At 40.3% G+C, this 125141-nt stretch overlaps 3 protein-coding genes, 1 long non-coding RNA gene and 1 pseudogene across 4 annotated transcripts in view; all 5 read right to left on the reverse strand.

The window, feature by feature from the left end:
- The window catches only part of LOC113019306 (integrin alpha-M-like), a 32621-nt gene extending 21155 nt beyond the window's left edge, over positions 1–11466 (reverse strand). Inside the window, exons 1-11 of the mRNA XM_026162916.1 lie at positions 11362–11466; positions 8737–8839; positions 8459–8562; positions 7971–8041; positions 7567–7678; positions 7284–7411; positions 7045–7190; positions 3493–3643; positions 2833–2983; positions 2412–2485; positions 2125–2245 (exon numbers count right to left, since the gene is read on the reverse strand). Coding sequence (XP_026018701.1) covers positions 2125–2245; positions 2412–2485; positions 2833–2983; positions 3493–3643; positions 7045–7190; positions 7284–7411; positions 7567–7678; positions 7971–8041; positions 8459–8562; positions 8737–8839; positions 11362–11398 — 1198 coding nt within the window. The 5' untranslated portion in view covers positions 11399–11466. The remainder of the gene's footprint in view (positions 1–2124; positions 2246–2411; positions 2486–2832; positions 2984–3492; positions 3644–7044; positions 7191–7283; positions 7412–7566; positions 7679–7970; positions 8042–8458; positions 8563–8736; positions 8840–11361) is intronic.
- Positions 11467–25779: 14313 nt separating this feature from the next.
- On the reverse strand, positions 25780–61697 carry LOC113019305 (integrin alpha-M-like). Its single transcript, XM_026162915.1, has 30 exons — positions 61539–61697; positions 59781–59883; positions 59491–59594; positions 58954–59024; positions 53765–53879; positions 52409–52536; positions 52138–52283; positions 51738–51888; positions 50566–50716; positions 50261–50334; positions 50002–50122; positions 49724–49863; positions 49451–49597; positions 49146–49358; positions 48918–49051; positions 35825–35967; positions 35565–35716; positions 35316–35441; positions 34083–34156; positions 27911–28052; positions 27733–27831; positions 27526–27605; positions 27355–27441; positions 27199–27268; positions 27009–27104; positions 26820–26900; positions 26586–26696; positions 26324–26437; positions 26134–26244; positions 25780–25948 (listed from the first exon to the last, which is right to left on the reverse strand). Exons 1-30 carry the CDS (start codon positions 61573–61575, stop codon positions 25850–25852), a joined length of 3420 nt encoding a protein of 1139 aa, XP_026018700.1. The 5' UTR covers positions 61576–61697; the 3' UTR covers positions 25780–25849.
- Positions 44176–44674, reverse strand: LOC113019307 (uncharacterized). The gene is made up of 3 exons (XR_003272001.1): positions 44598–44674; positions 44379–44523; positions 44176–44296 (listed from the first exon to the last, which is right to left on the reverse strand). It is a non-coding gene; the product is annotated as an uncharacterized LOC113019307 (long non-coding RNA).
- Positions 61698–69257: 7560 nt separating the features above from the next.
- On the reverse strand, positions 69258–92965 carry LOC113019310 (integrin alpha-M-like; annotated as a pseudogene).
- Positions 92966–99173: 6208 nt separating this feature from the next.
- Positions 99174–120179, reverse strand: LOC113019311 (integrin alpha-X-like). Its single transcript, XM_026162919.1, has 29 exons — positions 120098–120179; positions 117785–117888; positions 117301–117371; positions 109026–109140; positions 108136–108263; positions 107877–108019; positions 107353–107503; positions 106606–106756; positions 106295–106368; positions 106008–106128; positions 105703–105842; positions 105427–105573; positions 105125–105334; positions 104886–105019; positions 103808–103950; positions 103547–103701; positions 103285–103410; positions 102891–102964; positions 101651–101792; positions 101463–101561; positions 101286–101365; positions 101117–101203; positions 100945–101014; positions 100751–100849; positions 100568–100648; positions 100337–100447; positions 100074–100187; positions 99884–99994; positions 99174–99702 (listed from the first exon to the last, which is right to left on the reverse strand). The coding sequence occupies exons 3-29, from the start codon at positions 117349–117351 to the stop codon at positions 99610–99612; spliced, it is 3150 nt and encodes a 1049-aa protein (XP_026018704.1). The 5' UTR covers positions 117352–117371; positions 117785–117888; positions 120098–120179; the 3' UTR covers positions 99174–99609.
- Between the last annotated feature and the right edge of the window lie 4962 nt (positions 120180–125141).

A 125141-nucleotide genomic window follows, 5' to 3' on the forward strand; every position in this document is an offset into this window, starting at 1 on the left:
GTCAACGCCGGTGCCACCGGAGCTGGTGCGGTGCTGTTACAAGACGACGCAGAGGGTGTGTGTCACCCAGTCTGCTACTACTCTGTAAAGTTCAAGCGCCATCAGCTACACTATTCCACCATAGAGAAAGAAGCTCTAGCGATGCTGATGGCCTTGGAGCACTTCACTGTGTATGTGGGCTCTAGCTCCTTTCCAGTAACGGTGTATACAGATCACAACCCCCTCACTTTCCTCCAGCGCATGTACAACCACAACCAGCGACTAATGCGCTGGGCATTGCTGGTGCAGGATTATGATCTGGTTATCCAGCACCAGAAAGGGACTGAAAATCTGGTGGGTGATGCACTCTCACGCAGTGCATAGTGATGGGTCTATTCTGTGTTTTGTATAGTGTGGATATAGGGTGGGGGGAATGTTACATCCTGGGAGGCTGTGGGAGTGTGTGGGCGTGGTGTTGTCTTCTCCCTCTCCTCCTCCTTCGTTCTGGCCCTTCCCTTGTCTCTCTCTGCCCCTGCCTTCTCCTTTAGGTCACACCTGCTGCTCATCTGCTCTCGTTACAACCAATTACCCTCAGGGGTGATATAAGCTGGAGAAGAGCAGTGTGGAGGAGAAGGGAGAGGTTTCTGGTGGATTTCCTCTGTGCTGGTCAGAGTGTGCTACTGGCCTAGGTGTGCAACAGCCTGCTGTGTGTGACCAGCCTTCTGGTGTGTGGCTCTTTGTGAGTAGTGCTTAACTGAGCAGTGATTGCCCAGGAGTGACGGCGGCCTTCATTAGTTTGTGTGGCCTGCCTGGATATTGTTTGCTAGCAGCGTTGCTGTCTCTTTCTGTTGAAGCCTTGTTGTTGCTTCCTTTGTTGAAGTGGTCATTACCACTTTGGGTTGACCTCCCTGATTTCTCATTAAAGCAGCGGTGCTGTCTCCTTTTGTTGTTGCCATTTATATGATTATTGAGGTGTTTGCCTACAATAAAGATCTATTTTATATTAAATACCTCTGCCTGGCGTTCTTTTCATTCCACCTGGATCTAACTTATTCTGTCCCTCCTGTTATTTCTAAGGTATGTTTTTTATAAGTTTGTTATATGGCGGGTCATAATCATTCGTTCTGTAATTAACTGTTGCAACATGTCAGAAAATATGTTTATTCCTGATCTTGTCTGGGCAAAGCCTGCCATCTAGTGGGTTGACAGGGTAGCACCATGTTAGAGCGCAAGCAGTGGTTTTCTCCCAGCGCTCGACAGGGAAGGTCCATTTGGCTGTGTCTCTGTAAATTCCTGCATCTGACGCCCTTGAAAAGGCATAATCTGTAAGTGTGGCAAAACGGTTTATTGTTCCCACTTATTAGTACCTTGTTCAGCAAAGTAATGAGCTTCTTGTGTGTTTAGCGAGTTTGTTACATTACTAGCACAAGCTAGCTGTTAGCCCTTTGTTTAGCCTGCTAACATGAAGCATACCAGCATGTGGTGTTAGCTGTATTTCTTACCATCTCTGTATCTCTTGATTGTGTAGTGACTGTTTACATAAGTCAACAATATTTAATGTAATCTTTGTGTATTTGTATGGAGAGTGAATACACTGTATTCTGTTTCTGTTATTACAGTTTTACAAAAAAGGAAAATAAGGATCAGTAAAGCTCCGAAGAATGCCACGCGGTCTCCTGAGTGTTTACTGAAGCCATTTTATGTTTAGCTCACTGCATAAGCTGGATAGAGACATTCAGCTGAGGGCAGAAGATAACTGTTACTGTCCCCCACCCTCATCGCCTAGCTTTTAAGTGGGGACGTAACATCATGCACATGTGATCATATTGGGTGGCTGTAGCTCAGGTGGTAGAGCAGGTCATCTACTGATCGGAAGGTTGGTGGTTCGATTCCCGGCTTCCCCTAGTCTGCATGCCAAATATCCTTGGGCAAGATACTAACCTGAAATTGCTCTCCGATGCATTCATCGGAGTATGAATGTGTGTGAATGTCAGTTGTGCTTGTGTGAATGGGTGAATGCACAAGTTGTGTAAAGCGCTTTGAGTGCTCAGAAGAGTGGAAAAGCGCTATATAAGAACTAGTCCATTTACCATATACATTATCACATGTGCATGAGTTAGATACTTAAAGCTGCAATATTCTTACCAAGATAACTGTCAGGCTCCAAAGACACATCCTCATATGTTTTCACCTTCTGGCCTCCTGTTGTGTATTGCACGTAGCCTCCCTTCCACTGGTTTGCACCAATAATAGACATCTGAATTCCCTACAGTGTAGACATACATTTTGTATACAATTTATTTTACATTTAAAATCTGGACTGTGTTTACCTGTCTATTTGCCCATAGAACTTAAAAACTGCCAGAGAGGCACATGTGAATCTCTCTTTCTATGACTAGACTGTCTGGTGAGTTTCTGGTAGTTTTAATTACCTCAGGCACATAAACTGCACTGAATCCCTCTTGAGACATTTCCATTTCCAGTGACTCTCCACTGCTTTGAGATCCTGTAATCAAAAATAAAAAATAAAAAAGGTGAAAGAGAGAGACAATACAACAAATTCCAATTTGCAGGTTCATTTTTTAAATGTAAAGTTACATTTAATTTTAAATGTGACTCTAATGAATAAAACAATACAGTCATTTTAGTTGCTTCATAGTGAAGCAGCTTACACAACAAATAAAAGTTCACTGCTTCAATGCCAGGACACAGATCCTCAAAATGAATGTGAAAAAGATCCTTGAGAATAAGTGAACAGCTGATAGAAGCATTCAATACAATGTAATTATTTACTTTTTTTAGAACATTTACGAGAATTTTAACTAAGTTATAACTATAAAGTTATGTTTGTACCTTCAATGGAAAAAATTTTGTCCTGCAGATTCTGTCTTATTACTTTAAGTGCATCAAAGTTCTCCACCTTAAATACATGTTTGTCTGAGGGAGATGATGCAATGGTGTCCAGTTCTTGTTTTGCTGCATCCTCACTAAATGCGTTCCCCACCTAGGATTGTTGAGAAACATGTTTGAGTCCTCATTCTATGCAAAATGATTTGCCCACTTTACTAAAATACAGTATTTAAACTTCACCCAATTTATAATAACATTTACACACAGGTATTTAACTCTAACACTCTAACACTTTCGAGCCTATCCCAGATGTCTTAACCTATCCCAATTAACCAATCCCCACTAACGACACGCCACCGTGCCACCGTTCTGCCCACTGCAACAAATCAGTTTGTAAATTATAATCACTCCTGTACATTCCATGATTGACTATAAGTGGTATTATTTCAAATTGGAAGCATTTAGAGTACAAAAATTGTTCGACAGGAGCTTCATAGCATTGGTTTCTATGGTCAAGCAGGTTCTGGAAGTGTAGTGAGTGGGTGGCTCAGGACTTTTCTCCCTATAGTGCAGCATAATGTGACTGTAGTCTGGCAACTGAATGAAACCCACTATTCTTATAAAACTCGACATTATGCAAGTTTAAGGAATGGAAGTACTTACCCCAATAGCAAATCGAACAATGTTTTTACTCTCTGCTCGCTTTGTTGCATCTCGTAGATTCTGCCGATCATTAGATTCTCCATCAGTAATTACTATCAAGACCTTCTTCACATTTGGTCTGGAACCACTTTGTTGTTTGAAAACATTGTTCCTGTCAAATTAAAAATAATAATAATAATAATGATTTGAAAATAATTATTTTGCAGTCCATCTCGTAAATTCTATTCTATTAGGTCAGGGGTGGGCAATTCCAGGCCTCGAGGGCCGGTGTCCTGCAGGTTTTAGATCTCACCCTGGGTCAACACACCTGAATCACATGATTAGTTCGTTACTAGGCCTCTGGAGAACTTCAGGACACGTTGAGGAGCTAATTTAGCCATTTAAATCAGCTGTGTTGGTTCAAGGACACATCTAAAACCTGCAGGGACACCGGCCCTCGAGGCCTGGAGTTGCCCACCCCTGTATTAGATAAATTACATGATTATTATTTCAGCATGCATCATTCTATTTTGCAGTTCTTTAAGTTTTGTACAAATCAATGTAATACAATGATAATGAAAGTTCTTGGCCACCTTTCGACATTTGTAAAATCATCTATCAGGAACATTGGGGTAACTTTTGACTTTGGACGAGATAAGAATATGAATATTTTCTTCTTTCTGCTCCTTTTCACTTATGGGTGCAGTGTTATATCAAGGGAAATCATGGTTTGTGTGTATTAAAGGATAAACTGTTGAAACTGCTGAACCAAGTGTGAAATAAAAATAAATAAATAAACAAAGGTTCATGTCAAATCTCTGGTTCGGTCATGATTTTATCACTTAAGAAACATTGCTAAATTAAGTCCTATTGTATCACGCACTGAACTGGAGATTGTTATACATACATTCATTTCATCACATTTGGATTACTGTAATTGTACTGTTTATATGTCTAAGAAAAAAACTCCTTGGAATGTCTGCAGTTTCTTTAAAATGCTGCAGCAAGGCTTTTGACGAAATCTTCTAAGTACTGACACGTGACACCGTTGCTCATACAGCTCCCCATTGAATTCAGAGTCCATTTTAAGATTCAGGTTCTTTTAGAGCTCTTTATGAACAAGAACCAGCTTACATTATTGAACTGCTACAGCTCTATGTCCCCAGCAGGTCCCTGAGGTCATGTGATCAGGGCCTACTTGTTATACAGCATACAAGGCTAAGAACTAAGTGAGACAGAGCTTTTGGCACTGTGGCCCCAAGACTGTGGAACTCTCTTCCTCCAAGCTTAAGATCTGTGGACTCAGGAGTCTCTTTTAAAAAACAACTAAAAACTCATCTTTTTGGAATTGCATTTGGTTAACTTTTTTGTCTGTTTTGTTTTAAATACCTTGGTATTTCTTTGTGAAGCACTTTGTCAAGGTCAAGGTAGGTCAAGGTAACTTTATTTATACCCAAAGGCAGGGTAAATTTGCTTTACAGAAAAATGACAGCATTTGGCATCCCTTTAAAAACACACATACCTAGTAAATATATAAAGCTCACTGTGGCACATATATAGTAATTTTAATATTTCAAATCAAAAACAATTCTTATTTAATTCAGTGACAGCAACGGGGACAAAGCTATTTTTATAACGCTTTGTCCTGCATCTCGGAAATAGAAACCTCCGTCCTGAGGGAAGAAGCTGAAATTCACCCCTTAGAGGATGGGAACCATTTTTAAGGATTGATAAAGCCATCCTCTGTACCTGCTTGGAGTACAGGGAGGCTAAACAAGACTGTGGCTCACCTATCAGATGACTGGACCATCTCACTATCTGATTTAGAGAGTTTTTCTCTGTGACAGAGGTCTGACCAAACCATGCCACCAAACAAAAGGATAAAACAGACTCAATAAAAGAACGATAAAACAAAGTTAAAATTTTTTGGTCAATGTGGAAATGAACAAGTTTCCTAAGGCAATAAAGGTGCTGGTGACCCTTTTTACAAACTGATTTGCAATTTTGATCAAAGTTCAGTTTTTCATTTATTATGGTCCCAAGATATTTATATGATTGCACTTGCTCTATTTTCTGACCTTTAATTAAAGTGACTCCATGCCCATTTTGTTGTTTCCTAAAATCAACAACCATATCTTTTGTTTTAGATATGTTCAGCTGGAGATAAGACTCCTCACACCACTGAACAAAGTCATCAATGACTGGACCGTGGTTAATTTCACCCTCTTTCAGTAAGCTGACAATAACAGAGTCATCTGCATATTTAATAATGACCCTGTTTTCATGTCTGCCCTGACACATATTTGTATAGAGAGTGAATAATAAGGGCGATAGGACGCACCCTTGAGGAGAACCTGTGGAGGAGAACACTGGGTCAGACAGAACCCCATTTATTCTCACTCTTTGTGACCTGTCAGTTAAAAAATCTAAAATCCAGCCCACCAGGTTTTTCCTGATTTCAAACTGTTCTAACAGTCTTTTACTTAAAATATGGGGCTGTATTGTATTAAAAGCCGAAGAAAAATCAATGAAAAGAAGTCTTGCAAAAGTCCCTTTACTCTCTACATGTTTAAGAATTAGATTTAGTAAAGTCAAAAGTGCGTCCTCCACTCCTCTGTTGGGCCTATATGCAAACTGCATTGGATCCAGCTGACCTTGAGTCTCTTTCATAATCACATTTCTGATGATTTTTTCAAAGACTTTCATTACAACTGAAGTGAGGGCAACAGGCCTGAAGTCGTTTAGAATTTTTGGATGGCTAGATTTAGGGACAGGAACCACGACTGCTTCTTTCCAAAGAGAGGTTGTGTTTGCAAGGATTTGTTAAAAATAACCTGAAACATAGGACTGAGTTCATCAGCACAAGATTTAATTAGGCGGCCACTAATATTATCAGGACCCTGGCTCTTGTTCACATTGACTGTATGAAAGGCCTTTTTAACATCGCTGAGTTCAATGATAAAGTGCTGAGTATCTCTCAGTTTCTGTTTCAGTTCCAAAATATCCTCGCTAAAATCAGAAGAACTAAAACAAGCATAAAACATGTTTAAAGCATTTGCAAAATCTCTGTCTGAATTAAAACCATCTAAAATGACCTGACTACTGCTCTGGGGATTTTGAAACCCTGCTATGGTTTTCATACAAGTCCAGGCAGACCCAAAATTTTTTGCAGCAAATTTGCTTTCAAGAAGGTTTTTGTAGCTCTGTTTTGCTTTCAAGATCTCGATTTTCATTTCCTTGGTGGCTGTCTGAAAATCGGTAACAGCCCCCTCTTTAAAGGCCTGTCTCTTGTGATCTTTGTCTTGAAAAGTTCTATATAAACAAAACTTTATTTACTTACTTACTTAAAAGTGTTTTGAATTTAGCCTTAGTTGGGGCCATATCAATCACTCTGTAGAAGATAATACCCTGAAGCACAAGTTTGTACAGTGTCTCTTTTTAAAAGGCTTCCTTCAGTCACACAGTTCATACAGTAATTAGTGTTATCAGATTAAAAGAAAAAAAGTCATCTGGACAGGAAGTCGAGACAATAATGTAACTGCAATGCTTCAGTTATATCATTGTATTACTTACACAACATGTGTGATGGCCTTAGCCGTGTAAGTCCATCCCCTCAGCTGTCTGATTCTATCGATGTCAGTCTCCACTGATTCAGATGAGTAAAACTTCTTAAAATTAAAGTGAACCTGCGGATCAGTAGAGAACTGGGAAACAGAAAACTGAAAAACACAGAGAAACATACTTAATAAAAGTAAAAATGAAGTTGATTTATGTCTTTGCTATGATTTTACAGAGGGACAACAGCTACTCACCTGTGTGTCACTTGATAGAAAGGATTTGATTAGATCTTTCACAAAATTCTTCATAGTTTGAAAATCAGTAGAACGTACGCTGCCTGAACCATCCAACAGAAAGGCAATGTCTGCTTGTGTTCTACACTCTGTCAGAGAAATGGATTCAAATTTAATTTAATTTTGAAGGGTTCATTTTAATATTTTTTCACACTCATATCATGCAAGCAAAAGGATTTTGCATCTTGGTGTGTGTGTGTGTGGTGGTGTTTGAAATAATGTTTCAAACACCATCTACTGTTACCTGGAATAGAAGAAGGAATGAAAGGTCCAAAATTATTACGGTCCATCTGAAAGCACACACCATTATACATGGTGATACTTTTGCAGTCCTTTGGAATGGTTGGCCCACACACCTGAGAGGAGACAAAGCCACGTTATCAAAATACAGCAGGCTGAATATTTCCATGTCACTTAAACTATGCTTAATTCAATATAAAATAAAACAATTTAGGGGGGAAAAAGAGAATTTCCTACACAACTCCTGAATCTGCTGACTTGCTGAAGTAATTAGTATATTTGTAGTCTTTTTAAAGAAGATAGACTGATAAAGGGAGATATATACATATATAGAGAGAGAGGACAGAGGATTTCGATCCCCACATATTTTAACAAAGCAATGGTAATGTCTGCAGTTCAGTAACTCACCACAGTGTTTTTTGCTCTGGAATCACTTTTCATTGTCAAACCAAGCGACATGTTGACTGCAAAATACGGTGCTGTATTGAAAACATTGCATATTTGTTAAAACAGTCATAAAATACACTTTGTGAAAAGAAAACAACATTCAAATTAAAAACTGCAACGTGCCACAATTCATGATTTGGCTAAGCCATAAGAAGCGGTATTACATCTAGACTGGAAACTGAGATAAACAATAGTTTTTGGTACATTTTCATTAGGATGGAATGCAAAACAGAATTCAATTTCACTGTTACTTCATTTAAAAATTTAAGAAATTACAAAATTTAAATCGTAATAATTTTAAAAAGTTAATTGAATGTTACATACTAAGATGTCCACTTTGGAAATCTACTGTAACTTTGATTTGATTTAAACAAATGTATGTGACAGGATCTGTGGAGAATTTCTTACTATCAGAGTTTTAGCACATTCAGAAATGAATGGTTACCTACCTTCAAATTTTATATTTTGGCAGTTTTGGGGAGATGTGGTGCACTTGTATATTTTCCCTCTTTCATTTTGTGAATACTGTTCAAGTGGAGCACTGACAAGCAAACTAAGAAAATAAATCCAGTCAATGATATAAGTCTAGAGAGCAAACTGTGGTTAGATAAACTCTTTATGTCCATATGGCATAAAACATGATAAATGAATAAAAAATAAATAGCAGTAATCGTAAACATTCAGCTGCAAATCTATGTTTAACAAAACAATCCATGTCCTGACTTACTCTGATTGTCTTTGCACCACCTGGTAGCCAAAACCAGCAGCAGAGTTACTCAGGGCCCTCCAAGCCACGGGATCAATATTGAAACAAAGTGCAGCATTTAACACTGAGAATTAAAAAAGAAAGATGAGCAACAGTAATTTTATTTCAAGCCACTGTGAAGGATGATAATGTGGTTATAGACCTCTAATTATATTCACTTTTAGGAAACTGTAAATAGTATATGAGTTGCGTTCATTTGTTTTTTTTAACCATGATTTATTTTATTACCACTAGAGAGCACCAAAGCCAGACATTTTAAAGTTCTAAACATTGTGGCTCAGAGCAAATTTTCCCTTGAAATTCAATCTTAAATTTCACTGTAGAAACTTATATATGAATTGTGATATAATCATTCTATAGTGAAAATCTACAACCATACACAACAGAGTCTTTGTTGAAAACAAAGCTACACCTAAACTGTCCTGTTGGGGTTTTTTATTACAAAAACAAAACCTTCCTTTTTTGGGCATGCTAAGAACAGGCATGTGACATCATATAGCTCTTGCCTGTTCAACAATGACAGATTCATGTCTTAGTTTCCAGAAATATAAAGTCATCTAATAATTTACCTCATCAGCATGAACTTGTTTTTCGTGGCTTTGAAAGGAATAAAGAAAAAAATTGTCATATACACTACCAGACAAAAGCTTGGACACGCCTTCTCACTCAGTGGTTTGTGTTTAATTTTAGTCCTTTCTGCACTGTGGATACATACCAAAGACATCCAATTCATGAAGATATATGGAATTATGTTGCAAATAAAAAATTGATAAATAACTCTATGTCTTTTAGATTCCTGAAAGTAGCTACACTTTGCTTTGTTGACAGCGCTGCAAAGTCTTGTTGTGTTGTGCAAAAGTTAGGTTGGTACACAGCTGGCAGCAATATTTGAAAACTGTTAGAATTCATATTATGGAAAGAACCAATCAACTAATTAAGAGAAACGACAGTCCATCATTACTTTAAGAACTGAAGGTCAGTCAGTCCGACAATTTCTACAACTTTGAACGTGTCCCCAAGTGCAGTCACAAAAACCATCTGCTGCTGCTGAGGATACATTCATCTGAGTCACCAGCCTCAGAAATTGCAAGTTAACAGCACCTAAAGCTCAGATAAATGTCACACAGTTCTAGTAATAGACACATCTCTACATCAACTGATCAGAGAAGACTGTGTGAATCAGGCCTTTATGGTCAAATAGCTGCTAAGAAACCACGACTAAGGAAAAGAAACAAGAAGAAGAGATTTGTTTGGGCCAAGAAACACAAGGAATGAACATTAGACCAGTGGAAATATGTGCTTTGGTCTGATGAGTCCAAATTTGAGATCTTTGGTTCCACCTTCCCTATCTTTGGTGAGTGCGAACGGATTGTCTCTAAATAGATGACTTCCACCATGAAGCATGGAGGAAGAGGTGTGATAGTGTGGAGGTGCTTTACTGGTGACACTGCTGGGGATTTATTTAAAATTGAAGGCACACTGAAACAGCATCCTGTAGCGACATCCCATTCCAGGTTTGTGTTTAGTTGGGCCATCATTTATTTTTCAACAGAACAATGACTTCAAACATAGTCCCCTGACCTAAACCCAATGGAGATAGTTTGGAATGAGATGGACTGCAGAATGAAGTGAAGGGTCAACAAGTGCTCAGCATCTCTTGGAACTCTTTCAAGACTGGTGTAAAACCATTTCAGGTGACGACCTCATGAAGCTTATCAAGAGAATGCCAAGAGTGTGCAAAGCAGTAATCAAAGAAAAGGGTGGTTGTTTTGAACAATCTAAACTATAAAACATGTTTTGAGTTATTTCAGACTTTTTTGTTGACCAAATAATTCCTTATGTGTTCATTCATAGTTTTGATTCCTTCATTGAGAATCTACAATGTAAACAGTCATGAATATAAAGAAAAACTATTAAATGAGAAGGTGTGTATTTCCCTCAGCCTTTGTTCTTTTTCATTTTTAATTAACATTTCTTCTTAGTTTTTACACAGGCATGAATTTATATTCTGTCATAAAAAAGAGCAATAGCCAAACGTAACAAAGTTGGATGCAGTGACAAAATAACATAAATCAAAGTATGATGTGACATTCATGTGAAAAGCTTCCAATTCTGAGTAGCACTGAACAAAACAATCAGATATGTCAAATGAACACATGAAATCATGTCCTGTTCTACTGTTTGTTTTTGATAAATAATGAAGAAGTTACTTTCCTCAGTATGACTATTTAAGAAATACTTTTTTCACTCAGTAAACTTCGACAACAGAAAAACAAAACATTTTAGTATTGAAGGTATTTTTATAGTCAAACTGAGCTGATTGTAGAGTTCAGCAGGTAGTTTGGTTCAGAGATAATGAAATGTAAGTAAGGACATGACCATTGCCAATGTAATTCTAAATGATATCTTTTCCCTTGTAATATGTCGTACCTGCTTTTTAATACCACAAGAACTATATATAGTTTTTTACTGAAAAATGTCACTGTGCTTTATTAAGTAGAAACACTAAAGTCATATTTTCACTTTTTGCATAAACTTATAATTAGAGAACAAAAGACAAATTCAGAATGCACAAAGTTGTCTTACCTGACAAGAATAGTGTAGCACTAATTACCCAGTTCATTGTGTTACTCCCATGAAAAACACAAATGACACATGAGTTCAGTATTACTTCTGCTGATAGTGTCAGAGAAGGAGATGAAACCAACATGCAGAAATCATGAGACAGTTGTTCCAATGTAAGAGGTTCATTTAGAGGAACTCTTAAGTAGGAGGAGCAACACTGACTGTCTGTTTGATGCTACACCACACCGTGGTGGTATGGTTTAATGTGAATTAACCTCTTAATTTCAAATAAACAATAATAAAACTCACAGTAAACAGACTAGAAAGTTTATTAGTTTCAGGGTAACAAGATCAAATTAGTGTAATTTTGAATATTATTTAAAATAAGAAATAGCAAAATAAAAACTCTCTCATATCTGTTCCTCTTTGCTGATGTGAAACTAAAAGTGTTGGTTAAAATTTTTTTTATTGAGATTACAGTGTCAACTTCTTTTCATAGTACTGTGGTGAAAATGTAAAAAAACATTTAAATTGAAGTGTCTGTCCAACTCACCAAAGCATGGTTTAGAAAACCTTCTTCTTGAAAAAAAAGAATCTAAAAATAAAAAGTCCATTTCTCCTTTTCATCTGACTTCCTCTGAACTGTTTCATACTATCTGTGAGAAAATTTGCTAATGTGCCACTTTTGCAAGAAGCATGAGCTGGTCTCCAGGCCTGGATTAAATATGTACTCTGGCAGTTGGCAGTTTGCCTTGTAGTTCGAAGGTTGCCGGTTTGAGTCCCGGCTCCGACAGTCTCGGTCGTTGTGTCCTTGGGCAAGACACTTCACTCGTTGCCTACTGGTGGTGGTCAGAGGGCCAGAGTCCGGCAGCCTTGCCTCTGTCAGTGCGCCCCAGGGCAGCTGTGGCTACAATGTAGCTGCCATCACCAGTGTGTGAATGACTGAATGTAGTGTAAAGCACTTTGGGGTCCTTAGGGACTAAGTAAAGTGCTATACAAATACAGGCCATTTACCATTTACCCCCATCTCACTGATGTGCACACATAACCAAAAGTGAAGCAATTTTAAATTACAATTTTATGTTCAGCACCAGTGTCAGGTAAGTTACTTTAAAAAAGTATTTAATTACTAATTACTAATTACTTAATCAATATTGTATTTAAAATACTTATCTAATTACTGTGTCTGAAAAGTAACTTAATTACTCAATAAGTAATTTAACTAAATACTTCTTAAAATCCCTATAAACCTTGAGTGGACAAACAATAGAAATTAAACTCTTTAAATAATAAATACATTTTTTTACAGACGGAGACTCTACAGCAGCGGTCCCCAACCTTTTTTGCGCCACGGACCGGTTTGTGTCCGACAATATTTTCACGGACCGGCCTTTAAGGTGTCGCGGATAAATACAACAAAATAAAACTAGTACCGGTACCGAAAAAAAGAAGATTTATTCATAACACACGTGAAAAGACCCAGGAAAACCGAGTTAACGAAAAAAAACTGATAACAATATAACGCTAAAAACCGATAAAAACCCTGAAAACCATACATTTCACACCCGAGTCTCACTCTCGCGGCCTGGTTCCAAATGGCCCGGGGGTTGGAGACCGCTGCTCTACAGTACGCAGCGGTAGCATCTCTTCCACAATGTAGCCTGCAATCATTTTTTTAAGCTCACCTTCAGATGCTTTCTGTGCTGCTGAAGTAAAATCACGTTTTGCCTGCTTAGCAGGAGTTGCCGCGGTGTTATCCATGGATGATGAACAAGGATCACTCAGAAGTCATCGTCTATGCTCTCATGTCAGGTGCTTCAGTAAATTACTCGTGCTATTAACAGCGGCCGATAGTTTTTACATATTACTGTAATATTCTTGTCTGCTTGTTTCAGAAACGTGAAGAGACGGGAATATGTCCATTTCATAAAGCAGCCACATGCTTCAGCCGAGTCCGATATCTTCCACTTTAGAATACGACTATGCAGCAAACTGGCGCGAAATGACGTGCAGCTGCACCACAGCGATGTTAAAGCGGCAGAGTTTACTTCTACGTTTAGAAGACAAATTATTAAAATTAAATAATGATATTCAGCGAGTTTAATTATTTTACAGTGTAACCCAAGTACATTGTAAGTAACTGTAATTAAAATACCTAAAAATGAACAGTAATCAGTTACTCTACTTTTTCAGTGGAATAGTAATTTAATTACAGTAACGCGTTACTTAGTAACGCATTACACCCAACACTGTTCAGCACTACTTTGAGTATCTAAAAATAATGAATTTCTAAAACCTCACCTAAATGGTAGAGGAATAACCAGCTGTCTCTGGTTGTATGCTGAGGTGATCAGACTACAATCTACATGAAGTCATCCTCATTTGCGCCAACTTCCCACCAGTGTTAACATATCCAAGGTGGAACATTTCACATCTTTTCAAATGTTTGTTTTCTTTCATAAGCTATTTGAATGAGAGAAACTGAAACGAACGCCGTGTGCACTAAAGCCCGACTCTGTGAATGTGCAACCTTTGCTAAGACCCCTTATTAGTTTCAAAGAGAGATGAGGGGTACAGTACTTCTCAAAGTCGGCAAAATCTTCTCTGTGATATGTTTACTTACCTTTTTCATTACCAAAATGACTAAGTTCATGTAACCTACACTTCTATAGAATTCAGGCTGTTAAAGAGCAGCTGAGGTGAAGAAGGTCAGTGTAACAAGTAACAGACACACATTTAAATTTAGCTGATGATTCACTCACTTCCACCTTCATGCAAGCTTTATACCGTGTAGGAGTTGAAATATAACATCTGCTTTTATCTTTTTGAATTCATTTGGCTAAATCTACAAAGAGCAGCAGCACAATCAGCTAATCATAGCCTGTAAATACAAGCAAAGAAAATTAATAAACAGAGTAATAAATAAATAAATCTACTGGAGTTCACAAGAGAAAGTATCTTGACTTGTTTCTAAGACTATTCTTTTCCCCACACTGCACCACAACGACCAGTCTTAGTGTTCACACCCCTGCTGACCTCAACTCATTTTTCTGTGTTGGTGTGCAGACTACTACTGCAGTGGATAACGAACCACCAAACAGTTCACAGGAGGGAAGTGAAGTCATTTAAAACTTGTTTTGGTAAAAAAAACTGTGATTCTCCAATACTTTGAACACGTTGTCATCTAGATTTTCAAAACTGCGAAAGATGAGTAAACAACTGAATGATAAAAACACAATTCATCCACAAAGTGACCTCTGGTAACAAAAACTACAAAAAAAAAATGTTTGGCTTTCTACTCGCTCTAATTCCATGCATTTCTGACCCTGGTTCACAAGTGACACTGCTGCATGCACCTTTTTCACAGCTTACCAGATGACACACATCAAATTTAGCTCCAACAGTAACCCATCTGTAATGTAGCCAACAGCAAATAGATTTATTTTTAAATTATTGTTATTTTTCTCTGCTTGTGTACACTTATTAGAATTTATCATGAAGAAGAGTCTGTAATTTTATTATTGTAATAAGAGATTCCATTAGAATTGCACAAAATTGCACACACAAAAAGTGTACATGGGATTCTGCCAGGTGCTACTGGATTTGCAGCCTCAGGGTCACCTCTCTGCTTTTTATGGACGATGTGATTCATCAGGTTTCTTCAGGCAGAGCCCTCCTGGATAGCTTTCAGCTCAATGTGAAGCAGGGTGAGTTTTAGCACCTCCAAAGTGCGAGGCTGTAGTTCTCAGTCAGAAACAAGTGGAGTGCCCACTCCAAGTCAGGAAGGAATTGCTGCACCTGACGCTGTTCTATAAGAATCTTGTCATCTTTGCTAGAAACTGACAGACTGGTTGGTACAACATTTGCAATAATGCGGATGCTGTACCAGTTTGTTAGATGAAGAGAGAGCTGACCACAAAAGCATCTGCATTTTTGATATCAACTATGGCCACAAGCAGTGGGTAGTGACTGAAAGTTTGAGATCCCTGATACATACAGAGAAAAAGAGCTTCCTCTACAGGGTGTCTAGACTCTCCCTTAGAGATATGGTCTCCATATTGAAAGGAGGCCTGAGAATGAGGTTGCATTCTGAATGCCTCCTTGGCAATGTGTTCTGGGCATCTCCTATCAGGAGGATGCCTCAGGATCATGTCCTGTGTCTGATTTCAGTCGTTTAACTACAGTGAACTCGTTTTCATGTTCCAGGAGTAATTTAAAAATTTTATGGACTTGGTGATATGGTGCGTCATCCTGCTGGAAGCAGCCATCAGAAGACAGGTACATTGTCATCATAAACAAATGGACTCAGGTAGATTACAGCATCAATCAATCAAAGTAACAAAGTGCGAATCCTTCATTACTGTACTCAAGCAGAATTTTCAGGTATCTGTAGTTCCGGTTACTTTTACTCCCTATATTTTAACACAAATGTAGTTTCTACTTCTTACTTTTTCAAGCTTGTTGCTTTTGGTTTACCACTCTTTATGGCAGATATTGTTGCTCAAAACTGATTTGAAAATCATTTCAGTTTCAAAAATCAAACTTATTTTTAGGAATGAAGCACTGATGATGGATACACTAATGATGTATTCATCATTAATTATTATTATAGAGAAAAAAGAAGCCAAAAACATTTACGCATTATTTACAACATTGGTTATTAACACAGCTCTACAGGGTAAAAGCGTCAGGAAGTTGTGGTTGTGGTGCTTTTATATCTAGCTGGCATATCTAGGGCTTAGCTTTTGTTTAAGTGGCAGATGTAACTTTGAAAACAGCCCAATAAACATCAGTAATCACACAAACTTTCTGTGCGGTTTCCTGAACAGTGACACTGCTCAGCTGGCTAAAGCTACAGCTGCTGCATTTAACGGGAAGAGAAAAACATGTGAGATAACTTCAGTCAGAGATGGAGAAAGATGTTAGAAAGGAGAGAAATAAGAGGTGTCAGCAGCAGACTATATGATTTGGGCGGGCAACCAACTTTGACGATTAAATTCTGTTCTGTTCAATTCTTTCCATTAAATTTTTTTTAATTGCTTGTATTGCTGTGCTTCTGCTCAGTGTGTTAGTGCACACGTTCATACATGCTATACATAATTACAAATATAGTATCTTGGTTCTGGGTCGGTCACCCAGTGTTGCCTTTATTATTATTTAGAATTTCTAGTCTCTTGGTTTCTGTGCTCTTCCGGTGATCCATGTTCCCTCTTTCTCCCCTGTCAGCCATGTCTCCTTGTTTCAGTGTGAAGTCTATGTCTCTGTGCCTGTCTTACGTTTCCTGTTTTACTTTGATAGCCCCCTGTTCTTTGTTAATGTTTTCAGTTTTGCTTCCCCTTGGTCTTGTCATGTTTGATGTCTCCCAACCCTGCTTTCCTCCTATGTCTTATTCCCATGTTATCCCTCTGTTTAATATTTAAGTTCTGTCTTCCTCTGTGTGTTCGTCTGCGTTTCATCTATGTCATTTCTCCATGTTCCTTGTCTCAGGCTTTTCTGTCCCCTGGTCAACACTCCACTGAGGTTTTTGGTTCCTTTGTATTAGTTTCTGTAATTGCCTCCCAGTTTAGGTCTTTGTTTAGTTTAGTTTTGCCATATTCTGCTTCTCTTTGTATCTCACCCACTGTAAATAAAGCTCACTCGCAGTAAAGTCAGTGCCTGCACTTGGGTCCATCTCTCACCACCCCACACGTTCTTCACCACAGCCGTGACACATACACACATAGTAGACTCTCAGATAAATGTAGCCACATTTATAAATATACAAAAATATAATATCTGTATTAAACTGCAGAAACAAAGCATGAAATGTATAGGAGAGATATTTTCTGTAGCCGGAGATGTCGATCGGTGAACTCACCACACGCGAAGACCTCAACATATTTCTATTTGTTTTACAATGTTCGAGAAGGGTCATGCTTTAAAATAAACTGTGCAAACTGATGAATGAACCCTTATTAGTTTCAAAGAGAGATGAGGGGTACAGTACTTCTCAAAGTCGGCAAAATCTTCTCTGTGATATGTTTACTTACCTTTTTCATTACCAAAATGACTAAGTTCATGTAACCTACACTTCTATAGAATTCAGGCTGTTAAAGAGCAGCTGAGGTGAAGAAGGTCAGTGTAACAAGTAACAGACACACATTTAAATTTAGCTGATGATTCACTCACTTCCACCTTCATGCAAGCTTTATACCGTGTAGGAGTTGAAATATAACATCTGCTTTTATCTTTTTGAATTCATTTGGCTAAATCTACAAAGAGCAGCAGCACAATCAGCTAATCATAGCCTGTAAATACAAGCAAAGAAAATTAATAAACAGAGTAATAAATAAATAAATCTACTGGAGTTCACAAGAGAAAGTATCTTGACTTGTTTCTAAGACTATTCTTTTCCCCACACTGCACCACAACGACCAGTCTTAGTGTTCACACCCCTGCTGACCTCAACTCATTTTTCTGTGTTGGTGTGCAGACTACTACTGCAGTGGATAACGAACCACCAAACAGTTCACAGGAGGGAAGTGAAGTCATTTAAAACTTGTTTTGGTAAAAAAAACTGTGATTCTCCAATACTTTGAACACGTTGTCATCTAGATTTTCAAAACTGCGAAAGATGAGTAAACAACTGAATGATAAAAACACAATTCATCCACAAAGTGACCTCTGGTAACAAAAACTACAAAAAAAAAAATGTTTGGCTTTCTACTCGCTCTAATTCCATGCATTTCTGACCCTGGTTCACAAGTGACACTGCTGCATGCACCTTTTTCACACCTTACCAGATGACACACATCAAATTTAGCTCCAACAGTAACCCATCTGTAATGTAGCCAACAGCAAATAGATTTATTTTTAAATTATTGTTATTTTTCTCTGCTTGTGTACACTTATTAGAATTTATCATGAAGAAGAGTCTGTAATTTTATTATTGTAATAAGAGATTCCATTAGAATTGCACAAAAATTGCAAAATGTCCAAGCAATATCCATAGAGTTACTTTATAATTTGTGCTTTGAGTACATTTCATAGTTACTTGCTTGTTTTACTTTTGATTGAATAAAAAAACTTTTACGAGAGTTTTTAAACACAAGTATCAGTGTGCATATCAATACTCAGCAACACCAAGGAGCTTGAAAGACCACATAGTACAACAATTTGTTGTACATGTACAGTGACAATAAAGGGTTATTCTATTTTATTCTATACTCTATATAGGTGACTGCAAATTTGTTCCTTTATTAACCCTTACGAGACCCTCGTGAAAAAAGGGACCCAAACGGGTCTCGTAAGGGTTAAGAAAAACGTCTTCAGCAGGATGGGTTCAATATAACAGGCCTTATATGGCTTCTTCATGTCTGTGGTTTAAAAAGAGAACTCAAAGTAGATGTTCTGTTGTGGTACATAATGTGCAAACGCAGCCAAAAGGAAAATCATGTACTTTACAAATGTTGCCATAGCTCACTCAATGTATTATCCAGTTTAGGATTACAAAACAAGTTATTCAGTAATTCTTTGTGCACCTTAAAATAATTTCTGAACCCTGCCTGGCTGCCACATGACTAACCAGCTAACTCTAGTTTATTTGAAGCTTCATCACATCTTTGCAAACTACAACTGGTTTTCAGGAAGTCACTCCTTTTGCAAGTGTCCACCACTGATAAAAATGTAGCACTTTTGTCAACCCACATCCGAGGTGAAGGTTTCATGTCAGTTTTTTTTTAAGTATTCCTCTTTCACTCTGTGTGTGTGTGTGTGTGTGTGTGTGTGTGTGTGTGTTTGTGTTCTTAATGTGATATCTAAGAGATAGAAATGTAATAAAATGCTACGCTCTGTGGTTGATCGAGTTTTAACAATGCAAAGACTCATCATTTTTAAAAAAAGTAAAACAAGGCATAATATAAATTACCCTGAACATTTTAAGCCTGAAGTACGAGGATGATGACTAAAACCTAACATTACAGACAATGCCCGGATTTGAAAGTTTGAAAAAAGATTTGAAAAAAGAAATCATCTGAATGAAAATTCGATTTTTGGCCTTAATCATCTTCCGTAGATACAGACACATGTAGACATAGTGATTTTCCCCTAACTACCCTGACAGTCTCATAGTGAAGGATGGTAGACCTGACTGTTTCCAGTCAGTCAGCTGCAGGGGCTTCTCTGCTTAGTTTGTGCTGAGGATGTTAAGTGAAAAGTGACTGAAGAGAATTCATGTGTTTAAACATATTTGTAAGTTTCTATCATGATATTCAGGAAAAGAGGAGACAAAAAAGTGGGTCTTTATTATGGCAGGTAAAAAGATCTTGAATGCAAATAAATGAAATAGAAAAGGCACTGGAGGAAAAGCAAGCTAGGAGGAATGCAGGAATACAGTATGACCCAATAAAAAAACACACGCAAACTGAGGCTTTGAGTACACACAAGAGGTGAGGAGGAACAGTGGAAACAAGACAAGAACTGGGAGGAAGTAAAACTCTACTAAGTATAACAAAACTTCCTGTTTTATTTTGTGAGACAGGGTACTCAGAAAATAAAACAGGAAGTAACAACAGGAAAACACTGAACACGGAGACAAGGACTGAATAAATAAACTATTATTCAAGAAACACTTAAGAGCTAAACTCAAATAGCAACCTACAAAAAGCCTGACAGGAACTTACATACTGAAGTAAACAATCGGTCTAAAGATCATCAAAACAGAAAAAGAAACTGACCACATTTAGAAGTTATACACCTCTACAACAAACCCCACAAAACTCAACAAGCCACCAGAGCTTCAGTGTGTGTGGTATGCCAAAAGTAGACAGTAAACATGTCCCTGGAATTATAACCACTTTGTGATTCACAAAACACCATAATTTTATTTAAGTTCCTTTATGTTATAACAGCTAAAAGGGTTCCCTTGCTGTCGTGGTGCCATGGGTCATACCCACCACAACTCGGGACATTGCTTAGATATTCGCAAGCAGTAGCCAACCTTCTCCAATCTTAACCCAGACTGAAAAACTTAAATCAAATCTCACCTTACCACTACAATGCTTTGGAGGTGACAGTTACTCCTTATTCACATTTACTCATATGTAACAAATTTGCTGTGCGTCTTCTGTTTTACAGACATTCATCAACTCCATTCATCATTTATGGATAATTTATTTTTCTGCTATTTACAACTCAGTCCCTAACTTGTATCGGATGCATAGCCACCTTTAAGTTATCTTCTCTTACACATTAACTTTAATTAGATCACAAAGTGAAGAACCGGGCTGCGAGAGTTGAGTCTCGAGTGTGAAATTTATGGGGGTTTTTTAGGGTTTTTGATCTGCTTTTGTCATCTTTTAAAATCTTTTTTATTGTTAACTTGGTTTCCCTGGGTCTTTTCCCGTGTGTTATTAATAAATTGGTACTGGTTTTATTTTGTTGTATTTATTCGCGACACTTTAAAGGCCGGTCCATGAAAATATTGTCAGAAATAAACCGGTCCATGGTGCAAAAAAGGTTGGGGACCGCTGCTCTACAATATTTTAAGAGTTTATGCTTAATTAATGCTTTATTTCAACATCGTTTCAATACTGCGCTGAATTCCTTACACACATGCATGTGTACGTGTGTGTATGCATGCATGTGTGTGTTTAAACATGTGTGCTATTATTGTAGATAACACATACTTATCTACCTCCACAAACTATTTTTATTTCATAATTCTTGCTCACATCATGCTCTTCTTAGTCAGTAATTGTTATTGTGGGCATTTGATGTAATTCATCATTGCACTGAAATGTGAAAGTGACTGAGATATTAACACTCTTAATAAGCCTCCACATTGATGTATTAACAGAGCTGTTTATAATCCGTTAAAACTGAAGAAACTATATTAGCAATTTCGAAGCACTTTACATTTATAATAATAAAGCTGCATTATTTTTCCTATATATAATATATATAATCCTTATTCTAAAAAGCTAATTATACAAGAATGTGTATGTTCAATACATTATACTGCTGTCATCTTATCATTGTGTTTTTATTCTTTTTAAAAGTGAAATAATATCATATGCAAAAAAATGGCATATAATTCTGCTCACATACAGTACGGCAAATAATAAACACTGAAGAAAAAAGAAATCTTCTTTTGTTACAAATTCACAACAGAAAGCTGAAAAATTGCACATCTTTTCACCAGTCTGTCATGTGAAGGTGTGTGGCAGGCAGAGAGAGGCTCCAAAATGCAGACACAGACTAACTGAACTCAAACAACTTCACTGCTGAAGCTAGAGAACAAACTCAAAACAACAAGAAAAGCTAACACAACCAAGACAAGAGATTATCACGATAAAACAGGAAACAGACAGAGAGCGAGGGACAGAGAGGGCGAGAGAAACCTGACAGACACACAGAGATATGACTGAGGAAACGGACAGCTAAACATAGAGACAAGACAGGCACAAATAACTAACACAGGAGATGCTGGGGAGGACACACAGTGACAGACACAAAAAGGGAACAGACTAAATAAACAAGTAACTAAGAACTAGAAATTCACAAACTAGAAAGCACAAGGAAACTAAATAATATGAAATAAAGACTAAGAAAAATAAATCACCACAATAAAAAGCAAGGTCCAAGAGTCAAAAAACACAAAGACAATGGGCAAACAACCCAGGTAGCATGACCTAAAGCAGCATGAATGAATCAAGTCACCTTCTTCAGTTTAACAAAAATAGCTTTTTTTTTTAGTACTTTTCAGCATATATGTTGATTTTCATACATTTTGCAGTAGTCTACATGATGGCATGGAAGGTTTTTTATTAACTTTACAATATAGAGCACCCTGATCTAAATCGACTGTTGTTGTGACTTGGTGCTACATAAATAAAATTGAATTGAATGGAACCATTAAATACAGTTTACATGATTAACATATAGTGTTTGCATACATTCAAACATGGAAACTTTCACTGAGCCGTAAGATTCTTCAAAAAACATAGGGTCACTTGGAAAAGACACTTCCTACCATAATGCATGGCAGGACTTTGCCAAAAATTCACTCCATCTGCTCAGGTAGGTCACTACATTTAATTATTGTCCATTTTATTTGAGTATCCAAACTTTTTGTCTGCTCAGATGGTTTAATTTCAACAATTATTCAGTCTTGAAGAAGTTATAGGTTATAGGGAATGAGTGATCTTTTGTTTGCTTAAAGCACAGGTGTTGAACTCCAGGCCTTAGGGGCCGGTGTCCTGCATGTTTTTGATGTGTCCTTGGTCCAACACAGCTGATTTAAATGGCTAAATTACCTCTTCAACATGTCTTAAAGTTCTCCACAACCCTGGTAATGAACTAATCATTTGATTCAGGTGTGTTGAAACAGGGTGATATCTAAAACCTGCAGGACACCGGCCCTCGAGGCCTGGAGTTCGACACCCCTGGCTTAAAGAATCAAATGTGGTAGCATGGACACTGCTGCACACCATATTCATTCCTTAAAATATCAGGCAGGTCTTTCATATATACTTAATACAAAAAAGTATGGAAATTTGTGTTTTATCCTCCTAAGACCCAAACTCTTCCACAGCATGCATTTTTAATTTCTCTTTGATATTTGGGCTGATTGGGACCTGATGAAAGTAAAAACAAAGAATTGACAGATTTTTTTTTTTACCTAATCTTTGTTTCTAAGAAAAATGAGAGCCATATATGAGGATATTCATATAAAATTTCGATAGAACAGTAGCAGTATAATGTCCTCGTAAGTGCATATCAGTGTTAGGATGCCTGGGTCGTTGACCCAGGGTTTTGAGTTTACTATATTATTTATCATTTCTAGTCTTTGGTTTCTTTGTTAGAGTTCTTTTTTATGGTTTATGTCTCTGTGTAATCCTTAGCTGCTGTCTCCCCTGTCTGCTATATCCCCGTGTCCAGTCAGTGTCTGTGTCTGCCCTGGTCCCATGTCTCTGTTCCCTCTGTTGTAGTGCCTGCCTGTGAGTCTGCGTCTGTAAGTTCAGTCTGTGTTATGTTTCCTGTTTTATTTTGAAGGTCCATGTCTTATGTTAATGTATCTGGTTTTGCTTCCCCTGTTTCGTTAGGCCTGATTTGCCCCAGCTGTGTTTCCCTCCTGTTACTCCTATTCCCTGTACACTGAACAAAAATATAAACGCAACACTTTTGTTTTTGCTCCCATTCCCCATGGGATGGACGTAGAGACCTAAAATTCATTCCAGATACACAATATAACCATCCCTCCCAAACAGTGGTCACAAATCAGTCCAAATGTGTGGTAGTGGGCACATCTGCTATATTGAGATAATCCATCCCACCTCACAGGTGTGCCACATCAGGATGCTGATCTGACATCATGAGTAGTGCACAGGTGTACCTCAGACTGCCCACAACAAAAGGCCACCCTGGAATGTGCAGTTTTGTCTCACAGCAAAATGCCACAGATGCCACAAGCAATGAGGGAGCGTGCAATTGGCATGCTGACAGCAGGAATGTCAACCAGATCTGTCGCCCGTGCATTGAATGTTCATTTCTCAACCATAAGCCGTCTCCACAGGCGTTTCAGAGAATATGGCAGCACATCCAACCGGCCTCACAACCGCAGACCTCGTGTAACCACACCAGCCCAGGACCTCCACATCCAGCAGGTTCACCTCCAAGATCGTCTGAGACCAGCCACCCAGACAGCTGCTGGAACAATTGGTTTGCACAACCAAACAATTTCTGCACAAACTGTCAGAAACCGTCTCAGGGACGCTCAACTGCATGCCCGTCGTCCTCATCGGGGTCTTGACCTGACTCCAGCTCGTCGCCGTAACAGACTTGTGTGGGCAAATGCTCACATTCGATGGCGTCTGGCACGTTGGAGAGGTGTGCACTTCACGGATGAATCATGGTTCACATTGTTCAGGGCAGATGGCAGCTGAGAATGTCCCAGTTCTTGCATGGCCAGCATACTCACCGGACATGTCACCCATTGAGCATGTTCGGGATGTGCTTGACCGGCGTATACGACAGCGTGTACCAGTTCCCACGAATATCCAACAACCTCGCACAGCCATTGAAGTGGAGTGGACCAACATTCCACAGGCCACAATTGACAATCTGATAGACTCCATGCGACGATGTGTTGCACTGCATGAGGCAAATGGTGGTCACACCAGATACTGACCGGTTCTGGGTCCCCAGACCCCCAATAGCGCAAAAAACTGCACATTCCAGGGTGGCCTTTTGTTGTGGGCAGTCTGAGGTACACCTGTGCACTACTCATGATGTCAGATCAGCATCCTGATGTGGCACACCTGTGAGGTGGGATGGATTATCTCAATATAGCAGATGTGCCCACTACCACACATTTGGACTGATTTGTGACCACTGTTTGGGAGGGATGGTTATATTGTGTATCTGGAATGAATTTTAGGTCTCTATGTCCATCCCATGGGGAATGGGAGCAGTAACAAAGGTGTTGCGTTTATATTTTTGTTGAGTGTATTTAAGCCCTGTGTTTCAGTTTGTCGGTGTTGTGATCTACCCTTATTTTGCTGTGTGTTCTGTCTGTGTAAAGTTTACCTTGGAGTCTCAAGGTAGGCTACTACATCCTTTCCGCTCCCAAATGTTGAAAGTACCCACTCTGTAGAGGCGAGGATTGTCTTCTTGAGGCTAGAGTTTGATCCAGTCTTTGGAGATATGGGACTGCCACTGGTTGCAGAATCTCATCTTGATATTTCTCTGCACTGAAATGGCTTCCAGTGATGACAAGCACTGCTTTTTCCAGTGAGGGAGATGCTTCACCACGCTATCACACTGCCTCCACCAGCAATCAGCACAGAGTTCTCATAGCGTTGTCAAAATCTTTTCCATACTTTGATCCTAAGATCCAACTGGTGTAGGCAGAATTTGGACTCATTGCTGAAAACTACGTCCCTCCACGTTTTGATTCTAGTGCATGTTGCAGATACCAGTGCAAACAGGGCTGATAGTTAAGTGCAGGCATGGTAGGCTTCCTGGTAGCCCCATGAGACTAGCTGTGTGCAATCCCTTCCAGATTGTCTGTGTCGGGAGCCATTGACCATGCTGTCCTGCAAACCTTGAGTGCAGAGGTGTAGATGACTGTCTACAGTTCCTAAGTGCTGGCAAGGCGAGAAAACTGTCTTCTTGTGATGTTTTCTTCTTTGCAGCCAGTCTCTGACATCCCCCACTATACGGAACTTGGCCTTAGAATTGGAGATGGTACTGGGGCTCACTCAAAATATTGATGTAGCTTAGTTATGCGGAAAACTAGTTTGAGGTTGCCCTAAAGCACTAAAGCTCTATCCAGATCAGTCAAATGTGGCCTGCTTGGAGCAGACACCAGCAGACCGTTCCAGCTATAAAAATGCTTTCCCACACTATAAGATTTTTTTTAACAAGAACTGTTACAACAAAGGGATAATCAACCAAACACAAATTTCCTTACTTGTTTAATGTTTGTTTTAACTTTACAGTAAATCTACAACAACAAATATGAGCTTTGTTATTCTGTTTGGGATTCATTTCCATCAGTTCCCGGTTCCAGATCGGTCTCTGCATTTTCATTCATCATCTGTGAATATTTACTCTTGAAAAAACCAGCCTAGGAGTGCAAGGGGAAAAAATGAAAGTGCAGAGATTATTCATTAGACTTACATTCAAAATTAAAGCAAATAACTACATGAGTAAATATAAACTCTTGAACTTTGTTAAAAAAATTAGACATACTCTCTAAAAACCTTTCACAGCTGTGTGATGAGTTGAAAAAGTGTAAGAAGAGTCTTTCACCTTATACAGGCCAGCAGTGAGTAAAGCCAGAAAAGCCAACCCTCCCAGGGATCCTCCTATAATCTCTTTGGTGAAATTTGTCTGAGGATACACTTCTACCTCGACTATAATCTGAGAGATAAGGTAACAGAATGTGGATGATATTCAAGCTCTTGTGTAACTCAAACAAGAGAAAGTAATGCTAAATCACCTTGCGAACAGGAGGATTGTTGTTAGACACTGTTGAAAAGTAGATGTACTGGCTTTGGTCATAATCCACAGTGGCTGTACTGGTCAAGAGGAATTTGGCAGATTGAAGTCCAATCTTAGAAAAAATGAAATGAGTTAAGCCTAAATTAGGTATTATTTGATTTAACTGTAAAATGGTTATATCTGAAGATTTAACCAAAGTACTCATACATACTCAGGAAAAGTATTAATGAAACAATTTTAAAAAACTATTCTTTAATTACCTGCTCTATCCATCCTGAACTGAGATTGGCAGAGATTTCGTATGTCCTACTCTGCAGTCTTCCCATGAAGGTGTTGCACTTGAACACTCTGCACATGGCTACAGAGCAGTCCTGTGGGTGATTTAAAGAAGACTGAATGAAACAAATCTTGTATTCAGTACAATGTTGTGTTTTGAATCAGTACCATGGTTCAGTTTTAACAGGTAGGTAGCAAAAGTACAGACGGATACTTACCACCACTTTATCCTTTTGTATCTGTGGAACAAAATCTTTGACACTTGGTTCTTCATCATTTTCTGTCTGACAGTCTACAATCTGAAATACATTTAAAATAATGTCAGGGTGATTGGTCCTATTTTACCTCATTCACCCATCACACAGCTAAATCTGACCCATTTTTAGATCTTCTCACACATATATTACCTGTAGGCTGCTCAATACCCAAATCTCTTTTTCACCAAGCTTCACTGGAACCTTGATCACCACAGTGAAATTAAACGCTCTGATATCATTTGTTACCTAAAACATGGGGAGTAAAGAAAAAGCAGTCAAACACTATTATGGTTAAGTCTAATTCACACAGTCATATTTATTATATTTTATTACATTTTACCTTGATTAATTGTTGGACTGGTATCTGCAAATTATTCATCCCAAAAGTGAAATTGCTGTAACTGAAGGAGCTAAACAGATATATTTTAAACATTAAATACATACTGTGTAAAACAAAATGTGTAATTCATCTTATAACGAACAGAACAACACATACTTTTCAAATGTCATGAAAATGCTGTATTTCACATCAATCCATTTATTTTTGTAGATTTCACTGGTTGTAGCGTTCTCCTGATTTCCACTGAAAGAAAGAAGTGAAATGATTTGTACTGTGTCTGTGGGGTTATTGCTTAAATGAGAAGGACCTCTACTAAATGAACAGTACCTGGTGGCATTAGCAGTGATAAAGATCTTCCTCTCTAGTTGAGCGTTTGTTTCGATACCATATGAGACAATGAAGAAAGCCTTGATTGAATTGAAGAAGAGAGAGTGATTGCTCATTTTGTTAAACTGTGTAGAAGGTTAACTTCTACACAGTTTAACAAAATGAGCAACATGTCTGTTAAAGACAAATCATACCACAATAACAAACCTTAGTTCTGCTCTTGAAAATTGGCTTGTCAATAGTACAGTCTGTCCTTCCACGGGATAAACCATCTTCACTGTCCAAGGAATTGCACTCAATTCTTCCCTTTATTAGAAAATAAAATGACTGCTGGATGCACTGGGAGAGCAGCAAATCAATGATGAACTTGATCCTGACACATTACCTGCTGAATGGTGAACTTCCTGTAAGAGAGTCCAGCTGGATACGTGAGAATAACACGGCTGTTGTAGGAGTTTTCCCCTCTGTTCTCCACTGAGACTGTGACATTCAAAAGCTCATCAATGCCCACTTTAACCTCTAAGGATCTGACAGAGGACAAGAATAAAGGAAGAATAAAGCAAGACTGCACTGTGATGCTGAAGTTGTAGGAGGCTAAATATAGTATAGCTTTGTGTTGAATACTAACATATTAATATTCAAATCCAAATCCAATTTATTTATATAGCACATTTAAAAACGAAAGGTTTGCCCAAAGTGCTGTACAAAAACACAGTGTAAAACACAAGATAAACCACTGACACTTACATAAAACATAATAAAACACAAACTATCAATGTCAACACAACGCATACAAATATCAACTCACGCCAGTCTGAACGCTATCGAAAAAAGGTGTGTTTTCAAAAGCGCTTTAAAAACAGGAAACAAAAATGCCTGTCTAATATTTAAAGGCAGCGTATTCCAAAGTTTTGGGGCCATAATTGAAAAGGCTCGCTTTCCTCTGCATTTGAGCCTTGATTTTGGGACAACCAACAGCAGCTGGTCAGCTGATCTGAGGGTCCGTGAAAGAATATACGGCTGAAGTAACTCTGAAAGGTATGGGGGAGCAAGACCATTAAGGCATTTATAAACCAGTGTTAGGACTTTGAAATTAATTCTGTGATGAACAGGAAGCCAGTGAAGAGAAGACAGGATAGGTGTTACATGATCATGCCTGTGGGTACCAGTTAAGAGGTGGGCAGCAGCATTTTGAACGAGCTGAAGACGAGCAAGAGACCCTTGGCTGACTCCAACATAAAGTGCATTGCAATAGTCAAGCTGTGTTGAAATAAAGGCATGTATTACCTTCTCCGTGTCACGTCTTGACAAAACTGGCTTCAGCTTTGCTATTTGCCTCAGCTGGAAAAAGCTTTTTTGCAACACTGAATTAATATGTTTGTTCAATTTAAAATCTGAGTCCATAATGACTCCCAAGTTTGTCACATGCTGCTTGATATAAGACCCTAGCCAACCATAATTTACAAGCGGGTTGCATGAAATATTATTAGGTCTAAATACAATCACCTCCGTTTTACTCTCATTGAAACTCAAAAAGTTCAGAGCCATCCAAGCTTTGACATCTTCAAGGCAGTTTAAAAGGATTTGGATGGAGCCTGGGCGATTTGGTGCTAAAGGCAAATAAATTTGGCAGTCGTCTGCGTAACAGTGAAAGGATATTTCATGTTTTCTATAAATAGACCCCAAAGGGAGCAGGTATGATGAAAAAAGAAGAGGGCCAAGGATTGAGCCCTGGGGCACCCCACAAGAAAGGGGGGCTGAGGTGGACTCAAAATTTTCAACTTTAACACTTTTCAACTTTTAGTGGGGCCATAATGTTTAGGGTTTCAGTACAGGTTTCTTGGAACTGCAATAGCAGCTCATCCAGACTAAGTCCTAAACTAATTTCAGGGTCAATAAAAGCATTTTTTTCTATAAAAGTTGAGGAGAAGAGCGCAGCAGTGGAAGAATTAAAGATTCGGCAGCGCCTGGGTGGAGCGCGAGCTTTAAACTCATGCACAAGAGAAATGTCAAATAAAACAGGTTTGTGATCAGAAAACACAGAATCCCCAATTTCCAAATTAAAAACAGATAAACCACACGATAACACCAGGTCAAGAGTGTGCCCCTGCTGGTGTGTAGGGCCTTGTACGGACTGTACAAAGTTAAAAGACTGAATAGGATTTAAAAACTCCTGAGCAAGCAGACCATCAGAGCAACAGACATGAATATTAAAATCACCAACTATTAAAATCCGATCATATTTAGGCACAATGTCAGCCAAGAAACATGAAAAGTCATTTAAAAAGTCTTTGTTAAACTTCGGTGGTCGGTAGATTACCACACACACAACCGGTTGAAGACGTCCCAGTTCAAACATCAACAGTTCAAAACTGGAGGGGGGAACCGGTACATGGAGTTGCTTGCAATTAAAGTTATTTTTAAAAACTGTCAATATTCCTCCTCCTCTGCCCGATATCCTTGGAGCATTTAAAAATGAGCAGTCGGAGGGCAATAGTTCAGAAATGAAGCTAGACTCACCAATTTTCATCCCTGTCTCAGTCACAAAAAGGAGATTCAAATCATTTGAAGAAAAGAAATCGTTTATGACAAACGTTTTACTTGCTATGGACCGGGCATTTATTAAAGCCATCCTCGTTGGAACTGGAGTCTGGGAAGAAGTTGTCTGTGAAGCCCAAGTTAATGACCGCAAATTCACAAAGTTTATTCCACGACGCCCAAGACGTATAAAACATTGGCGAGCAGGCTCACGTGCACCCAAGCTTACGACAGGAACCAGACAAGGGGCAACATGCTCCAGGAGACGCCTTGAGATGTGATGGAACAGACTATAATCCACTGGAGCAGCCGCTAAAGAAAAAGCAAGGCAGGCTTTAAGCTTCACTAGCCGACCGGCACATTTACGATGCGTCGGAGCAGGAGGAAGTGCTCCACGTAGCAGGTAAGCAGGAACATCAGCCAGGGATGGTGGATACCCTGTTGTTTGTCCTTGCTGATTAGTCAGAAAACATTGAAGATCAAAAAGGTTTTGGCGTTCATATACCAGTTGCGAGTTGATTTGGGTGGCACAAATTGTACAAAACAAAATTGACAGAGACAGACGGCAAGCCACACACACCGGCGCCATCATGCATCAATATTGGCAGTCAGGAAGCTCCCTATATTATTTTAATTTGCTGTCATTTGCTGGTGATCATAAAACACAAAAAATAACTGATGATGCATTATGAAAAAAGGTATTACCGTTAGGGCTGGGTATCGTCACTGATTACTATAATCGATTCGATTCCGATTCACAAGGTCCCGAATCGATTTGATCCATGATTCGATTCAATTAAATTTGAATATGGGAAATTTTGCCTCAGACAGTCAGAAATATTATAATTCAGATCAGAACATTTACATATTTTTGTATCTATAATAAGAAAGCTGACACTCGCAAGACTTTATCAAAGGTGTGAGCATCACAGCAGATGCCTTTGTGTCAAAGTAGCTGAAGATAAAACACAGAAAAACATGAAGGTGATTTTCCTGGCCTGGGATTTTATACAAATATTCTGCAGTACATCAAAAACGAAAGAAAACCATGAATCAACATATGAACATTACCTCTGAAGTTACAGCGGTTTTATTAGAGACACTGCTGAGCGTTTTCCATTTTGCATAATTGTAAAAGTTTAAATTTGTTCAGTAGCCTGTTGAACGGCAGAAATTAGGTTTTCTTTTCGGAAGTAACTAAAAGGAACAAAAACAGTGGCCGACAGCGCTGTAAACAACGGTAGACTTGTGCGTAACAAGCAAGCGAATAATGCAGAAAACAGAGATTTAGATGGGAAACTGTTTTTGGAGTACAGAGAGGGGGGGGGGGGGGGGGAGGGAGAGCTGTGCATGAAGTGTGATTTTATCGTGGTGGAAGCAAAACAGCAAAAGTAAGAGTGAATTCATGACGATGTTTATGTGAAGTGTAGTTTGGATCTTCTTTCTCTGCTGGTTCAGTCAATATTGTTTGGTGAGTGATTAAACCTGCAGCTTCAGAATCAGCGCAAAAAGGGCGTAAACAAAAAAGCGCGGACCTGCCGACGGATCAGAATTGGTGAGCTGTCGGCTTTCAGCCCCGACCCTGCCCATGCCGTTGGGTGAGAAAAGCGACATCTCGCTGCTTTTGATCTGTCGGCGGGTCCGCGCTTTGTGTTTACGTCTTTGTGCAGAATCCATGTACCTGCTCTCATTTACTGTTTAGCTGTTTGGTGGTTGTCGAAATTTTGTGAGGTTTAACCTGAGATTCTGGCGTTTTGGGCAAAATAAATTTATATTAAAAAATCGATTCAGGATTTTAATGAATCGATATCACATTATCAAAGCCAGAATCGATTTTAAATCGATAAATCGATTATCAAAACCCCTAATTACCATCCATTGATTTTCGGACTCTTATCCAGGTGTGGATCATGGAGGCCTCTGTCTAGGCAGAAATGCCCTGAGTTCTTTCTCGCAGCCAGCTCCTTCAGCTCATCCAGTCATCAAAGCATTCCCAGGTCAAATAAGCGCTCTCTAGTAATCTCTAGTAATCAGAATGGATGTCTCTAGGTGTCTTAGTCAGATGCTGACCCACCTCAACTGGTTCATTTCAGTAGAGAGGAGTAGCAGCTCTACTCTGATATCCTCTCAAATGACTCTGCAGAAGTCATTCTCTTTTGGAGAAAGCTCATTTCTGCCGTATTCTTTTGGGCAATTCCCAGACCTCACAGCCATAGGTGATGGGTGGGAAATAGATTTTTTTTGCTACAACAGACCAGTACAGCATCCACATCACTGCAGTTGCCATGTCAATCCGCCTGTCAATATCCCTCTCCACTCTCCTATTACTTGCCCCTAACACAAAGTGAGCACACCCCCACTGTTTCAGCTGAGGCCTATGGTCTCAGACTTCTGATGTTGATTCTCATTTCATCTACTTCACACTCAACTGCAAACCACCATAGTGTACACTGGAGGTCATCACCTGATGAGGTCATAAAAGTTGTGAACAGAATTGGTAGCAAAGGACAGTCCTAGAAGAGCTCAATGCTCACCAGGAAACGGTCTGGCATACTACTCTTATGGTTGTGCAGGGACTGAATGGCCCGTAACAGTAGCAGCCAAACCAAACCCCCATAAGATTCCCCAAGGGATACGCATCAATGCCTTCTCCAATAGTTCTCCAAAGCATATGTAGACAGGTTGGACCCATTGGTCCCATTACACTTTCACACAACCTCACTTGGGTCAAGAGCTGGTCCGGTGTTCCATGATTATGAGAACAACTGCATTTTTTTTCCTGGATCCACAGTTCAACTAATAGATGAGCTCTACTTTCCACCTTCGTGGAGGAGGGATGAAGAGTGTGGTCCCTTGGAGCATACCCTTCAGCATTAGTTGGTTAGTCCCCAGGAGAGGCATCTTGAACCACCCCATACAGGGACTTCAAGAAAGCTGGGTACACTGACAGTCAGATGTGTTTTCAAACCCAATGGCGTAGGAAAGCAACCCTCTAATCTAGCTGGGAAAACCAAACCACGGTCATACAAGTATACCCAGCCTTGCTCGTTGCCTTTCACTGATTTCTTGTTTCTTTAATAACTGTCAATAAACCAACATCTCAATGATTTGAGCTATGTTTCTGTCTGTCATGGTTTGTGGGAGCATTGTGCTGGATGTTTCTGGATGGCTCTTCGGTTACACCCTTGGGCGGGGCCACCAGCATCGCACTTGAATTCCATCCACAGGCAATCACAGGAGGACTACATCAACCAGTACGGCCTGCTGCTCCGTTCAGCCACTCTCAGTGGTCCTACCTGCCTGCCCTGCACACTGGATAACAGTCTCTGTAACTTCATCCCTCTAGATTCTCTCACAAACGTTTTCCCCCTTCGAGCTCCGCGGTCTGGCTCTGACAGTAAGCACGCAGCATCATTATCCTGCTTTGCTGTCTCTCCTCTGCTTCCCTGCAGCTAAGTAATTGTTTCCTCTTCTGTTTCAGGTTTCCCACGGTCCCAATCACAGCTTCTCTCCCCACTCACCTCCATATTTGCTCCTGTTTCCTCAGGCCTGAGTTTAACTTTCACTTTCAGAGTTTGCTATTGTTTTCTCACAAAAGAAATAAAATGTATATAGTTCGCTGCTAAATTTGTGTTGAGTCTGCTTCTGGGTCCAGTATTCATGACAGTGTCTAAGGTTTAGTGAACCTCAATGCCTTCTTGGGGATTGGTATAATTTTGAAATAAATATTCCCTGCCATTGTTGGGTTTGTTTCTTTAATCTTAATATGTCGTGGTAATCTCTCAATCACATACTACCACCATTGTGTGTGTGTGTGTTATCATTGTTGTCTCTTTTATTAGGATAAAATGATGGAGACTAAATACCAAACTGTCCCAAAATATCTATGTGCTTCAAAATTGAAGTTTTAAGTGTCTTTCGAGTGTACAACTTATGAAATACATGTTACATGTTATGAAACCTAGCAAGTGACTAAAAACACAAGCAAAGCTAAACAAAGTTTTGTAATTCTGCCTCACCTGGTGAAGTTGAAATCCACTTTCAGGTTATCAACACATTTGTTGTCAGTTCCACAGTTGATCTCAAACCCTAACTGTGGAAGAGAGTGTGATGTCAAAAACATTTATATTACACATTATTCACAGAATAAATGTAAACGTTTTACAGATGAATCCAACAAACAATTTGTGTGTTCTACCCAATGCCGGGTGTAAGATAAAGTAAAAAGTAGCCTTATATTTTTCAGTAATGCAGTAATGTAATGTGTTACGGTACTGAATTCAGTAATTAAACTTCAATTACAATTATATTGTTACTAGTGTTGCAAAGTTTTCTTTAGTTATCTGCTGGTTGGTTGGACAGAAAATATCAAAGAAAATTGGTTTTCTTCCTGTGCACTTGTGCTAAAATTAGCTCATTTCACTTTGTGTGCGGGAGGAGCGAAATAGTTGAGTGATCTACAGTAGAAAGAGAGGAGAGGAGAGAAAACTGCAATGGTAAAATGCAAACTGCATCCAGGACAGAAACAGCAGCTGTTTGCACAGCTAACACTAATTGGATTATTGGAAGCATCTTCGCAGACAGCATGCTAGCAAAAAAAACTAGCCAACAGAGGAACGTTAAAGCTGAGCATAGCCCAGTCAGGTAAGAAAGGAAGTGATTAGCAGTCGAGCTTGAAGCCTCCATTTCTATCCATTAATGTTTATAAAGGAGAATCAATGTTGCAACCATTTCAAAATCTCTTGTGTTTATATGTAAACACTAAAGGAAAGATCATATGTGTTTTCTCATTGGGATAGGGATTGCATTGGCGTGTCAGACTGTAGCCTAAGATTTATATTATTTACTTATAATTATGAGACAATGCATTTTGGGTCATTTCATGGAGTAACAAGAAAATAATGTAATGATCAGTGTAATAAACTACTTTAGTAATTTTGTAGCATTTTGGATTACTAACGATTAATTTCTAATATGCAACTTTTTTTGAGTAATGACCCCAAATATGTAGCTGTGCCTGCTGTTGGTACTGGGAATAAAGTTCCTAATAATATTCTGGAAAGCAGCTTGCATTTATTGCAGTGGGATTCCACTGCAGGGATGTTGATGCATGTACTTCCAGTACTTCAATTGAATCTCTCCAGAAGGTATTCTTCAAGTGTATGCCAATAAAAAACACAATTGAGGAAAATAATTTTATAAAGACTGCCCTCAGATATCTGGTTAATAAAGTACCTATAAAGATTACTTACAGGATGAATGGTTGCTGTTTGAGCCTGCTGGGCAAGGCTTGGTCTGAGATTTGTGTTTGAGGGCAAACCATCAAACTTGAATTTGAGCTCATTGGAAAGTGAATTGAGAGCATCTTCTGGACAAGCCTGCAAGAAGAGATGAGTGCTGAGTTTAGATTCAGTGTTGGATGACTCTTAAAAACAAAATGGAAATCAAAATATATTGTTACACCAAGGTGAACTTTCTCTGATGTTGTTATTTGGTTTTACCTCAACAAGGAACTTCACAGTTGAGCATTTTTTTCTTATTAAGTCCACAGTAAGTGATCCTGACTGCTCTCGTTTCCCACCAACATATGCCCGGTTGCTTGGAGGTTTGCGAGTGGCATCCAGTGTTAAAGTGTAATTAATCCTTGCTTGAGCTGGAATAAATCAGTGTTTGATTTCAATGCTGCAATTTACATACATTTAGAAAACATTAAATTGCTGGGCAGTGGCTTTGTAGTTCAGAAAAACCAAGAATGATGAACCTGTGTTGACTGTAGACACTCTGCTCATGGTAAAGCAAATTTCAGCTGTGTTCTGCAGTGGTTTTGAGCAGTCTACATTCTGAGTAGGGATTTGGATTGGGCTGAATGACACCTCAGCTTCAACCATTACTATGGGTCTTGATCTAGAAAGTAGGAAAACACATGTGAACAAGATTTGACTTTTTGTTCTGACCTGAATTAGTAACAAGACTTCAATCTAATCTTTCCTTTGCCCTAATATTTCATTTGAACAACTACAGCTCAAACATTTTGAGACATTTAACACCTAATAGTCCTGAAATCTTTTAAATGATAGATGATAATAATGAATTGGATTTATATAGCGCTTTTCAAGGCACCCAAAGCGCTTTACAATGCCACTATTCATTCACACACTGGTGGAGGCAAGCTACAGTTGTAGCCACAGCTGCCCTGGGGCAGACGGACAGAAGCGAGGCTGCCATATCGCGCCATCGGCCCCTCTGGCCAACACCAGTAGGTGGTACGGTAAAGTGTCTTGCCCAAGGACACAACGGCCAGGACAGAGATCCCAGGGATCGAACTGGCGACCTTCCGGTTACAGATACGCTTCCCAACCCCCTGAGCCACAGTCATTCCATAAATGATGATTTATGGAATAATGAATTATAAATCAGGAATGCTTTTTAATGGAATATCTATGTAGATGTACATCAACATAGACCTATTTCCCATCACCATCACTCTTGTGTGCCAGTGGTGTAACTTCACAGTATTAATGGGTGGAGTAAATGATACCTATTTGATAATGTCAGCAGTGCTGAAACACATGGTATTGTATGAAAATATTTTTGTTATTGCATGCATTTCCATTTCTGTATGAACAAAGTTACAGTTTCACACATTTACTGCTTCTTTTTTTTTAAATCAGCAGAGCATTTTTCATCATGTGGTAAAATAATTTGAAAAAAATGTCTAATCCTTTTGACTCCATAAACTTTTTGCCATGATCCTGTGTTTATGTATTTGGACATTTTGATTCTATCTTATTTGGATATATCTGAATAGTTCTGTTGTTCGTTCTACTGTGTTGTAGTAGTAATAAGGAAGTGTGTTTAGGTGCTTTTACTTTGAAAGGGAGCGGGCGGAAGGAGAGACGAGAGAGCGGAGGCAGCCACGAGAAAAGAGAGGAGAGAGAAAAGCGTGCGCGAGATGCTGCTAGCGTCTACAGAGACTTTTTTCCAATGGACAGTGAGGATAAATCATCCCACGCCCACGGCTGAGTAACAGAGCGTGACTGTGAGGTGGTGCAGCCCGGACTGGTTTGCACTGTTGCCTCGAAATATCCCTAGTAAGCGGCGTGCTAACTTGGCTAATCGTAGTTAGCCATAAAGGCGGACTTCGCTGGACGTCACCTGACCTGCATGGAGTGGGAGACTACTGACTGCCAAGGCGGGCCGGTCAGGTTTGCTGCTTAAAAGGAGTAAGCGTGCAGCTCGGCGACCTAAGGGACGGACCTCTCGGCGTGCCGTGAGTGTATTGTGGACAAAAGACTAAGGTTTCCAGGTAGGAGCACCATTTTGTTTTCTTTTAGGACCGTTGGTTCCTACGCACCCTAGCATCGATCCAGGCCTGCACCGAGGGGACTTGGGAAATTGGGTGGTGTGAGAGTGTGTGGGGCCCATTACAGTAAAGAACTGTGTAACTGTTATTATTGTTATATTTTGTCATTGCAAGAGACTTCTTACTTTATTGATTTATTGGGTGTTTACCAAGTCATTCAGTAAACCTGCTTGGTTTAAACATAAGATTTTGTGTCTAGTACTGTTTCTTATCTATAGTTCAAAGTAAGGTAAAAGTGTATCTGTGTGTTATACGTGTGTAAATCAGGGGAACTTTCACTGAGGGCAACTAAGTAAGTTTAAGATAACTAGAACTCAGGGCGTACCCGGCTATAGTGGAGTACACAGTCAGGGGCGCTACATAAAATGGAGGCACCGCTGGGATATTTTGTTGTTTAAGTCTGAAGTTCCCAAACACGTGTATTTTGAGATAAAAGCAGTAACTTTGATATTGTTTGGTCATGGATGTTCAAGCTATGCACTCTGAGTTGTTCGAGGAGCTTCAGGAATGGAGTCGTGGAGAGACCTTAGATGAGGCTCACACACTGATGGTGCTTACTCCCAAAGGAGTGGAGCTAGACCAAATAGAGCACACTCTGGAGAGTGTTAAAGCTTTGGGTCGAGTGTGGGTCAGAGGCCGGAGATACAACAAAGCGCTTGATAGGCTAACTGTCCTGTGTGAAACCAAAGAGAAAGTAGATGCCACAAGAATCCCACCTGAAGTGTACCCTACGGGGGCTGGTGAGCCGTGGTCCATCATAGTGACAGCTGAAGCTTCGCCTCGTGAGGATTTTTCCCAGAGTAAATCGAAACGCGGGGCAGAGGCACAGGAGAATGGTAATGGTAACAGAGTCGATAATCCGTGCTGTGGGCGATTTGTTGGCAAAGATGGAGAGACCCTCCAGTGAAGGCAATAGTTATTGTAACACCCCTTTCAACACTTGGGATACAGATTTAAATGGTTACCTGTGTGTTGGGCCAATAGCTGAGGTTCGACTACTGGAGCAGAGTGGATGACTAATGAAACGCTCTGAGAACTTGGTTTGATCAATTTGTATTGACAATTAAAGAATCTTACATACATACAATGAAAACAATAACAGTGCATGAAAGGAAAAATTGGGCCCAAGTCATGGAAAATAATAAACAAAACACACACAACCCCGGGGGATTTGACTCAGTCTCTCTCTCGTGTCAGCCGACACCCTTAAGTGTGAGTCCAGCAATGAGGATTCTCTTTGCAGGATGTGCAAAGGAGGAATGACGTGCAAATCTGTCCTACCACTTTAGTAGAGTTTGTACAGTTCACAGTTCGTCCAAAGAATTTAGTTCTCTTCTTAAAGCAATCATCTCAAGGATCCTGGAGGGGTGGCTCGCCATCTTTGGACTGGATCATCACTGAACTGTACTCCCAAGTAAAAAAAACCTGACGCAGAAGAATCCGAGCAGTAACAAACTCTTTTCTGGTTAACAACAATTTCTAGATAGCTTATTTCCACCGTACAGTCCGACTGGATAAAAACAACCACGCTTTCCACTTGGAAAAAATGGACTTTTCTTCCTCTCCCTCTCTCCTGATATCCATAGCTGCTATGCAGTGAACGGCAGGAGGCGGTACTTCCCCCTGTATACTTCAAGGACCATCAGGACATTATAGACATCTTCTATTTTATTAATTCTCAACAAAATAATTTAACTTAATAAAACTTAACAGTGAACTCAAAATACTAACATCACTCATAACACACTAAAACCCTTAGTAACACTCCAGGGTTACATTATCGTAGACTCAGAATGTTCTCGGGCACAATACCAACACCAGTTGGAGAAGAGACATTCGAACAGTGGGTTGAACAAGCACACCTAATGGTGGAGGAGAGTGACAGTTCTGCTAAAGAAAAGAGGCGCAGAATCATTGAGTCTTAAAGGTCCAGCACTAGCGGTGGTGAAAGCTGTAAGGACAGCTGATCCTGATATTAGCCCAGAACAATTTCTAGAAGCTGTTACAAAAGCTTTTGGCAGTGCTGAGACGGGTGAGGATTTGTACTTTGCTTCTCGGTTACTACAACAGCAACTGCAGGAAAAACTATCCGACTTTCTGAGGCGATTAGAGCAGTCGCTGAGCAGGGTAGTGAGTTGTGGTGGAATTGAAGCCCACCGTGTTGATAGGACAGGAGTAGAACAGCTCCTTAGGGGTGCCGTGTACTCCGACATGATGTTAGTGCAACTCAAGCTGAGAGACAGGAAAGAAACCCCACCCAGTTTTGTAGAGCTCTTAAGTGAGATCAGAAGTGAGGAGGAGTATGAAGCCTCCCGGGCTAAATTGCATCTGGTAGCACACAAAGTCCAAACACAATCAGAACAGGACAACAGACAGATTGAAATTCAGAATCTGAAAACTGAGATTCGAGAACTGAAGTCTATGGTCTCATCCGTGGTAAACCAGTCATGCCCCGCACCAAGAGAAGTTGCAGAGCCTGTTCCAACAAGCAAGACTGACGGTGTAGAGAGTTCAGCAGATGGCAAAGTGGTTGCGCTGAGAAAACTGGTTAAAAGGTTGCAGCAGAAGCTGGACGCCAGAGAGCAAAGGTCTGTTGTGTCCTCTCCAGTTTTGAGAGTGGAGCCGTACAGGTCTGGTCTGAACTCTAGACGGACAGGTAGCACCAGTGATAAAGAAAGCAACTTTTGTTACCGCTGCGGAAAAAATGGGCATTTTGCTAGTAAGTGTGGAAATGCCGCAAACCAGGCCAAGGTTATCCAGAGGTTCATTCAGTCACGGAAAAAGCCCAAACGACGGGAATCATATCCCAAACCCCCTGATGCAGGTGATACCGTGTGTTCAGTTAAGAGGAGTGAAGTAGTCATGCTAGAGGACAGAGGGATCCCTAAAGGTTTGATAGGTCCATCTAATGTAAAGCAAGTCAGAGTGAATGGTGAACCGTGCAATGCTTTGTTAGACAGTGGGTCAAGAGTAACCATTATTTTTGAGAACTGGTATAAGGAGCACTTGTCAGGTGTCCCAGTTTACCCAGTTTCAGGTCTGGCCATCTGGGGTTTGAGTGATTCTAGTTACCCTTATCTCGGCTATGTCGTTGTGGATGTGGAATTTCCCGAGCAAGTCAAAGGAGGTCACGAGACCATTTCGGTCTTAGCTTTGATCTGTCCCAACTCCAGAGGTCCGGACCTCTGGAGTTGGGACCCCATGATCATAGGCACCAATGTCTCCCTTTTCCAGAGATTGGCCACCTTGTGCCAGGACACCGTAGGCGTGAGTAGCGTGCAGACTGTAAGCCAAACAGCTGGAGTTTTAACCCCACCAGCTCCTGTGGAGATCCCTGTAGAGGATGAGGGTGGAGTAGGCTGGGTGAAGTGGGTTGGGCCCAGCTCCCTGTCACTCCCAGCCGGTCAAAGCTGTCATGCTATATGCCGGGTGGAGCTAGAACAACCACTCAGCAAAGGCATATTAATGGTGGAAGCATCCCCAACCATTCCGTTGCCAGCTGGCATGCTGCTGCAGCCCATGGTGTTGTCTAGCTCTGCGCTGGAGGTAGACCATTTTGTTGTGGCAGTGCAGAATCAGTCTTCCCGGGATATCGTTCTCCCAGAAAGGACCGTTATGGGTCAGTTGTGTACGGTTGATACTGTAACTGCAGCAGTTGAAGTCTGTTCAAAAAAGGGGAAAGATCAGAGAGAGCTAGATCCCCTTCTCATAAATTTTGGCGACTCACCTTTGCCAAATGAATGGAAAGAGCGGCTCCGACAGAAGTTGTCCAAGAGGGCTAATGTGTTTACCCTCAGTGAGTGGGATGTCGGTCTGGCAACGGGAGTAGAGCATCACATTCGGATGTCAGACTCCAGACCATTCCGCGAACGGTCACGGCGTCTTGCACCAGCTGACATTGACGATGTGCGCAGACACATACAAGACCTATTACAAGCTGGCATTATCAAGGAATCTCGCAGTCCTTATGCCTCTCCCATTGTCATTGCCAGAAAGAAAAATGGCAGTATCAGGAATGTGCATTGACTATCGAACACTAAACCGTCGAACCATTCCTGATCAGTACACCACTCCCCGCATCGATGATGCACTTGATTGTTTGTCAGGGAGTAAGTGGTTCTCTGTCCTGGACCTTCGCAGTGGCTATTACCAGATACCCATGGCGGAGGAGGACAAAGAAAAGACCGCGTTCATTTGTCCGTTGGGTTTCTATCAGTTTGAGAGAATGCCCCAAGGTATCACAGGGACACCCTCCACTTTCCAGAGATTGATGGAGAAGGCAGTAGGGGACATCAACCTCCTGCAGGTACTAGTGTACCTCGATGACTTAATAGTCTTTGGCAGGTCCCTGGAGGAACATGAGGAGCGACTTTTGAAGGTGCTAGACAGACTGGAAGAAGTGGGATTAAAACTCTCATTGGATAAGTGCCAATTCTGTCAGCCGAAAGTGAAGTATGTGGGACACATTGTGCCTGCAGAGGGTGTTGCCCCCGATCCGAGTAAAGTAGAAGCGGTTACTAAATGGCCGGCGCCCACAGATTTGAAATCCCTGCGATCTTTCCTGGGGTTCTGCGGCTACTATCGCCGCTTCATAGCTAACTATGCTTCCATTGTAAGGCCACTCACAGAACTCACTAAAGGCTATGCCCCTACGCAGCGCAGTAAGAAAGGCCGGGCAGGACAAGGAAAAACCTACTTGAAGGAATCAGAGCCCTTTGGGAGTAGATGGGATCAGTCGTGTGTTGATGCTTTTCACCACATCATTCAGTGTCTGACCACTGCCCCTGTGCTAGCCTTTGCCAAGCCATACACCCTTCATGTGGATGCCAGTCTGAAAGGTCTTGGGGCCGTGTTGTACCAAGAGCACCCCCAGGGGCTGCGGCCCGTGGCTTTTGCCAGCCGGAAATTGAGCTGCCCCGAACAGCGGTACCCAGTGCACCAGTTAGAGTTCCTGGCTTTGAAATGGGCCGTCGTGGACAAATTCCATGACTATTTGTATGGCGCAAAGTTTACTGTGAGCACTGATAACAATCCGCTGACGTATGTCCTTACCACTGCAAAGCTAAATGCAACAGGGCACCGATGGCTGCACCAGATGAGCAGCAAGGGTCCCATGGACTTGGTTTGCATGGATTTTCTGTCTATGGAGCCAGACTCCAAGGGGATAGGTAATGTCTTGGTGGTAACTGACCATTTTACCCAGTACGCACAGGCTTTCCCCACCAAAAACCAAAAAGCCACCACGTTTGCCAAAGTGTTGGTGGACAAATATTTTGTGCACTATGAATTGCCTGCCAGAATACATTCTGACCAAGGACGAGACTTCGAGAGCCGGTTAATCCGTGAGCTCTTGCAGTCATTGGGTATACGGAAGTCTCGGACAACTCCCTATCATCCCCAGGGGGATCCGCAACCCGAGAGATTCAATCAAACCTTGTTGTCAATGTTAGCGACACTAGGGGATGAGAAGAAGCGAACTTGGAGTCAGCATGTAGGGTCACTAGTTCATGCCTATAATAGCACAAAGAGCGATGCCACAGGGTATTCTCCCTATTTTTTGATGTTTGGGATGGAGGCGTCCTGTGGGAGGTGTTGCGCGAGTATGGGGTGTCTGGCCCATTGCTACGGGCCATTCAATCCCTATACAACCGTTGCAAGAGCTTGGTTCGCATTGCCGGCAATAAGTCGGACTCGTTCCCGGTGGGTGATGGGCTCCGCCAGGGCTGCCCTTTGTCTCCGGTTCTGTTCATAATTTTTATGGACAGGATTTCTAGGCGCAGCCAAGTGGCGGAGGGCTTTCGCTTTGGTGGCCTCAGAATCTCATCTCTGATTTTTGCGGATGATGTGGTTCTGTTGGCTTCATCGGGTGAGGGCCTCCAGCTCGCACTGGAACGGTTCGCAGCCGAGTGTAACGCAGCGGGAATGAGGATCAGCACCTCCAAATCTGAGGCCATGGTTCTCAGCCGGAAAAGGGTGGAGTGCCCACTCCGGGTCGGGGATGAGTTCCTGCCCCAAGTGGAGGAGTTCAAGTATCTCGGGGTCTTGTTCGCGAGTGATGGGAGAAGGGAGCTGGAGATCGACAGACGGATTGGGGCTGCGGCTGCAGTAATGCGGACGCTGCACCGGTCAGTCGTGGTGAAGAGGGAGCTGAGTGTAAAAGCGAAGCTCTCAATTTACCGGTCGATCTACGTCCCTACCCTCACCTATGGCCACGAGCTGTGGGTAGTGACCGAAAGAACGAGATCGCGGATACAAGCGGCGGAAATGAGCTTCCTCCGAAGGGTGGCTGGCCTCTCCCTTAGAGATAGGGTGAGAAGTTCGGCCATCCGGGAGGGGCTTAGAGTAGAGCAGCTGCTGCTCCACATCGAAAGGAGCCAGCTGAGGTGGTTCGGGCATCTGGCAAGGATGCCCCCTGGGCGCCTCCTGGGCGAGGTGTTCCAGGCATGTCCCACCGGGAGGAGGCCCCGGGGCAGACCCAGGACACGCTGGAGAGATTATATCTCTCGGCTGGCCTGGGAACGCCTTGGTATTCCCCCGGACAAGCTGGAGGAGGTGGCTGGGGAGAGGGAGGTCTGGACCTCTTTGCTTAGGCTGCTACCCCCGCGACCCGACCTCGGATAAGCGGATGAAGATGGATGGATGGATGGATGGAGGCTAGGTTTCCCGTGGATGTTTGTTTTGGAGCATCTCCTGATGTGTCATGCGCCGTGGTGCGCGGGCACGAAAGGATCCAGGCGCAGACTCCGAGCTAACAAAAAGACACTTTATTAAAACAACGAAAGGCGACCCGGGGAAAGTAGAGAGCAAAACAGAAACTAAAAATCCGGGGAAACAATGACACGAGGAAGCCGGGATCGGGACGGCGGGGGGCTGCAATAGAAAGGGGAGATGATTACTAGGGAGCCAGGAAGCGGGGAGAACATATCAGGACTGAGTTAGAGTAGGGGCTTACGATAGAACGGAACCGTGGGAGCTCGGGAGGGAAGTGTGGCAGTCCATGGGGGCAGGAAGTCCGTGGAATGGCGAGTGGGCCAGGTGAGCGCCGCGAGATCCAGTTGAGCCGGAGGACAGGCAGGTAGCAGATGCCGAGTAGAAATCTGGACAGAAGTAGGCAGGTTAAACAAAGTTCCAAGCAGAAGAGAATGCACACTTTTCGTGGAAGTCTGGTTACCACTGTGGGGATGACTACGGACTGGCGTGGAGCATCCGTCAGCGCCGGATTAAGTGGATCTCCGTGTAATCACCGGGATGGAGACCAGGTGTGCTAGTGATGGCCCAGCCCGGGGGTGTGGCTACCCGAGCATCACGCATTCCACAGACCATGACATGATGGAGCTGAGGAGAAGACTCATTCACAGTATGTGACGGACTTGAAACAGGATTTGCAGAGAGCTTATCCATTAGCCAATGAGGCTGCTGATAAGGTACACAAGAGAAACAAAAGAGCTTTTGATCGACGAGTCAGTTTCCAAGCCTTGGAAGTGGGAGACAGGGTACTCCTTAAGAATCTGGGGTTGAAGGGGAAACATAAGTTGGAAAGCAAATGGAACGCTGTACCACATGTGATTGTGGGAAAACTGCCCAACCTACCGGTGTATAGGGTGAAGCCACAAACGGGTCAAGGTAGTGTGAGAACCCTACACAGAGATCATTTGTTTCTTTTTTTTTTGTTTTTTTTTGTTTTTTTTTTCTTCTTTTAAATGACATCAGAAACAGCAGTATGCGACATTACGTGATGGCAGAGCTTCAGTTCATCCTTTGTCATTTTTTTTTTTTTTTTTAATAAATAGGACAGGGGGAATGAATGAGAGAGAGAGGGGGAGAGAAAGAAAGAAAACCAAAGAGGAGAAGAGACGGTGAGAAGGGGGGGGAAGAGAGAGAAAAAAAAAAAGAACTCCTGGGTCACCTGTATGGAGAAAAAAAAAAAAAAAAAAAAAAAAAAACAAACAAACAGAGGAGACAGCAAACAACAAAGAGCAACATAATAATAGAGAAAACAAAGCACCATCACAATAAACTAGCTAGTCATAGATATCAATATTTACTAAATAATAAACGATATTGTGCAGCACGCAAGATAGACAGCGCACAGTGTGCTTTGAGGCAGCAGCCAAGAAAGCTTTAGTCCGTGTCTGTGAATACCCATGTGTGCATACCTGTGTGGATCAGCATGCTTGCATTCCAAAGGTTTCTCCATGTAATGATCTGCTAGGGAGTGTGGGGGGGCCACAGCCCCGTCCTCCAGGGTGTGAAGCGGGTATGGAGGAGATCAAAACTCCAGACATCCAGAGGCCCCCAGAACACAAGAGACCATGGAAGACCAACAGAGGGGCAGCCGCGCCACTGTCCCAGTAAGAGCTGAGGAGAGTCCCAGATGAGGGCTCGCCCAGCAGCCGCGGAGCAGAAGTCAGGGGGAGTTGCAGTGACGCGCCTGTGAGCTCCGCCGGCCCCCAGCTGCGCCTGAGTGACCGAGCCCTAGGCCGAGAGGCCGGGGGCACCCCACCTCCAGTTGAGCCGGAGGACAGGCAGGTAGCAGACGCCGAGTAGAAATCTGGACAGAAGTAGGCAGGTTAAACAAAGTTCCAAGCAGAAGAGAATGCACACTTTTCGTGGAAGTCTGGTTACCACTGTGGGGATGACTACGGACTGGCGTGGAGCATCCGTCAGCGCCGGATTAAGTGGATCTCCGTGTAATCACCGGGATGGAGAGCAGGTGTGCTAGTGATGGCCCAGCCCGGGGGTGTGGCTACCCGAGCATCACGCATTCCACAGACCATGACATGATGGAGCTGAGGAGAAGACTCATTCACAGTATGTGACGGACTTGAAACAGGATTTGCAGAGAGCTTATCCATTAGCCAATGAGGCTGCTGATAAGGTACACAAGAGAAACAAAAGAGCTTTTGATCGACGAGTCAGTTTCCAAGCCTTGGAAGTGGGAGACAGGGTACTCCTTAAGAATCTGGGGTTGAAGGGGAAACATAAGTTGGAAAGCAAATGGAACGCTGTACCACATGTGATTGTGGGAAAACTGCCCAACCTACCGGTGTATAGGGTGAAGCCACAAACGGGTCAAGGTAGTGTGAGAACCCTACACAGAGATCATTTGTTACCGATTGGGACAGAAGTAAGACTGCCAGAAGGCATGGCCAGAGATGAAGTGCCAGCGAGACCACAGACTCGCAGGATGGGAAAAGGAAAAGAGAGGGTAGAAAGCAGAGACATGAGTCAAGACACTGGGGAGTCGACTGGACCGTCAGATGTAGAATACGAGAGGCCACATGCCTGGTACAGAGACTGTGTGGAGAAAGTGTTGAGGGAGGAGTCATTTAGTGACAATTCTCCATTGGCATCGGAGGATGACGCTCAAGCTATGTTTCTATCTGAGGGCAATGCCAAAGAGTCTCAGGAGGAAGCAGATGACATTGGTGATGTAAAGAACACCGATACAGAGTCAGAAGAGGAGAAGCAAAGACCTCTCTCAAAGAGGTCTAGGGGAAGACGGAGTATTGGAAAAGAGGTCAGCAAATGCCTTAGGTCAGGGACGACTGGGAAGAGAAGAATAAAGCCAGTTTTGAGACTGTCCTACGATGAACCAGGGAAGGCTAGTCACCAACCTATTACTATTGTTCACAGAGGAGTTGTGATAAAGTTGGGGAATGTGTAAATGAAAAAAAAAAAGTGAAGTTCTAAGAGTGTCTGTTATACATTCAAGATGTGTGGAGTTTTATTTGTTTTCAGTCGCCTTGGGAGATGTCTGACGAGGAACTCCAGACGATTAGAAGGGGGAGGATGTGGCCCGGGTATATTTTATGGGGCTAAGTTTTATTTCCAGTTGGATATATCTGAATAGTTCTGTTGTTCGTTCTACTGTGTTGTAATAGTAATAAGGAAGTGTGTTTAGGTGCTTTTACTTTGAAAGGGAGCGGGCGGAAGGAGAGACGAGAGAGCGGAGGCAGCCACGAGAAAAGCGTGCGCGAGATGCGGCTAGCGTCTACAGAGACTTTTTTCCAATGAACAGTGAGGATAAATCATCCTACGCCCATGGCTGAGTAACAGAGCGTGACTGTGAGGTGGTGCAGCCCGGACTGGTTTGCACTGTTGCCTCGAAATATCCGTAGTTAGCGGCGTGCTAACTTGGCTAATCGTAGTCAGCCATAAAGGCGGACTTTGTTGGACGTCACCTGACCTGCACGAAGTGGGAGGCTACTGACTGCCAAGGCGGGCCGGTCAGGTTTGCTGCTTAAAAGGAGTAAGCGTGCAGCTCGGCGACCTAAGGGACGGACCTCTCGGCGTGCCGTGAGTGTATTGTGGACAAAAGACTAAGGTTTCCAGGTAGGAGCACCATTTTGTTTTCTTTTAGGACCGTTGGTTCCTACGCACCCTAGCATCGATCCAGGCCTGCACCGAGGGGACTTGGGAAATTGGGTGGTGTGAGAGTGTGTGTGTGTGTGGGGCCCATTACAGTAAAGAACTGTGTAACTGTTATTATTGTTATATTTTGTCATTGCAAGAGACTTCTTACTTTATTGATTTATTGGGTGTTTACCAAGTCATTCAGTAAACCTGCTTGGTTTAAACATAAGATTTTGTGTCTAGTACTGTTTCTTATCTATAGTTCAAAGTAAGGTAAAAGTGTATCTGTGTGTTATACGTGTGTAAATCAGGGGAACTTTCACTGAGGGCAACTAAGTAAGTTTAAGATAACTAGAACTCAGGGCGTACCCGGCTATAGTGGAGTACACAGTCAGGGGTGCTACATACAGTTCAGTTTACGTTCCTGGTTTTGGCTCTTTTAGTTTTGTTTCTGCTTTGTGTAATATTTGTATTTTGTGGTCTTTGTTTTGTCGTCTAGCCTTTAGGTACCTCTTACCATGTTTGTTTATCTCTTGTCCCTGTGTTTTATGTTCCCTCCTGTTACCCTGGTCTGTTGTGTCCCCTTGTCAGGTTACTCCCAATCCTAATGTCAAGTTCATGCATCTTAGTCTGTTTCTCAGTGTTGTTACTTCCTCTTTTATTTTGACAGTCTCTTGTCCTGTATACATCTCATGTGCTGGTAGTGTGTAAGTAGTTTCAGCTGTTCTTCCATCTGTTGCGCATCCTCTCATAATCGCATGTATTTAAGTCCTCAGTCTCCCTTCGATCTTTGTCATGTCATCTCAGTCTGCTGTGTCTGCTCTTTTCTTTTCTTTTGTTCCATGTTCACTCCTAGTCGTTAATTCCAAGTTTCTTAGTCCTAGCTTCCAGTTTATCTTTTGTTTGTTTCTAATGCTTCTAGACAACAGTTTTACCCTCAATCTGTATTTCTTAAAAAATCATAAATCCCTTATAATGAATGACTCAATCATTTATGATGAATTTATTGATATGTAACCTATATGCAGTTCTTTTTGACAGGTAGTGCATTTGTTAAGATTGCAAATTAACAACAATGGTGGAATTACCACAGATAACTATAATGCATGACTGGACTATCTGGACTGTGACTTACCTCAGTAAAACAACTCTACCCTTTGAACCCACCGCTAAGTCAGGCAGTTCATCACCACTCTGGTCAAAAGACGACTGACTGATTGACAGGCCAAAGAACTTCAGTCCTGACTGGACCTCAGAGCCAGTTATTTTCTGTGTATATGAAAACATTTTAATTAATTAAGCTGCAGATTGTATATTGATAAATACGTTTAGTCATCTTTTTGAATTCCTCGATGTTGTGTACCTGTGAGTAAGTAGGACTGATTCTTCCTCCTCCTTCACTGTGGAATATGTAGATGCTGCCTTCACCATTATATTCCAAAGGTGCTCCAACTGCCAAATCCCTGAATCCATCTGAGTTTAGATCAGGCAGCACAGCAAGAGAAGAGCCGAACCTTCCTTTGACAGCTGCACGTCCTCTTAGTACTAATGGATCATCAAAATTACACTCCACAAACTAAAAGCAGGAGAGTGAATATTATATGATCATTAGGGAAGTTGACAAATAAACTAATTCATTTAATTGAAGTGGATAAAACTTTGATTTACCAAACCAGTTAGTCTGCAAACATAAACTCTTCCCTCTCTATCAGGCTCCGTGTACATTGGGGCTGATATGAAGATTAGATCAGTGATATCATCGTCATTTATGTCCATGACACACACCTCTGCCCCGAAATATTCACCAGTCTGATACTGTGTAAGAAACACATTATTGATGAAAATAATCGCATAAAGCCAAATGACAACAATTTGTATTTAAGAAAGTATTTACTACCAGTTAATAATCCCAGTCAGTTTTGTCTTGCTGTAAGTACATACCTGTGATGCCAACGGCTCAATTGTTTGGTTTTGAAAGCTTTCTCTGTTAACAGCGACCACAGCTCCTCTGTGTTTATATCTTGGAGCACCAACAATTGTCAGGGAACCACTTTGGGTTTTAGCAGTTGCCATGGAGTAACCTAGAATTTAGGTAGGCAAAAAGAGAAGATAGATATAAAATCTGATATACGTATTTGTGTGAAAGAATTACAGCAGAGCTGTGTATATACATGATTACATGTGTATGAGTTAGATTGTTAAAGCTGTAATATTCTTACCAAGATAACTGTTAGGCTCCAAAGACACATCCTCATATGTTTTCAGCTTCTCCCCTCCAGTTGTGTATTGCACGTAGCCTCCCTTCCACTGGTTTGCACCAACAATAGACATCTGAATTCCCTACAGTGCAGACAGGAAATACATTTTATAACCAATTTATTTTACCTTTAAAATCTGGACTCTTGTTTTTATAAAAAGTGTTTGAATCTCTCTTTCTATGACTAGACTGTCTGGTGAGTTTCAGGTAGTTTTAATTACCTCGGGCACAATAACTGCACTGAATCCCTCTTGAGACATTTCCATTTTCAGTGAGACTCCACCGGTTTGAGATCCTGTAAAAATATAAAATATAAAAAGGTTTATTGATAGACACAACACAACGCATTACACTAGTAATTTAGTGTAATGATATCTGTTTATTATAAAGGTGCCTCAATAGTTATTTTTCATTTCACCAATACTTCGTGAAATCGACCTTTAGCCTCAAGCAATGATACAATAATGCAATGTAACATTTACAGAAATTGTATCAAAGCTTGCTAAATGTTAAATATATAATTTACCTTCAATGGAAAAAATTTTGTCCTGCAAACTCTGCTGGATTATTTCAAGTGTGTTGAAGTCCTGCACTTGAAACACGTGATTGTCTGAGGGAGACGATGCAATGGTGCGTAGTTCTTTTTCTGCTTCAGGCTTAATAAATGCATTCCCCACCTAGGGTTGTTTAAAACATGTGTTTACATTTAATGCAAAATTATTTACTGATTTTATTAAAACTTTAATACAGTTTAATACAAAGATTAATACGGTCTGTTTAATACAGACATTAATACAATATCCATTATTAATTTAGCTTTTTTATTTATTGAAATTTATTGAAATTAGATACCACTCATAACTCATAACAGCCATTGCCTCAAGGCGCTTTATATAGTAAGGAAGACCCTACAATAATACATACAGAGAAAAAACCAACAATCATATGACCCTTGATGAGCAAGCACTTTGGGAAGGAAAAACTCCCTTTTAACAGGAAGAAGCCTCCAGCAGAGCCAGGTTCAAAGAGGGATGGCTATCTGCCATTCAGATGCAGAGAGGTCTATTAACACATAGTGAGTGAGAAAGGTGACTGAAAAAGAAATAATCAATGCATCATGGGAATCCCCAGCAGCCTACATCTATTGCAGCATAACTAAGGGAGGATTCAGGGTCACCTGATCCAGCCCTAACTTTATGCTTTAGCAAAAAGGAAAGTTTTAAGCCTAATCTTGAAAGTAGGGATAGTGTCTGTCTCCTGAATCCAAACTGGAAGCTGGTTCCACAGAAGAGGGGCCTGAAAACTGAAGGCTCTCCCTCCTATTCTACTTTTAAATAATATAGGAACAACAAGTAGGCCTGCAGTGCAAGAGCAAAGTTCTCCAATGGGGTGATATGGTACTATAAGGTCATTAAGATAAGATGGAGCCTGATTATTTAAGACCTTGTTTGTGAGGAGCAGGATTTTGAATTCAACAGGAAGCCAGTGAAGAAACCCAATAGAGGAGAAATTAACATTAACAATAGTGTAAAAACAGTGTGATGATACGGCCCAGATTTCCATGGTTTCTGTGTAGGTGGCTCATTACTTTGCTCCATATACTGTAGGAACATGTGACTGTAGTCTAATAAATAACCAAAACACATTATTAGTATAAATTTTAAACATTATGCAGGTTTAAATAATGGAGGTACTTACCCCAATAGCAAATCGAACAATGTTTTGATTCCCTGCTTGCTGTGCTGCATTTCCCAGGTCATACCGGTCATTAGATTCTCCATCAGTAATTACTATCAAGACTTTCTTCACATCTGGTCTGGAACCTCTTTGTGGTGTGAAAACATTGTTTCTGTCAAATTAAAAATAAACAAATCTAATTTCAACATAAAACATGTTTTTACAGTGCACATTTTGATCATAGAGTAAATTGCATGAATGATTGTTATTTTGGCATGCATCCATCTGTTTTGTATTATCGCTCATGGACATTTTAGTATTTTCGCAATTCTTGCATCAGTCAATACAGAAATTATCTGCACAGGAAGTCTGTCCAGATGATTTAACTATAGTGCTTCAGTAATATCATTGCAACCCTTACACAACATGTCTGATGCCTCCAGCTGTATCAGTAGATCCCCCCAGCTGTGTGATTCCATCGATTTCAGTCTTTAGTGATCCAGATGAGGAAAATTTCTTGAAATAAAAATGAACCCGAGGTAAGGAGGAAAACTGGGAAACAGAAAACTGAAGAAAGGGAGAAACAATATAAAAAAATATAGAATAGCCTTTTTTATGGAGATAAATGAAAAGCAGGTGAAACTATTTGTGTCTGTAATACGATATAACTGAAAGGTAGTACAGTGTCTTACCTGTGCATCAATTGACAGAAATGCCTGGATTAGATCTTCCACAAACGTCGTCATTGTTTGAAAATCAGAGACAGATACGCTGCCTGAACCATCCAACAGAAAAGCAATGTCTACTTGTGTCGGGCACACTATCAAATAAATGAATTGAAATTGATTATTTTAGGTGAATTTTAACATTTTAGCAAATCGACTATGAATACCCACATATTTAGACAATTAGTATTTTATAAGAAGAAAGAAAAGAAGAAATTAAGATTAAGATATTAAATTAGTTTAAATGAGTCTTAAAACTGCTTACAGAAGCCTAATTTAGTTATTTGTAGCCTTGATTTTTGCATTCAGTTCTAATTACTTGTATTTTCTTCCTGTATTACAGTCATAGAAACAGCATTGTGTTCAAACTTACAACACTAAAAGAAAGACCCTCTGTACTGTATGTTCTTGTTACGGTTGGAATTTGTGTTACTGTGAGCGACAGTAGCCTCATGTTTACGTTGTTCTTATGTAACAGGAATACATCGTGATGTAACACACAGCAACACAAATTATTTTCTCCAGGAAAACCATAATACATTACTTATTTGCATACGGAGCTTTAAAGAAGTCGTAGGTAGCTTTAGAGGGAAGTAAACTTCTCTTTCTCCTTTTAATTTTTTCCCCCAAAGATCTTGTGTGTATGTACTAGTCTTCTTGCATTTTGTCATGCATTGCATAACCCAAACAACCAGGCTTAGTTTCATTTTTGTAATGAATTTGAAATCAAAGGGTGTTTTTGTATTTGTTTTTCAAATAACACTTTCATTTTACATGCAGATATGGTTATTTCATTCTGAATAACCCATATGGAAAAGATATATATAAACCTTATAAAGTTTGTATCTGTCTTGTGTGAAACTTGTATGAAAAGCATATAAGTTTAGAATTAAATACATTTTATGCTGTAGATTTAATCTTGGCTAGCTCAAATTTTACCAGCATTTGTTTCAGTGTTGATGGATTCAGGTCAAATTAGTCCAGAAAAGCTCTTTGGATAAAACTATAATACAATTAATCCAAACAGACAATCTGAAATAAGGCTTAGAGGGGAAAACTGTAAACAAACAAAAAAATAATCAACAAATCATACAACTTATACTTATATTCATCTATGAGTAATCACATCTCACACAAACATAATTTTCTATTTACTGTTTCTGATTAACCCTTAATTGCTGGAATATATAAGAGAAGTCTTGAGACAGTTTCAGTTGATTTAGTAAGACTATGTTCAAGTAAAAATGCAAGAGATTTTTATTAAGGAGGCACCGGGACTCTAATTATTAAGGGCACATTTTCACAAACTCCATTTATTGTTACCGTCTGGAGAAGAAGGTACAGGTGGTCCAAATGTATTAGATCGGTCCATGTGAAAACACACACCGTTGTACATGGTGATACTTTTGCAGTCCCTTGGAATTGTTGGACCACACACCTGAGAGGAGACAAAGTCAAGTTCCCATAAAGTCCCATAAACATCGGTTCAATCCTTATAAAATCAACCAAAACTGAAAAAAAAAAAAAATCTCACACGATCCAGCAGAATATGTAGATTTTAAAAAATTACTTCAGTCTATTTAAAGCCATTCAAATGTGTCCCTTAATGCTATTAAAAAATCCATGTTAGAGGCCACCAAAGTAACTGTCACGACCGCGCTGGCAGACGTGTGGAATTGGAGAAAGGACCCAAAATGCGGCAGCTCTGGTGCAGATGAGTATTTATTTAACAAAAGAAAATACAAACAGCAAAGACGTGGGTGAAGGTGAAACAGGAAAACCTAAACTGGGTAAAACTAACAAAACAAACCAGAAACGAAGATGCAGGGAGGTCCGGGGAAATACATACGGAGAGACGCAGGGAGACCGAGGGGAAGCAACACAGACGAACCAGCAATTACTAAGACAGAAAATACAACTTAAATACACTCAGAGAACACAGGGAGATTACACACAGGTGGGAAACACAGCTGGGAGTGATTAACATGACGAGACTAGGGAGGCAACTGAAAACACTCACATAAGATGCAGACCATCACAATAAAACAGGAACTTACACATGAAAGGACACAAACTAAGAAACGCGGACTAGATACAGGAACACACGGGGGGAACAGGGTAAACACTAATCAGAGGAAGAGCAGAACCAAAATCGTAAATAGAAAAACACAAAACGCTGGGTCAAAAGGACCCAGGATCATGACAGTACCCCCCCTCCAGGGGCGGATCCCAGACGCCCAAAGACACGAAAACAAAAAGCCCCCCCACGGGCGGGCGGCGGGGGTCCAGGACGGAGGGCCAGAAACAAGGCCACAAAAACAAAAGGTCCACCAAAAGCACAGGAGCACAGGGGACAGGTCGCAACTCCTCAGGGGGCCGGCCCGGAGGCCGACAGCACAGGAGGCCAAAACAGAAGATTTCAGGGGGACGGCCGTGCGGAAGGCAACGGCGGCGACGAAGGAGACGGCGGAGCAGTTCAGGGGGCCGGCCGCGCGGAAGGCAGCGGCGGCGACGAAGGAGACGCCGGAGCAGTTCAGGGGGCCGGCCGCGCAGAAGGCAGCGGCGGCGCTCCAGTGTCAAGCGCACTGGCTGAGGCCCGGTGGGCACAGGACCAGACGAGGCAGGACCAGGCGATGGCGAGGCCGGACCAGGCGATGGCGGGGCCGGACCAGGCGAAACACAGGCAGAAGCCGGACCAGACGAGGATGTAGACTCGGATGAAGCCGGACCAGACGAGGATGAAGACTCTGATGAAGCTGGACCAGACGAGGAAGGACCAGAGGATGAAGACTCGGATGAAGCCGGACCAGACGAGGAAGGACCAGAGGATGAAGACTCGGATGAAGCTGCAGCAGGCGAGGATGATGATGAAGCTGCAGCAGGCGAGGATGATGATGAAGCTGCAGCAGGAGACTGAACGGGCCCCACGGACCCTCCAGCGGAGACAGGAGGCTGAAAGGGCCCCTCGGACCCTCCAGTGGAGACAGGTGGCTGGACGGGCCCCTCGGACCCTCCAGCGGAGACACGAGGCTGAACGGGCCCCTCGGACTCTCCAGCAGAGACAGGAGGCTGGACGGGCCCCTCGGACCCTCCAGCGGAGACACGAGGCTGGACGGGCTCCTCGGGCCCTCCAGCTGACGAGGCATGAGGCTGGACGGGCTCCTCGGGCCCTCCAGCGGACGAGGCAAGAGGCTGGACGGGCTCCTCGGGCCCTCCAGCGGAGACAGGAGACGAAGGCCGGAGCGGTCCCTCGGACCCTCCAGCGGAGACTAGAGACGAAGGCCGGAGCGGTCCCTCGGACCCTCCAGCCGAAGCCAGCACAAAGCCAGCAGGCACGGAGTCTTCTGGCAAACACGAAGGCAATGGGTGCTGTGCTGAGCACTGGCCCTGCTCAGACAGCACTGACACGGAGTTGTTCTCTGAGGGCTGCCTAATCTTCAGGGGTCCAGAATCATGACAGTAACCCCCCTCCAAGCGCGGATCCCAGACGCCCAAAGACACGAAAACAAAAAGCCCCCCCACGGGCGGGCGGCGGGGGTCCAGGACGGAGGGCCAGAAACAAGGCCACAAAAACAAAAGGTCCACCAAAAGCACAGGAGCACAGGGGACAGGTCGCAACTCCTCAGGGGGCCGGCCCGGAGGCCGACAGCACAGGAGGCCAAAACAGAAGAGTTCAGGGGGCCGGCCGTGCGGAAGGCAACGGCGGCGACGAAGGAGACGGCGGAGCAGTTCAGGGGGCCGGCCGTGCAGAAGGCAGCGGCGGCGCTCCAGTGTCAAGCGCACTGGCTGAGGCCCGGTGGGCACAGGACCAGACGAGGCCGGACCAGGCGATGGCGAGGCCGGACCAGGCGATGGCGGGGCCGGACCAGGCGAAACACAGGCAGAAGCCGGACCAGACGAGGATGTAGACTCGGATGAAGCCGGACCAGACGAGGAAGGACCAGAGGATGAAGACTCGGATGAAGCTGCAGCAGGCGAGGATGATGATGAAGCTGCAGCGGGAGGCTGAACGGGCCCCACGGACCCTCCAGCGGAGACAGGTGGCTGGACGGGCCCCTCGGACCCTCCAGCGGAGACACGAGGCTGAACGGGCCCCTCGGACTCTCCAGCAGAGACAGGAGGCTGGACGGGCCCCTCGGACCCTCCAGCAGAGACACGAGGCTGGACGGGCTCCTCGGGCCCTCCAGCGGACGAGGCATGAGGCTGGACGGGCTCCTCGGGCCCTCCAGCGGACGAGGCATGAGGCTGGACGGGCTCCTCGGGCCCTCCAGCGGACGAGGCATGAGGCTGGACGGGCTCCTCGGGCCCTCCAGCGGACGAGGCATGAGGCTGGACGGGCTCCTCGGGCCCTCCAGCGGAGACAGGAGACGAAGGCCGGAGCGGTCCCTCGGACCCTCCAGCGGAGACAGGAGACGAAGGCCGGAGCGGTCCCTCGGACCCTCCAGCGGAGACTAGAGACGAAGGCCGGAGCGGTCCCTCAGACCCTCCAGCTGAAGCCAGCACAAAGCCAGCAGGCACGGAGTCTTCTGGCAAACACGAAGGCAATGGGTGCTGTGCTGAGCACTGGCCCTGCTCAGACAGCACTGACACGGAGTTGTTCTCTGAGGGCTGCCTAATCTTCAGGGGTCCAGAATCAGCTGGGGACTGAGACCTAGCCTCTGGGGAAGCCCTGGAGTGGCAAGCTGTGCCAACGGCAGCTAAACCATGAAAAGCCCCCTGAGGTGAAATTAAACTTTCTCCCTGCATGGAGTCAGTGTGTATGATCAGTAACACTGGAGGTACGGGGGCCTGAGCTACAGGCGGCACTGGAGCTACGGGGGCCTGAGCTACAGGCGGCACTGGAGCTACGGGGGCCTGCGCTACAGGCGGCACTGGAGCTACGGGGGCCTGCGCTACAGGCGGCACTGGAGCTACTGGGGCCTGCGCTACAGGCGGCACTGGAGGCTCTGGAAACTGAACTGAAACTGACACTGGAGACTGAGCAGAAACTGACACTGGAGACCGAGCAGAAAGTGACACTGGAGACCGAGCAGAAAGTGACACTGGAGACCGAGCAGAAAGTGACACTGGAGACTGAGCTGAGAGGGGCTGCGGGGTAGCTAACCGAGCTGAGAGTGGCTGCGGGGTAGCTAACCGAGCTGAGAGTGGCTGCACAGGCGATAAGCAGCTCGCGTTGACATCCGCCACACAAAACACAGCCCCTGAATGAACAGTCACAAAGTCTGGAACACACACAGAGTCCTCACTCACCACAGCCGGTAAATTAGAAGTCCGAACGTCCGGCTGTGGGGTGGCGCCCCGGCGGGCCGGGCAAGACCACATCCGGCGAGTCGGGCAGTGAGGCAGGAGTGGCTGAGAGAAGGTGTGGTGTGAGGTGGAGAAAGGCCTGTATGGTCGGGGAAAGCGATTCCAATAGCCATGGCAGGCCGAAAAAGAGCCGTTACAGCCGATTTTCCACTGCGCGGCGAAGCTCTTCCGGGGGGGTGTTCCAGCCATAGGCTGAGAAGATTCTCCACAGTGAAAATGATATCGTCCTTTAGCTCCTCAGAAGGGTTGCAAGCTGCTGGGTCCATATTGGCTGGTTCGTACTGTCACGACCGCGCTGGCAGACGTGTGGAATTGGAGAAAGGACCCAAAATGCGGCAGCTCTGGTGCAGATGAGTATTTATTTAACAAAAGAAAATACAAACAGCAAAGGTGTGGGTGAAGGTGAAACAGGAAAACCTAAAGTGGGTAAAACTAACAAAACAAACCAGAAACGAGGATGCAGGGAGGTCCGGAGAAATACATACGGAGAGACGCAGGGAGACCAAGGGGAAACAACACAGACGAACCAGCAATTACTAAGACAGAAAATACAACTTAAATACACTCAGAGAACACAGGGAGATTACACACAGGTGGGAAACACAGCTGGGAGTGATTAACATGACGAGACTAGGGAGGCAACTGAAAACACTCACATAAGACGCAGACCTTCACAATAAAACAGGAACTTACACATGAAAGGACACAAACTAAGAAACGCGGACTAGATACAGGAACACACGGGGGGAACAGGGTAAACACTAATCAGAGGAAGAGCAGAACCAAAATCGTGAAGAGAAAAACACAAAACGCTGGGTCAAAAGGACCCAGGATCATGACAGTATCTGGGGTGTGTAAAAAAAATTTTGTGCATATATGTTTTTAAATAACATTTTTCCTCAAACCTTTTTAAGTTTTCAGGCCTATAAACACATTTAGTTTTTAATGCAGCTTAAATATGTAAAACTTGAATTAAAAAGAAACACATATTCAAATTAAGGAGACAAAATTTTGCATTGACTTCTATTTCATTCAATATGCTGAAGTTATTGTAAACCCTGATTCTGTGAAGGACAGGTGGGAGGCACACTGGTTTTTCATGGGATGACCTTCATGCAACAATAACAAGACATTTAAGGATAGAGGATGTTGCTCCTCAGTGTTTTTAACAAAGTTCTCATAGTGTCTGCAGTTCAGTAACTCACCACAGTGTTTTGTGTCGCGGGATCGCTTTTCATTGTCAGACCAAGAGACATGTTTACTGCAAAATCGGGTGCTGTATTGAAAGTGTATTGAAAATTTAAATACTAATAAAAGGCAAATGAAAGGAAAAAAACAAGACTTAAATCGATGACTGCAAAGAACCATGACTGAAACACTTCCCCATTTGATATGACAAGTGTTAGACATCGAAACTTCTCTTCACTGTAAACCAGGATGTATAACAGGCAGCTTTAATATCAATGCAAATAGGATTCAGTTTCACTATTGCTTCATTTTAAAGTTTTAAATAATTACAAAAGAAACATTTTAACAATAACATTATTAATAACATTGACTTCTTTGCTTATTTTACTTCATAATTTGGCAAGATAATATTAGTTTTAAAGTCTCGATGTTATAAACAAAGATATTTACTTATTGTGATTTGAGTTAAACAAGTTTCTGTGCTAGCGTCTGTGGGAAATTTCTTTGATGTCAACATGGTTACTGTCAGAGGTTCATCACATTTGGTTACCTACCTTCAATTTGGATATTTTGGCAGTTTGGGGAAGATGTGGTGCAGCTATATACTTTTCCTCTTCCATTTTGTGAATACTGTTCAAGGGGAGCACTGACGAGCAAACTGAGGAAATAAATTCAGACAATGATGAAGTCTAGAGTGCAAACTGTGGTTAAATAAACCCCATATGTTTCCTGTTAAGAAGTATTATATCCTTGTCTGTTTATTACTGTGGGCCTTAACAGAAATGATTGTTAAAACTGCAGTTATAGATCGACATCCAACATAACAATGTATGTTGTGACTTACTCTGATTGTCTTTGAACCACCTGGTATCCAAAACCAGCAGCAGAGTTATTCAGGGCCTTCCATGCCACGGGATCAATATTGAAACAAAGTGCAGCATTTAACACTGAGAATTCAAGAAGAAGGAAGAACATCTGTAATTTTATTTAAAGCCACTGTAAAGGATGATAACATGGTTATATTATCTCTAATTCGAATCACATATGAGGAACTCCATACAGTGTATGTGTTAGTTTGATTCCACCTCTTGAATCCAGTCACAGCTTTCCACAGTTACCACTAGAGAGCATCAAAGTCAGATACTAGATTTGAACACTGGCAGGTAATTATTCACTTGAAAAACATACTTAAGATTTTATTATGGAATTAGTTTTGTGTCTTTGATTCTTATATCTTACTCCATCTGTCAAAAGCAAAATACTGACACTTAACTTAAAGACGTTAAAGATGTCGTTGCTATACTATAGTATGAAAAACTATTAATATACTGTATACATTTGCTTATTTTACAGTACTAAAAATTGAACTGTGTAGAGAATGTCACTGGTGTGCATATTCCTCTTTCCTCCTGAACTGTTTGTCAGATTCATCAATACGTGCCACACCCATTCACAAGTAACAAAAAAGTCTCTGTGGAAGTTGATACTGCGAATGTAAATGCCCAAAGAAAGAAATTAAAATCATTAGCATGTGATTGCTTTGGATACTAAAAATACTACAGAGAACCTAAAATGATTTCTTCTATGACTACTGTCCAGTAAAAATCGTGTATTGTTGCGATCCTACAGCCCTCCGGTTGTTTATTTTTGCCACACAAATAAAGCCTTCCTTTTATGGACATGCTAAGAGTAGTCAAAACGTCACATAGTGCTAACGCTTTTTTGTTTCCTGCTTCATGTCACAGTATTCAACAATGACAGTGTCATGATTTCAAAGTTTTGCGAAACCTATTTTGAAATACATTTCGTAACAGTGGTACGCCCTCAAGTTCTGCTTTTCCTTATTGTCACAAGTTTTGATATTTTTAAAATCAGTTAAAGAAAAAATGTACTTCTTCACTTGTTTGCTTTTTTTCATATGTGCATTTATATTTTTCAGGTGTATTTAAATCTGAATATATACTAGTGTTCAATTAAAAAATAAAATAAAACAAACATTAAAAAATAAAAATAAAGAATTTAAAAAATAACCACCTGTAGCAAAGGTGAGTGCAGGGTCATGAATACGTTGGATGGATGAAGTATGACGTCACAGTGGTGTAAAATGTTCTGTTTTTTGTAGCCCTGCACAAGGTAGTAAGGCAGATATGATAAATTTATTATCTCTGTATCTTAAATCCAGTTTTACCATTTTCTAATGGTTTATAATCAAGCGTTTAGTTTGTTTCAGTAAAACTATTTATGAAAGACTTTTTCAATCAGTGAATTTCAACAACAAAAAAAATATGCTATTTACAGCTAGAAGCTAACTGAGCTAATCGCACATTTAATTTGTATTAGCAGAGGCTAAAACGCAAATACAGTAACGACCATCACTAAAGTATTTCTGGATGATATTATTTCACTACATGGTTTATAGTCCTTGCTGGTTTTTAATACTACAGTTTTTTCATTAAAAATGTTGCTGTCTTGTGTGTATTTAGTTGGAACACTTATAGCTTTAATTTACTTTTCGTTTGTTCAAAGGCCTGTAATGTTTTCAATATTTTCACCCATTTATTATTACAGAATGAAAAATCAGGAGGCACAAAACTTGTCTTACCTGATGAGAACAGTGTAGCATGAATTATCCAGTCCATTGTGTTAGTCCCATGAAAAATAATTCAAGCGTTTGTTTGGGGGGGTTTGTTTTTTGTTGAGAACACACTGAGCAGTTGAGTGTTCTGCTGAAAGTATCACAACAGTTGTTGAAACCAAAATGCAGAAATCATAGGGTGTGATAACAAATGTAAGGCAACCATTTAAAGCAATTCTTTGGCAGGAGGAGTCACAATGATGACAGCACTGTCAGTAGCAGACAAAGGTGGCAAAATACCGACGTTCCTTGCTTAAATAAAAGTACAGATACTAGTGTTAAAAATAGTCCAGACTTAAATAAAAGTGAAAAAGTACTGGCTCTGAAATGCACACAAAGTAGAAAAGTAAAAGTAGCTCCTTGAAGAACATTTCTACCACCTCTTTTTATTGAAATATTGCTAACCGAACCTTATACTGCATTTATGTGATAGAACATAAATTTTATTTAAGTCTAAACTTTAATTCTAATAAAGGAATTATATTTCACAATAATTTCAGTTGAGAGGGTCAGTAGATTTTCTCAGTGTCCCAGCTGTGATCAGGCTGTGACCTGAATTCAACAAGACGTCAGCAGATGTTTTACGAGTTGTCCTGGTTGATTTTCGTCCTCTACACTAACACCGTTTATGCTGTCTTTATATTCTACACTATCGGCCCGAGTCTTGCCTTAATCATGTGTTGTGCATCTTGTAGCATGGGGTAACGAGAAGCGATTAACACCTCACGACCAGCTCCCGATCATCAACCGTATGGTCACAAGAAAATCAAGCCTGTTTGAAGTCCTGTTGCCCCTCATGAGGGTATCAATGCAACCTCTCAGACTGCGCACGCACAAACACAGAATGGAAGTGAAACAGATGGAGTAGCACGGCAGTGCAGCGTGTGATCTGGACACAAGTGATGGAGGCACAACTTGTAGAACATTAGCAAGCTCATCCGAGCCTTTTCGATGTGGCCTCACAAAATTATCACGGCTGCACCAACCGTGAAAAGAGATGGACATTGCTGCTCAATTGCAGCTGCCTGGTCAATGTTTTTCAAAGTTGATGGTGGTGTGTGTGTCTGTGTGAGTGAAAGACAGAGAAGGAGAGCGAGAGACAGATTTTGTGTTATAAGCTTCATATTATCACTTCATGTTATAGACGCAGTGTGAGCACTCAGGTCGCATCAGAGCATTGGGCTGTATAGTGTGAGACCCTGCATCATGACCAACAAACTTCTAATCCCTGCAATTCAATCGTACAGTTTGAGCAGGAGCTGACCAACGCGACTGAAAAAAACCGAACAGTGTATGCCCAGCTGACTTTTCATTTTTTTCTGTTTAGGGTCAAATTGGTTTGATGTGTCAAGGTCCACAGTGACATGAAATAATAACTCTCCTCAAATGCATCAAACCTAAAGTAACGAGCCCCTTTTGACGTAAGGAGTAGAAAAACACTGGGAGTGAAAGTCAAAAAGTTGTCAGAAAAATAAATACTCAAGTACAGAAATGAATTGTCTTTACTTCATTATTTCCCACCTCTAGTAGTAGATAATATGCTGCATGTTTTAAAAGGTGATTAATTTAATACTGCCTAGATTTCAAAATTTTCTTAATACTCAAGAATTTGGAAAATTGTAATTTCATTCTTTAGGATGATATTCCAGGCTCTGATGCTTTAAGAATAAAGATATATAATACAAGACTTGATCTGTGTTTTGTAATACAAGTTGAGAAAGAGCACAGAGGTTGAAGAGGCCACTACCCTCTTACACATCTAGACCTTTCTTCCTTCTTTTTTCTAGTCTTGTAAGATGCATCAGTCTAACCTTGCTGCTAAGACATGTGATGGCCAGGTCAAATATTTTTAGCATATTGTTTCTCAATGTAAGATTGCAATTGCTGAACCACACCTTTCTTTGAGTACAGCTAGTTTGATATTCTAGCAAACATTTTTTTTAAAATACATGTGCATAAAATGTTTTGATTTTAGGTTGAAATGTTACATTTAAGTAAAAAGCAGCACAATCTCATTTTTGACATTTATTTTGTTACTGACACAGATGGTGTGGATATTTAAAGCTGTGCTCATTTTTCCTTAAACCCAGCTGCTATATAATATCTCCATCTGAAAACCCACTCCAGACTTTAGAGGGCATTTGAACAATAATAAGTTTGTTATTCAACTGAAAATATTGGCAAATTTACTTTTACGAAACTGTAAATTTAAGAGCAAAACTTTTAATCAATGAGGTTGCCGGCCTGTTTCCTGCCACATATTAGCTATCTGTTTTTATAAAACAGTACTGTGGTGGTAATGTGCAAATCAATATTAACACTTAGTAAACAGATTTGTTATTTCATTTCTTCATCGACATCTTAAACCTGTCTTGGCAGAACTTTGGTTTTTACTGAAGTGAACTGGTTCTGTTTTATTATATAAATCATAGGGTAGTTAGAGCCCTCTAACTCCCTCTAACTATGATTGAAGCATCACAATAATTTGCCCGTTTAGTACATCTACCCTATAGCATACAAAATTTAATGTATCTAATTTTCTTATATTTCCCCTGTGCTGTCTACTTCTTCTTTCCTTTTACATTTCTAATGTTTCATGAATTCTTGCATTCCTTGGCTTCACTCCTTGTGTTTGCAGTTTTTCTCAATCGATTGGAGTCAGTTCTAACCACTCTTCATGCAGTTCTCAAAACAGTTAAGGCATTTTTCATAACAAAGAGTCACACTACAACAATCATTGACATTTCTCAGAACATGAATACTCAGTAAATCCTTTAAGCTCTGTGATGAATGAATAAAAACGTTTCACTTCTGACCTGACATCTAGGCCTAACGTATAGTACAAATTTTTACTTTGAATTTTTTTAAACTTTACAAAACTGATGAAATGGAGAAAAGCAAAATTCATCATTCATCATATAGTTTCATCGTGAAACCAGTGGCGGTCCTAGCCTGTTTGGCCCCTCCCGGGCCCCTCTTCTGGCGCTCCCCTACCCCCCACACACACATATACATACATAAAACATATTAAGGATTGTACATTAACATAAAACTGTTGTCGGAACTAATTGATATTAAAATCTGTAACATAATATATTGTTTGGAGTTTAGTCTTTTACTGTTAGTATTTTTACCATTTCTTTTTGGAGCAACTGTAATCCACATTATTTCCTTAGGGATTAATAAAGTATTCTGATTCTGATTGTTTCAGGATGACCTGCCATTATCCAATGACACATCTGCTTACCTGTATCTTTTGCTCGTTTCTCCTCTTCTTTTCTATTTTTTCTAAACTTAGCACCTGATGACTTTGAACTTTTCTTGTCCATCTTCCATTGGTTTTAATTTTGCACTCCAGTATGAAGACAAATCCCCCATATCGAGGATCGCCACTACTTAACCTAATAGACCTACACCTTAGTTCACATATTTACTTTGTCTAAGGTGTATTTCTGGGATTTCGCACAACCCGGGATTCAAATCATGAATACATAATGGTCTTGGATTTACATCATTATGAATGAAATGTGCTCTATTTGGAAGCAGCGCCCCCCCCCCTCCCTTTCGACGGGTTGTGTGTGAGACTTTAAATCATCAAACTGTAAATTATACATTTTAAATTGTTATTGATCCCTTTACCCTGAGTCCTAAAGCGTATATTTATTTTCTTGCTCTTCTTATATTTATTGTTTGTTTACTTGCACTGCTGTAACTGCAGCTTTGTCATCTCGTCTCTCTATATACTGGACTGTATATAGCAGAGATGACAATAAAGTTTACTTTGACTTCAGCACAGCAGCAAGCAGGCGCACCGAGGGCTCTCGCGCTCACTTTTCGTGTATAGAATTTCAAAGAAAAACAATCGTTGTTTTGTTTTTATTTTGCGAGTTGGATATTAGATGCCGCTCCAGCCAGCCAGAGAATCCCGCCGCAGCCCCGCCCTCTCCTCCCTGTGCCACAAGCAGGAGGCGTACCTTGCAAATGGAGGGCGCCCTTACTCCCAGCAAATGGGCGATAGAAAACCGAACGGTGCTTATGCCATCCCCAATATGTGCTGGCTGATGTCGGGGCAGCATGAGTATGAGCAATTTTTTTTTTTTTTTTTTTTTTTGCCGATGCCCGTGATGCCGCCTCCCACCATGATGCCGCCCCGGGCAACTGCCCATGTCGCCCATATCAAAAACCGCTACTGCATGAAACTATATATATTAGAAAATATATACAATCTGAAAACCTATAATCAGCTATTGTATAGTGCAGTAAAGTCACACTACATGCATTTAACAACCACTTCATTAGGTACGCCTGTTCCACTGTTCATTACAGTAATCCAAATATCCAATCAGCCTTTGACATCACTAGCAACTCAAAGCATTTAGGCATGTAGACATGGTCAAGACAGCCAGCAGAAGTTCAAACCGTGCATCACAACAAGGAAGAAAGACGACTGAATGTGGCATGGTTGGTGATGTCAGACGGGCTGGTATGAGTATTTCAGACAATGATGATACTGGGATGTTCCCACATAATCATCTCCAGGGTTTACAGGGAATGGTCTGATATGAAATAATGAAAAATACCTTGTTGATGTTGGTTACTGCTTGGTGTTCATGTTGTTTTGTTTCTATTACTATTGGAAGATAAAGGTGGCAAATTTGTAGCACCTAGATTGTTTTCTATTTAGTCAAAAGTAGGAACTGGCTTGGAACAGAATGCCTATAAAGGCATTCGAGCCTTTATATTGCAATATTAGGATACAAGGGAGACTAGTTGTTGGGTCTGTGTTTCCACAAGCCCCGCTAGTTTAGACACATATTCCTCATGAAGAGCTCAAGACATAACATCTTCAACCGGTTTTTCACTCGCTAACGAGGGAAGTTTTCTGATGAGTCACTGCCGTATAGAGAGACAGAATGATCGCAGACAAGAGTTGAATTCATGGTTTGAATTCTGTTTAAATGTTTCAGTATCAATAATATGACAACGATCTTGATGACCATTTTCTTGGTAAAGAGCTATTTCTTTTTTCAATAGCGGATTTATTTTGCTTTCTTCTGTTAACCTTATTACAGGCACAATAAAATAAAAACCTTTTATCTGATTATCTGACTAGTAACGGATTGCATTTCTATAGCGCCTGGTGGAGGCAAGCTACACCAGTGCTGGTAATGAAAAGAAGGACTTTCTATTGCTTGTAACCTACAGGCCGCCCACTCATCTCCTTGTATGTGTAATAAATAACTCTTAGTGAAAAAAAAGCCCCGTGCCCATATTCAGAACTCGGTCCTACTTAAACAATTAAACCTATTTCACTCTCGGATGAGGTATTTTGGTTTTGTGAGGTAGAGTTTTTCTTCATTTTTTTTTAAAATGGTAAATGGCCTGTATTTGTATAGCGCTTTACTAGTCCCTAAGGACCCCAAAGCGCTTTACACAACCAGTCATCCACCCATTCACACACTGGCGATGGCAAGCTACATTGAGGCCACAGCCACCCTTACTTTTAGAAGTAATTTTACAACAGGTTCTCATTAGCAGACAATGCTCAATAGACAGAAAATGGCCTTGTTTTACCCACACCGCGGGTCAATAAGATCGGTTCATCCCGGTCAATTACCTCCGAGAGCTCAGGATGCTTGAACTTCCTCCGTCGGGTACCATAAGCGTATAAGCAAAACCCCAGAGAACTTATTATTTTTTAAAAAAAAGAGAGAGAGAGAGAGAGAGAGAGAGAGAGAGAGAGAGAGAGAGAGAGAGAGAGAGAGAGAGAGAGAGAGAGAGAGAGAGAGAGAGAGAGAGAGAGAATATCGATGTTATGTCCCCCCCCCGAAGGGGTCTAGGCATGCGAGTGAGGGGACCAGCAACGAATGGGTCCAGAAGAGAAAGAAAGGAGAACAGACAGGATTTTTTTAGTAAATAAAAAAAGTCTTTATTATAGATAATAAACTTAACATAAAGAGCCAGCAACGCCGTTTTATCAATAACACTTGGAAAAAGGAAAAAGGTTGCAGCAACACAGAACACAACAACCAAACAAACAACTCCACACCAAGAGGAGGCACTTCCAGGGGCCCACAAGCTCACCCTGCCGCTAGCAGCAGCTAGCTTTACTGCTTACGAGGCCGACAAGCCCACACTACTCACGTGAAGCAGCTACTCTCCCCACTGCTCCTACAACTATACACCATAGGTAGGACAATCACACACCTAACACTCAAAGCGGAGACACCAGAGAACGCCACTCTCCCACATCCAGCCCATCCCCAGCTTATATAACCTCAGAGAGGTGATTGCTGACTGGGCCCAGGCGGTAAATGAGGCCAATGAGCAGCAGCTGTGTCCTGGGGAGAGAGAGAGCAAGAGAGAGACAGAGGGTGGAGCAAGAGAGGAGGAGGCGGAGAAAAACACCACGCCCACACAAGGGCAGGTTCAGAAATACTAATATTAATTAGAGGGGTTGTTGACTCCTTGATGTGTGCAAAAAAGGCCGTTTTCTTTTAGGGTTTCTGTGTTTTTCTGTCTATTGAGCTTTTTCTGCTACGAGAAAACCTGTTGTAAAAGTAGCTCAAAAGAAAAAAAACTCTTTGCTTTGGTCTGAGGAGTGGCTGCACAAAACCAAAATACCTCATCAGGGTGTTTTAATTGTTTAAGTAGGACCGAGTTCTGAATATGTGCGCAGTGCTTTTTTTCCACTAAGGGTTTTTTTCCACGTACAAGGAGTTGCGGCCTTTATGAAATTCTTTGCTAGGTTACAAGCAATAGAAAGTCCTTCTTTTCATTACCAGCACTGGTGTAGCTTGCCTCCACCAGGCGCTATATAAATGCAATCCATTACAGGTCAGATAATCTTAAAGGTTTTTATTTTATTGCGTCTGTAATAAGAAAGTAAAAATACATCTAAAGCCGCTATTGTAAAAAGAAATAGCTCTCAGTCTTTACCAAGAAAATGGTTATCAAGATCTTTGTCATAATATTGATGCTATTAGTGAAACATTTAAATAGAGTTCAAACTATGAGTTCAACTCTTTTCTGTGAAAAACTAACTGCTGCGATCATTCTGTCTCCCTATAGAACATGATCTCCACTGACTCATCAGAAATCTCCTGTGTTACCCCCCCCCTGAACTTTCCATGCCCCTGGAATGACCCTCCTCTGATCAGAATTATCCCTCAACCATCCTCCCTCCACCGACCCCTCCCTCTCTGGACAAAACATCAATTTTTTTCCCCGCTGGATGCGATTAGTCACACATCTGGAATCGATTAGACACTTCCGGAGTACTTCCGGTAAGGTCAAAAGGTCGAGGTCAATCAAACTCGCATTCTTGAGTGACACAAGCCATAGTGTTATTTTTTTGATATTCATAGATTTTATCAGGCTCATCTAACTTATATTTACTGTATAGTGATATTTACTAAGCCTCTGAATTACTTTTTAGAGTGTATGGAACTTGGCCTTCAATTTGAAGATGGTACTGGGGCTCACTCAAAATATTGCTGTAGTTTAGTTATGTGGAAAACTTTGAGGTTGCACTAAAGCACCAAAGCTCTATTCAGATCACTCAAATGTGGCCTGCTTGGAGCAGACACCAGCAGACCGTTCCAGCTATAAAAATGCTTTCCCCCACTATAAGATTTTTTACCAAGAAGAACTGTTACAACAAAGGGATAATCAACCAAACACAAATTTCCTTACTTGTTTAATGTTTGTTTTAACTTTACAGTAAATGTACAACAACAAATATGAGCTTTGTTATTCTGTTTGGGATTCATTTCCATCAGTTCCCGGTTCCAGATCGGTCTCTGCATTTTCATTCATCATCTATGGATATTTCCTCTTGAAAAAACCAGCCTAGGAGTGCAAGGGGAAAAAATGAAAGTACAGAGATTATTCATTAGACTTACATTCAAAATTAAAGCAAATAACTACATGAGTAAATATAAACTCTTGAACTTTGTTTAAAAAATTAGACATACTCTCTAAAACCCTTTCACAGCTGTGTGATGAGTTGAAAAAGTGTAAGAAGAGTCTTTCACCTTATACAGGCCAGCAGTGAGTAAAGCCAGAAAAGCCAACCCTCCCAGGGATCCTCCTATAATCTCTTTGGTGAAATTTGTCTGAGGATACACTTCTACCTCGACTATAATCTGAGAGATAAGGTAACAGAATGTGGATGATATTCAAGCTCTTGTGTAACTCAAACAAGAGAAAGTAATGCTAAATCACCTTGCGAACAGGAGGATTGTTGTTAGACACTGTTGAAAAGTAGATGTACTGGCTTTGGTCATAATCCACAGTGGCTGTACTGGTCAAGAGGAATTTAGCAGATTGAAGTCCAATCTTAGAAAAAATGAAATGAGTTAAGCCTAAATTAGGTATTATTTGATTTAACTGTAAAATGGTTATATCTGAAGATTTAACCAAAGTACTCATACATACTCAGGAAAAGTATTAATGAAACAATTTTAAAAAACTATTCTTTAATTACCTGCTCTATCCATCCTGAACTGAGATTGGCAGAGATTTCGTATGTCCTACTCTGCAGTCTTCCCATGAAGGTGTTGCACTTGAACACTCTGCACATGGCTACAGAGCAGTCCTGTGGGTGATTTAAAGAAGACTGAATGAAACAAATCTTGTATTCAGTACAATGTTGTGTTTTGAATCAGTACCATGGTTCAGTTTTAACAGGTAGGTAGCAAAAGTACAGACGGATACTTACCACCACTTTATCCTTTTGTATCTGTGGAACAAAATCTTTGACACTTGGGTCTTCATCATTTTCTGTCTGACAGTCTACAATCTGAAATACATTTAAAATAATGTCAGGGTGATTGGTCCTATTTTACCTCATTCACCCATCACACAGCTAAATCTGACCCATTTTTAGATCTTCTCACACATATATTACCTGTAGGCTGCTCAATACCCAAATCTCTTTTTCACCAAGCTTCACTGGAACCTTGATCACCACAGTGAAATTAAACGCTCTGATATCATTTGTAACCTAAAACATGGGGAGTAAAGAAAAAGCAGTCAAACACTATTATGGTTAAGTCTAATTCACACAGTCATATTTATTATATTTTATTACATTTTACCTTGATTAATTGTTGGACTGGTATCTGCAAATTATTCATCCCAAAAGTGAAATTGCTGTAACTGAAGGAGCTAAACAGATATATTTTAAACATTAAATACATACTGTGTAAAACAAAATGTGTAATTCATCTTATAACAAACAGAACAACACATACTTTTCAAATGTCATGAAAATGCTGTATTTCACATCAATCCATTTATTTTTGTAGATTTCACTCGTTGTAGCGTTCTCCTGATTTCCACTGAAAGACAGAAGTGAAATGATTTGTACTGTGTCTGTGGGGTTATTGCTTAAATGAGAAGCACCTGTGCTAAATGAACAGTACCTGGTGGCATTAGCAGTGATAAAGATCTTCCTCTCTAGTTGAGTGTTTGTTTCGATACCATATGAGACAATGAAGAAAGCCTTGATTGAATTGAAGAAGAGAGAGTGATTGCTCATTTTGTTAAACTGTGTAGAAGTTAACAGACAAAATCATACCACAATAACAAACCTTAGTTTTGCTCTTGAAAATTGGCTTGTCAATAGTACAGTCTGTCTTTCCTCGGGATAAACCATCTTCACTGTCCAAAGAGTTGCACTCAATTCTTCCCTTTATTAGAAAATAAAATGACTGCCAGATGCACTGGGTGAGCAGCAAATCAATGATGAACTTGATCCTGACACATTACCTGCTGAATGGTGAACTTCCTGTAGGAGAGTCCAGCTGGGTACGTGAGAATAACACGACTGTTGTAGGAGTTTTCTCCTCTGTTCTCCACTGTGACTGTGACATTCAAAAGCTCATCGATGCCCACTTTAACCTCTGAGGATCTAACAAGAATAAAGGAAGAAGAAAACAAGACTGCACTGTGATGCTGAACTTGTAGGAGGCTAAATATAGTATAGCTTTGTGTTGAATTCTAACATATTAATAGTGGCTGTGTGGAAGCTCGCTATATCATTTTAATTTGCTGTCATTTCCTGGTGATCATAAAACACAAAAAATAACTGATGATGCATTATGAAAAAAGCTGTTACCATCCATTGATTTTCGGACACTTATCCAGGTTTGGATCATGGAGGCCTCTGTCTAGAAATGCCCTGGGTTCTTTCTCTCAGCCAGCTCCTTTAGCTCATCCAGTGGAAATCAAAGCATTCCCAGGCCAATAAGAGATCTTGAGTAATCTAGTAATCAGAATGGATGTCTCTAGGTGTCCTAGTCAGATGCTGACCCACCTCAACTGTTTCCTGGTGATGGGTGGGAAATAGGTTTTTTTGCTACAACAGACCAGTACAGCATCCAGCATAGTTGGAGCATACCCTTCAGCATTAGTTGGTTAGTCCCTAGGAGAGGCATCTTCAACTACCTCATACAGGGACTTCATGGAAGCTGGGTACACTGACAATCAAGACATGTTTTCAAACCCAATGGTGTAGGAAAGCAACCCTCTAATCTAGCTGGGAAAACAAAACCACGGTCATACAAGTATACCCAGCCTTGCTCGTTGCCTTTCACTGATTTCATGTTTCTTTAATTACTGTCAATAAACCAACATCTCAATGATTTGAGCTATGTTTCTGTCTGTCATGGTTTGTGGGAGCATTGTGCTGGATGTTTCTGGATGGCTCTTCGGTTACGCCCTCTGGCAGGGCCACCAGCGTCGCACCTGAATTTCATCAACAGGCAGTCATAAGAGGACTACTTCAGGCAGCATGGTCTGCTGCTCCGTTCAGCCATTCTCAGTGGTCCTACCTGCCTGCCCTGCACACTGGATAACAGTCTTTGTAACTTCATCCCTCTAGATTCTCTCACAAACGTTTACCCTTCAAGCTCCGCGGTCTGGCTCGGACAGTAAACACGCAGCACCATTATCCTGCTTTGCTCTCTCTCCTCTGCTTCCCCACAGTTACAGTTTTTCTCAGTTGCTTTGGTGCATTTCTCACAACAGAATTGATCTCTGCACCACTACTAAGGCTCTTCTCAAAACAATTAGTGCAAACTGCAAAACATGGTGGATAACTTGCAAAAGTGAGTCACTTCATCAAAAAGAAAAGTCAGTAGTTCAAAATAAGTAGTCAATGCTTCAAAAGCAAGTCCCTTAATCAAAACAGATAATACATTCATCAAAAGCAAGTACTTATATCAATCAAAGTGTCAGGGCTGTCACAATTACAAGTCATTACACCAGCACCTTTGGTCACAAAATCAAATGGTTTGAACATGTTCTCATTGTGACGGATTTCTTTGTAGGTGCTTCCCAATGACATGTCAAGTCTGGACAGCATGCATGGCATGTTGAAAACCATAAATTGTAAAGGAAAATCAAGACACTCCATATGCACTCTTGATAATATTTACAGTTTTTTACAGTCGCTAACAAGCGTTTGTCCAAACAGTTGTCACATTTGCAAAACTCTAAACACAATTAGCACAGCATCGGTCTGTTGTGGCCATACCATTCACACATTTCATGTCGTGTTCACCCAATATGCAGTCAGTGAACACATTTCCACAATGCTTACATTTTCTTAACAGACAAGTTATACCTCCCAACAAAACTATGGACTGTTCTTGTAGTATCTACGAATGTTAACACACAACATCCCACAATAGCAAAAACAATATTCCAAACCTTAGATACAGTATAAAAACCTCTGCTTCTGCAATGATATGTCAGTGGATCCGACATACCAGGCGGTTTTATCCCAGGTGCATCGACTTGGATAACATCAGATGTGATGTTGATGAAAACATGTGGCCTAACCCTGAAGATCGCAGAGATTAGATGCAAATCTTTTGCCTTTTTTTAGCCCCCCTCCCCCTCCCCCCCTTTTTATCTTGGCTTTTTGCTGTTGTTTTTTTGTTCAGAATGCTCTTGTGTGTTTCATGGATATTTTGTTCACTGTAAGCAATACTGTAAAACTTTCTCTGTCCTATCATACCGTGTTTCTACTGTACCTCCTGTGGTAAACAGTAAAGAAACAAAAACTTGTTTGCTTTTTACTGGAATGCTTTTGAATGTGAACATTACTGTACATGTGGACATACAGTTACCAACCAAGACATTTCTGGTGTCAATATGGTGGATTGCATGTTTCGCATGCAAATACCTGTGAAACTGAAACATGAAAGTCTATGCAGTTTTTGTAATGTCAATAATAGCCAGTATTTTGAAACCTGGTGTACTTTGATTGACTGCATGTACCTTGTGAAGTGAAAACAAGTGTTATTCTTTGACAGACTAATTTTATTTTGAGTCAGATTTATAGTGTTTTTGTACAGTTAGTGTGTGCAGAGAACGATGTGTTCTAATTTTGAAATGAGGAGTTAGTATATATTTAACAAAGTGTATTTTTGGGAAGGATATTATCCATTTGGCCAATTGTGTTTTGTAGGTGTGGGTCTGTGTTAAGAGTTTAGAAAAAGTATCTGAAGTATGGGTAGGCGCTTGTTAGCGACTGTAAAAAACTGTAATTGAAACTGTTCACAGCATTGTGCAAACTGGGGAAATACAGTAAATCAAACATTTTACAGCAAACATAAACTCACTTAGACAGTAAACCTCACTCCAGTGGTTATGAAACAAAAAAACAAAACTGAAAAACAGACACTGCTGCATATCAATCATTGATATCTAGACGCTCCCGTCTGTCTGCCCACATATTTGCATCAACATCACAGCGAATGTCAGCTCTATCGATGCATCGGGGAAAGTATCTTCTGGAGTGTCAACTCCACTCTCTGCAGGACTCTGCTGTGATGTCATCACAAGCTGCATCCATAGCTGCTAGCAGGGTCATTTGGGTATGTGGATGCCTGTCATATACCTTCCACCTCCAGGAAGAGAAAAACTCCTCAATTGGATTTAGGAATGGAGTGTAAGGAGGAAGAAACTCCATAAGTATCCTGTCGTGTGCTGCAAACCACTGCCCGACTACAGCAGAGTGATGGAAGCTAACATTATCCCAAACCACTACATACATTGTCCGATTGTCACCAGGATCATCCCTTTCATTTTGTGGGATTGCGTCCCTATAAAGAGCGTCCAGAAAAGCCAACCGGTGTTGTGTATTGTATGCACCAATACGAGGAATATGGGTGTGAACGCCATTTTCTGAGATTGCTGCACACATTGTAATATTTCCTCCTCGTTGGCCTGGGACATCAATGGTGGCTATTTCTCCAATGTGATTTCGTTCACGCCTTTTGCAAGATTGAATCCCGCTTCGTCAAGATATACAAACGTGTGCAGGGGTTTCATGGAAACTCCTTAAAAATAGGGTTTTCAAAATGGGTGTACAAAGTGTTTGACAAGATGTTCAACAATTTTGAGTGCACTGACACAAGCAATGAAATGAAGACTATTAGTTGTAAGGACAATGACTATTCAGCCGGTACAAGTATAAATAATTGTGACATTCATGATAAAAGAAAGGAGATAGTGATGAATAGCAAGTCAAAAGTGACCATTCTTTAGATATTTGTACTTACTCAACTGCTTCATGTCCAAAGGCATTTGCCTTTGGACGCAATGAACATGAAACCGCCACAAGGTTGTGCCAAAACGACTACATGTTGTGGAGGTTGAACTAACTGTTGTGCAAAGTTTAATTCTGTTGTGAGAAATGCACCAAAGCAACTGAGAAAAACTGTAAGTAATTGTTTCCTCTTCTGTTTCAGTTTTCCCACGGTCTCAATAATGCATTTTCTCCACACTCACCTCCATTTTTGCTCCTGTTTCCTCAGGCCTGAGTTTAACTTTCACTTTCAGAGTTTACTATTGTTTTCTCACAAAAGAAATAAAATTTATATAGTTCAGTGCTAAATTTGTGTTGAGTCTGCTTCTGGGTCCAGTATTCATGACCCTGTCTAAGGTTTAGAGAACCTCAATGCCTTCTTGGGGATTGGTATAATTTTGAAATAAATATTCTCTGCCATTGTTGGGTTTGTTTCTTTAATCTTAATATGTGGTGGTGATCTCTCAATCACATACTACCACCAGTGTGTGTGTGTGTGTGTTGTCATTGTTTGTCTCTTTTATTAGGATAAAATGATGGAGACTAAATATCAAACTGTCCCAAAATATCTATGTGCTTCAAACTTCATGATAAGTTTAAGTGTACATGTTATGAAACCTAACAAGTGACTAAAAACACAAGCAAAGCTAAACAAAGTTTTGTAATTCTGCCTCACCTGGTGAAGTTGAAATCCACTTTCAGGTTATCAACACATTTGTTGTCAGTTCCACAGTTGATCTCAAACCCTAACTGTGGAAGAGAGTGTGATGTCAAAAACATTTATATTACACATTATTCACAGAATAAATGTAAACGTTTTACAGATGAATCCAGCAAACAATTTGTGTGTTCTACCCAATGCCGGGTGTAAGATAAAGTAAAAAGTAGCCTTCTATTTTTCAGCAATGCAGTAATGTAATGTGTTACGGTACTGAATTCAGTAATTACACTTCAGTTACAATTATATTGTTACTAGTGTTGCAAAGTTTCCTTTAGTTATCTGCTGGTTGGTTGGATAAAAATGGAAAAAATATCTATTAAAATAGTGTTTTCTTGTGTGCACTTGGGCTAAAATTAGCCCATTCCAGGTTGTGTGCAGGAGGAGGGAAATAGTTGAGTTATCTACAGTAGAAATATGGACATTACTTTTATTTTTTATTGCACAAGAGGAGAAGACTGCAATGGTAAAACGCAAACTGCATCCAGGACAGAAACAGCAGCTGTTTGCACAGCTAACACTAATTGGATAATTGGAAGCATCTTTGCAGACAGCATGCTAGCAAAAAAATTAGCCAACAGAGGAACGTTAAAGCTGAGCATATGCAGACCCCAGCCCAGCTGCCAGAGCCCAGTCAGGTAAGAAAGGCAGTGATTAGCAGTCGAGCTTGAAGCCTCCATTTCTATTCATTAATGTTTCTGAAGGAGAATCACTGTTACAACCATTTCAAAATCTCTTGTGTTTATATGTAAACACTAAAGGAAAGATCATATGTGTTTTCTCATTGGGATAGGGATTGCATTGGCATGTCAGACTGTAGCCTAAGATTTATATTATTAACTTATAATTATGAGACAATGCATTTTGGGTCATTTCATGGAGTAACAAGAAAATAATGTAATGATCAGTGTAATAAACTCCTTTAGTAATTTTGTAGCATATTGGATTACTAACGATTAATTTCTAATACACAACGTTTTTAGAGTAATGACCCCAAATATGTAGCTGTGCCTGCTGTTGGTACTGGGAATAAAGTTCCTAATAATATTCTAGTACTAATTTCAACTAGAAATCTCTCCAGAATGTATGGCCTCAGCGCAAGACTGCCCTCAGATATCTGATTAATAAAGTACCTATAAAGGTTACTTACAGGATGAATGGTTGCTGTTTGAGCCTGCTGGGCAAGGCTTGGTCTGAGATTTGTGTTTGAGGGCAAACCATCAAACTTGAATTTGAGCTCATTGGAAAGTGAATTGAGAGCATCTTCTGGACAGGCCTGCAAGAAGAGATGAGTGCTGAGTTTAGATTCAGTGTTGGATGACTCTTAAAAACAAAATGGAAATCAAAATATATTGTTACACCAAGGTGAACTTTCTCTGATGTTGTTATTTGGTTTTACCTCAACAAGGAACTTCACAGTTGAGCATTTTTTTCTTATTAAGTCCACAGTAAGTAATCCTGACTGCTCTCGTTTCCCACCAACATATGCCCGGTTGCTTGGAGGTTTGCGAGTGGCATCCAGTGTTAAAGTGTAATTAATCCTTGCTTGAGCTGGAATAAATCAGTGTTTGATTTCAATGCTGCAATTTACATACATTTAGAAAACATTAAATTGCTGGGCAGTGGCTTTGTAGTTCAGAAAAACCAAGAATGATGAACCTGTGTTGACTGTAGACACTCTGCTCATGGTAAAGCAAATTTCAGCTGTGTTCTGCAGTGGTTTTGAGCAGTCTACATTCTGAGTAGGGATTTGGATTGGGCTGAATGACACCTCAGCTTCAACCATTACTATGGGTCTTGATCTAGAAAGTAGGAAAACACATGTGAACAAGATTTGACTTTTTGTTCTGACCTGAATTAGTAACAAGACTTCAATCTAATCTTTCCTTTGCCCTAACATTTCATTTGAACAACTACAGCTCAAACATTTTGAGACATTTAACACCTAATAGTCCTGAAACCTTTTAAATGATAGATGATGATTTATGGAATAATGAATTATAAATCAGGAATGCTTTTTAATGGAATATGTATGTAGATGTACATCAACATAGACCTATTTCCCATCACCATCACTCTTGTGTGCCAGTGGTGTAACTTCACAGTATTAATGGGTGGATTAAATGATACCTATTTGATAATGTCAGCAGTGCTGAAACACATGGTATTGTATGAAAACATTTTTTATATTGCATGCATTTCCATTTCTGTATGAACAAAGTTACCGTTTCACACATTTACTGCTTTTTTTAAATCAGCAGAGCATTGTTCATCATGTGGTAAAATAATTTGAAAAAAATGTCTAATCCCTTTGACTCCATAAACTTTTTGCCATGATCCTGTGTTTATGTATTTGGACATTTTGATTCTATCTTATTTAGCATTCTACAGTTCAGTTTACGTTCCTGGTTTTGGCTCTTTTAGTTTTGTTTCTGCTTTGTGTAATATTTGTATTTTGTGGTCTTTGTTTTGTCGTCTAGCCTTTAGGTACCTCTTACCATGTTAGTTTATCTCTTGTCCCTGTATTTTATGTTCCCTCCTGTTACCCTGGTCTGTTGTGTCCTCTTGTCAGGTTACTCCCAATCCTAATGTCAAGTTCATGCATCTTAGTTTGTTTCTCAGTGTTGTTACTTCCTCTTTTATTTTGACAGTCTCTTGTCCTGTATACATCTCATGTGCTGGTAGTGTGTAAGTAGTTTCAGCTGTTCTTCCATCTGTTGCGCATCCTCTCATAATCGCATGTATTTAAGTCCTCAGTCTCCCTTCGATCTTTGTCATGTCATCTCAGTCTGCTGTGTCTGCTCTTTTCTTTTCTTTTGTTCCATGTTCACTCCTAGTCGTTAATTCCAAGTTTCTTAGTCCTAGCTTCCAATTTATCTTTTGTTTGTTTCTAATGCTTCTAGACAACAGTTTTACCCTCAATCTGTATTTCTTGAAAAATCATAAATCCCTTATAATGAATGACTCAATCATTTATGATGAATTTATTGATATGTAACCTATATGCAGTTCTTATTATGGTGACCTTTCAAATTTACATAAGATTTGACAGGTAGTGCATTTGTTAAGATTGCAAACTAACAACAATGGTGGAATTACCACAGATAACTATAATGCTTGACTGGACTATCTGGACTGTGACTTACCTCAGTAAAACAACTCTACCCTTTGAACCCACCGCTAAGTCAGGCAGTTCATCACCACTCTGGTCAAAAGATGACTGACTGATTGACAGGCCAAAGAACTTCAGTCCTGACTGGACCTCAGAGCCAGTTATTCTCTGTGTACATGAAAACATTTTAATTAATTAAGCTGCAGATTGTATATTGATAAATAAGTTTGGTCATCTTTTTGAATTCCTCGATGTTGTGTACCTGTGAGTAAGTAGGACTGATTCTTCCTCCTCCTTCACTGTGGAATATGTAGATGCTGCCTTCACCATTATTCTCCAATGGTGCTCCAACTGCCAAATCCCTGAATCCATCTGAGTTTAGATCAGGCAGCACAGCAAGAGAAGAGCCGAACCTTCCTTTGACAGCTGCATGTCCTCTTAGTACTAATGGATCATCAAAATTACACTCTACAAACTAAAAGCAGGAGAGTGAATATTATATGATCATTAGGGAAGTTGACAAATAAACTAATTCATTTAATTGAAGTGGATAAAACTTTGATTTACCAAACCAGTTAGTCTGCAAACATAAACTCTTCCCTCTCTATCAGGCTCCGTGTACATTGGGGCTGATATGAAGATTAGATCAGTGATATCATCATTATTTATGTCCATGGTACACACCTCTGCCCCGAAATATTCACCAGTCTGATACTGTGTAAGAAACACATTATTGATGAAAATAGTCGCATAAAGCCAAATGACAACAATTTGTATTTAAGAAAGTATTTACTACCAGTTAATAATCCCATTCAGTTTGGTCTTGCTGTAAATACATACCTGTGATGCCAACGGCTCAATCTTTTGGTTTTCAAAGCTTTCTCTGTTAACAGCGACCACAGCTCCTCTGTGTTTATATCTTGGAGCACCAACAATTGTCAGGGAACCACTTTGGGTTTTAGCAGTTGCCATGGAGTAACCTAGAATTTAGGTAGGCAAAAAGAGAAGATAGATATAAAATCTGATATACGTATTTGTGTGAAAGAATTACAGCAGAGCTGTGTATATACATGATTACATGTGTATGAGTTAGATTGTTAAAGCTGTAATATTCTTACCAAGATAGCTGTCAGGCTCAAAAGACACATCCTCATATGTTTTCACCTTCTGGCCTCCTGTTGTGTATTGCACGTAGCCTCCCTTCCACTGGTTTGCACCAACAATAGACATCTGAATTCCCTACAGTGCAGACAGGAAATACATTTTATATACAATTTATTTTACCTTTAAAATCTGGACTCTTGTTTTTATAAAAAGTGTTTGAATCTCTCTTTCTATGACTAGACTGTCTGGTGAGTTTCAGGTAGTTTTAATTACCTCGGGCGCAATAACTGCACTGAATCCCTCCTGAGACATTTCCATTTTCAGTGAGACTCCACCGGTTTGAGATCCTGTAAAAATATAAAAAGGTTTATTGATAGACACAACACAGCGCATTACACTAGTAATTTAGTGTAATGATATCTGTTTATTATAAAGGTGCCTCAATAGTTATTTTTCATTTCACTAATGCTTCGACCTTTAGCCTCAAGCAATGATACAATAATGCAATGTAACATTTACAGAAATTTTATCAAAGCTTGCTAAATGTTAAATATATAATTTACCTTCAATGGAAAAGATTTTGTCCTGCAAACTCTGCCGGATTATTTCAAGTGCGTTGAAGTTCTGCACTTGAAACACGTGATTGCCTGAGGGAGACGATGCAATGGTGCGTAGTTCTTTTTTTGCTTCAGTCAGAATAAATGCATTCCCCACCTAGGGTTGTTTAAAACATGTGTTTACATTTAATGCAAAATTATTTATCTGATTTTATTAAAACTTTAATGCAGTTTAATACAAAGATTAATACAGTCTATGTTTCCATTATTAATTTAGCTTTTTTATTTATTGAAATTTGAGCATGGTACTGTAATTAGATACCACTCCTGCATATTCAATGATCAGCTGTAAATGCTGGGAGTGTAAATGCAGCTCCTCGTCCAGTTCAATTCAGTTTAATTTTATTTATACAGCGCCAAATCATAACAGCCATCGCCTCAAGGCGCTTTATATTGTAAGGAAGACCCTACAATAATACATACAGAGAAAAAACCAACACACATATGGCCCCCGATGAGCAAGCACTTTGGGAAGGAAAAACTCCCTTTTAACAGGAAGAAACCTCTAGCAGAACCAGGTTCAAAGAGGGACGGCTATCTGCCAGCAGATGCAGAGAGGTCTATTAACACATAGTGAGTGAGAAAGGTGACTGAAAAAGAAATAATCAATGCATCATGGGAATCCCCAGCAGCCTACGTCTATTGCAGCATAACTAAGGGAGGATTCGGGGTCACCTGATTCAGCCCTAACTATATGCTTTAGCAAAAAGGAAAGTTTTAAGTCTAATCTTGAAAGTAGGGATAGTGTCTGTCTCTCGAATCCAAACTGGAAGCTGATTCCACAGAAGAGGGGCCTGAAAACTGAAGGCTCTCCCTCCTATTCTACTTTTAAATAATATAGGAACAACAAGTAAGCCTGCAGTGCAAGAGCAAAGTTCTCCAATGGGGTGATATGGTACTATAAGGTCATTAAGATAAGATGGAGCCTGATTATTTAAGACCTTGTTTGTGAGGAGCAGGATTTTGAGTTTAATCCTGGCTATTGTTAACATTAACTATTATTAATGTTAATTTCTCCTCTATTGGAGAAATTAACATTAACAATAGTGTGAAAACAGTGTGATGATATGGCCCGGGTTTCCATGGTTTCTGTGAAGGTGGCTCATTACTTTGCTCCATATACTGTAGGATCATGTGACTGTAGTCTAATAAATAACCAAAACACATTATTAGTATAAATTTCAACATTATGCAGGTTTAAATAATGGAGGTACTTACCCCAATCACAAATCGAACAATGTTTTGATTCCCTGCTAGCTGTGTTGCATTTTCCAGGTCATACCGGTCATTAGATTGTCCATCAGTAATTACTATCAAGACTTTCTTCACATCTGGTCTGGAACCTCTTTGTGGTGTGAAAACATTGTTTCTGTCAAATTAAAAATAAACAAATCTAATTTCAACATAAAACATGTTTTTACAGTGCACATTTTGATCATAGAGTAAATTGCATGAATGATTATTATTTTGCATGCATCCATTTGTTTTGTATTATCGCTCATGGACATTTTAGTATTTTGCAAATCTAGTTAATGCAAGTTCTTCTTTTAAAACTCTTGCATCAGTCAATACAGTTTTTAGTGTGGTCAGTCTCAAAAAGAAAATTATCAGGAAGTCTGTCAAGATCATTTAACTTTAATGCTTCAGTAATATCATTGCAACCCTTACACAACATGTCTGATGGCCTTAGCTGTGTAAGTTGATCCCTCCAGCTGTGTGATTCCATCGATTTCAGTCTTTAGTGATCCAGATGAGGAAAATTTCTTGAAATAAAAATGAACCCGAGGTAACGAGGAAAACTGGGAAACAGAAAACTGAAGAAAGGGAGAAACAATATAAAAAAATATAAAATAGCCTTTTTTTTATGGAGATAAATGAAAAGCGGGTGAAACTATTTGTGTCTGTAATACGATATAACTGAAAGGTAGTACAGTGTCTTACCTGTGCATCAATTGACAGAAATGCCTGGATTAGATCTTCCACAAACTTCATCATTGTTTGAAAATCAGGGACAGATACGCTGCCTGAACCATCCAACAGAAAAGCAATGTCTACTTGTGTCGGGCACACTATCAAATAAATGAATTGAAATTGATTATTTTAGGTGAATTTTAACATTTTAGCAAATCTACTATGAATACCCACATATTTAGACAATTAGTCCTTTAAAAGAAGAAAGAAAAGAAGAAATTAAGATTAAGAGATTAAATTAGTTTAAATGAGTCTTAAAACTGCTTACAGAAGCCTAATTTAGTTATTAAGCTAATTTAGTTATTTGTAGCCTTGATTTTTGCATTCAGTTCTAATTACTTTAATTTTCTTCCTGTATTACAGTCATAGAAACAATGGTTTGTGCAGGGAAGAGGAAAATGGTGGAGATTTGGACAATACTTTTATTTTATTTTATTTTATTTTATTTTTTTGACCATGAAGGGACACGAGCATGATGGTAACATGCAAACCCCATCCAGGACATAAACAGCTGCATTAAACTGCTAACACAACATCAGATGTTTGCAAACATCTGTACAGACAGCATGCTAACACAACGCTTTGAATCAACCCAGAATGATGTTAAAGCTGAGTGTATAGAGCATTGTGTTCAAACTTACAACACTAAAAGAAAGACCCTCTGTACTGTATGTTCTTGTTACGGTTGGAAATTGTGTTACGGTGAGCGACAGTAGCCTCATGTTTACGTTGTTCTTATGTAACAGGAATACATCGTGATGTAACACACAGCAACACAAATTATTTTCTCCAGGAAAACCATAATACATTACTTATTTGCATACAGAGCTTTAAAGAAGTCGTAAGTAGCTTTAGAGGGAAGTAAACTTCTCGGTCTCCTTTTAATTTTTTCCCCCAAAGGTCTTGTGTGTCTGTACTAGTCTTCTTGCATTTTGTCATGCATTGCATAACCCAAAAAACCAGGCTTAGTTTCGTTTTTGTAATGAATTTGAAATCAAAGGGGGTGTTTTTGTATTTGTTTTTCAAATAACACTTTCATTTTACATGCAGATATGGTTATTTCATTCTGAATAATTGAAGAGACCATCTCAAAAAAATTCTGATCATTAGAATTAAATACATTTTTATGCTGTAGATTTAATCTTGGCTAGCTCAAATTTTACCATCATTTGTTTCAGTGTTGATGGATTCAGGTCAAATTAGTCTAGAAAAGCTCTTTGGATAAAACTATAATACAATGAATCCAAACAGACAATCTGAAATAAGGCTTAGAGGGGAAAACTGTAAACAAACAAAGAAATAATCAACAAATCATACAACTTATACTTATATTCATCTATGAGTAATCACATCTCACACAAACATAATTTTCTATTTACTGTTTCTGATTAACCCTTAATTGCTGGAATATATAAGAGAAGTCTTGAGACAGTTTCAGTTGATTTGAGATTATACAAGCACAAATATAAATGATTGTAAGACTATGTTCAAGTAAAAATGCAAGAGATTTTTATTAAGGAGGCACCGGGACTCTAATTATTAAGGACACATTTTCACAAACTCCATTTATTGTTACCGTCTGGAGAAGAAGGTACAGGTGGTCCAAATGTATTAGATCGGTCCATGTGAAAACACACACCGTTGTACATGGTGATACTTTTGCAGTCCCTTGGAATTGTTGGACCACACACCTGAGAGGAGACAAAGTCAAGTTCCCATAAAGTCCCATAAACATCGGTTCAATCCTTATAAAATCAACCTTAAGACAACAATTCTGATGGCTAAAGATCCAAACGGGACACAAAAAAAACAGAAAAAAAAAAAGTCCCATAAACATCGGTTCAATCCTTATAAAATCAACCAAAACTGAAAAAAAAAATGTAGATTTTAAAAAATAACTTCAGTCTATTTAAAGCCATTCAAATGTGTCCCTTAATGCTATTAAAAAAATCCATGTTAGAGGCCACCAAAGTATCTGGGGTGTGTAAAAACTTTTAGCGCATACATGTTTTTAAATAACAATTTTGCATTGGCTTCTACTTCATTGAATATGCTGAAGTTATTGTAAACCCTGATTCTGTGAAGGACAGGTGGGAGGCACACTGGTTTTTCATGGGATGACCTTTATGCAAAAATAACAAGACATATAAGGATAGAGGATGTTGCTCCTCAGTGTTTTTAACAAAGTTCTCATAGTGTCTGCAGTTCAGTAACTCACCACAGTGTTTTGTGTCGCGGGATCACTTTTCATTGTCAGACCAAGAGACATGTTTACTGCAAAATCGGGTGCTGTATTGAAAGTGTATTGAAAATTTAAATACTAATAAAAGGCAATTGAAAGGAAAAAAACAAGACTTAAATCGATGACTGCAAAGAACCATGACTGAAACACTTCCCCATTTGATATGACAAGTGTTAGACATCGAAACTTCTCTCCACTGTGAACCAGGATGTATAACAGGCAGCTTTAATATCAATGCAAATAGGATTCAGTTTCACTATTGCTTCATTTTAAAGTTTTAAATAATTACAAAAGAAACATTGTAACAATAACATTATTAATAACATTGACTTCTTTGCTTATTTTACTTCATCAAGTTTCAGTGTTACTAACTAAGATATTTACTTATTGTGATTTGAGTTAAACAAGTTTCTGTGCTAGCGTCTGTGGGGAATTTCTTTGATGTCAACATGGTTTCTGTCAGAGTTTCATCACATTTGGTTACCTACCATCAATTTGGATATTTTGGCAGTTTGGGGAAGATGTGGTGCAGCTATATACTTTTCCTCTTCCATTTTGTGAATACTGTTCAAGGGGAGCACTGACGAGCAAACTGAGGAAATAAATTCAGACAATGATGAAGTCTAGAGTGCAAACTGTGGTTAAATAAACCCCATATGTTTCCTGTTAAGAAGTATTATATCCTTGTCTGTTTATTACTGTGGGCCTTAACAGAAATGATTGTTAAACCTGCAGTTATAGATCGACATAACAATGTATGATGTGACTTACTTTGATTGTCTTTGAACCACCTGGTACCCAAAACCAGCAGCAGAGTTATTCAGGGCCTTCCATGCCACGGGATCAATAGTGAAACAAAGTGCAGCATTTAACACTGAGAATAAAGAAGAAGGAAGAACATCTGTAGTTTTATTTAAAGCCACTGTAAAGGATGATAACCTGGTTATATTATCTCTAATTCTAATCACATATGAGGAACTCCATACAGTGTATGTGTTAGTTTGATTCCACCTCTTGAATCCAGTCACAGCTTTCCACAGTTACCACTAGAGAGCATCAAAGTCAGATACTAGATTTGAACATACTGGCAGGTAATCATTCACTTGAAAAACATACTTAAGATTTTACTATGGAATTAGTTTTGTGTCTTTGATTCTTATATCTTACTCCATCTGTCAAAAGCAAAATACTGACACTTAAAACTTTCAAGAAAAGATGCTGTTGCTATGCTACAGTATGAAAAACTATTAATATACTGTACACATTTGCTTATTTTGCAGTACTAAAAATTGAATTGTGTAGTAAATTTTACTGGTGTGCATATTCCTCTTTCCTCTTAAACTGTCTGTCAGATTCATCAATACATGCCACACCCATTCTATGATCCATGCTGATTACTGTCCAGTAAAAATCGTGTATTGTTGCGATCCTACAGCTGTCCGGTTGTTTATTTTTGCCACACAAATAAAGCCTTCCTTTTATGGACATGCTAAGAGTAGTCAAAACGTCACATAGTGCTAACACTTTTTTGTTTCCTGCTTCATGTCACAGCATTCAACAATGACAGTGTCATGATTTCAAAGTTTTGCGAAACCTATTTTGAAATACATTTCGTAACAGTGGTACGCCCTCAAGTTCTGCTTTTCCTTATTGTCACATGTTTTGATATTTTCAACATCAGTTAAAGAAAAAATGTACTTCTCCACTTGTTTGCTTTTTTTCATATGTGCATTTATATATTTCAGGTGTATTTTTATCTGAATATATACTAGTGTTCAATTAAAAAATAAAATAAAATAAAACAAGCATTAAAAAATAAAAATAAAGAATTTTAAAAATAACCACCTGTAGCAAAGGTGAGTGCAGGGTCATAAATACGTTGGATGGATGAAGTATGACGTCACAGTGGTGTAAAATGTCCTGTTTTTTGTAGCCCTGCACAAGGTAGTAAGGCAGATATGATAAATTTATTATCTCTGTATCTTAAATCCAGTTTTACCATTTTCTAATGGGTTATAATCAAGCGTTTAGTTTGTTTCAGTAAAACTATTTATGAAAGACTTTTTCAATCAGTGAATTTCAACAACAACAAAATTTTGCTATTTACAGCTAGAAGCTAACTGAGCTAATCACACATTTAATTTGTGTTAGCAGAGGCTAAAATGTAAATACAGTAATGACCATCACTAAAGTATTTCTGGATATTATTTCACTAAATGATTTATAGTCCATGTTAGTTTTGGATACTACAGTTTTTCTTATTAAGAATGTTGCTGTGTTGTATGTATTTCCTTTCTAACCTTCCTTTCATATCAAACATCCTTGAAAGAGTAGTTGTCAAACAGCTAACAGATCATCTGCAGAGGAATGGCTTATTTGAAGAGTTTCAGTCAGGTTTCAGAGCTCATCACAGCACAGAAACAGCTTTAGTGAAGGTTACAGATGATCTTCTTATAGCCTCTGACAGTGGACTCATCTCTCAAAACTAGTTCATGCATTTATTACTTCTAGGCTGGACTACTGTAATTCATTATTATCAGGAAGTCCCTAAAAAGCCTTCAGTTAATCCAAAATGCTGCAGCAAGAGTCCTGACAGGGACTAGAAAGAGAGAGCATATTTCTCCTGTTTTGGCTTCCCTTCATTGGCTTCCTGTTAAATCCAAAATTGGATTCAAAATCCTGCTCCTCACATACAAGGTCTTAAATAATCAGGCCCCATCTTATCTTAATGACCTTGTAGTACCATATCACCCTATTAGAGCACTTCGCTCTCGCTCTGCAGGCCTACTTGTTGTTCCTAGAGTATTTAAAAATAGAATGGGAGGGAGAGCCTTCAGTTTTCAGGCCCCTCTTCTGTGGAACCAGCTTCCAGTTTGGATTCAGGAGACAGACACTATCTCTACTTTTAAGATTAGGCTTAAAAGTTTCCTATTTGTTAAAGCATATTAGGGCTGGACCAGGTGACCCTGTATCCTCCCTTAGTTATGCTGCGATAGACGTAGGCTGCTGGGGATTCCCATGATGCACTCAGTTTTTCCTTTCCAGTCACCTTTCTCACTCACTATGTGTTAATAGACCTCTCTGCATCTGCACGGCACATAGCCGTCCCATATTTGCACACATTTATTATTACTAGAGATGGACCGATCCGATATTACGTATCGGTATCGGTCCGATACTGACCTAAATTACTGGATCGGATATCGGAGAGAAATACAAAATGTAATCCGATCCGAAGTATCACAAAATCACCTCACAAAACGCGCTACTTGGCGTAACCCAGCTCGGCGCATTGGAGCGGTATGTGTCACGTGATAGAGCAGCTGAAGTCTGCCAGACCTGTCCATTTCATCTTGGCGAAAACTATCCCAGAGAAGTAAAGCAAGTGTGTAAGTTCATCCCTGAATGTTTTCCTAGTATTTCCACGTTAAGCTTAACAACTGATATATTGAGCCACAGCTGGACTGGCCATCGGAGTTCCATATTGAGCTGAAAAGGAAGCGATTTGTCCCGTACCTCAGCTAGAATTAAAAAATAGACACAAAGCTGGAGTTATTCTGTCTTTGCTGCGCAGTTGCATCTACTTCTCTCATTCACTCCCCCGCCCTCTCCTGTTATTATTTTATTATTTCAAACGTGAAACTGATTAATGATCAGCTGATCGGCTTTTCTGCCGAAAGTCCCGTCTTTCTTGTTTGTTTATCGCTCACTTTGCCCCAGAAAGAGGAAACCAGCGGCTAAACAACAGCAGCACGTTTAAGTGTGATCAGCTGTTCTTAAGAGTTTATTTAATAATACTTTCTAGTATCAGCTGGTGTTTGCTGGAGCCACAGCTGTAAAAGCTGCTGGTCATTATGTCGGTTTGGTTATCTGGTGAGAGGGAAACATGAAGATGAAACCAGGAGATGTCCTTACTGAATCATCAGTGCTGAACAGGTGATGTAGAAACAGGTTCACCTTTTAGGTGATATAAATGAGTTAAAGGGAAGTTAAGAACTGTTTCTGAGAGACAAATAACACCAGGATCCTTTTCTACATAGCTGACGGCTGGTAACTGTGCAGGGGCGGGTCTAGCAAAGTTTTGTCAGGGGCCAGGTTGGTCATTAACAGGGAGAGGGGGGCACAAAGAAATATTTTCGTTTGTGTTTTGTCATTTAAAAACTTTGAATAAATAATTGTCTGAATCTTACAACAAAAGTGGTCATCTGATTAAATGTATAGAAATCCATTACTGTATATAGTAACTAATAAGTCTAATACAGGGAGTGCAGAATTATTAGGCAAATGAGTATTTTGTCCACATCATCCTCTTCATGCATGTTGTCTTACTCCAAACTGTATAGGCTCAAAAGCCTACTACCAGTTAAGCATATTAGGTGATGTGCATCTCTGTAATGAGAAGGGGTGTGGTCTAATGACATCAACACCCTATATCAGGTGTGCATAATTACTAGGCAACTTCCTTTCCTTTGGCCAAATGGGTCAAAAGAAGGACTTGACAGGCTCAGAAAAGTCAAAAATAGTGAGATATCTTGCAGAGGGATGCAGCAGTCTCAAAATTGCAAAGCTTCTGAAGCATGATCATCGAACAATCAAGCGTTTCATTCAAAATAGTCAACAGGGTCGCAAGAATCGTGTGGAAAAACCAAGGCGCAAAATAACTGCCCATGAACTGAGAAAAGTCAAGCGTGCAGCTGCCAAGATGCCACTTGCCACCAGTTTGGCCATATTTCAGAGCTGCAACATCACTGGAGTGCCCAAAAGCACAAGGTGTGCAATACTCAGAGACATGGCCAAGGTAAGAAAGGCTGAAAGACGACCACCACTGAACAAGACACACAAGCTGAAACGTCAAGACTGGGCCAAGAAATATCTCAAGACTGATTTTTCTAAGGTTTTATGGACTGATGAAATGAGAGTGAGTCTTGATGGGCCAGATGGATGGGCCCGTGGCTGGATTGGTAAAGGGCAGAGAGCTCCAGTCCGACTCAGACGCCAGCAAGGTGGAGGTGGAGTACTGGTTTGGGCTGGTATCATCAAAGATGAGCTTGTGGGGCCTTTTTGGGTTGAGGATGGAGTCAAGCTCAACTCCCAGTCCTACTGCCAGTTTCTGGAAGACACCTTCTTCAAGCAGTGGTACAGGAAGAAGTCTGCATCCTTCAAGAAAAACATGATTTTCATGCAGGACAATGCTCCATCACACGCATCCAAGTACTCCACAGCGTGGCTGGCAAGAAAGGGTATAAAAGAAGAAAAACTAATGACATGGCCTCCTTGTTCACCTGGGGCCCGTTCTTCGTACGTCGCTTACTACATCCAAGATCAAATGACACATCCAAGATCAAATCATCGCGCTAACCGTGAGCTCGCTAATCCGGTTCCCCGAACACACCTGCTGTTGACGATTACTACAGCTGGACGCAGGAATGTGACATCACTGGGTGTCGTAAAAGGGGCTACGCATCGATAGTAGAAACATTGATCGGCAACCCGCTGATTGGTCGGCGAAAATGTCCAAGGGGCGTGCTCGGTATTTTCCGGCAGCAGAGCAAGAACTCATGAGTGAGGGATTTCAGGAGTTTCAGAGTTTAATTAAAACGCAAGAGAACACTGCAAAGGCTGCAAAAGCAAGGAGAGAGGGCTGGCAGAAAGTTGCTGACAAATCAAACTCGTAGGTAATTTAATAATAATAATAATAATGGATTGGGTTTATATAGCGCTTTCCAAGGCACCCAAAGCGCTTTACGATACCACTATTCATTCACTCCCACATTCACACACTGGTGGAGGCAGCTACGGTTGTAGCCAGGCTGCCATATCGCGCCATCGGCCCCTCTGGCCAACACCAGTAGGCGGTAGGGTAGATCTATCATATGACACTATATTGTCCAATATCATATGGCATTATAGTATATTATAATATGTTATATTATATCCCCTTTCACATTAGAGCCACAACAGGACCCACAAGAACATGGGAACAAGTAAAAGTGGAATACAGGAGTATTCTACAGAATGGTAATATTTATCTCTTAGATTGCTTTGCATCTCTTGGCAAGGTAATACTGGCCTGTAATACTCTGTTAGTTTGTTCATAACAGCAACCAAGAAAAGGGCAGAGGAAAAAAAGACAGGTGGTGGTCCTGCACCCCCTCGTCAACAAGTTGGTTAAGTAAATAATACCCTCACGGGAATATCGATATCTCTCTATGAGCACACTGTCGCGCTGAGCTAAAGGATCCTGTCTGTCCCGCAATATACGCTGAATTCTGAGGACTCTCCTTATCAATCTTGCACCTTCCGCAATGGGTTGGTCGCGTATACGGACAGGACATGGCTGCGACAGGCTTCCCAAATCCACCTTCGCTTTTATAGCCGTGGTCTCTCATCTTGATTACACGAAGTAATTTACAATTACTACTCTGAAATATGAATTACATCTGTAATAATCACATACATGTAATAGAATGTTAATAGTACATTTCCCTTTTTTAGGAAATGACCTGTATGTATCTGTGTGACATCAATAAAAGGATCAAGTGCTGCATTATCTTTAGTTACATTGATAATATTTATTTATGGTGAAACAGTGGAAAAATATCGCTGTTGCTTTCGTATAAATGAAGCGGACATACCTGCGTGGCCGCGATCTAATCCTGTTTACATAAAGTAAACCTGCTCGGGAGCAGGTTTACGCTTACGGCTCTGTTGCTATGACAGCAAGTCCCGGATGAGCTTCGGGGAACCGACTGATCCAGGATCACGCGAAATCGTCAACAATCTAATCCGGCTAACCTACTTAGCGAGGTACGAAGAACGGGCCCCTGATCTGAACCCCATTGAGAAACTGTGGTCCATCAAATGTGAGATTTACAAGGAGGGAAAACAGTACACCTCTCTGAACAGTGTCTGGGAGGCTGTGGTTGCTGCTGCACGCAATGTTGATGGTGAACAGATCAAAACACTGACAGATCCATGGATGGCAGGCTTTTGAGTGTCCTTGCAAAGAAAGGTGGCTATATTGGTCGCTGATTTGTTTTTGTTTTGTTTTTGAATGTCAGAAATGTATATTTGTGAATGTGGAGATGTTATATTGGTGTCACTGGTAAAAATAAATAATTGAAATGGGTATATATTTGTTTTTTGTTAAGTTGCCTAATAATTATGCACAGTAATAGTCACCTGCACACACAGATATCCCCCTAAAATAGCTAAAACTAAAAACAAACTAAAAACTACTTCCAAAAACATTCAGCTTTGATATTAATGAGTTTTTTGGGTTCATTGAGAACATGGTTGTTGTTCAATAATAAAATTATTCCTCAGAAATACAACTTGCCTAATCATTCTGCACTCCCTGTATACACTCTAGTAAGGTGCAGTCTGCAATTCTGTTGAAGAAAGATCTTGAATCTATTTAATTATTGTAGAAAAAATAATTGATTTCTGTGCATTTGTTTTACACTTGCATTAAATTAAAGTTTACATCAATTAAGAGCGGGGGGTGGTTCCCTAATATTTTTGTTGGCAACCCTATTAGTTAGGTGGGTAAGTACTCTTTAAAATACCAGAATAGGGAGGATGGTGTAGGTTTAAAGTTATTAGATTGATCAGTGTTGCTGAACTTCAAAATGTTTTGGGTGGAGTGTATTTTTTGCATACAGGTATAACAGAATAGCTTCAGTCTCTTGTTTTTTAAAACTTGAGTGTGAACTTATACAAAATGCAGCAAGATATTTATAAAAAACAGTTTTATTGATTACAAAATACGCTATATTGGATTCACATCGGTATTGGCAGATATCCAAATTTATGATATTGGAATCGGTATCGGACATTAAAAAGTGGTATCGTGCCATCTCTAATTATTACAGAGTGAAAAATCCGAAGGCACAAAATTTGTCTTACCTGATGAGAACAGTGTAGCATGAATTATCCAGTCCATTGTGTTAGTCCCATGAAAAATAATTCAAGCATTTGTTTGGTTTTTTGGGGGGGGGTTTATGAGTTGAGTGTTCTGCTGAAAGTATCACAACAGTTGTTGAAACCAAAATGCAGAAATCATAGGGTGTGATAACAAAGGTAAGGCAACCATTTAAAGCAATTCTTTGGCAGGAGGAGTCACAATGATGACAGCACTGTCAGTAGTAAGATAAGATAAGATAAGATAGATAAGATAAGAAGAACTTTTTTTATCCCGAGGGAAATTCTTTTGTCATACACATGTTCAATGCAGCAAGAGAGACAGAGGAACAGAGTAATAAGATATACAATATGCACAATAGAATACAAGTATACAATAATATATAGTAGAATAGTGCAAAATATAATACTTTGCACTATTCTACTATATAGTAGACATTTATATATAATATAAATGTCTACTATATATAATGTAGTAGACAAAGGTGGCAAAAGTACCAACGTTCCTTGCTTAAATAGAAGTACAGATACTAGTGTTAAAAATAGTCCAGACTTAAATAAAAGTGGAAAAAGTACTGGCTCTGAAGTGCACTCAAAGTAAAAAAGTAAAAGTAGCTCCTTGAAGAACATTTCTACCACCTCTTTTTATTGAAATATTGCTAACCGAACCTTCTACTGCATTAATGTGATAGAACATAAATTTTATTTAAGTCTAAACTTTAATTCTAATAAAGGAATTATATTTCACAATAATTTCAGTTGAGAGGGTCAGTAGATTTTCTCAGTGTCCCAGCTGTGATCAGGCTGTGACCTGAATTCAACAAGACGTCAGCAGATGTTTTACGAGTTGTCCTGGTTGATTTTCGTCCTCTACACTAACACCGTTTATGCTGTCTTTATATTCTACACTATCGGCCCGAGTCTTGCTTTAATCATGTGTTGTGCATCTTGTAGCATGGGGTAACGAGAAGCGATTAACACCTCACGACCAGCTCCCGATCATCAACCGTATGGTCGCAAGAAAATCAAGCCTGTTTGAAGTCCTGTTGCCCCTCATGAGGGTATCAATGCAACCTCTCAGACTCCGCACGCACAAACACAGAATGGAAGTGAAACAGATGGAGTAGCACGGCAGTGCAGCGTGTGATCTGGACACAAGTGATGGAGGCACAACTTGTAGAACATTAGCAAGCTCATCCGAGCCTTTTCGATATGGCCTCACAAAATTATCACGGCCGCACCAACCGTGAAAAGAGATGGACATTGCTGCTCAATTGCAGCTGCCTGGTCAATGTTTTTCATTAGCAATTTAGCAAAGTTGATGGTGGTGTGTGTGTCTGTGTGAGTGAAAGACAGAGAAGGAGAGCGAGAGACAGATTTTGTGTTATAAGCTTCATATTATCACTTCATGTTATAGACGCAGTGCGAGCACTCAGGTCGCATCAGAGCATTGGGCTGTATAGTGTGAGACCCTGCATCATGACCAACAAACTTCTAACCCCTGCAATTCAATCGTACAGTTTGAGCAGGAGCTGACCAACGCGACTGAAAAAATCGAACAATGTATGCCCAGCTGACTTTTCATTTTTTTCTGTTTAGGGTCAAATTGGTTTGATGTGTCAAGGTCCACAGTGACATGAAATAATAACTCTCCTCAAATGCATCAAACCTAAAGTAACGAGCCCCTTTTGACGTAAGGAGTAGAAAGCACAGATATTTGTTTAAAAATGTCGGGAGTAAAAGTCAAAAGTTGTCAAAAGTTGTCAAAAGTTCCGGTTAATACTTGTACAGCTGCTGTTATTGTGTATATATTTATTTATATTTCTTCATACATTCTTATATAGTTCTATATTGTGTATTTTGTTGTACAGTTATTTTATTTTCAACTTTAATTTATATATTTTATCTTATTCTTTCCCAGTTAAATTTACCCTTCATTCTAATTTGTGTTGTACAGTTATTTCATTTTTAACCTTAATTTATATTTTATTCCTTCCTAGTTAAATTTGCCCTTTTTAATTTTTCATATTTATTTCCTATCTTATTCATAGCCTTTTCCTTTTTTTTGTTTTCTTTAGGTCACGAGCAGTTGTCCAAGCATTTCACTACATATCGTACTGTGTATGACTGTGTACGTGACAAATAAAATTAGAATTTTGAATTTGAGAAAAATAAATACTCAAGTAGAAATACCTGTAAATTCTACTTAAGTACAGAAATAAATTGTCTGTACTTCATTATTTCCCACCTCTAGTAGTAGATAATATGATGCATGTTTTAAAATGTGATTAATTTAATACTGCCTAAATTTCAAAATTTTCTAAATACTCAAGAATTTGGAAAATTGTAATTTCATTCTTTAGGATGATATTCCAGGCTCTGATGCTTTAAGAATAAAGATATGTAATACAAGACTTGATCTGTGTTTTGTAATACAAGTTGAGAAAGAGCACAGAGGTTGAAGAGGCCACTACCCTCTTCCACATTTAGACGTTTCTTCCTTCTTTTTTCTAGTCTTGTAAGATGCATCAGTCTAACCTCGCTGCTAAGACTTGTGATGGCCAGGTCAAATATTTTTAGCATATTGTTTCTCAATGTAAGATTGCAATTGCTGAACCACACCTTTCTTTGAGTACAGCTAGTTTGATATTGTAGCAAACATGTTTTTTTAATACATGTGCATAAAATGTTTTGATATTAGGTTAGAATGTTACATTTAAGCAAAAAGCAGCACAATCTCATTTTTGACATTTATTTTGTTACTGACACAGATGGTGTGGATATTTAAAGCTGTGCTCATTTTTCCTTAAACCCAGCTGCTATATAATATCTCCACCTGAAAACCCACTCCAGACTTTAGAGGGCATTTGAACAATAATAAGTTTGTTTATCAACTGAAAATATTGGCAAATTCATTTAAGATGCATCATTTTAACCTGGCTGCTAAGACTTTTGAGGGCCAGGTCAAATGTGCAGGTCAAATATTTTTAGCATATTGTTTCTCAATGTAAGATTGCAATTGCTGAACCACACCTTTCTTTGAGTACAGCTAGTTTGATATTCTAGCAAACAATTTCTTTAAAAATACATGTGCATGAAATGTTTTGATATTAGGTTAAAATGTTACATTTAAGCAAAAAGCAGCACAATCTCATTTTTGGCATTTATTTTGTTACTGACACAGATGGTTTAGAATTTAAAGCTGTAAAGTCTTTTACTTCTATTGTCACGGTCCTGGGCCTGTGGCCCAGTGTTTTGATTCTATATTATTGTTTATTGGGTCCTGTTTTGCTTTTCTAGATTTCTTGTCCTTCTGGGTTGTGATTTCTAGCTCTTAGGTTTAGTTCTACCCTCATGTTCCTCCTGTTTCCTCTGTACTGTGTTAGTATTGTCTCTGAATCCTGCCTGCTGTTTTTCCAGCAATAAAGCTGTGCTTTTCAAGTTTATCCCACGTGTCCCCGTGAGTTTGCGTTTGGGTCCAATCCCTGCCTGCCACACAGCCGAAACATGAGGGTAGAACGCGACCATTACACGGACCCAGAAAACCGCTCCCAGCTGCGTGAGCGTCAGGATGCTGCCTTTGCCCAGCTGGAGGAGGAGCTCCGCTGGAGGCCGTGGCGCACTCCTGACTATGGGCGGATTTTCCGAGGAAATCGGCTGGCTTTCGGAGGAACCCGAAGTTGCCAAAAGCCTCCGCCTGTTGCCCCGCTCGCACCCAAGCCTCGGCCGCTTCAGGTGGGAGTGCTCAGTTTTTCTTCTGATGCTCACGCGCCAGCCTCTGCATTGCCGTCCTGCACGTCAGAGGCTCAGCTGTACACCCCGTCAGATTCCTCACCTCAGAGGAAGCGACGCTCACGCCGCCGTCACTTTTCACCTGCTGAGCAACTCCCGGTGGTGAGTCATAATGACTGCCTTTCACACATTCCACCTGAAGCCACAACTGAGAAGAACGATAAACTCACCTCTGATCCATGGGGAACTTCCCTTATGGATGATGACAATGACTGGGAAAATTATTTTCATTCAGCTCCCTGGGAGGGGTGATTTAATAAGGACAAGTCAAACTCTTCAAACCCTTTAAACACTCCTAAAACAAAGACTGTAAAGCGTGGTGGAAAAAGTGCAAAATTCATTTTTGATAAGTTTGTTTTTGCTGACCCAGTACATTTTAACCCTGAGCCTGCCCATTCTAAGACTGTTTTTTCTGGGCCCAATCCTTTGCCTACTTGTGTTCCTGCTCCCAGGGCAGCTCGGGCCCAGCGTACCCCTGCACCCGTATCAGTTCCTCGGGTGTGAGAGTCTGGGGCCCAGTTGGTCCCTGCTCTGGTTTCCAGGCCGACTGAGGCTCTGTCAGTCTCTGCACCCCCTACCAGCGCCTCGGGTGAGAACGGCAGCTGCCCAGCCGTTGCCGGTGCCTGTCCTGGCTTCCAGGGTGAGGGGGGCTGTGAACCAGTCCACCCCTGCACCCATGCCGGTCCCCAGGGTGAGGTCAGCCAGGATACAGCCCGTCTCCGCACCCATACCTACTCCTGGGGTGGGAACGGCTAGTGTCCGGCAGGTGCGTGCACCCGTTCTTGTTTCTGCTGAAGGCTCAGGCAAGCCCGCCCAGCAGTCCTCCCTGTGTTCCAGAGGCTCAGGAGAGTTAAGTCCACAACCATTATCACCACCATCACTACTGCATGCATTTCAGTCTATAGCTCAGTCATTGGCTGTATCCCAATTGAGGGTCTGCAGCCTTAAAGTACGCAGCCTTAACGGTCCACAAGGGCCGCGTACTCAAAGACCGCTAAGGCCGGAAATGCGAGGCTTGTGAAATGGGACAGTCTAGCCTCCGTCGCGCTGCCCAAGTTGCCTAGCAACCATGATACTAACAGCTGGAAACGTTTCATACAGCTTTGTTTGACAGAAATGAAGGAGAAAATCTTTTGTTCATTTGTTTGTTTGTTTCTACATGAGCTTTGATCATTCTCTGTAAGATTAAGCTCAGCTATTGAACGGCATATATTTTAAAGTAAAGGCTTTAAAACCAAGTTAGTACAAACGTCGCTAATGTCACATAACTTTCCCGACATGTGGCCAACAGTAATGTTTTAATGTTCTTCGTTATTGAACATTTGCACATAAGTGACATAATATTCAGTACTTACTTAAAGTTTACTCTTCGGGCGCCCCTCATCTGCCGTTTTTTTTGGCAAAATTATCCACACAAACCGCCGCGCTATGCATTCTGGGATATGTTGGGCCACGAAGTCTACACCGCCACATCCTTAAAATTCAGGGAAATGAAGGACGCATTTGAGGGCCGCATTTCGAGCAGCCTTCGAATTGGGACAGCCTTCGTCGCGTCGCTGTGACGTAATCGGCCTTAAAATGGGGCCTTTAAGGCTGCAGACCCTGAATTGGGATACAGCCATTAGCTCTGTTAGCAGCCCAGTCCATAGTTCAATTTCCTGTGTTACTGTTAGCTCACCCCTTAGCCCACTGTGCAGCTCAGCCATCTCCCCAGTGTTCAGCTTAGTCATTTGTTCCACCACCTGCCTTCTGTTCAGCCAGTGGTCTCTGTCCCTACTGGTCATGCCACGTCAGCTGGGGGGCCCGAGGAGCCCGTCCAGCCTCATGCCACGTCAGCTGGGGGGCCCGAGGAGCCCGTCCAGCCACCACCTGGGGCTGCCACGCCGTGGCCTGCAGCACCTACGCCGTCGCCTGGTTCAGCTTCAGCTTCGCCGTCGCCTGGTCCAGCTTCAGCGTCGCCTGGTCCAGCTTCAGCTTCTGCACCAGCCTCAGCTTCTGTATCAGCCTCGCCTGGTCCTGCAGCTGCCACGCTGCCGACCAAGCCACATTCTGCACCTCGGAATCGCCGGCCACTTTCCGGGCCACCAGCTGGACGTTATCGCCGTCGAGGTCGGCCCCCAGAACTGTTTCCCCGTTGCCGTCTGCACGGTCGGCCCCAGAACTGTTTCCCCGTTGCCGCCCGCACGGTCGGCCCCCTGAGTTATTGGTGAACTGTACGCCAGTGATTTTTTTGTTTTTTTTGTTCCGTTGAATTTATCCCCCGTGTCCCCGTGAGTTTGCGCTTGGGTCCAATCCCTGCCTGCCACACAGCGGAAACATGACATCTATAGCATTGTTTTGTAAAATGATGGTCCTTTTGCCAATACATAAATTATGCAAGAATATGCTGATGTTATCTTCTTATTAAAAGTGAGATAATAAGTCAAATAAGAAGGAAAAAAGGAAGCATAGTTGCGTTTACATGCTGCACAGGATAGACACTGATGATTAGTTAAAAATTCACATCACAAAGCTGACAACACATATTTTATTGTTGATCAGATTAGAGAGTAAAATTCTTCACCAAAGAAAAAGTCACCCTGAAAAGACACTTCCAACCATAATCCATCACAGGACTTTCACAGACTAAATTTAATCTCATCTAATTCATTTGAGAATGCAGACTTTGTGTCTCCTTTGTCCTCGGGTGTCTAAAGTTTAAGGCATTGATTGACAGTTGTATTTTTCTGCTCGGATGATTTAATTTCAGCAGTTTTCTGCTTCTGAAGGTAGTGGAAGGACACAGCTAGGAGCCTCTATATTAGATAATAGTAAATGAGCAAGCAAAGGAGTAATTTCAAACACAGCAAGCTATCTTTTGTTGACTCAATCAAATGTGGTAGTATGGACATTGCTACACACACTGGGCCTTAAATTTTTCATATAGAGTAAATGTACAACTACAAATATGATTTTCTTATTCTGCTGTGAGTGCACTTGCATCATTCCCTGGACCATCTTCTGTACTGTCGTTCATCATCTGTTTGTATTTGCTCTTGAAAAACCCAGCCTAGAAGTGCAAGGAAAAAACATTAAAAGGCAGATATTGTGTATTGCAGTTGCAAACAAAATGAATGAAAATAACTATATGAGTGACTATAAAAACCTTTAACCTTTGTTTAACTGGTCATGATCTCTAAAAATATTAAAGCTATGTAATGAATTGAAAAAGTGTAAGAAGAGTCTTTCACCTTATACAGGCCAGCAGTGAGTAAAGCCAGAATAGCCAACCCTCCCAAGCATCCTCCAATGATCGCTTTAGTGAAATCTGGCTTAGGGTAAACTTCTACCTCTGCTACAATCTGAGAGATGACGAGACACAATGTGGATGACATTTAAGCTCTTGTACATCTCAAACAAGAGAAAGTAATGCTAAGTCACCTTGCGAACAGGAGGATTGTTGTAAGACCCTGTTGAAAAGTAGATGTATTGTTCTTTGTCATACTCCACAGTGGCTGTACTGGTCAAGAGGAATTTAGCAGATTGAAGTCCAATCTATGGAAAAAAAAAATAGACTAGGATGAGGCTGAATTAAAAATATTGTTCAATTTAAGGGAGAAATTGTTATCATATTCAAGTACATAAGACCACCTATAATCCAAATATGTATAAATCATTTATAAAAAAAACTACCCTTTAATTACCTGCTCTATCCATCCTGAACTGAGGTTGGCAGAGATTTCGTATGTCCTACTCTGCAGTCTTCCCATGAAGGTGTTGCACTTGAACACTCTGCACATGGCTACAGAGCAGTCCTGCAGGTGATTTAAAAAAAAATTGAATGAAACAAATCTGTGATTCAGTACAAGGTTATGTTTTGAATCTGCACCATGGTTCAGTTTTAACAGGTAGCAAAAGTGCAGAGGCATACTTACCACCACTTTATTCTTTTGTATCTTTGGAACAGAATCTGTGACATTTGGTGCTTCATCATTTCCTCTCTGACAGTCTGCAATCTGAAATACACTTACATTAATTTCAGGGTGATTGATCCTAATTTTAGCAAATTCACCCATCACACAGCTAATTGTGACCCATTTTTGTATCTTTTCTATTACCTGTAGGCTGCTCAAATTCACCCAAATCTCTTTTTCATCAAGCTTCACTGGAACCTTGATCACCACAGTGAAATTAAGCGCTCTGATATAATTTGTTACCTAAAACATGGGGAGAAAAGACAAAGGCAGTCAAGCATTATAATGGTTAGGTCTAATTCACACAATAATATTTATTATATTTTATTATATTTTACCGTGACTGATTGTCGAACCGGTTTCTGCAAATTATTTATCCCAAAAGTAAAATTGCTGTAGCTGAGGGTGCTAGAAAGATTTAAACATTTAAACATTATATAAATAATGTGTAAGACAAAAGAATGTTGGCTTGCAAATAATTTCCTTTGTTACAAATACAAACACACGTACTTTTCAAATGTCATGGAAATGCTGTATTTCACAGCAATCTCTTTCATTTCGTAGCTTTCACTCGTAGTAGTGTTCTCTTGATTTCCACTGAAAGAGAGAAGTGAAATGGTTGTACTGTATCTGTGGGGTTATTAAACAAGGAGTACCTAAATGACCAAATGAACAGTACCTGGTGGCATTTGCAGTGACAAAGATCTTTCTCGCAAGTCGACTGTTGGTGTCAATCCCATAGGAGACAATGAAGAAAGCCTTAATTGAAATAAAGGAGAGAAATCTTGATTCCCTCACATCTTTTTACTAAACTGTGCAGAAGTGAGAAGAGAAAATTGCATCAAAAAAAACAAACCTCAGTTTTGCTCTTGAAAATTGGCTTGTCAATAGTACAGTCTGTCCTTCCTCGGGATAAACCATCTTCACTGTCCAAGGATTTGCACTCAATTCTTCCCTTTATTAGTAAATAAAATGACTTCTGGATGCACTGGGAGAGCAGCAGATCAGTGATGAACTGATAAAGACTTGATCCTGATGCCTTACCTGCTGAATGGTGAACTTCCTGTAGGAGAGTCCAGCTGGGTACGTGAGAATAACACGACTGTTGTAGGAGTTTTCTCCTCTGTTCTCCACTGTGACTGTGACATTCAAAAGCTCATCAATGCCCACTTTAACCTCTGAGGATCTGACAGAGGATGAGAATAAAGGAAGAGGAAAACAGATTGCACTGTGTTGGTGAGCTTTCCATAAGCTAAATATAGCATGTATTTGTGTTGAATTCTAACATACTATGTTAGAATTCAAAATATGTAGTATGTAACATATATGCTGTGCTTCAATGCTGATGCTGTTTTATTATGTTTTGTGTATTGGTCAAATCTTTGAGCCCTTTTAATGTATGACACTTATGTATGTGTTGTATGTGAAAGGCCATATTTGCTGGTTTTTCGTATCTTTTTGAAATATGAATGACTTTTGTATTTTGTTTTATTAAGAACCTGAGGGCCTGAAGTGGAGGTGTCTGGGTGCCTTTGGTGGGGGCATTTGCGCTGTGTTTTTTTATGCAACCCCGGTTTAACCTGCAGATTAGTGTGAAGGTGTGTAGAGAAGAGATATACGTGAATTGGCAATTTTTTGATACTCTTTTCATCTAGGAGCCCATTTGCCCACTGGTGAGCTGATATGCTGTTGATTAATTTTGTGCAAGTGGATTGATGCCTCTTTTGTTTCGTGTTTCTTTAATAATTGTCAAAAAAACAGCTTCTTGAGTATTTGTCTCTGTGTAAAGAATAATGGACCATGATGCTTTCTTGGTGAATTGTAAAGTTCTCGACAAAATATATAATATAATATATCCATCCATCCATTCGCTTCCGCTTATCCTTTTCAGGGTTGCGGGGGGCGCTGGAGCCTATCCCAGCTGTCATAGGGCGAGAGGCGGGGTACACCCTGGACAGGTCGCCAGTCTGTCACAGGGCCGACAGACAACCATTCGCACTCACATTCACACCTAGTGACAATTTGGATTTCCCCACAAGCTGCATGTCTTTGGACGGTGGGAGGAAGCCGGAGTACCTGGAGGGAACCCACGCAAACACGGGGAGAACATGCAAACTCCACACAGAAAGACCCCGGCCTGATGGTGGAATTGAACTCAGGACCTTCTTGCTGTGCGGCAACAGTGCTAACCACCGTGCTGCCTTATATAATATAATATAATATAATATAATATAATATAATATAATATAATATAATATAATATAATATAATATAATATAATAACCTGGTGAAGTTGAAGTCCACTTTTAGGTCATCAACACATTTGTTGTCAGTGCCGCAGTTGATCTCAAACCCTAACTATGGAACACAGCATGATGTGAAAAGTATGTATATTACACATTATTTACATAATAAATGAAACATCGGTGAATCCAACGAATAATCTGTTTGTTCTGTCATCTAACTTTACTTTTACATTTTTGTTAATCTGAACAAATTGAATATTCTTGATACGCTTTTGGAAAACAGCAAAGTCCTTTTCACACCCAAGAATTCTTCGGTAGAAGAGGTGTTAGTCAATTTTATGGCAACAAAAAGTTAATTCAGAAAAATAAGGTCAAAACTAATGCTGTGTTCTTCAGTTCATGTCCAGCTAGTACATTTTTAAAGGTATTTACAGGATAAATTATTGTTGTTTGAGCCTGCTGAGCAAGGCTTGGTCTGAGATTTGTGTTGGAAGGAAAACCGTCAAATGTGAATTTGAGCTCATTGGAAAGTTGATTGAGAGCATCGTCTGGGCAGGCCTGCAAAAAGACAGCAGTGTTAGATTTAGGTTCCGTGTTGGAAGACTCTTAAAAGCAAAATGGAAAACAAAATCTGCTGTTCACCAAATTGAACCTGATTTTTGGTTATATTAGTTTTTCTCTGATGTTGTTTTACCTCAATAAAGAAGTTTACAGTTGAACAGTTTGGTGTACTTAAGTCAACAATGACCGATCGAGGCTCCTCTCGTTGTTTCCCACTGATGTAAGCTCGGTTGTTTGGAGGTTTGCGAGTAGCATCGAGTGTAAAAGTATAATTAATTCTAGCTTGAGCTGGAATAAATCAGAGTTTAAAATGTTACAAATGTACATACACTAAAAAATGAAAATGGATGGGCAGTGCCATTTTGATTTTGAAAAAGTTAGGAGAATAAAGAACCTCGATCAACTGTAGACACTCTGCTCATGGTAAAGCAGACTGTAGCTGTGTTCTGCAGTGGTTTTGAGCAGCTTACATTCTGAGTAGGGATTTGGTTTGGGCTGAATGACACCTCGACTTCAACCATTACAATAGGTCTTGATCTGGAAAAAAGGAAAAGCACATATGAACAACATTTGGTTTTTCAATTAGTACAGCAGCTTTCTGGGTAATGTAGTCATTTCCATTTCTGCTTGGAAATTATTTTTTAGAACAACAAGGCTACTGTTATAAATTACGCATTTTATTTTGAGACTTCAGTCTCAACCAACCACATTTATTCCACCTTTAGTCACCAGAGCACCTCTCATTATGCAACCCAATATGATGGCAAAATGTGTAATAGACACCAGACCACCATTTTTATTTCACGCTTCTGCAAAACATGAAGTGGACACGCATGCAGTTGCATTTCTGCATGCAAAAGTTGTATTACCAGCACAGGGAGATAACATATGTAAAGACAAATCAATAGTGAACACAAAACATATAAAGAACATTTCAAGGTCCTTAATTGCCAAAAACGTTTAAGCTAGGTGTCTAATATGTATAAACATGTAAATGTGTTAATAATGTCTGCTAAAACGCTTTCCTGTGATAATGTTCACGTCGGATTGAAATAAAATCGCTCCCTCTGCTGTTACGGCAGCTTACTGCAACTTCGCATGCATGTCATGTTTTGCCATTTTCCTGGGTTCCATCATGTCGCAACGAAAAATTTTTTTATCTCATGATCAGAAAGGCTTTTGACATGATAAACTTTAAGTCATATAACGTGACTTCTGGGAGAAAAAAATATATGCCTGTTTTATCCTGCATATGTATTCCATTAAAGATTAAAAATTACTTTTCATGAATCACTTTATCATTGATGATGATTTTTGATTCATTATTATATTACATAAAACCAATGCACAGGTCTTCAAATTGACCTAATCGTTTGACAGTTGGCGCATTCATTTGACATTGACAAAGTTGGTAGACATACCACAGACAATAATAACACATGACTGGAGTATCTATCTGGACTGTGACTTACCTCAGTAAGACGACCGTGCCCTTTGAACCCACCGCTAAGTCAGGTAGTTTATCACCACTCTGATCAAAAGACGACTGACTGATTGTCACTCCAAAGAACTTCAGTCCTGACTGGACCTCAGAGCCAGTAAGTCTCTGTGTACGTGAAATATTTTAATTAATCAAACTTTATTGTATAGATATGGGCCTTAAATGATAACTGTGTTAATATATCCTCGTGAGTTCTTTGATGCTGTGTACCTGTGAGTAAGTAGGACTGATTCGTCCTCCTTCACTGTGGAATATGTAGATGCTGCCTTCACCATTATTCTCCAAAGGTGCTCCAACTGCCAAATCCCTGAATCCATCTGAGTTTAGATCAGGCAGCACAGCAAGAGAAGAGCTGAACCTTCCTTTGACAGCTAAATGTCCTCTTAGTACTAACGGATCATCAAAATTACACTCTACAAACTAAAAGCAGGAGAGTGAATATTATATGGTTATTAAGAAAGTTGAAAAATAAACTGATTCATTTAATTGCAGTACATAAAATTGTGATTTACCAAACCAGTTAGTCTGCAAACATAAACTCTTCCCTCTCTATCAGGCTCCGTGTACATTGGGGCTGATATGAAGATCAGATCAGTGATGTCATCATTATTTATGTCCATGGTACACACCTCTGCCCCGAAATATGCACCAGTCTGATACTGTGTAAGAAACAAATTCGTAATGAAAGGATGTCATGTTAAGGCAAAAAACAACAGCTTTGTATTTAAGAAAGTAATTTACTACCAGTTACAATTCCATTCAGATCTGGTCTTGCTGTAAATTCATACCTGTGATGCCAACGGGCTCGATCTTTTGGTTTTCAAAGCTTGTCTGTTAACAGCGACCACAACTCCTCTGTGTTTGTATCTTGGAGCACCAACAATTGTTAGTGAGCCACTTCGGGTTTTAGCAGTTGCCATGGAGTAACCTAGAGGTTAGGTATTCAAAAAGGGGAAGATTCCTTATTCCTTCTTTTAAAATGTGTTCATTTTGCAAACACATTAGTGTGTTTGGGTGAAAGAATTACAGCAGAGCTGTGTAATACATGATTACATGTGTATGAGTTAGATTGTTAAAGCTGTAATATTCTTACCAAGATAGCTGTCAGGCTCCAAAGACACATCCTCATATGTTTTCAGCTTCTGGCCTCCTGTTGTGAATTGCACGTAGCCTCCCTTCCACTGGTTTGCACCAACAATAGACATCTGAATTCCCTACAGTGCAGACAGGAAATACATTTTATATACAATTTATTTTTCATTTCAAACCTGGAGTATGTTTAACTAGATAACTGTCTGCTTGCTTTTGGGTTATTATAAATGTGTGAATCTCTCTTTCTATGACTAGACTGTCTGGTGAGTTTCAGGTAGTTTTAATTACCTCGGGCACATAAACTGCACTGAATCCCTCTTGAGACATTTCCATTTTCAGTGACTCTCCACTGCTTTGAGATCCTGTAACAGAAAAATAAATGAGAAGGTAAAAGACACACTACAACAAATTTCACTTTAAAAGAAGTTTTTTTGTTTTTATTATTATTCTAAGTTAAGTAGTAGCTCCAAATAATTTTTTTCTCTTGATTACAAAAGCGAGATTGAAATGAGATTGATTGTTAAAAACTAAATGAAAAGTAATACCATGTATGTCATTTTAATTGTAAAAAAGCTATTACAATACATTTATCTTTGTACCTTCAATGGAGAAGATTTTGTCCTGCAGACTCTGTCTTATTAATTCAAGTGCGTTGAAGTTCTGCACTTGAAACACGTATTTGACTGAGGGAGAAGATGCAATGGTGTCCAGTTCTTGTTTTGCTGCACTGTTAGTAAATGCACTCCCCACCTGGTGTTATAAAATATATGTTTGAGTTGTTATACTATGCAGCAGGATTTGCTCAGTACAGATTATGGTCCATAACTTTACGGACTTTCACCCAGTTTATAGACAGTTATTGTGCACTCACTGAATATGACCCACATTCATGATAACAGTTACGTAATTCTGCAAAATATTTTTTCACATAAATTTGATTATGAACAGTTTATGTTCCCATCAAAAATTCTGCCTTTTCATTAATTTAAGAAATTCTATTTTTAGTTTTTGTGGTCAGTGAAATGGGCTTTGATTTCACTACGTTAGTCTTAGCCTTCAGGTGTTTTTTGCATCCCATTGTCACAGATATAAATAAACAAACAACTACCAGTGTAGGCCTTCTTTACAAACATTTATGAAAGAATGGGTTGTTCTAAAGAGCTCACTGAATTTGAGTGTGGTACTGTCAATTTGTGAAATTTCTTGCCTCCTGTGTACTCCATCATCTACTGTTATAGTTGTGTATATAGTGTTATATTTTGTGAGTTTTGTCTGATAGTTGACTGAAACACATCGTGAGTAATAAAAATAATAATAATAATAATAATAATAATGGAAGTACTTACCCCAATAGCAAATCGAATAATGTTTTTACTCTCTGCCAGCTGTGCTGCACCTCCCAGATCAGAACGATCTTGGGATTGTCCATCAGTAATTACTATCAAGACCTTCTTCACATTTGGTCTAGAAGCTGTCTGTGGTGTGAAAACATAGTTCCTGCCAAGTGAAAAAAAAAAATCTATTTTTAACACAAAACAACTTTTCAAAGTGCATCTTATGGTCATGACTAAATTGCATGTGTTAGTATTGTCTCGATATGCATCATTTTCTGTATTATCTTTTAGTATTGCAGATATTTTTGCACTTTGCAAATCCAGCTAATGCAAGTATTTGAATTTAGCCTTGGTTATGCTCATCTCATCAAATCTGTGGGAAATAATTCTTCAAAACCCAAGTCTGTCTTTTTACAGGCTTTCATCAAACACACAGTACTTAGTGTGGTGAGATGCACCAGAAGAAAATAATCTGGACAGTAAGTCTAGGCAATAAGTTCACTGTAGTGCTTTAGTAATATTATTGCATCACTGACACAACATGTCTGATGGCCTTAGCTGTGTAAGTCCATGCCCTCAGCTGACTAATTCCATCTATGTCATTCCATGGTCCAGATGAGGTAAATTTCTTAAAATAAAAATGAATTTGAGGGTCCGTGGAGAACTGGGAAACAGAAAACTGCAAAAAAAAGAAAAGAAAAAGAAATTGTCATGCTTTATGAAAATAAATAGAAATAAAGATAAAACAATTTTATGTGCCATGATTTAAATTACAGAGGGACTGCAGGGCCTTACCTGTGCATCATTTGAGAGAAATGACTGAATTAGCGTTTTCACAAATGTCTTCATTGTTTGAAAGTCTGTAGTAGATATGCTCCCTGAACCATCCAACAGAAAAGCAATGTCTACTTGCGGCGGGCATGCTATCAAAGAGATTAATTTCAAAATGAATTTAATTTCAAAGGGTTAAAGTTAACAGTACCACACAGTACCACATGCTGAAATAAACTTCTCGTTAATGGCCCTTTGAGTTCATTTACATAGTAAATACTAAATGTAATCTGATTTGACAGACAAAACATTAAGAATAAAAGATTAAATTAGTTTGATCTAAAACTAATTTTAGAGGTTCATGTAAAAAGAATCTACCTCTGGCCACAATCAGCACACTAAAAAAGAGACTGTGTCCTAACTAGGATAGGGGTTTGTGTCAGTGTGTGGGATTTTAGCCTAAGGTTAAAACTTACTTACCAATAGAAGTAAATTGACAACTTAAAACAATTTTATTGTTTTTTTGTTTTTTTTTTAAGGTGACAACTTCCTATTGGTTATTTTGTGGTATGGCAGTTTTGGATGCATCTATCCATCCAAGCTTAGATCTTGAGGTTTGGTCTCATCTGTAATCTTAGACCACCAAATCATACAAGTCATACACAAAACCTGGCATCAATCCCTTTTTTTTATTTACTCCACTTCTGTTTTGACTAAACCTTATTTTTTGCTGACATGTATAAACAGAAGTCTCAATATAGTTTGATCTGAGATTTAGAGATTGTACAAGCACCAAAATAAGTCATTAGAACTCTACGTTCAAGTATAAAATCCAAAAGCTCTTTTTTTAATTAGTGAGGCCCCAGGACTCTAAGCATTATGGGTATATCATCACAAATTTTATTTACTGTTACCTTGAAGAGAAGAAGGTATGGGTAGTCCAAATATATTAGAACGGTCCATCTGGAAGCACACACCGTTGTACATGGTGATACTTTTGCAGTCCTTTGGGATGGTTGGACCACACACCTGAGAGGAGACAGTGTCAATTTTCCATTAATACAGTAGGCTGATTACTTCCCTGTCCTTCATACAATGATTACTTTGATATAACATCAAACATACCTGAAATTAATCTGAAATTTTCTTTTTTTTACAACTTTAACATATTTAAAGAAGCCACACTAAATTCTACCATGAAACATTTCCAAGCTAGAAGTCCTTAAAGTATTGGGGTTGGTTCAAAATTTAAGCAATTTATAATTCTTACATGTTTTTAAATAACCTTTTTCAACATTTTTCAGTCTTCCAAACTCCTTGTTTATGTATGTGATATATCTGCATTAACATTTCAGGACTGAAAAAATACATTTAGTTTTTCACAGAGCTTGAATATGTTAAACAAGTGAACTAAAATAAGCAGACCCAGTCCTATACACCTGTCCTATGTCTTAAGTGTTTCTAAGTGTTTTTCAGTAAACAAGGTAAAATTTTGAATGGCTTCATTAAATATGCTAAACGTATTGTACCCAAAACATCAGCTGATTTTATGAGGTGTTGGTGGAAGGCACACTAAGGCTATGTTCACACTGCAGGCGAAAGCGCATTGACCCTATGCGACCCATATCCGATCATGGTATGACAGTGTGAACGGCACAAATCCAATATTTTCAAATCCGATCTGGGTCACTTTCATATGTGGTACTGAATCTGATAAATATCCAATGTTTTAGAAAGCAACTCTTGTTTGAACGGTCAAGTCGCATTAAATCCATCTTTTACGTCACTGACACAAGACAGACGCCAATTATCAGCTCCGGAGAAGACATCGCAAACACTTCCTGGCCATCCAGCAGTGAAACCTGTGTCAGTGTTGGGAAGACAACGTTGGAGAAACGTGAACATGTTATTTATAACTGTATAATCTGCAGATTCTGACAGAAATCTGCAACTATCCTTTGAAGCAAACAGCAATAAGGATAATTATTAGGTTATTTACATATTTACATTTACATTATGTAAATAACAAAATAACTTAAAGCAAAAATTGGGAAACGTAAAGTCCAAAGTCTTTATATTAACCCTCTCGAGGCAGGCGTTGCCGATTTACAACAGTTAAAAACTAACAACCTGATTACCCCACATACATATTTTATGAGTTTTTTTACTCAGAAGTACCACTGCAGGACTTGGTTGTGCATTAGCAACAAAAAACTTAATTTGAGCCTGAGAGGGTTAAGGGCCATCAGTCAAACAATATCGTTTGCTCTGGGTCTAAACAGAGCACATTGCGTGTGACGTTTTCTTTTGCGCATGTGCGCCGCTTTGAGGGTTCACACTAGAGCGCGTTTGCTGTTGCATTTTATTTGTAGTGTGAACAAGCAGACAAAAAAATCGGAATTGAGCATTAAGACCTGCAGTGTGAACGTAGCCTAAGTTGTCATGGAATGGCCTTCATGCATTTTCTAATTATAACTGTCATGGTCCAGAGTCTGTGGACTCCATGTTTATGTTTAAGTTTATTATTATTATTCTGTGGTTTTGTTTATTTTGGGTTGTTTTTTATGATTATCCCTAGTGTTTTGTGTCCTTTGTGCTCTCCTGTTCCATGTTTCACGTTCCTATGTTCTGTCTCCCCAGTCTGTGTTAAGTTTGCATGTGTAGAGTTCAGTCAGTGTGTTTCCTGTTTTATTTTGAAGGTCTGTGTCTCTTGTCAGTGTTTCTAGTTTCGCTTCCCCTTGTCTCGTTATGTCCAATTAATCCCAGCCGTGTCTCCCATTCCCTGATTGCCCTGTGTGTATTTAAACCCTGTGTTTTCTTGTGTGCGCGTTGCTGGCTCATCTGTGTATTTCCCTGAGTCTCCCTACACCTCTGTTTCTGGTTTGTTTCAGTTAGTTTTCCCAGTTTAGGTTTTGCTTAGCTTCCATGCTCACCTTCGCCGTATCTATTTGTATCACTGTCATGGAACGGACATATTATAGTTGTTTAAGAAGTGTTACTACCACCTAGTGGTAACTAAGCAGAATGTCTTTTTTGTAGAGGAAGTGATATACAGGAAGTTGTGTGCTCTTTAGCTGCTGCAGTGACAGCATTTGTAATCTGATGGCAATCTCTGCAATCCTGGTGTTAAAGTCCACAATATCAGCTTCATCCGTAAGTTCCTATACATTTAATGTGTATTAGTAAGTTTTGACGCTGTTTTGAGTTAAATCATATGGAGGCAGGTAGATGCTTGTATTTTGTCAGCAGATGCTTTATCTGTGGTCGTGTGTTCTTCGCTAGAACAATGTTATTCTCCCAGTGTAATGGAACATGTCTTCATTGTGTATTTTGTATTCCTTTTCTTTGTACAGTTTTACAAAAAAAAAAGAGAGAGAGAGAGAATTTATTTTCATCATTAAATCCTGCCAAACACAACAAGCGGCCTGTTTCTTGGAGGATGAAGTGCTGGGAATAAAGATTGTTAAGCTAGCTGTATAGCTGAAATTACGTTGCCTGCAACAAACTTTAGTGAGGACAGCATAGTAAAAGGATGACCACTCAACGTGGAAGTTAAGAAGAGTGAAGGATTGTCAGTCTGCATCACACTGCAATGGAAGCCACAAGCGCCTCAGCACAAGCTTTAAAGGAAGATAGAGCTGAAGGCTCACGAGATGAAGTTGAATTGGGGTCTATTTATTCACGCCACAGCTCAAAGAGGTCACGCTCTTCACGCTCATCAACAAGCTCCAGAGTAAGCTATGAAGCAGCCAGGGCGCGAGCCAAAGCAGAAGCGGCGAAAACCAGACTAGCGTTCACGGAAAAGGAAGGCGAACTGAGAGTCGAAAAGGCCAGACTAGAAGCAAAGATAGATTATATTAGTCTACAGAAAGAAGCTGAGGCTGCCCAAGCTGAAGCTGAGGTGTTGGAGGCAGCTGCAGGAGACGTGAATGAATCCAACAACAAAGAATTTGACTTTCTGCCCTTGCCAGAGAGTGCATTGAAAAGGACTGATCACTATGTTACACAGCACACAAAAGATCAATTCCCACAAGAACCCAAAGTAGAGAATGATTCGACTTTACCGCCAACATCCACTCCATTTCCAAGCTACAATCAGAATGCACAGCCCCAGCTCATCGACAATGGAGCCAGCTTCCCTCCAAATAATGCTCAGCCACTCCATATGAACTTCCCACAGCAAGAAGATGAGCGCTATCAGCACAGGGTACTGCCCGACAATCGACCACATCTAAACAGCTCCCACAATAATGACTCATCTACAGATCTTGCCAAGTTCCTTGCTAAATCCCAGCTGGTTTCCTCAGGCCTAACAAAGTTTGATGACTTACCCGAACACTATGAAGCCTGGAGAGAAACGTTCATCAACACAATCGAAAGTCTGAGTCTATCAGCAAGTGAAGAAATGGATCTGCTTATCAAATGGCTGGGTAAAGAATCTGGTGGGCATGCAATCAGAATACGGTCTGTGAATATCAGACAGCCTAATGTGGGACTTAGAATGATCTGGGAAAGACTAAATAAAAAATATGGTGCTCCAGAGGTGATAGAAAGAGCTCTCTTTTGTAAACTTGAGAGTTTTCCCAAGATCCACAACAGAGAGAGTCAAAAACTACAAGAACTGGCTGACTTGCTTACTGAACTCGATGTTGCTAAACGAGAGGGTTACCTGCCAGGTCTAGCCTATCTTGATACATCAAGAGGTGTGCAGCCAATTGTGGAAAAGCTCCCTTTTTATCTCCAAGACAAGTGGCTGTCACACGGGTGCAAATACAAAAGAGATCATCATGCTGCCTTTCCTCCTTTCTCCTACTTCAAAGAATTCATCTGCAGAGAGGCTGAAGAGAGAAATGATCCCAGTTTTAACTATCCAGATCTTTTCACTAATTCTTACAGAAAAGAGAAGTCAAATCAAGCGAGACCTGTCTCCGTGCACAAGACGAACATATGCATGGCTTCAGAGCCCAAATTAGGAAATCCAGAGAAGCTATGCCCCATGCACCACAAGCCTCATTCTCTTCAAAAATGCAGAGGTTTTCGAAAACTGCTCTTGGAAGAGAGGAAAAGGTTCTTAAAAGAAAACAATATATGTTTTCGCTGCTGCGCCTCTACGACTCATCAAGCCAAATCTTGTGAGGCCACCGTAAAATGCGAGGAATGTGACAGTGATAAACACATTTCCGCTCTGCACCCCGGACCAGCTTCGCGCTCAGATGCAGTTCCTACTTCCTCGACAGAGAATGGCGGGGAGAGGTCGGACACAGAGGCACAGAGTGTCACATCCAGATGTACCCAGGTATGTGGGGATGGGTTTCAAGAGAAATCCTGCTCAAAGATCTGTCTGGTGAATGTGTATCCAAATGGCCACCAAGAGCAATGGCAGAAGATGTATGTCATTTTAGATGACCAAAGTAATGTTTCACTGGCCAGATCTGAGTTTTTTGACATGTTTGGTCTCAAGGGAGCAACCATGCCATACACACTGAAAACCTGTGCAGGTGTCATAGAAGCATCTGGGAGAAGAGCCCACAGTTTTATGATAGAATCGTTGGACGGGAAAGTTACCATGCCTTTGCCTGCACTTATAGAGTGCAATGATATCCCAAATAACAGGTCAGAGATACCCACACCCGAAGCTGCATGTCACCACCATCATCTTAAAAGAGTGGCAGATAAGATTCCACCACTTGACCCAGAAGCAGACATTCTTCTTCTATTGGGAAGAGACATTATAAGAGCGCATAAGGTTCGAGACCAGTATAATGGTCCACTAAACGCCCCATATGCACAACGCTTAGACCTAGGGTGGGTCATAGTTGGAGAGGTGTGCATAGGAGGTGCACACAACACGACTACAGTGAGTGCTATGAAAACCTGCATCCTGGAAAATGGCAGACCAAGTCACTTTGCCACGTGTGAGAATAAGATAAAGGTGAAAGAAAATCCTAATGGCAAAGATGAGAAAAAGAGAACCCCACCCAATAGAGACATTCAAAATGCATTGACAGTGACTAATCTTGGGGAAACAGTCTTCAATGCCACAGAAGATGACAACCAGCTAGCACACTCCATTGAGGATTCAGTCTTCCTACAGATCATGGAAGAGGAATTCTTCCAGGATGAGACAAAAAGCTGGGTTGCCCCTCTTCCTTTTCGGCACCCACGTAAACGTCTGCCAAATAACAGATGTTACGCTCATCACCGTCTGATGTCACTGCGGAAGACTTTAGATAAGAAGCCCGAAATGAAAATGCATTTCACAGACTTCATGCAAAATATGTTAGACAAGGGACATGCTGAACTTGCACCACCACTCCAGGAGGGGGCAGAATGCTGGTATTTGCCCACGTTTGGTGTTTACCATCCCAAAAAACCAAGCAAGATTAGAGTGGTATTTGATTCCAGTGCTCAGTATGATGGAATCTCGCTAAACGAGGTGCTGCTGTCTGGACCAGATCTTAACAACACTCTCATCGGTGTCCTCCTCAGATTCAGGAAAGAGCCTGTAGCCATAACTGCAGATATTCAGCAGATGTTTTACTGTTTCGTTGTTCGTGAGGACTGCAGGGATTTCCTTAGGTTCCTGTGGTATCAGGATAACGATCTGAGTAAGGATGTGGTGGATTATCGCATGCGTGTTCATGTTTTCGGAAACAGTCCATCACCTGCAGTGGCAATCTTTGGCCTCAGGAAAGCAGCAGAGCACCAAGAAGTTGAATATGGCAGTGATGCGAGGCACTTCGTAGAAAGAGACTTTTATGTAGATGACGGCCTCCGGTCTTTTGCTACAACAGCAGAGGCCATTGATGTTCTGCGTCGAACACAGCAGATGTTGGCAGCATCTAACATCACTCTGCACAAAATAGCTTCAAATCGAGCAGAAGTATTGAAAGCATTTCCTGCAGATCAAAGAGCAGACAATGTAAAAGACCTTAACCTCTTTGTGGATGACTTACCAGTCCAACGCAGTCTTGGAGTCAGCTGGAACATAATGACTGACACTTTTGGATTCAGTATTCCTGAGAATGAAAAGCCATTTACACGCCGTGGTGTCCTGTCAACAGTAAACAGTCTGTTTGATCCTTTGGGGTTCATAGCTCCTGTTGCAGTGACAGGGAGACTGATTCTAAGAGAGCTAACAACCGAGAATGCAGACTGGGACGTAGAACTCCCTGAGGCTAAAAAAGAAAGTTGGAGAAGATGGAATGAATCATTGTCAGCACTAAAAAACCTGGATGTTCCACGAACATATGCCTCTTTCTCTGTTTCAAAAGCACAGCACGCTGAATTATTGGTCTTCTGTGATGCCTCTGTCAAAGCAATATCTGCAGTTGCTTATCTTAAGACAACGAATGAACAAGGTCTCCAAGAGGTGGGCTTTGTTTTCGGGAAATCCAAGCTCGCTCCCAACCCAGGCCTCACAATCCCAAGACTGGAGTTGTGTGCTGCTGTCATGGCCGTTGAGATAGCCGATCTAGTAATGAGGGAGCTTGATCTAGATCTCAAGACAGTGAAATTCTACACTGACAGCAGAGTTGTATTGGGATACATACACAACGAGACTAGGAGGTTCTATGTGTATGTGAACAATAGAGTGCAGCGCATCCGGCAGTCAACACGACCTGATCAGTGGAACTACATTCCTTCAGAACTAAATCCGGCTGATCATGGGTCACGTTCTGTTCCAGCCGCCGAGCTTGCCGACACCACGTGGCTAACAGGACCAGCATTCCTAATGAAACAAACAAAGGTAGCTGCCAGTGGCGATAAAGGATCAACATTTGACCTTGTGAACCCAGATGCTGATGCTGAGGTACGTCCTGAGGTAATCTCGCTCGCCACACAAGTTAGTAGAGACAAACTTGGCTCAAAACGCTTCCAGCGTTTTTCTACCTGGACCACACTCAGTAAGACTGTGGCACGTCTGTGTCATATTGCTCAGTGAGGTCTTAACCACTTTTATGGCTGAAGTGAGTGCCATTGTCAATGCAAGGCCGTTAATACCAGTTTCTACTGATCCTGAGGCGCCTTTCATTCTAACACCTTCCATATTGCTGACCCAGAAGGGGGGTGTTCCCTCTCCTACTGTAAGTGAGTTTTCAAGAGGGGATCTGCTCAAAAATCAGTGGAAAAGAGTTCAGGCCTTGGCAGATACCTTCTGGGCTAGGTGGCGCCGTGAATATTTGAGCACATTACAGAGTCGGCACAAATGGCAATCTCAGAAACCTAATCTCAAAGAAGGAGATATTGTTCTGCTCAAGGACGATCAAGCCAAGAGGAATCAGTGGCCTATGGGAATTATTGTCAAGGTTGTTCCCAGCAGAGATGGACTTGTTAGGAAAGTTGAAGTTAAGGTGATACGGAACCAGACAGCGAAGGTCTTCTCTAGACCAGTTTCTCAAGTAATCTTGTTGTTTTCACCACAGGACAATGACTCATCAGCAAGCTAGAGGATTGAGACTGTGGCATAAAGTGGCATATCTTTAATATGCCAGGCGGGGAGTGTCATGGAACGGACATATTATAGTTGTTTAAGAAGTGTTACTACCACCTAGTGGTAACTAAGCAGAATGTCTTTTTTGTAGAGGAAGTGATATACAGGAAGTTGTGTGCTCTTTAGCTGCTGCAGTGACAGCATTTGTAATCTGATGGCAATCTCTGCAATCCTGGTGTTAAAGTCCACAATATCAGCTTCATCCGTAAGTTCCTATACATTTAATGTGTATTAGTAAGTTTTGACGCTGTTTTGAGTTAAATCATATGGAGGCAGGTAGATGCTTGTATTTTGTCAGCAGATGCTTTATCTGTGGTCGTGTGTTTTTCGCTAGAACAATGTTATTCTCCCAGTGTAATGGAACATGTCTTCATTGTGTATTTTGTATTCCTTTTCTTTGTACAGTTTTACAAAAAAAAAAGAGAGAGAGAGAGAATTTATTTTCATCATTAAATCCTGCCAAACACAACAAGCGGCCTGTTTCTTGGAGGATGAAGTGCTGGGAATAAAGATTGTTAAGCTAGCTGTATAGCTGAAATTACGTTGCCTGCAACAAACTTTAGTGAGGACAGCATAATCACCCTGTATCACTCTTGGGTCCTAATTTTCCACCTCCACATGTCTGCCACAGTGGACGTGACAATAACAAGAGATTTTGACAATGTACTGGTAATGTCTGCAGTTCACCAACTCACCACAGTGTTTTGTGTTGTGGGATCACTTTTCATTGTCAGACCAAGCGACATGTTGACTGCAAAATCTGGTGCTGTATTAAAAACAAGCAATATTTTTTTAAATACTCATAAAAGGCAATTGAAAGAAAGAAAATAAGACTTAAATCAATGACTCCAAAGCAGCATGACTGAAATACTTCCCATTGGAACTTCTCTCAACTGCAAACCAGGATGTAAACCAGGCCGCTTTAATATCATATAATTTAGTTTCACTTAAAGAATTATCTTAACATTCACATTACTAATGCCATTGACTTTTTTCTTTGCTTATTTTAGCAAGATATTTCTAGTTTTAAAGGCTCAGTGTTACAAACTAAGATATTTACTTTGAAAAATCGAATTATAATTTGATTTACACATGTTTCTGTGCAGCTCACGATAAAACACATGCCGTTAGAGTTCCATCACATCTTGTCAATACATTCAATAATGAATGATTACTTACCTTCAAACGGGATATTTTGGCAGTTTCGGGGAGAGGCGGTGCAGCTATAAATTTTCCCCCTTCGATTTTGTGAATATTGTTCTACTGGGGCACTGACGAGCACACTAAAGAAATAAATCCAGTCAATGAAGTAAGTCCAGACAGAGAATTGTAGGTAAATAACAATAATCTCTATGAACAGTTCCAGTCTGGTTTTTGTCCTTGCAATAGCAGAGAAACAGCCATTATAAAAATAATCAACGATCTGCTTATGGCAGCTGACTCCTGTTTACTCTTCATTCCTGGCTCAAAAATCCATCAATAAGCTTCAACGTGTCCAGAACTCTGCTGCCCGTATTAACACTAGGATTCCCTCTATTCACCACATCACCCCTGTCCTGAAGCAGCTTCATTGGCTTCTGGTCAAACATCGCATCAATTTTAAAATACTTCTGTATACATTCAAGACTATTCATCTTCTCTCCCCTCCAAATCTCTCTGATTTGGTTCAGATCACCATTCCATCTCGGTGCCTCAGATCCTCTTCTCTCTCTCTCTCTGTTCCTTCCCAGTGTCTGCCTTACCACTACATATTTCAAATACAATGAGGGTTTCTACAGACAAAAACATGGCTGTGCCATGGGCTCCCCGGTGTCACCCACTGTAGCCAACCTTTACATGGAGGAATTGGAAAGAAAGGCTCTTGGATCTTTTAAAAAGGAGATTACCCAGCCACTGGTACAGATATGTAGACGACACCTGGGTCAAAATCAAAACACAAGTAGTGGAATCCTTCACTGCTCATATCAACGCTGTGGATAAATAGATCAAGTTCACCAGGGAAGACACAAAGGACAACTGTTTGCATTTCCTGGACTGTGCCGTGCACATTGAAGAGAATGGAAACCTCAACATCGAAGTTTACCAGAAGCCCACACACACGGACCAGTACCTCCTCTTTGACTCCCACCACCCTCTAGAACACAACCTTGGAGTATTTAGGACCCTACACCACCGGGCAGAACATGTTCCCTCTAAGCCTGAAGGGAAAAAGAAGGAACGCACACATGTAAAGGAAGCTCTTAAAACATGCGGTTATCCTGTTTGGGCTTTCATCAAGTCAGCAAAGATGCACAGAAAAGAAGATCAGACACCAGCGAGGGAGAATAAGAAAGACAGACGCAACAACATTGTCATTCCCTATATACCCGGTGTATCAGAAAAACTCAGGAGAGTTTTCTCCAAGCACGACATCGCAATTTACTTCAGACCCAGCAACACACAGAAACTGGTTCATCCCCAAGACAAAACTCCTAAACACAAACTCAACAATGTAGTGTATTCTGTACAGTGTAATGAGGAATGCTCAGACCTCTACATTGGAGAGAACACACAGCCACTTCATAAACGCATGGCACAACATAGGAGAGCCACCTCCACGGGACAAAACTCAGCAGCCCATCTGCATTTAAAGGACAAAGGTCACTCTTTTGAGGATGCCATTTTACACATTTTGGACAGAGAACGCCCACTCACATCCTGGGCCATCTGACCTCAGGAAATCACATGATAGGGTGGGGCTAGGTTTCACAATGAGCTCACCTGAAATCTTGGCTGATTGTGACCTACACCCATTTTCACACCTTGGTTCATGTGATTAGGTAGAGGATCATTAGGTGGTCCATTGTCCCTCTCGGGGGATACTCCCACGGGGCTTAAAATTCAGGACTCTCCACCATTTGACCCAAGACCGGCAGAAGCTTCTCGGATGAGAGGTGAAACGTCTTCAAGCAACTTAAAGAAGTCTAGACGCTTTTCTTTCCAAGCTCCTTAGACTACGATGACCTGGATGACTGAGAACCTTCACTGACATATTCCCACTCTCTTGTCACTATGGAGGGCAGGCCCTTCAGTTGCTATGCTCCTTAACTTTGGAATTCCCTACTTCCTGATATGAGAAATATCATCTCATTTTCTCTTTTTAAGTCTAGACTCAAAACTCACCTGTTCAAAATAGCTTATTCCACATAACCTTTCCACCCTGCTAACTTTTAATCTGTTCGTTCTATTATGTTTCTCATTATTGTGTATATTCCCTGCTTTTACTACTTTGCTCTTCACAGTGTCCTTGAGTGTTCTGAAAGGCACTTTTGAAATAAAATGTATTATTATTATTATTAAATACACTGTATGTTTTCTGTTAAGAAGTATTGTTTAATTATTACTGTAAGGCATAACAGAGAGGCCAGTTCAAAAAATGCGAAATCTGTAAAATAATCTTAACCACGCAGGTGCAGACCCACATCCAACATAAAAATGCATGTCCTGACTTACTCTGATTGTCTTTGAATCACCTGGTAGCCAAAACCAGCAGCAGAGTTACTCAGGGTCTTCCAAGCCACGGGATCAATATTGAAACAAAGTGCAGCATTTAACACTGAGAAATGTTTTTTTTTTTAAAAAAGCAGAAGAAAAAAAGAAAAAGAAAGAATGACATCAATAATCTTACTTAAGGTCATCTAATAATGTAATTATAGCCTTTCTCAATGTAATCACATTTAGGAAATTATACGCAGTCTGTTTTATTTTCATACTATGTCTAGACTACCACTATAGCAGAGATGTCAAAGTCACTTCACACTAGGACCACATACAGCTCATAGTACAACTACACACTCCCTGAGATAGCTAAATATAAGAATAAAGAGTGCAATTTAAAGAGTATGTCTCAGTTTGTATATATGATAAAGAAATTTTGCTGGAGTTAATGAAGAACATCTTGTCAGCATGACCCTTTGGGCTTAAATTTTAGATAATCAATGTGTAAAACAACAAAGTTATATTAGATCATTGCAGACTGTCCTGTAATTATACAAGAGAACCTTTTATTAATTCACATAAATAATCCTTTCTTTGTTTTCTTTCACTGGACCCATTGTAATAAAAAAAATAGAGATTTAGAGAAGATACTGAAAAAACAGGAACTTTTCTGTCATTTCATTGTTCATCTATTACTTATTTACTTTGGTGTGGTACAATTCTCTATCTTTATCAGGAGGAAATGCTGTAAAACCTATGAAAATATATTTTAAAGTCTTATTAAATTTATGCCCTTTTTCACTTGATCCAAAGCCATCCAGTGGGTCTTATTGGAGTCTTTGCCAGGCATATTTTAGCCCTCTGGCCTTATGTTTGACACCCCTGCGCTACAGTGAATCTGTCATTACCACTACAGTGCTCTAAAGCCAGATATTTTACAAAGCTAAAAAACATATTGAAGATTAAAATTTAAACCAGATTCTATCTTTTCTTCTTATATCTTCCTCCATTTAAAAAATACAGACATTTAAAGCTTTAAAGGATGAAAATCAATGCTTAACTCTACAATTAGTTTCAGGATATTCCACAGTATAAAAATAGACAACCTTTTTGTATGCATGTGCTTACTTACAGTGCTAAAAAATAACAGAATGGAGAATGCTGCTTGCGTGCACATTCTCCAGTCCTCCCTAACAGTCAGACTCATCAATACCTACCACACCCACATGCAAGTAAAGGAAATGAAGTCTCTGAGGGAAGTAAGTTTGATGTCACAAATGTACATCCCCAAAGAAGAAAATCTAAATCAGTAGCGTGCACTTTAGATAATAAAAACAGTATAGAGGCACGCAAATTGTATTGTTATATGGTTGCCATAAAGTGAAACTCTGATATTGTTGCAATACTACATAGCCCTTGTTCTATATAAGGCTAGACCTGAATTTTTGTGCCAATTATTTTTATGAAACAACTTACATTTATCACATTTCCTTTTTTGGGTCATGCTATGAACAATCAATATATTTTTCTGTTCAATAATGAAATCTTAATTTGATAGTTTTGCAAAAACCAAATGTATTTAGACATAGATATTTTATAATACTGACACCCTCTCAAGTTCCTCTTATCACCACTGTCTCTTTAGATTACTGTAATCTTTTGTAATTAAAGATTTTCAGTACATGGAGAGAATAAGTTGGAAGGAAGAATATGGTGTGTCGTGGTCGTAAAAAGTTTACAGTTTTGTGTCGCCCTGCATAAAACAAGGAGGAATATATAATGACTGCATAAACTACTAAATCATTTGGGTTCATAAATCCAGTTCTACAGGTTTTGTGGGGTTAATAATTAAGAATGTATTACTTCGTGAAATTTTCACACTGCATTTCTACGACAGACAACATCAAAACATTTTAGTTATAAATTTATTTTTAGAGTCAGAAGTTGACTGAACTCATGACACATTTCAGCAGGTAGTTTAATTCACAGAGGATAAAGTGCAAATAAGGAAAGGGCCATCACAAAAATATGTCAAGGTCATATGGTTTCACTTTATATTTTACCGTCAATTTATTTGTGGGTTTTTAATACTAAAAGAAATATTTTATAAATAGAAAAATGTGGCTGTGTATACTTACAGTCATTTTTCCACAGGTTGTACTCATTCATAATTAAAGAACTAAAGACAAAATCAGAAGGCACAAACTTGTCTTACCAGATGAAAATAGTGTAACACAAATTATCCAATCCATTGTGTTGCTTCCATGAAAAAACCCCAGTCTGTTTGTTTTTTTAATTTGACTGATACAGTAGGTGAGGAATTACTTCTGCTCTGTGTCACAGGAGTGGTTTAATCCAAAATACAACAGTCATAGGATGACTGATGAAAGGTAAGGCAGGTAACGTTTTCATGGGAGGAGCTACAGTATTGACAGCACTGTCTGTTTTATAAGACACGCTGCTGTGGTGGTGTTTAATTTTGATCCATTTGTTCAAGTATTTTTTTCTAAGCGAAAAAATGTAAATCAATATAAACTGTTAATGATTAAATAAACTGAATCGCGTTTAGAAGATAAAATGCCTGTGTTCATGAGAAGCTTAGTATCACACTGGAGGGGAAACTGTGGGACAGCAGGTTGAATGAAACACATGCTTTTTGTGAAAGGAGGGAAAATGTTAGGATTGAAAATGTTTGATTTCTTTTTGATTTCTTTTACTACAATACGTGATTATAATCATTTTCATACACACATTGCAAATGTGCTCATGAGATTTGTCACTCAGTCTTCTGACGGTCATAAGCTTCGTTCGGCGTGACTGTCCGGACTGATATATTGTAGGAAATGACTTAAATTGCAGAGGGGTAACTGCAAACACGCTTACACACAGATAATAATTAGACTAATTTTCCAGGTCAGAGGGTCCCGGATATGATATTCTAAACCAATTTTGAATCACTAGAAGAACAGTGGATAATAACATTAGATTATCTAGGCTAGGCAGAGAAGTGTTTGGTTTTTCCGTCTTTTACAGAGCTAGGAGCAGACACCAGATGAGGTCACGAAGATATCCTTCGCAGCAGACACCAAGACTGCCAAGACAGCAATTGGGGTCAAGGGTCATGCCGTTTGGGCTCCTGCTAGTCACCTCGAGAGGATCCCAGAACCACAGCAATAACCACGAAGTGGTTGGCGGAAATCCAGAGGCAGACCAAGGAGGGTCTGACCAAGAAAGGGGGACACTGCTGTGACCCCAAAAGAAACATGGATCCCGGCCAAGGGGCAAAATAAATCCCCTGATCTATGCAATGAACCGAAGGGTAGTCTAACCCCTAACGTTGAAGAAAGAAGAGGAAAAGAGTGCAGAGAATCGCCCGTCCCGGAAGGTAGCTGAAAGTAATGGGAGATCTGAGAATTAGCTTTAGTAATGGTCTGTGATTTGTGATTTTTATGTTATGACAGTTGCCCAAGCACAGCAATCATCCCATATATGGCAACGTGTAATGCAGGACGCATCTCCCTTCTAGAAGTAATAAAGTATTAAATGGTCTACTGAGCAGTGTTTTGTCTTCCATCGGATGCCTCTGAGGAATCAAAAGAACTCAGTGAAGTGTTGATATTTACAAAGCTCTTGTAAAAAGATTGGTTATTGCATTATTTTATACAATCATATGAAATAACTGGATTCACAAATAAAATAGAAAAATAAAACTTTAATTTCTGTTCGCAGACTTGAAGCCACATATTTTGCTGAGACATTGGCTTTACTCAGTTACTGACTTTTGTTTTCAGATGGATCTACTTTAAATTAAAAAATGGGGATTGCTGTTTCACGTTATCTTCTAGTTTAAGATCTAAACCAGGGCTGCCCAATCCCAGTCCTCAAGAGCTACTATCCTGCAGCTTTTAGATGCATCCCTACTCCAACACAGCTGAATCAAATGTTTTGATTACCTCTTCAGCATGCCATCATGTTTGGCAAAGGCCTGATAACAAGCCATTCATTTGATTCGGGTGTGTGGGAACAAGGATGCATCTAAAAGCTGCAGGATGGTAGCTCTCGAGGACCGGGATTGGGCACCCCTGATCTAAACAAACTCCATCTAAAAATAATTCATTTATGCGCCTTGCCTTAGAGTATTTGTTGCTGCATTTAGTTAATTCTAGTTGGGGTTTGTTTGGTAGTCTTTGTCTCTTGTTCATTGTATTTACTTTCACTTCCCTTGTCTAATTTTGTAGTATTAGTTACAGCTGAATTCCCCAAATATTTCCTCTTTCATCACTTCTAGTATTTATCTTGGTTTCCCCTTGTCTCATTCACTTGCTTTACTCCTGGTTTGTTTGTTTTTTTTGCTTTGTCTCCATTTGGGATTCAAAAGCAATAAAACCTTGCCTTTTATTTGCTGCCATTTCCTCCAACACTTTAGCACAGAGGGTATAAGCACTGTCAGCAGATGTGGAGAGACAGCTGGATTTGGACATGAACAGGTGCTCCTTGTATTCAGTTGAGTGGGATGAGTCTGTGGACTGAGGTTTTGACGTTACTGTCACTGAAAACCACCACCAAGGGAGTTGACATTTACAATGCAGTGAAGTGGTACTCTTTGGAAAAAAAGAAAAAAATCAACTTGGGATTTATTGAACATTGCAAAGCGAACCCAGACTTTCCTAAAGTACTGAAACAGATAAACATTTAAATGCCTTCATTGACGTGAACCTCAGTGGAAACATTTCTGCATAAAGCTCTCAGGTTGAATCTGTGCCACTGACAGAAACTGTGCAGCTCATTAGCATTAATAAAAGATGGTGGATTTATGAGCTCAGAAATCTGCACTGTTTGTTAATTTGTTTTGATAAATTGTGGATTTAGAGAAGTTCAAGTCCTCCAAATATTTTGGATCACATGCTGTTGAAATTTATTTGATTATTTGAGTTTTACACATTTTCTGAAGTGTTGCTCAGGAGTACAGTACAGCATAACTATGCTGTTTATTTTTTGTGCATGTTCTCCATATGTTCATGTTCATTTCCACCATTTTGAAGTACAATGAGTACAACAT

Source organism: Astatotilapia calliptera, chromosome 3, assembly GCF_900246225.1.
Source record: "Astatotilapia calliptera chromosome 3, fAstCal1.2, whole genome shotgun sequence".
In the NCBI taxonomy this organism is placed as follows: Eukaryota; Metazoa; Chordata; class Actinopteri; order Cichliformes; family Cichlidae; genus Astatotilapia; species Astatotilapia calliptera.

What these genes read in the sequence shown, in the direction of transcription:
- LOC113019305 (XM_026162915.1), bottom strand. Translation starts at nt 61,575, where the DNA reads ATGGACTGGATAATTCATGCTACACTGTTCTCATCAG. An exon ending in GTGCAGTTATTGTGCCCGAG is followed by an intron (nt 50,123 to 50,260) that starts GTAATTAAAACT and finishes TCTGCACTGTAG; the next exon opens with GGAATTCAGATGTCTATTGT. An exon ending in GGAGCCTAACAGTTATCTTG is followed by an intron (nt 49,864 to 50,001) that starts GTAAGAATATTA and finishes CCTAAATTCTAG; the next exon opens with GTTACTCCATGGCAACTGCT.
- LOC113019311 (XM_026162919.1), bottom strand. Translation starts at nt 117,351, where the DNA reads ATGTCGCTTGGTCTGACAATGAAAAGTGATCCCACAACACAAAACACT. An exon ending in TTCTCTCAAATGATGCACAG is followed by an intron (nt 108,020 to 108,135) that starts GTAAGGCCCTGC and finishes TTTTTTTTGCAG; the next exon opens with TTTTCTGTTTCCCAGTTCTC. An exon ending in CTGTAAACTTCTTTATTGAG is followed by an intron (nt 103,411 to 103,546) that starts GTAAAACAACAT and finishes GTCTTTTTGCAG; the next exon opens with GCCTGCCCAGACGATGCTCT.